Source organism: Phodopus roborovskii, unplaced genomic scaffold (genome assembly GCF_943737965.1).
Source record: "Phodopus roborovskii unplaced genomic scaffold, PHOROB, whole genome shotgun sequence".
Classification (NCBI taxonomy): domain Eukaryota; kingdom Metazoa; phylum Chordata; class Mammalia; order Rodentia; family Cricetidae; genus Phodopus; species Phodopus roborovskii.
In genome coordinates, this window is record NW_026126598.1 from 4,628,990 (window position 1) to 4,773,168 (window position 144,179).

General features: G+C 49.2%; 1 protein-coding gene across 1 annotated transcript; it reads left to right on the forward strand.

Moving 5' to 3' along the window:
* Positions 1 to 3,497: 3,497 nt before the first annotated feature.
* On the forward strand, positions 3,498 to 113,346 carry Adgrd1 (adhesion G protein-coupled receptor D1). Its single transcript, XM_051205021.1, has 26 exons — positions 3,498 to 3,821; positions 3,907 to 3,943; positions 14,552 to 14,635; positions 17,760 to 17,855; positions 19,729 to 19,851; positions 27,172 to 27,351; positions 31,984 to 32,238; positions 34,720 to 34,778; positions 35,843 to 35,998; positions 41,571 to 41,630; positions 44,295 to 44,412; positions 45,431 to 45,541; positions 46,942 to 47,017; positions 47,276 to 47,417; positions 74,675 to 74,748; positions 82,708 to 82,831; positions 88,493 to 88,596; positions 89,560 to 89,671; positions 89,966 to 90,119; positions 98,588 to 98,654; positions 100,183 to 100,249; positions 108,648 to 108,739; positions 110,747 to 110,873; positions 111,188 to 111,229; positions 111,483 to 111,575; positions 112,530 to 113,346. Exons 1-26 carry the CDS (start codon positions 3,756 to 3,758, stop codon positions 112,623 to 112,625), a joined length of 2,715 nt encoding a protein of 904 aa, XP_051060978.1. The 5' UTR covers positions 3,498 to 3,755; the 3' UTR covers positions 112,626 to 113,346.
* The last annotated feature ends 30,833 nt before the right edge of the window (positions 113,347 to 144,179 follow it).

The following is a 144,179-nucleotide window of genomic DNA, read 5'->3' on the forward strand; positions in this document are numbered from 1 at the left end:
GAGCTTCATCAAAGCTTAAGGCCCATTTTTAAATATTTAATTAGCACCCACTCAATAAAATCTCATGGATTTTTACTGAACCACACATTTACCCATATATCCTTTAAATTAAGTGGTCATGCATTCATTCAAAAGGTACTGTTGGAATATTGGATATCAGATATTCATTCGGCCCTGTGTTAGAGGGACCACGTGGCTCCCCTGCATGGTAACAACTTTAATGAATGCTGCAGATACAATGTATGTCAGGTGGTGACTAATGTCTATGAAAGAAAAACAATGGGGAAGGGCTGAAAGCCACCTGTCGGGGTGACGCTTGGGTGCCACCATAGGGATGAAATGAAGCTCACAAAAGGACACATCACCCCAGATCCATATCGAAAATGGTGCTAAGTGAATAAAGCAAATCACAGGCAAACATGGTATGACTATTTGTATGTGGAGGCCCAGGAAATCAGTTTCATAGAACAATATTGTGAGTGGAGGCCAGAAGTAGCAAGTCAGGAAAGGGACACGCTGGTCCTGGGTACAAAGTCTTGGGAGGCTGGAGGAGAATGTTTTAGTCAGCTATGCACTGCACTCTGACCATAGTAAATAACATGCTGGGGCACTGAGATGGCTTAGTGGGTAACGGTGCTTGTCACCAAGCATGGCCCCTGCAGCTTCCAACTCTGGGATCCACATGGTGGAAGGAGAGAATCGACTCTTAAAAGTTGTCCTCTGATCTCTGCATCAGCAACACTGCACCTTTTATTTGCCAGATTAGCTTTGAGAATTTCTCCCTGGTTGAGCTTTCAAACCCAGCTTTGAGAATGCATGGCATGAAAGGGAGGTGTAGGGGAGTCTCTACTCCAGCCTGCGAGGATGCGGAAGGACAGTGACAGGTGAGCACCCTGTGGGCTGGGACCTGGTAGCTAGGCTCTGGCCCCTGGCAGATGGTCCTGTGAAACGTGTTTTCCATCCATTTTTTGTTTGTCATTGGATCAGGTGTCTCCCTTTATCAAGGACAAATTTATACTAAAAGATATCCCTGGTTTTATTCTCATCTTTGGAAACAAAGGTCTGCTATACCCAGCAATCTGTTTAATTCTTAGGTTCAGATGGGGCTGAGGCCCCTCCCTCCACTCTCCCTTTGAGGGAGGGGCTAGAAGATTGAAATGAGAATAAAGTTATAAATTCTCCCTTTCCCTGAACAGCAGGCATTTAGGTACCATGCTAAAGGTCATTATTACAAACAGCCTGGAGGACAGGGTCCAGTTTCTCTGGCTCTGGGAGGAGGACTATCCACAGAGCTATCTGGAACCTTCCATAGTGAGGTGAGCAGATAATAAGGGAGGTTGTCAGAGCAGGCAGGAGTTACTGCAATCACCTTGCCTTTTGACATCCCTTCTCCCTGCCCGCTAGGGGCTGGAAGCCCTTTTTCTGTCCTCTTTAGGAAGCTTGCTGGACTCAGGACTCTTAATTCCCATTTAAAGTCAGGGCAATTTAGATGATAATGATAGCTCGAGTTTATTGGGTGTTATGTTCCACTTTATCGTAGGAATCAGAACATTTATTGAGTGTGTTACCGTTCTTCCAAACCCCATGTTAAGGGCCTTATATGTTAGTCTCTGTCTCCTGGACAGTCAGTGCTTCCTTCAGCCTGCAAAGGAGGAATTCAGCGGGGAGAAAGCTCTGTCCAAGAGCACACAAGTGGGGAGGGCTGCAGTGAGGGAGTGTGCCTTGGGGCTGTGCTACTGGACATACTCTGCAGGGATGGCTTGTGTGTGTGTGTGTGTGTGTGTGTGTGTGTGTTTGCACATTTGGAGCAAGGTGGATCAAGTCTTGGCCTCAGTTAAACTGAGACACAGATAACAGAAGTATGACTTAGTTGGGTGCTAAGTTGGGGTTCCATGATAAAGGAAGGTGTCACACATCAGGAGGTGTCCTTGAATTCTGCAAGGGTGGACTGAAGGGAAAGCATGGCCAGCTCTGGATGGGGCATGGCTAGATGTTTCCTTTCTTGTATGCACACAATCACTGTTTTCCCACAGTTGAACCGGACCCAGATCTTAGCAGAGTTTCTGGTTTGACCCACTCCTGTGCTTACTATGCTAATATTGATAGTGATTTGGAGGGTTCCAAGGGGCATGAACCTGTAATATATGCATATTCACAGTGGCGCCAAGTCACACCCAGTCTCACACACACACACAGACACACACGTCCACCAATATGCTTGTGCTTATTAACATTGCTTCTTAAAGCCTTATTATTTTTATTTACGTGCATGTGTGTGAGGCTACGTGAGATTATGTGCATCAGATGTGTACAGTTGTCCGAGTAGACCCGAAGAGGATGTTGGATCTCCTGGAACTGGAGTTGCACATGGTTGTGAGCTGTCTGATGTGAGTGCTGGGAACTGAACCCAGGTCCTCTGTGATAGCAGTAAGTGCTTTTTAATTACCGAGACAACTCTCTGCCCCCATGTACTTATTAATGCTAATGAGACTTTGAGGGTGCCCCTGGAAATATGGTGTATGTATATGATGTATACCCTCACATCAACACACCCATACTCATCTACGCTCACACCTGCACACACCCACACTCACATCCATCCACACCCACACATACCTTGCATGCTCACGTGACCACACTCACACATGTTCACAGGATATACACACATCACATGCACACATTCTCACCCCCTCCACATCTACAGGTTCACACTCATACACACTTGCAAACGCACGGTAATTATGAAAACAGCGGGCAGAAGATACCTTAACATACACACACCCACACTCTCCCGTCCCACATACATTCTCCTGACACCCTCATCTCCCTGTATTCAAACCCTCACACACTTGCTCACACATCCCTACACAATTTCACTTCCCCCCACGTGCACCCCATTCTTCACCCTTCACTTAGTATCCATTCTTACTTTCCCTACCCACGTACACTGTCCCTAATACCCACACGCTTGCACCCCCCCATTCTCTCACACGTACACTTACCCCAAGTACTTACATTCTCACCACTACACTCACACACATTCTCACCCTTACAATCCCCCCCACACTCACACACACACTGTCCAACCCCCCCCCCCCTACACACTGTCACTCCTCACACACATACAGCCCAGGCTTGCCTGGCCACCTTTTGATGGCAAAGTCTTGCGTAGGGCTCAGCAGTTCCTAACAGACTAGTGTTAGGACCCAGGAAAGGCCAGAGTGGGATGGATATAAATAGAGGAGAACAAAGTTTGAGGCCCGCTGACATCACTCCGGCTCTCCACCCAAAGCCACGGGGCTGGACTCTGGGCCAATGAGGTGTGGCGGATGGAGCTCAGCTGCAGAAGGAGGCAGCACAGACATCCTGAGCTCCAGGCTGTGAGGAGGAGCTCTGAGCTCTGACTTGAGACCGGAGGCAAGTGCCCACCAGCCCCAGGGCCTGGGACACAGACTACTGAGCCTATAGGTTCCTGGAGGCCCTGACCTGCCCAGCAACAGTAGCAGCAGCAGCAGCAGTAGAGCCAAGGAGGAGTGCTCACCCAACCCAGAGCTGCATCCAGCCTTCGGGTCTCTGAAGACTCCAGTTTGTAGAGGAGAATCGCCCCAACGGCTCGCAGGCACTAGAACGTCACAAACTTTAGGGGACAGACTTCGTGGCCAGAAACCTGGGATGAAGATGTCCCTGTCCTCAGGAAGCTGGAGGTAGATTGGTTCCCCACAGGCTCTGGGGGATACCACTGCCTGGTCCCCACCATGAGGGGTCTGCCCATACTGCCTTGCCACTGGGTCTGGCTGCTCTGGTCCTTCTGCAGCTTTCAGGTAATGGATGCCCCAGGCCACCAAGGCAGCTGGGATATGTCTGTGGGGGATATCCCCGCACTTACCCTGTGATATTTCCTTGCAGGTGTGTGGCACCCAGCCCAGAGCCCAGGAACATCCAGGTAAGTCCTTCCCTACTCTGATGGCTGTATGCTTTTCTCCTTGCCTTTGGGCGACGCCAGAAACCGTGTGTTTCTCATTCCCAGAATATACATTCTGACCTTTGAGACAACTCTGGTGGGACCAGTATCTTCAGGCTGGCGACGAGGAAGCTGGTCCCTGTCCCAGCTGCCTCTTGCTCCAGATCAGGTGTTGTCTTCTAATTAAGGAGACATGTCCTTCAGAGTAGAATGTCTTTCGCTCTTTCGACTACACCCTTGTGCCTACTTAGGGTCACTACCATGGGGGCCCTCCCTAGTGCCTCCAGCCTTGTGGTGCCTCAGGCTGTCCTCCCAAGGGTCCCGCTCACCCCCGTGTAGCGCCCTCCGCTTGTGCTGGACGTGCACAGTGGGGGTGAGGAGGGGAGACATCAGGATACTTGTCTTTGGCTGTTGTGACTCTCCCTTTAGATGCACAAGGGTGACACTTGTTTGGAAGCCCGGATCACAGCCCACAGTTACAGAGAGGAGGGTTGCTGCGTCTGCAGTGGAGATCAAAAGGAAGGGCCTTGCAGCCTGTTTGCGGGAGGTCCTCTGGGGCTGGGGTTCTTGTTGAAGGTAAGAGCGAAAGGGCAAGAACGTCTGACCCATTTCTGGGAAAGCCTGGTGGGTCAGGGAGAAGAAGCCAGTGACTCAGAGCTCAGAGAGACTGGGGTTCCCAGCACAACGGATAAACTGGACCAGCCCCCACCCTCTAAACAGGGACCCGGCCCCACCAGTGCTCACAAGCCAACATGACAGCCATGGTGAGGGGCAGCAGAGAGGATGCGGATCTGGAGGACACACCGGTGTCAGGGAAAGCTCTCCCTCCCTGCTGAGACTGGGGGTTGCCCATATTAACAGACATAATCTGTCAGTCAGACCTAGAACTGTGCGTACTGCTGGTCTGAGGACAGAAAGTTTCAAGGGTCTTTTCCAGACTTTGACCTTTGACTGAGATTCTGCACGCATCCAGGCATGTCGGTACACACCCATACATGTCTGCACATATTTACACATGTCCACATGTCCACTCCACACATGAGCTAGCATCCTGGACCCTCAAGTTCAGTGGAGCCCGTTCGGCTTTGTTCTGTGTAGATGCCTCGCCCCTCACCTGGTGTCAGGTAGAGCAAAGTCTCTCCGGGTGGAGTCGCCTCTATAGAGAACCGACAGCCATTCATTCAGTCAGGTCAGCCCACACGCACCGCAGAAAAAGTAGGCTGAGCCCAAGGGTGCCCAGAGTCGAGGCCAGGGACCCCAGGTGCCTCTCAAAGTTCCCCGTCTAGCCCCAAAGAGCTTCCTTCTGGTCCCTGCTCCCACCCCTAGTAGTTCCTTTGTCCTCCCCCTCCTGCTTCCATTGGCTTCAGGACACAAAAGGCTACCCCCTCCCCACCTTCCTTTCTGTCCCCCCCCCCACCTTTTAGTTTTTTCCATCTTCCCTACTTCCTCCCTTCTATTTCTGTCCTTTGTTTCTTTCACCCTCCCATTCTACTTCCTCACCGCCCTCCCCCATTTTTGTCTTTTCTTACATTTTGGACTTTGACTGTGCTTTTTATTTTATTTTATTTTTAATAATATGCAGCCCTCTCTGCAAGGCCTCCTTGGATTTCTCCTCCTACTTCCAAAGTCCAAGAAACCCTGATGGAGACTTTGGGAAAACCTGATCACTGACAGCCCCCCCCCCCATGAGAGCCCCCGATGGGCAGTGTTGACACACGAGTCCAGACACAGAGAGTAGGAGTCAAGGCTGGATGTCACTTGCCAAGAAAGCGAGTGGCCTTGGGATTGCCTAAAGTAGCTTAAGAAGGACACGGAGCTTGTGCCCACCTGTCCACCACACTCACCTGCATGGCTGCCAGTCAATGGCCAGCCTGTAGCTGGAGGGATTAACTCAAGCTCACAGGAATGAGACGACGCCATCTGGAGGGAGTTAGGGGAACTGACACCTAGGGTCATCTAGAAGTGACACAGGAAACCCATGTTAAGATATTTATTCTATTGCCTCATTCTGGCTCCAACCCTGTGCTATCTGCGCAAGGCAGGACTCAGAAAACAGTCACCAACCGTCTTCCATGCCTTGCCTGTGTAAAGACAGCACTGTCATCCTGTAAACAGGATCCCAGTTGAGGCCACCTGCATTTTCGACTCCCTGTGTATAGCCGTCAACGCCGACCCAGGTCACCAGACAGTTTCTGGATTCTTGTACCCATCATGTGAGTGCAGGCTTAGTTTTAGAAATCTCAAGAAACGGTGTGAGGTCCTTTGGAGTGCTGACACCTTCTGAGTCTCCCTGTGACTGTGACTGTGGACAGCCATTGCAGTAGAATTATAACAGCCGTAGTTAGAGCCCATGTAGCCCAGGTTCCCACTTGATAGGGAAGCCGGGAGTGGAAGGGGAACTCCAGAGAGAGGACTGCCCTTCCCAGGCTCATCTGAGACCCTCTCACACCCCAGGTCCTGATTCACAGTCCTCTGCTCCTCAGGACGACCTAGGGAGCTCCGAGGTTGGTGGATCCAAACCCATAAATGGCGTTTGCCAAGATTGTAGGCCACTTTGTAAAAGTTTATAAACATGCCCTTTTATAGATGATGTTTGTAACGAGGGACTGGAAACTTGAGAAAAGTAGCAAGCTGTGTCTTTACCTAGTTTCCTCCCAGGCCACTGGGACTATGAACACCAGTCCAGCCCCAGGGTTCACAGCTCTACTTGGCATGCAAAGTAGGCAACAACAGTCGTTATTTACTTAGTGGCTTATAAAGGACTTCTGTAACCACTGGGTCACAGCAGGAATGTCATTCTCCATCTCTGCTGGGCCAGTCAAAAAAATAATACATATTCACAATGGAGTGCTTTTATTTATTTACTTATTTTTTACTGAGACAAGCTTTCTCTCTATTGCTTTGGAGCCTGCCCTGGAATTAGCTCTGTAGACCTGGCTGGCCTCAAACTCACAGAAATCCACCTGTCTCTGCCTCCCGAGTGCTGGGACTAAAGGCATGTACCACTAATGCCCAATTCACAATGGAGTTTTTAAAAGAAAATTTTATGTGTATGCATCCTTTGCCTATATGTGTGTCTGTGCACCGTATGAGTGCCTGATGCATGTGGAAGTCAGAGAGGGTGTCACTATTCCCTGGGACTGGGAGTATAGATGGTTGTGGCCTGCCCTGTGTGTGCTGAGAATCAAAGCCAGGTCCTTTTGCAAGAGCAGGCAATGCTTTAGCCACTGAGCCAGCTCTCCAGCCCCCTATAGTGGAATTTTTAAAAACAACGTTTAATTCATATCAAAAGCATGGACACATAGCAAGTAGAGTTTTTCTAAGGGATGCTAGATTTATAAATATATTTTATGCATATAATTATAGTCTGTGGTCATTCTATGTTTATGTTTAATTATATCCTGTCTAGTTGTTTTTATACTCTATCATTCATTCTACTTATATGGTTATGTTTGTAATTACTAACATTTAAAGTGGGAGGCTGCAAGTGTGAAAACCTGAATTTCACACACACACACACACACACACACACACACAGAGGTGTGTAATTTGATACAGAGGACACAAGACACAGAAGAGAACACCCCCCCACTCCCAATCCCTACCTCCCCCACCCCCCCACCCACCACCACCTTCAAAGATCAAGCTGATGAGGTAGACAGAAGACCGTAACCAGAACATGGTCATGGGCCACCACCACGAGAAACAGAAGGAGACCCAGGTTAGAAAGAGGTAGCTATGAAAAACACGAGGAACAGTATCTCAGACCGTGAAGACAGCAGGCAACCTCCTTCATGGAAATGAGCTTCATGTGTCCAAGGCCAGCTGCAGATGGCAGAAAAGGCTTCAGTGGTGTCCCAGTAGCAGAGCCTAAAGGAGTGTTCCTTGAGGGAGGTCCCTGACCCCATGGGAGCCAGGCTGGGGAGGGGAGAGATAGAGATATGGAGGATTTGGGTGTTGATGCTTATCCTCCCTCTCTCTCCCTCTCTGGCCTCTCTTCTCAAAGCAAATTGGTACGGGATTGGTGGAATATTAGATACGCATGAAAAATGAATTATGAAGAACTGGCTTATAATTATGCTGTAGACTAAAAACCTTCCTCCCATTCTTCCTCTTTCTTCCTCTCACCCCTCCTTACTTCTGTTTCTTCCTTCCCTCTCTCTCAGCTTCTTCCCTCCCTTGTCTTTGTTTCTCTTTTTCCTCTCCCTTCCTCCTTCCCCATTCCTTCTCTCTGCCTTCCCCACACCATTATCTTCAACCCGTGGAGGTCATATTACTTCCTGAGACCTGCCTGCCATCCCTGTGGTAGCCTGAGACAGCCATGTGCCCAACTGTGATGGGCTTGTCACCTTTGTGGTTTGCATACAGTAATGTATTGTCTTTTTTCCACAAAAGAATGAGGCTGTTTTGCTCTTATGAAACTTTGAGGACTCTGGGTGATCCAACCCTGTTGGGTGTACAGGGAACCTGTGGGCTGAGTCTAGCCCATCTTACTAATACCACATGATTTTAATTAAAAAAAAAAAAAAACTGGCGATATCAGCATTGGGGGGGGGGATTTCAAAATCCAATGCAAAACATCTGTATTTCTGACTTATCTTTCGAAGGCGGGACACCTTGAGTCAGCACATCAGTGAATGCCTATCATGCCAGTACTCAGAGGTTGAAGATTTTGGGTTTGTAGTCAGCCTGGTCTACAAAGGGAGGAGGCCTTGTGTTAATAGAATAAAGATGGATTTTTAGCTCGTTGCTGCAAAGTAATAATTGCCATCCTCTCAGCATTCCTTAGTTGCCTGTAGTTTTGTCTAGGGTTGGGGCCTTGTGAGATTTCCCCTTCCACACTGGCATGCCTATTGTTGTTATCCCTTGCTCAGGTCTTGTTTACGAAGCCATATTGTTGAGGAATCATGGTAGATGTTGCCCTGCCATTTCTAGGAGATATAGTCTCAGAGCCAATTTCTCAGTCCTCTGACTTTTAGCAGTTTCTCACCTTTCCCTTCTGAGATGTTCCTTGAGCCCATGTGCAGGAGTTGTATGGTAGATATATCAACTGGGTCTAGGTGTTCCATGATCGTTTGTTCTACATATTTCAACTAGTTGTGGTTATATGTAATCATCTCGGCAAAAGAAAAGTTTCTTTGTTTGTTTGTTTGTTTGTTCTTTCTCTTTTTAAAGATTTTATTTATTTATTATATATCCAGTGCTCTACCAGGGCACCAGATCTTATATTAGATGGCTGTGAGCCACCATGTGGTTGCTGGGAATTGAACTTATGACCTCTGGAAGAGCAGCCAGTGCTCTTAACCTCTGAGCCATCTCTCCAGCCCCTGTGAAGTTTCTTTAAAGAGCGTTGAAAGTTACATGTTATCAAATAAAGAATGGGAGACCAGGCGATTCCAGAGGAATCTTCACACAGCCTGACATGGGTCTGGTCTAGGGACAGAGAGCTTGCACTCTCCTGCTCCAAGATGGTCGACGGCTTGGTATAAACTGATCTGGCCTCTGTCCTGGCTCATGTGTCTGGCCATCTGGCTTGTTAACCACCTAGAACATCATCCTCCTCAAGGCTCACCTGGCCCCACACTGCTTCCTCTCAAGCAGCCTTGTCCCCTTGACTTCCCATGAGTAGACAAATTCATGTTATAGTCAGGACAGTGGGAACAGTTGCTTTGTCCTGTCTTGGGGTTCATGCCAACCCAATGGGACAATCCACTCAGCTCAGACCTTTTAACCCATCTCCTTTGTATGGGCTTGTTTTAGGGTGACTTCATCTCTTCATTGATGAGCCTTTCTGCCCAGAAATGGCTGTAGCCTTGTTCACTAGAGATGGCAGCAGGGATGCTGTGTCCACATGGCTTAGTGGCAGAGGTGGGTTCTGAAGACCCAACAGTCGTTCTTTGTGTAATAGATGTTCTTTCTGCTTCTGCTATTTTCTCCACATGAATCGAATAACAAGCCCATGAGGGGTTTCAAAAACCAAATATCCTCAATTTCTGGGGTTAAGCAAAAATGAGAAGTTGAAAATGAAGGTTTTGGATTTTTGCCCTTTGAGTTCCGGCATCTCCTAGCCAGAGACTACCTTGGCACTGCTTTCTGGCTGCGTGTGGGAGTCAGGCCTTGATTAATTTCCTTAGGCCCCAGTGGAAGGCTTTCTCTGTTTTTGGCTTGCATTTGGGAGTCGTGTGCGAACATGAAAGGGACAGGAGAGAATGGTGAAGGTTAATATCTCCAATTCGACAGGATTCAGAATCATATAGGAGGCAAATCTCCGGGCATGCACATGGAGAATTGTCTAGATTAGGCTGACTGAGGTAGAAAAACTCACTGTTGTAGTTTGATTGCCATTGCTGTGATAAAACCCTTTGAGCAAAAGCAACGGTAAGGGAAGAAAGGGTTTATCTGGCTTACACTCCCAGGTCACAGCCCATCACTGAGGGAAGTCAGGGCAGGAACTCAAGCAGAGACCATGGAGGAGCCTCGTTACTGACTTGTTCTTTGGCTTCTGCTCAGTTATCTTTCTTATACAGCTTGGTGAATGGTGCTGCCCACGGAGAGCTGGGTCCTCCCAGATCAATTAGCATTTAAGGTACCCCCACCCCAACACCTACACAGACATGCCCAATCGGATCCAGACAATTCATCTGTTAGGCTTTTCTCTCAGAGGACTCTAGGCTGTGTCAAGTTGTTAGAGCTACAGGAACACTCACTCTAAACATAGGCAGCACCATCCTGTGAATAGGGATCCTACACTAACAGAAAAGGAGAAAGTGAGCTGAGCTCCAGGATCCATTCACTTCTTGCTGCTTCCTGACTGTGGACAAAATGTGATGAGCTGTCCATACTCCACCTTGAGGAACTGCGGCCTGTCCTCGAGCCTAAAGAGAACCCACCACAAGTTGCTTGTGGTGGGGCTTTTTAATCACAACAGTGTCTAAAGTAGTTAAGACACAAACTGGCAAACAGAGCCAGTGATCTGAACTTCAAGAGGTGAGGTATTTGGTACCAATCAAGATGCTGTACTTTAGTTGTCATCTGTGATTTTCAAGGTGGAACTTAACAGTGTTGTGCCAAGGAAGGTAGTCAAAGGTTTGGAGAGCAGGAGGTGCGGGCAATGTGACTCTCCTTTCTCATTTTTTCCTTCCTTCCTTCCTTCCTTCCTTCCTTCCCTCCTTCCTTCCTTCCTTCCCTCCTTCCTTCCTTCCGACATCCCTGGCTGTCCCAGAATTCACTATGTAGAGCAGGCTGGCCTCCAGCTCACAGAGATCCACCTGTCTCTGCCTCCCTAGTGCTGGGATTGAAGGTTGTGAGCCAAGTGCTGGAATTGAAGGTTGTGAGCCATAACGCCTGGCTATCTCACCTTGATATTTTTTTATTTACTTCTTTTAGTTTTCTTGAGACAGATTCTTACTCTGTAGACTATGCTGACCTTGAATTCACTATACCCCGCCTCACCTTCCCTAGTATTGGATTGAAGGTCTGCATTACTATGTTTGCCTTAAATTATTTATTATTACTTATTATTTTTAATCAGTAGCTTTTCTTTCACCTTTATGCATGTGTGTGTGTTTTGCTGAGCATGGAGCCCCAGATTTTTTTTTTTTTTTTTGCATGCTAGACAAGCATTCTACCAGGAAGCTGTGTCCCCAGCTCTTTTTAAACACCAATCTGTGTCACCCCATGCATGTCATTATTCATCATTTCTTCAGCTGCACACCAGCTCACTTCACATACACTCTGATTATTTAGTCAACTAGCCACAGATGAGCATTCAGGCTGCTGTCTGGTTTCTGATCTTCTGGGAGCATCCCACAACAAATACTTTTGCATACAGGTCTTTGACCATACATTTGAGAGCGTCTGGAGTATAAATTCTTAGGAGTAGAGTTACTTCACCAGAGAGAAAGTGTCCTCAACCTCTGCAGAGACAGCCAAATTGTCCGCCCGAAAGGCCAAACTGATGCTGACTCCATCTGAACCTCGGTCAGAACTGAAGTCCGACTGACTGTCCTCTGCAGTCTTTACAATCCTGGGGTGCACTGAACAAGGTTGGGTTGGTGAGGTGCTTTATAATTAAACAAAAAACAATTTGCATTTCTTTTTCCTTCACCTGTCTTACTGTGCCTAAGCTTTCTGTTGATTTCCTTTTCTTCATAGGTTTTTTTTTTTCTCTCTCTCTTCCCTCCCTCCCTCCTTCCCTTCTTCCTTCCTTCCCTCCCTCCCTCCCTCCCTTCTCCCCTCTCTCCCTTTCTCCCTCTCTTCCTTTCTTCCTTCCTTCTCTCCTTTCTCTGCTGTCTGAGGATTGACTCTAGGTCCTCACACATATTAAATGAACACTCTAGCACTGAACCATATTCCTAGCCTACAGGAATTTTATTACTATAGTAAATTGAATACATCTAAAAAGGAAATCAATGTGTTTCCTGTCATATACACTTTGAGAACATTGCCTCACAGTTTGATTCGGTTTATTTCCTATATAGAAATTTTCAAAATTGGCCAAATGTTAAAACCTCAGAAAGCTTCCACTTATTTATGTATTTATTTGAACCAGGTCCTTACACAGCTCAGGTTGACCTAAAACTCATTACATCATGTAGACTGGTTCTGAACATCTAATCCTTCTACCTCCCAAGTGGAAGGGAAGGATGTGTTGGAGCTGGGGTGATGGAGATGAGGGAGCACTGATGGGTGATGGAGATGAGGGAGCACTGCTGGGGTGATGGAGATGAGGGAGCACTGCTGGGGTGATGGAGATGAGGGAGCACTTCTTGGATGATGGAGATGAGGGAGCACTGCTGGGGTGATGGAGGTGAGGGAGCACTGCTGGGGTGATGGAGGTGAGGGAGCACTGCTGGGGTGATGGAGGTGAGGGAGCACTGCTGGGGTGATGGAGGTGAGGGAGCACTGCTGGGGTGATGGAGGTGAGGGAGCACTGCTGGGGTGATGGAGGTGAGGGAGCACTGCTGGGGTGATGGAGGTGAGGGAGCACTGCTGGGGTGATGGAGGTGAGGGAGCACTGCTGGGGTGATGGAGGTGAGGGAGCACTGCTGGGGTGATGGAGATGAGGGAGCACTGCTGGGGTGATGGAGGTGAGGGAGCACTGCTGGGGTGATGGAGGTGAGGGAGCACTTCTTGGGTGATGGAGATGAGGGAGCACTGAGTAGTTCACTAATGGCTTCTTCAAAATGTTATGATTGAAATGCAGAGAGAGTTCCCTGAACCCTAATTGCATACGGACACAAGGCACTGTACCCAGCTCACCTTTTCATTTTTAGGTAGCCTCTCACTATGTAGCCAGGCTGGCCTCGACCACAGAGATCCCCTTGCCTCTGCCCCCCCAAACTGAGATTAAAGCCACACACCACCCCACCCAACCTCTAGCTCAGCTTTTGTGTTATGCTCACATTTTGAACCATCTAAAGTATTAGTGAGGTAAGATCTTACTTTTTTCCCCGGATGCCTAACTCACTTCAGTACCTATGGTGAATAAATCTTTTTATTTAAAATGCCACTTTTATCATAAGCCAACTGTCTATATGTAGTGGAGCCACCCGTGGCCTCTCCTGCCACTGAACATCTGACTACATGCCCGGTACCTGACGTCTTCTCACTGCAACCTCCATTCCATGCTGTCTCCAGCTCCCCTCAAGACCTTTGCTGTTCCCAGCATCCTCTAGTAATGCTCACCTCTACCTCCCCATGCCCTCTCCAGGTCCTCGTATTTATTCTTGGCTATAGCTACTCTTGTTTGTTTTTTATTTTTATGTTTTGGGGTGTTAGTGTGTGTGTGTGTGTATGTGTGTGTGTGTGTGTGTGTGCATGTATGCACATATATGAGTGCAGGGTCTCGAAAACTCTCACTTTATAGCTAACCTGCCTGGCTTGTGATCTCCCAGGACCCTCTTGTCTCTGCCTCCGTAGCATTGGGATCATAAGCATTTACCACCTCATGTGTTTTCATGTGGGCCTGGGGAATAGAGCTCAGCCTGTGTGGCAATCAGTTTGTCAACTGAGCCATCTCTCTAGCCCTCCAGCAGGAATTTCACTTCTCTTTACAAATAGGGGAAGGGTGTGCTATCTTGAGAGTTACTGTTAAAAGACACAGGGGAGTGTTTGTCAAGGGCCTCCGTGATGCCTGGCACCCACATTGGTGTTAGCATCTTCCCCCAGTAAAGTCTTTTTAAAACCTTGTTTCATTCTGTGGTCCAATTATATCAGATGTTGCCTCTAAAGCCACTCCAAGGAACAGCGCAATAATGGGCATTTCTACCTTTTCTCTACACTAATGGGCAGCTCCTGGCCCTGTATCGATATACACAGGGCTTTTGTTTTCTTGAGTTAGGAGGTGTCCTTTCCTATTTGTCCTGCTCTGTCCAATTACAAAACTAGCCATTGATTTCTAATTTAAAGCGGTGGTTTTTGTTTAACCAGGAGTGTGTATTGAATTTTCTTAATGCCTTTTCAGCCAGGTCCATGGTCATCATGACAATTCCACTCTTTCTCAATCTTCAAGTGCTCAAGGTCACAGCTCTTATCTTTAGTTCCTTCCTCCCTAATTGTGATTTCAACTTTTTGGTCCTTTCTCTGCAGGGTTTGCGGTCTTGGCTTCTGCTTCTCATTACTGGCCACTGGAAAATGTGGATGGGATCCTTGAGCTTCAGGACACAACTGGAGGTAGACAAGGGTGATGAGAAAGCCTGCAGGTGTGGGGATAGCGCCTCCCAGGGGCTGGGGCACCTGACGAGAGGGGAAGACTCTCTAGATGGCCCAGGACACACTGGAGCTACAGCTATGGAGATGAGTGAGCACTCTGTGGTTCACTGACAGTTGCTGCAAAGCATTTCATGGGAACATTTACACATTGCTAGTGATAGAAGGGCAGGGTTTCCTAACTCTTAATTAGTGGACAACCTTCTGCTGTGGTGTGAGTCTGGGTACATGGTTGTGGGTGGACAGGGCTGACTAGCCACAACAAGCTGATGTTGGATCATGATGAACTGCGACAGACTGTCTTTTTGTTTGTTTTTGTTTTTGATTTTTCAAGAGTTTCTCTGTGGCTTTGGAGGCTGTCCTGGAACTAGCTCAGACGTGTCTCGAACTCACAGAGATCCACCTGCCTCTGCTACCCGAGTGCTGGGATTAAAGGCTTGTGCCGCCACCACCTGGCTCAGACTGTCTTGTTTTAAGGTCACTGTTTTACAAAGCAATGGGTTCCCTGTTGACCCAGCACTTATCCACACTCCAGCCAACATCCGCTAAGATGCTCTCCCTACAGGAGGTGTCAGGGTCTCTGTCTCACTGAACTCAGACAATGATATTGGAGAAACCCAGGACAGTTATGAGCATGTCCATTCCAACAGAATTCCTTTTTTAAAAGTATTGATTCAGACAGAATAAATTTTGGAGGTCTTCCACTTTATTTTTGTATACTTGTTGCTCTTACAGATGTCAAATGTGGAAAGACAGACAGACAGACACACACACATGCACACACACACACACACAATTGTTCTGTATATATACAGGTTCCTTTGCAATGCATTCAAAACACTGCTGGTGGGCAGCTGTCCACCCCAGATCCCTGGCATCTTCCTCATTGATATGACTCAAACACTGTGGAGAACTGTCACAGAAGGTTTTAAAATGTGTCCCTAAAACTTTGGAATTCAAGGACTGGTTGAGATAGTTAAGTGAGTAAAGGTGCTTGCTGCCAAGCATCATGCCTCGAGTTCGATTCCCAGAACCTACATGGTAGAAGTGAATCCTGAAGATTATCCTCTTACCTCAACTTATGCCTCTTGGCATACACAAGCCCCATTTTACAAAATAAATTATAAATAAATAAATAAATAAAGTGTTGGCAATATGGCTCAGTAGATAAAGGCACGTGCTGGCAAGCTTGCAACGTGAGTTCAGTCTCCGGGACCCTCATTGTGGAAGGGGAGAACTACTCTCCTCAAGTTGTCCTCTGACCTTTACACACATGCTGTGTCATATACGCATGTGCGTGTGTGTGTGTGTGCATATGCAGCAGATAAATGTATATTTAAACACTAAAATAAAACAAATAGTATTTTTTAAAATTAAAAATAAACTAAAACAAAAATCTTCCAAGTCAACTGGTGGCGGTGTGACCTCTGCGAAGGGCTGGGTTTGACGATGCTGTTCCTCCATCCTTCGGTAGGACAATGGTGGCGCCTGCAGATTGTATGGCAGTCAAGAATTTTTTCTACTCTGCTGTAGTAAGGGTGACAGCACCCTGTGCTAGCTGGTGTGTTGGATCAGGGAAAAACAGATCATCAGCCTTTGTCATATCTCAAGTTATTTTTATTTTTTATAATTTTTAAAATTTTTAAATTTTAAATTTAAATTTTAAATTTTTAATTTGAAACAAACTTATTTTACATGTCAATCCCAGGACCCTACCGTCCTCCCCTGTTCCCCCGAAACCCCCATCCCATCCCCTTTCTGCTCCCCAGGGAGGATGAGGCCTTCTATGGGGAGTCTTCAAAGTCTGTCATATAATTTGTATCAGGATCCATGCCCTCCTCCCTGTGTCTAGGTTAAAAGAGTATTCCTGTATGTGGAATGGGCTCCCAAAGTCCACTCATATAGTAGGGATAAATACTGATCCACTACCAGAGGCCCCGTAGACTGCCCAGTCCTCCCAGCTAACACCACATTCAGGGAGTCTGGGTTGGTCCTATGCTGGTTTCCCAGCTATCAGACTGGAATCCATGAGCTCCCCGTTGTTACGGTCAACAATTTCTGCAGCCTGGTCTTGGCCCCTTTGGTTCCTGTCTGCAACTGGATTCCTGGAGTTCGGCTCAGTGTTAAGCTGTGGGTGTCTGCTTCTGCTTCCATTAGCTACTAGATGAAGGCTCTAGGATGGCATATAAGGTAGTCATCAATCTCATTATTGGGGAAGGGCGTTTAAGGTAGCCTCTCCACTTATTGCTTAGATTGTTAGTTGGGGGTCATCCTTGTAGATCTCCATAATCTCAATTTCTTCCATGGAAGTCTTTATTTGGAAACCCTTGAGAGGCAATCACCTGACCAAGTGGAAGTGCATTGTTCAGGATCTCAGGGCCTTCATCCCAGGTGTCTTCCCTGTCTCCCTATCTTAGCTCACTGCTGTTGGTTAAGTCTGTAGCTTCTGATGTTCTGGTGAAATCCTCAATACCTTCATGTCCGTCCCCACACTGTGCAATGCGCTGCTGGCACTGTGGCTTCCTGTTGGAACTCCCTCTGCAGTATGTGTTGCTGAACAGGCGTGTGTCATCATGAGAGCAGGTCCCCAGGATGGAGAGACCAGCTGGGATCTACCAGTACTCTCAAGGCTGGGGACAGCGGACTGGCTCCGGATGCCACCTCCTGGATGTGAGGTCCATTTGTCTGTAGCCAAACCCTGTGTTGTCCCGTCCGTTGCCACCTCACGGAGCTGCTTTCACAGTGTGTCTCCCTCATTTGTTCTTCGTATCACAACCGTTCCCCACTTTGTTACCACCGCTTCATAAATGGCTGAGTTCAGCTCTACATCTCTCAACTATGCACCCATGTGGGAGTGGGAGCCAGCAAATTGACACCTTTATCTACTAGATTGTGGCCAAGGTCAGCAGTGACCCAGCTGGGGGGGGGGTCATTGGAGCTGGCTGCGGAGTCTGCTGAAGAACCCTGTGGGCAGAGGAGGAGGTGGGAAGGAGGAGCCCTTCCCCTGTGTGCCGGGTGAGAGATGTGCTGTTTCCATTTATGTCTCATGTCACTCATGTGTTGTCTTCTCTTTTGTCATTTCACCCAGCGTCGCGAACCCACAACCTCACTGTGCCTCCCTCCCACAATGCTACCTTTGTCTTTACCAATGATTCCGCCTACTCCAACTTCTCTGCGACTGTAGGTGAGCACCGGTATTTGGTCCTGTCAAATTTGGAGCCCAGTGACGTTAAGGGCCGGACTAATTTGGTTCTTTAGGACTCACTTGGCTGGTAAAGGAGTGGGTGGCCAGGTACAAGTGATGGACATCAACAGAGAGCCGGGACACTGGGGAAGGCCACACCAGCTTCTGGCGTAGGCAGCCTCCTTGATAGCCATGTCTGGAAGGGTGAAGGTTTTTCCACATTGTCAAGTTCATTTGAATCAGTCACTTGATCTCAGAAGCAAAAACAAACACAGCCCAGATACCTCCTAAACATTGAAAATGGATTTTTTCCTCCTTTTTGGAGACAAGGTATATGTAACCCAGGCTGGCCTCAAATTCTCTGTGTATCCAAGGATGAACTTACACGCATGGTCTTCCTGCATCCCCATGCTAGGATTCCAGCTGTGCACCACCATGCTTGGAAGAACCTGGAGTTTTGAATATATTGTGTTCTTTGCGGGGTGGGCCTGGGGGAGGCTAACCCTGCCCAGTTCAGAGAAACTGCAAGTTGATTTTAAAATTTATTCAAAATCTGGTCTCGCAAACATCTCGTCAGCATTCCCTCAGCTGCATTGGGGAAAACTCTTTAGGAGCCATTTTAGAAGACACACCCACAATTGTCAGTTAACCAAGAGCTTGCGATTCCCTTGAGGTCAGAGCTGAAGGGACAGCAGTGATGGTGGTGAGCATCTGATGGGTGTAGAAAACCCGTTCGGATTGCGTGCTCCTCTGTCTCTCTCCTTTCTCTGTTTCTCTCCTTAGCACATCATCTGATTTCTCTCTCCACTGTGGGCTGTTTGGCCCTGCTGAATGATTTTACTAAGAAAGCAGTCTGGTTCTGGGGCCTGTGCAGTCTGGCTCAGTTATCTGGTGGGTAGTTATCCATTTAGTGAAGTAAGATATAACCCTCCCATGGCAGCCAATGGGATAAGTAGAACCAGAGAGTTTAAACAATGAGGCCCTTGTGTGGAGGTCCACATGACAGGGAGCGTTGCACCTAACCAGTGATACGTGTGAGCAGAGTTCCCAGAGCGTGAACGCACACTTGGCCGGTAGCCAGAAGGACATACACTTCACCTCCCTGTTCCCACACAGGGTTGTGGCAGTCTCTGGGCATGCTCATTCTGGTGCATAGAAAGAGCCCATCGCCAATAATTCTGTAGTCTTCACTCTCTATAATTCTATAGGCATCACTATCTATAAAGCAACCATCTTACTTCTGTCATGGGACACACCAGCCCTGGCACATGACAAAACAAGGTAGCTGAAAGAGCTGTGTTGGAGACAGGGGTTCGTGGCTCTCTGGGATCGTTGTTGGCAAACCCTTCAGGGACTTTCTAAATGGGGCTGTGGCTCCTCCTGGGTCTGGACATGGCTCTAAAGCTGAGACTGAATATATGGAGGACCGGATGCTTCAGTGAGTACCCAGTAAGATCAGGATGCAGCTGTGGCCTCACGCTCAAGTAATGAGAATGCTCCATTCAGAAAGCTCAGTGTGAGGCAGAGTGGGAGAGACCCAAACAGCAGGAGTGTGAGTGGCATTTAGGGCTCAACAGTTGGCAAATATGTCAGTTACAATATTGTTGCATTAAAATATAGGTTGTGCTGACCTGACATTAATAGAAGGGTAATAATTTATTCCCTGACACTTAAACCTATGAATCATTCACACGATATCAATAATTAAATATTACTGAATGCGATTACTATCAGGGAATAATGTGTGATATTATAACTGCATTACGAAGGAGGATAACACCGGGAACTCATTTGTAAGTTGCTTGTAAGTTTGATATGCATGTTGAGTTTTCTGGTGGAATAGGGTAACTGACATGTCCATATCCTTTCTTAGATATCATGGAAGGGAAGGTCAATAAAGGGATTTACCTCAAGGAGGAGAAGGGTGTGACATTCCTCTACTATGGCAGCTACAAGTCATCCTGTATCAGCAACCCGGCCCAGTGTGGACCTGAGGGTGAGTTGGGGCTACCCTGCTAGTGGCCCATGTGAATAGAGTGGTGTGTGCATGTGAGTATGTGTGCATGTATGCATGTGTGTGTGTTGTGCATATGTGTGCATGTGTGTGTATACTCAGTAAGTGTGCTCATGCTCCAGAGAAGGACATTGGGTGTCCTGTTCTGCCACTCTGCCTCATTCCCTTGAGATGGACTCTCTCGTTGACCCTGGAGCTAGTCTGACAGCTCTAGCAATCCTCTTGAAATCCCCCACAATAGCATTGGGCTTATAGGTGCACATTATCATGCCTGGCTTTGTTTGTTTGTTTGTTTGTTTGTTTGTTTGTAATGTGGGTTCTAGATACCTGAACTCAGGTCCTTACGCTTGTGCTGTAAGCACCATTCCCTACTGAATTATGTCCGCAGCATTAGAGAACAGGGTTCTTATCAGCTGCAATGTGTGTGAAAATGTCAGATGCAAGGTGGAAGGATGGAGTGGGAAGAGATGTAGCCACTTGAATTCAGTCTCCTATTCTGGAGACTGAAAGTTAGGGTGTTGCCCTCCAGAGCCAAGGAGATCAAAATATTGAACCCTGTAGGGGAATGAGGAGAATCCCACTTTAAAACACAGCAGCTGAGATGGATGTCACTCAGGCTGGGATGGGGCCCAGCACTTGTGGGAAGGAAATTGATGGTGTGGCTCTCACAGCGTTATTTCTGGATCTGGGATGTTGATGACAGGCCAGGCCTGGCAGAGCAGGGTGTGCCTGTTAACCCTCAAAGTGGGTCCTCTTATGTGTTCATTGAGGGTGGCTGGACGGTGACTGGACCTGTTCCACCCTGTGACCTGTGGCTGGAACTCATGACAGGTGCGTGTCAAAGAGAAGGCAGACCCCACTTCTCCTCTTGGAGTCTGGGCCACATTTGAATCCTTTGGGGACATTGTCCTCTGCCACCCAAGCCAGCTTCATGTCCTTTCCCCCTTTTTCTTGTCACACCTATTCATCCAATTAGTGTTGCCTGCAAGGGCATGGGTGTGGGGCCACCCACCAGAGTATGGGCAACCAATCAGTGGCCATAGTCCCGAAGAAAACGGATCCCTTCTCCAGTAGCCATCAATGGTCAATAGCACCTGAGCTAAGAGTGGGGCCTCATGAGCCCCTCCCCAGTTTGTGTTGGAATGTGGACTGACTTGGCAGTGTGTAAGTGACCACATCTGCTGTGAGCCTGTGAGGGTAACAGCTGTGTCACGTCAGTAGACAGCACCCCTTCCCATCTTCCAGATCCCACATTCTTTCTGCCTCTTCTTCTGTGATGGTCCCCATGCCTTGGGAGGGTTGATACGGATGTCCCGTTTAGGGATGAGCACTCAAGAATCACATATTCTTATCATTTTGAATAACTGTGTATCTCCGAACTAACCCCTGCTCATTGCACAAAGAAGCTTATCTGACCAAGGTTGACAGGGGCACTGGTCCATGGATGGGAAGAAAAATATTTAGAAGGCAGTTTGATCACATGTCCATTTATCAAAGCAATTCAATGTAGGCTTCCCACTAAAGTCTATGACCTCCCCAGCCATATGCTGTTGACAATACCAGGCATAAATTCCTTCCTGGGAGTAGGCCTAAAATCCAATTAGAAGGTGGTTTGGTTACCTCATAACAGTCATGCCACTATTGTAACAGTAGGTACATCTTGCCTGGCAGGTCAGTATTTTATCATGCAGGGTCCAGCAGTGAATAAGATCAATGATTGCTTTTCTTTCCCAGTGGCCTGCATAACATCTTCCAGCTCTGTGAAAGCTAGTTAGCAAACAAGTTTCCAGGTCAGTCCTAGCTTGATTTCTCTGTCCTGCAATCAAAGTATGTGATGTCTTCAGCCATAGGGTCTTACCATCTAGTTATGGTAGGAAACCAAGAGCAAAGGCAAGAGCCTGTGTTGCTTCAGCGGTCTCTGGGGCCTCCCTGACCAATAAATAACTTGGAGGGAGGTGCCAGTGCCTGGCGCTGAGATTTTCATTTAAGAACTCATATCTTCTGAGAGCTTCATTGTTGACTTACGCAGGGCACTTCTATTCACATTCCTTTTTAAAATTGATATATTTTAAGTAGCTAACAAAGCAGTGAGTTTCCATAAGTGTTTTTCACAAGTCTTTAGTCTTGGTTAATTCACCCCCAATCTCGTCCTCCTTCATCCCCCACTGCCCCCACTCCTGCTTAACCTTTTAAGGCCCAATATTTTCCACCTCTGCTTTCACAGCCCATATGTTCAACTATCCTCTTATACCTTCAGACCTCTTCCCCTCCCCCTTCTCGTGGTTCCATTCTGGCTTCTCTATAGACACTCAAAATTAAGCACACAAATCTAAAAGCTCAAAGCTAGGATCTGCATATGAGAAAGGACACAAGACATTATGTCTTTCTACACCGGGGTGACCTCACTGACTATAATATTTTCCAGTTCCACCCATTCTCATGCAAATTTCATGATTCCCTTCTCTCTCTCTCTCTCTCTCTCTCTCTCTCTCTCTCTCTCTCTCTCTCTATCCTCTCTCTTTACAGCTGAGTAAAATTCAGTTGTGTAAAGGTACCGCCTTTTCATTATCCATTCAGCAGCTGATGGATGTTCAGGATGGCTTCATTTCCTGGTTATTGTGCACAGAGGAGCTATGTCTCTGTGGTAGGCTATGGAGTCCTATGAGCATATGCCCAGAGGTGGTATAACTAGGTCACAGGGTAGTCCTATTTTTAGCTTTATGAGAAAACTTGGAACAATTTTAAGGTCAAAGTGTCAGAGTCTTGGAGTTTGTTAACCTACAGTTTGAGCTGGACCTCAGTTCAAATGGCCATCAACATCAAAACACACCAGGTTATTATCTCTCTTTCCCTCCCTCCCTCCCTCCCTCCCTCCCTCCCTCCCTCCCTCCTTTCTTCTTCCCCCCTCCCTCTCTCTCCTCCCTCTCTTCACTTCCTTTTCTTTCAAGACAAGAATTGTAGGAATTTACTTCACACATGGCTTTTTGCAGTGCTGGAGATCAAACTCGAGGCTTCATGCAGGAGTTTGCTGGCCTTCATGCTAGGCCAACATTCTCCCAACTGAGACACACATGGGGCCCAGAGCATCAGCCTCAGGGAGCTGCCTGTCTGTGTGTCTTCAGTTCACATTTTCTTCACTTCACAGAGTATCCATGCAGGGAAGCTGAGAGTAGGAAGGGCCTTTCTGGGGATCCAAGGATCTACCTGCAGACCTGGGGTTCTGCTCCACACTCCCTTTGCTTGGCAAAGTGCCTCTGCCTCAGACCATCTGTCCCTGTGTGGCAGCTCCTCCCTAGGACTTAGTGACTGACGGTGGAGTATTGTCACATATCCTTCCTAGTCTCTGGCCCTGTGGGGAACAATTCCTGGACTACCATTGGTTCTCTGAGACCTTCACAGTGTTCAGCACAAGGCAGCGCTCGTGGTGTATTTACTGAGCAGGCGCAGCTGGTCTGGACGCATCATTGATGCTTCTGTTTAACTTAGTGCATCCCTGACAAGGGGCTATGGAGAGATTAGGATTTACTGATCCCAACAACAGCAAACTATGGAACCAATGTGCTGTGCTGTGCTTATTTCTTTCCCCTCCAGACTTCCTTCTCTGTGTTGATGATTTGAGCTTTTGACAGGTGCTCTTGTGCGCACATTGTGAATCTTTCCGGGCTGTAGAGATGCTGACTGATCTCTCAATGAGGGCTTCCGGCAGACAGGAGTCATTACTTTGCAGGTTGACTGAGCTAAAATGAGTTGCTTGGCTGGCAGAGTTCATGACCCATTTTCTCCTTGTCCCGGTCCAGCACTATACTGAATTTTTAATTTTTATTCTTATTACCTAACAACGCATTGAATTTTTTATTTTTGTTCCTCTTCCTGAGCAGAGGTGCATTTGGCAGAGACAGCATCATTTTGCCTTTTGAGCTGAGTGAAAGGATTTTTTTTTAAAAGCAGCAACGTTTTGGGGGTGGGTGGGGAGAAATGGCTTTCAGGAGTCCTGCTGGAGATACATCTCATGATAAAAATTCCACAACGTGCCTTGTTCATTTCCATATGAAACTGGTTGTTTCTGAGCACAGGGAGGTGGGCGGGGGAGAGGCAGGGGGCCACCTGAGCCTGGTGGAGAAAGGACAGGAGGGAGAGATCTATGTCCCCTCCTCCACCCCCAGGGTGGCCTGAACCTCAGCCACATCCTCCAGCCTCTCCGCTGCCTCTCACCATCATCCTATCCTAGCGCTAGAGACATCCCAGGGCTATTTTCCTCAGCAGCCCAAGGATGCCCCTTAGACCTGGATCTACCTGGAGTTCCCAGAGCCCCAGAGAGGTCTGGGACCCTCCTAGTGTTTGGAGGTTCTTAAAATACGTCAAGACAAAACAAACAAAAACCCCAACAAAACTTAGTTTTGAGACAGGCATGGTGACACCATACCTGTAATCCCATCACTTGGGAGGCAGAGGCAGGTGGATCTCTGTGAGGGTAGTATTGTCTACATAGCGAGTTCCAGGACAGCCAGGGCAAAAAAAAAAAAAAAAAAAAAAAAAGCCGAAACCCTTTCCTTTCTCTCTCTCTCTCTCTCCCTCCCTTTCTCTCTCTCCTATCCATATGTATGTATGATATACGTATGTGTGCATATTTTCACAGCTAGCACACTAGGCAAGTGCTTTACCAGTGGTTTACATCTTCCACTCTGTGTTTTACCTTTGATTGGTAGACAAGATCTCACTAAATTGCCTAGGACTGTCTTGAACACACTATGTAGCTCAGGCTAGCCTTGAGCTTATGATCCTCCTGCCTCAGCTTTCCAAGCACCTGAGATACAGACCTGAACTACCATGTTTGACTGGCTTTTATATATTTTTCCTATGTATGTATGTATGTGTGTGTGTGTGTGTGTGTGTGTGTGTGTGTGTGTGTGTGTGTCAGCAGGTGGAGACCCAGGTATCTTTCTCAATTGATCTCCCAAACTCAGAGCTTATGGATATGGTTTGTCTTGCTAGTCAGCTTGTTCTGGGGACTCTCTGTTTCAGCCTTCTGAGGCTAGAATTATAGGCAGGCTGCCATGGCTGTGCATTTATGGGGGTTGATAGAGATCCATGTTCCAGAAGTCACACTTGCCTGGCAGGTGCTTTAACCACTGAGCCATCTCCTGAGTCTTGATTTTCACTTTTGATCCATACAGAGTGATTATGCATTCTATGGGTGTTGTATGTCACATCAACACCTATGTGGTGAAGACTAAGCTGAGCAGGGCAATTCAAAATCTGTCAGCCTGAGTATTTGTCATTCACTCATCTTTTTTTTTGGGGGGGGGAGCACTCAAAATCTTTAGATTCCTCTTGGATAGAAAAAATATAATGGAGAAATTCCAAGCCAAGACTAGAAAACTTGTGCCACATCTCCTATGCTCATTGCTCATGTTAGTCATGCAGGGACTTCCATACCAGAAGGCAGGAGGTAGCACTGTTGTAATGAAAACCTTCAAAAGACTCTAACAGACCAACCCATGGGCCTTTTGGCAAAGATGGCTGGCAACAAGACACCAACCTACCCACCAGAGTCTTGTAAACCTCTGTATACGACCTCAATTCACTGACAACAGCTAAATTTGGTGCCATTTATATTAATAAGGCCAGAGCAGATGTCCCCACACCTCTCTCCTTCATCCCCCTTGTACCCTGATCCATGGTGGCCTATTATGATCATCCCTGTGGGGAGATTAGCTTGAGTCACATCTCAGGCCAGATGGGAGGAGCCTGAAAGTTGTTTCATTTTTATCTTTCACACACAGAGTCCAGAAGGTGACCAGCTTAACATACACATGTACATACAAACACACACAGACAGTGTACATGTCTGGTAAGAGAAATGGGCACAGATTACTGGAAACAGGAAAGCTACGGTGTAATCTCAGGGATGTCTGTAACCAATGGGGGCCTCCTATCAGGTCTGTGCCTTGATGGACCTGGATGAAGGTGGGCCCAGACCTGCCTGTGTGCATGCCAGACACTCTTGGCCATCCAGAGTCTGGCAGGTCAGCTATATTCTCTCTGCATCTGGGGACGAAGGGTAACATCCACTGTGACCTGACTCATAGTGATGTTTGTAGCAAGGACTACATAGTCTATGTGGGGTACCACCCTCACCCCAGCGTAGGATCTGTGCTTCAAACTTACTAGGACAAACTAACCCTGACAAAAGCAGCCTTATGGGAGAACGTTCTTTTTCTTTTAGCTCAATTCCAGATTATAATTCATCATTGTAGGCCAGTCAAAGCAGAAGGAATTTATAAAACTGTCGGTCACATCACATCCACAGTCAAGAGCAGAGAGAGTGAATATGTGTGTGTGTTGTTCTCTGCTAGCTTTCTCTACTCTTATACAGCCCAGGACCCAAACCTAGGGAATGATATTGCCCACAATGGGCTGGATCTTCTCACACCAATTAAAGCAAGTGAGGCACTTCCTCACAGGCATGTCCACAAACCAGCCTGATCTAGACAATCCTCAACTTGAGACTCCTTCCCCAGGTGATTTTAGGTTGTGTCAAATGGATGATTAAAATCAGCCATCATACATACCCATACTGGGCATTTGCAAAACATGGTAGCTGCTCTTACCTCTGCCGACTTCACACCTTCACCCACAGGCATCCAGCAGCCAAGGCATCATGAACTTTGAAAACTCAGCTTCCCTTTTCACACGAACACCCCCTGGGGAACATGTTCTGAAATATATACAATTTGAGATGTGTCAAAAAAAAAAATTAGCTTCAAGTTCTGTTTGGAACGTTCCTTCCGAACTTTGAAGCAAGCCATATGACTCAGAAGCAGGGGGCTGTTTAGGATGCAACACGGGGCAGACATAAAAACGAGAGCGTAAAAGTGTATTTAGGGATGTGGGAGGACATTCCGGAGGCAGTAAATCTTTTAAAAGATGCTGTGTGTAACTAGAATGAATGGAACCGTTTCCTTCCTTTGTAAAGCCATTGTCAGGATCTGGGTGAGTAGGTGGGGTCGAGACTGTGGTGAAGGGGCTCACATTGGCACGCTCAGAGTCAGCTGGTAAGTGGGGGAGAGACTGTAGGAAGGAGTTCACACTTGCACACTCAGTGTCAGCCAACACAGATTTGTATCTGACCTCCGTCAGTCACTAACCCACCGGCCTCAGTTTCCTCTTCTGCATTCTGGGGATGGGAGCAAGGCTTCGCACTACTTGAAAGGGGATGGTGGCTCAGGTCACCCTTGGGAAGATACCTGGCCTTGACCAGGTATGGCTGTGGCATTTGATGTCGCATGTTTCTCTCTTCAGGAGTGACGTTTTCATTCTTCTGGAAGACTCAAGGGGAACAGCCTCGACCAGCCCCCTACGCTTATGGGGGACAGGTCATCTCTGATGGTTTTAAAGTCTGCTCTAGCGGTGGAAAGGGCTCCGTGGAGCTGTACACACGGGATAATTCGATGACATGGAAGGCCACCTTCAACCCTCCAGGTGAGTGTAGCACCAACTGGAGCCTCTATGCCCCTCAGCAATGATGGGACACTGAACTAATCTTTGTGGCACAGGGCTCCTTCCTGCCAGAAGCTTGGGAAGGTACCAGGAGAACACAAAGTGCACCTGTCACAAGGTGACTTCATGCCAGTGTCAAAGTCCAGATGGTAACCTGACTAGGAGCTCACTGTGTAATTGCCGCTACCCAGTGGTTTTGTGAGGCTGGCTTTCTGCATAATAGAGGTGACATGGTATGTGCCCAGTCATTGGCTGGGACGGAAGCTGTGATTCGAAGATAGACTGCGGCTTAATTCTCCGGTCCCCACACCATTTGGTGATGTGGCCTTGAAGCTGTTCTCAGAAGTATAAAATGTTCTGGGGAGGACAGGCTGCTAATCAGGGAGCAGGCAGTAAGACGAGGGGAGAGGTTGGGGTACTGGGTGGTCTTGATCAAGGATGCACGTTTACAACAAGTGGGAGGGGACTGGGATTCGAAGGGCCCGAGTTTCAGGGTAGGTGGAGAAGCTCTGATGGTCTGTGGTGTGGAGTTCATTAGTTGGGTAGATGCAGGGCACCTGAAACCAGGGTCACTGAGGATAGTACAAAATACTGGAGGAGGAAGGTGACAAGGAGTTTCATGTGGCATGCAGCTGGGGTGGTGGTGGGACACCTGGACAGAAACCAGCCATGTCAGAGGCAGGTGTGTGTGTGTGTGTGTGTGTGTGTGTGTGTGTGTGTGTGTGTATGGCGTCGCTCCATATTAAGCCTCTAAACAGCAATCCTCAAGCCTTTGAGGGTCGCATATGATTTATAACACTAACAAAATTACAGTTATGAAATAGCAACGGAAATCATTTTACAGTTGGGGATCACCACAATGTGAGGAATTGTATTACAGGGTCGCAGCATTAGGACATTTGAGAACCATTGCTGTAGAAGGAAGCAATGTCTTTGAAGTAGCTCAGGTCCATTTCTGGCCCATTTGAAGGAGGAGGCAGAGCTTAACTGTTAAGCAGTTGGGCCAGGTCCTAAATCTGCTCGGTCTCTTTATGGGCCTGGTGTCATGGTCTGTCACTTGGTTCTTCAGTCTTTTCATTAGTAACATTTGAAGAGTGACAGTTATTTCCCAGGGAGACAGACAGCTGGCGAATTGAACAATGGGCTGTGGCAGAATCCTGGGAGACTTGGGTTTGCCCTGTGAGTGCTGGACATGCTTAAGCTGAATTCATAACTCCTTCTCCGTAAGGTGAGGAAATGCAGCAGCCAGAGAAGTCATTGAATTTCTGGATGCTTTCCCACACTCAAGACCTGAAACACTTTTGCCTTCCTGCCTCACAAGGCTCCTTCTGAACCTCTGAGATGGCTCTCGGTGAGGACCGCTTGCGGTCAAGGTTTCCTAGGTAACAGTCTGACACCCCCCCCCCCAGCCCATGGACCTTGGGCCTGTGGAGCAGCATCAGGCATCTAACAGGTTCTTTGAGACTGAACACGTGCTGTTTTCCCACCCAGGGATGCCAAGAGACTTGTAAACATCCTCTAGTCATCTGCTCCTCATTTGTCCACTGGAGGGCTTTGTTATTCTCACTTTCAAAGTCAAGTGCAATAATGCTTTGGCCCTGCTTAGGATCCAAGTGTTCCTCAGAGTGTCAAAATTACCCAAGTGTTACACAATCTCTAGCAGGAAGCCCTGACGTAATCACTGGCAGTCTACAGTGACCAGCAGGCAGGGGCATCGTGTGTCCTTTCGAGGGGCTGCCCTGTTTCTTCTTTGGCAAGCCCAGTAGGATGTCTTACAGCAAGGCTTGCAAAACAGACAAGGCCCTTAATGGGTTGGTCTTCCCACCCATGAGAGGAGGGACCAAGAGCCTTCCTAAAGAGGTTTATGATAGAGCCAGGAGGCTGCCCATTGCCATCATGTCATCCCATTTTGATTAATGTCATGTCAAGCCCTTGGATGGTTTGGTGGCCCTTGTACTATGACTGCTTAGATATTCAGTGATGTTTTGAATGAGTTATGACCAGCAGTTGTGATTTCAAGTCTGAATTCAGATCTCCCAACTTCTCTTGGAAGCAAAAGACCCCAGCTTCATCTTTTTGTGGCAGGAGCGGGGAGGGGAGGAATACCTCCCAGGAGCCATCCTCCTACACAGCTGGGCCAGCACAGGGGCCTGTCCTCAATGAAACCAGATTTCTACTCTACCCCCTCCTTGGCTCTGCAGACCAGGCGTGTAAACACTAGTCTGGCATGGCCGTACTATTGTTCTCAACAGTCTCCGTCTTTCAAGGCATTTAACAGCTCACAGTGAAATTGGGTGTAAGGAACAAAGGACTCCCGGGGGCTTCCCTCTGCACATGGCTGACTCTCCCCAGCAGCACCCCAGCCCAGCACTGTGTGTCAGTGATGAAGCGCACTAATGTGCGCTTCTGTTCAGGAATGTCAGGGTCCATTCCTGCTGTCACACACTCTGTATGTTGGGGAGGAGTCTGTTCTGAACTTTGACCTTTTGCCTACCTTTAAGTGGGATACTTGCTTGCTTATTATGGGTTTTCAGAGTTCTTGGCACAGTTTGTGTGCCAGTGTCCATTACAGGCGTTTCCCCCAGTCCGTGCTGGCCTTTTCATTCATTCTATCACAAGTTCTTTCATGGAGCAGTTTTCAGTTTTAATGGAGACAAGCTTTTCAGGTTTCCTATCCAGGATCATACTTTTGATGATACAAAGGCCTGGAGAGTGCCTGCTGCTCTTCCAAAGGACCTGGGTTCAATTCCCAGCACCCACATGGCAGCTCCAAGTCCAGTTCTAGGGCTTTTGACACCCTGTCTGGCTTCCACGGGCACCGCATGCATCTGGTACACAGACATACGTACTGGCTGGTTTTATGTCAACTTGATTCATGGTAAAGTCATCAGAGAGGACGGGGCCTCCATTGAGAAAGTGTGGGAGGGCCCAGCCCATTGTGGGTGTTGCCAGTCCCTGGGCTGCTGGTCCTGGGTTCTATAAGAAAGCAGGCTGAGCAAGCCAGGAGGAGCAAGCCAGTGAGCAGCATCCCTCCATGGCCTCGGCTTTAGCTCCTGCCTCCAGGTTCCTGTCCTGTTTGAGTTCCTGCTTTAACTTTCCTTGATGATGAACTGTGCTGTGAAAATGTAAGCCTAACCCTTTCCTCCCCAGGCTTGCTTTGACCATGGTGTCAAACTAAAACAACACCCACACGTGTGAAGTAAGACAAACACACCTTTTCCTAAAGTTCAGAATCAAGCCCGGGGCCATTCTAGATTCCTCCCTTTATATTCTGGAAGCTGCACAGATCTGTGTTTGATGTTTCCATGTACCACCCACTTTGAATTAGTTTGGGGCACAGGGATGAGGTCCGGATTCATCTATTGTTACTGTTGCATCTGACCCTCTGGTTTCCCCATGGTTGCAGAGACTGGATTTGTTTGTTTCACCGTGGCTTTGTTTGCTTCAGTTTGGCTTTGTTCCTGTCAGGTGTCAGCAGATGGTGTCTATATTGCTGTCTGTTCTGTCCCTCTGATCTATCTGTCTCCCTGTGGCTTTGCTTACTGATCCAAGCATGTCCAACCTATGGGCACCATAAAACATTATTACCTGCACAATTCATGCTTAAAACTTGTGCTATTGAATTTAATTGAAAAAAAAATCCTCACAATGTTTTAAGTATTTTTACAATTTTACATCGCTCCACACTCATGGCGATTCTCAGCTACAAGTGGTTGCATGCACCCCACAGGCCACAGTTGGGCAGGCCATCTTTAGTCTTAGAAGGAGGCCATGTCAGTCCTCCAACTCTTTTAATAGGTGGCTTTCCTTAGTATCTGTCTCTCTGTGTAGGCTGTAAACACCAATGGTGGCTCTCCAAAGGATAGCATGCTTGGATTTGGGCTGGTTTGAATTGCACCGAGTCTACGGAACCAAGTGGGATAGATTGACACCTTAACAGCACTGAAGTTTCCTGTCTATGAACATGGGATGCCTCTCCAAACATTTCATTCTTTCCTCAGTCATGAGTGTGTGGGTGTGTATGTGCCTGAACAAATACATTCTACATGTTCATTACTGTCAGGTAGGAAGACTACTGACTTTTGTCTCTTAGCTTTTTATCCACCCATCATGTGACCATCACCTGTACATTTCAGGTTTTGCTTTTATTATTGATAGTAAAGATTATTTCACTCTGTCTTTCCCAGCCCATGTGTCCCTTTCCTTGCTTACCGTAATAGTGGGGACTTCCAGAAGTTGTGACAGAGGGATGTCCTCATCTTGTTCCTGAGCATAGTGGGATTTTCAACTAGGATTATGGTCTGATTGGTTGGTACTCGGATTTTGCCTTTTAAACAAGTCTTTTATTGCCTCCAAGTGTAGGTGTTTAAATGTGTGACTCTTGTGTTCAAACAATAAAGGGTCTTCTCGAATTGCTTTTGGAATTTGGGGGTGGGAGAAAAGCTCATGTGCTCCAAAGGACTAAAGGGATTCAGGTTGTTATAATCCATAGTTGGACTCACTAAAGTCAAGGGTGACCAAACATCACATTGAAGAGGGATGTGCTTAGGAATGAAGAAAGCTCATGCAGAACTCATTGGCTGTGCTCAGGATGCATTCTTCACTCTTTTCCAGGTCCTTACTGGACTCATGTCCTGTTCACATGGAAGTCCAAGGAGGGCCTAAAAGTCTATGTCAACGGGACTCTGAGCACGTCAGACCCGAGCGGGAAAGTGTCTCACACCTATGGGGATCCCCATGCCAACCTGGTCATAGGGTCTGAGCAGGACCAGACCAAGCGTTATGAGAGCGGAGCTTTCGATGAGTTCATCATCTGGGAACGTGCACTCACTCCCGATGAGATCAAGATGTACTTCACAGCTGCCATAGGTCAGTTTGTGGGGAAGGCTGTGGGTAGATCTGGGGTCTGCATCTCAAGGTACTCAGCACTGGGCTCCTCAGCACCCTTTAGCTCTCAAGCCTTTGTCATGGCAGATGCCAGATGTGTCTTAATGAGCCTTATAAGTACAGGCATGTTTCTGAACACCTGTTCCCCAAGATAAATGAGCCAACAGTTCGCAGGAGACACACTGAGATTAATATTCTCTGATCCTTGCAAGCTCCATGGGGTATACAAATGCTGATTACAGAGGTTTTGGTGGCAAATATTCATGCCTTTAACAAATGCCTCCCATGTGCACATCCTCTGCGGGGGGGCCCCCAAACCCCAGGGTACCTTCTCCGTGTTCCATTACAGGTGATTGCTCCAAGCAGGGGCCCATAGGCAGGTGGGCATGGATCAAGTCTTCACTTTGCCATGGGACTTTTTAAAAAGCTTTGATAAATTTCATGTGACATCTGTGTAACTGTTTAAAGTGAGCAATTTTTAAAAAATATATAGGGCTAGACTGATTGCTCAGTAAGTAAAGCACTGGCCTCTCAAGCATGAGGACTTGAGTTAAAATCCCAGGACCCACACTTAAAAAGCAGGGTGTGGTAGTGTGTGCTTATAATCCCAGCACAGGGGAGGCATAGGTAGGAGGATCTTGTGAATTCGCTCTCCAGCCAGGCTATCATCACCAGTAGCCCCAGGTCCTAGGGTTTTTTTTTTTTTTTTTTTTTTTTTTGGTAGACAGACAGATCCTTGAGAATGACACTGAAGTTAACCTCTGCTCTTACACGCATACATGACAATAAAAAAGTAATGGCAATAAGGTAAACAGTTTGGTGGTATTTATCAAATTCACAGGGTGTAAACACAGTCTCTAAATCATCTTCAGATATTTCATCATCCTTAAGGGACGCCCACGTCTGTTAAGCCATCACTGCCTTCTGCAGCCACTAACCTAGTTCATCCTTCTGAGGTTCACCTGTTCTAAATATTCCACAAAACTCCATCACTTGGTGACTCATAAGAAGATGGAGTGTTGGCATTTGTTCTCCCAGAAAGGTTGCCAGACCATGATGCTCAAGTGGGGAGCAGCTCCCATGCAGAGGCAGAGAGGGTCCAGCTCAGACTGAGATCTCAAGTGTGTGCATCTGTGAAACCTAGGCATATATACCATCTGCCAGATGACCCTATCATAGCAAGATCACACGGGCACTGAGCCAGACCAAGGGCACTCACTTCTCATGTGAATGTCACATGACCGCTCCCATGGTGTACAGGGAAACCTCCACTTCATTGCTTTTATCTCTTAGCTGCACATGAGTCAACAGGAGTTGATTGTGGCATGACATGAATACATGGCATGGCTGCGTTGGCATGAATGTCACTCAGTCTTGGAGAACAAAGTGCTTTTGGGGTCCAGCTCTACATCGCCAGCCACCTCGCTCCACCCAGTCCCAAGGGGCCCATCACTCTCAAGCCAGCCAGTGTGATGATGTCATTTCCTCAGGTCACCCAAAGCAACCTTGAGACATTTCCCAAAAATGAGGTCAAGTATCAAGTCAAGTCTATGTTCTCATCAGGAAACAATAGTCAGAAATATGGTGAAGTGTAGGCAGAAAGTGGCAAGTGGGGGCTTCGTCTTTAAACTTGGACATCTCATCATGGGGAAGGGCTCATAATTAACCAGACCATCAGTAGAGAGAGTAACCAGGCTCCTCACAGCAGAAGTTCTGTCTCCTCCACCACTGTTGGGGTGGCATCTTAGCCTAGTAAATCAGTTCCTTTCATGTTGTAACAAAACACCTGAGATGATTACTTAAGTGGCATTGATTTATATTGGCTCATGATTTTGGAGGGTTCAGCTGGTGGCCACTGGGTTCCATATATTTGAGTGGGGCATCTACTCACATGACAATGGGGGCAGGAAGCAGAGCGAAACAACAGGAAGTAGGCAGGGGGTAAACACACCCTCAAGGACCTGTCCCCAGGGGCCTCAGCTTCTCCAGCTAGGCTCTGCCTCCCAGAGTGTCCAGAGCCTTCCAAAAATAGTGCCACCAGCTGGGTACCAAATGTTCGAGTGTGGGAGATGCTTCTGATTGAAACCATAGCACCCAGTGATTAAGAATCCTGTGTTTTATCTATAATGAGTCCGGGTGCCACTGAAGCCTATTTCTTATTCTTTCTTTGTTTGAAATTCGTGAGACCTTGCATAAAATCATCCTTTTATGTGATGGCTTGCATGAACGGTGTTCAGAAGCAATTTACAATATAAATGGAAAAATAATTTCTGCTGGGAAAATCCATATAATCTACCTTTTAGGCTGATTTATGAGCCCTTTATCTTCCCAGCAACATCCATACTCAAAGCATCCCGTGCCTCTGTAGGACACCTCAAGCTGGTAAATTCCGAATAAAGACAGGCCTCCCTAGGGATGACAAAGGATGACCCAGCCCTCACTGCAGCATTGTTTTTCTTCCAGGTAAACACTCTCTTCTGTCGTCCTCAGCACCACCCGCTATGCCTACAGCACATTCCGTGGTGAGCAAGGGCCTTTTCTCTTTGCCCCATTTTTGTAGCTGGGACAGGATATCTGAGAAGACAACCCAAGAGGGAAGGGTTTCAGTCCATGGTGTGCTAGGTGCATTGCTGAGGGCCCGAGACAAGGCAGACACATGGTAGAAAGCCAAGTGGAGAAAGGTGCTTCCCCCATGCTCTAGGGCAGCCAGGGAGTAGGGGTGAGGGTGGGAAGAGAGATGGGGGTGGGAGTGGTAAGAAAATGGGTCTGAGGATAATGGCATATCCTCTTTTCTTCTCCTAGCTCCCACCTCTATAGCCCATTCTCCAGCATACAAACTCATCCATGGGTTTAATCTGTTGATGAGGTTAGCATCCTGCTATGACCCAGTCATCTCTTAATAGTGCCACCAACTAGAGAGCAAAGCTTTAACACAGAAGACTCTTTGAATGGCACTTCACATTCAAACCATACCCCCACCCTCTTGTTGCTTGGGTTGGCTCGTGCTGTGTGCCAGCAAGGCCAGAGTCATGTCCAGAATGAAATAATAAAGGGAGGGAAGCAAGTTTTAGAGTAATGCCTGGTGCCCAGACTGATTGGAAAAACGATCCCCTTGGTTCCTCTTCCTTGGAACACTAGGAAGAAAGGGAATCCTGGGAAGACCGTGACCTCTGAAATGGTTTCCTGGGCAGTTGAGACCCAGCTCTTCCTTTGGTGACTTTTTCTGATATCAGAGGAATAGGTCGATTCATACAGAGTGGCTGCTTCAAATTAATTTTTGTGTCTAAAGAATGTCCCTTGCTCAGGGACTTTGACACTTGGGTTCAGATCTTTGTTTATCACTCATCGACTCCTTATGCCTCTCTGTGTCTCTTTTCATCTTTCAGATGGTTCTTGTTTCATGAGGTAACTGTGAGGATGGGATGCTGTTACTATGCAAACCCTTCACAGAAGCATCTTGGGGGTGGGGGACCAGTCTTGGTACTGTCCTGATGGGGCCTGAGCCAGAGATCACTCTGAACATGTACAGAATGCCCTGGTTTCAGTTCCTGGCCACAGGAAGTCATGTGGCCACTGTTTTTTTCAGATGCCCACAGATGCCTATCACCCAATCATCACCAACCTAACAGAGGAGAGGAAATGCTTCCAGAGACCTGGGACCGTGCTTCGTTACCTTCAAAATATGTCCCTCAGCCTGCCCAATAAATCCCTCTCAGAGGAAACTGCGCTGAACCTCACACAGGTCAGGCTCCTTGTGCCTTTGTCTGGTGGATTGGGGCTGATGTATGGCTGGACCATGAATTAGAGAGTTAGATCTAGAGCCATGGCAGTTTAGATGACTCAACAGTTAAGAGCTCTTGCTACTCTTATGGAAGACTGCAATTCACTTCCTAGAACTCATGTTGTATGGCTTACAGCCACCTATAGTTCTGGCTTACACACACACACACACACACACACACAAACACGGCAGGATCAAGAGCCTTTGCCTGACAGCATTTTAGGCTTTTTGTTTGTAAACAGGCAGGTTGTTCTGGTCAGCTCTTTGTGGTTCAGTGAAGCCTCCTTGAGCTGGGAATTGGATCTTCATTTCACTTCCCCAGCGTCTAACCTCTCTGGTCCATCCACACATTTACCCAGCCTCCATAATCAGTTGGACTTCAACTCATGGTCTCAAGTCTGTTGTCTCCTTGGCAATAAGGAAGACATGGGGGATGTTAGCAGATGTAGTTAGAAGCCACAGATCGTGGTCTACAGTGTAACTTTCTAAAGCCACCCAGAGCCCTCTGTGAGTGTGGTACTTAGGGCATTAAAGTTAAGATACTCCCTTTCTTCATTCCTCCTAACAGTTTCCAGGTAGAGGCAGATAACGCAGTTAAATAAGGATCAGGATAAACAAATAGGCCGAATAGATGTTTATTCAGGGAGAAATCACTTACAACCTAGACAGATGAACACCAGGAAATTCAACCCGATCCTCTCCTGTCCGAGTCACGCCAGAAAGAGAGCACCTTTCCTGGCCCCTTCCGCCCTGACCTCCTTCCACAGGTCACTCCGCCCATGGCTCCACCCCCAATGGGCGTGGTCAGTGCCACAGAAGGACTATCTCACTACAAGCTTGAGGTATCTCATGACTGTATGGTCTTATTGAGCCAGGGTTCTTGTCTGGTGTGGAGAGAGAAGGGGTGTTTGAGGTAGGCCGTTCTTGAGAATATAGCCTAAGACTATGAGCAGAGAGTGTGGAGTCTGGCTGCTAGGCCCACTTTTGTCCTGCAGGTTACAATTGTGTACTTTTTGTTAAGGTACAAATTGTTCTGGCTTCCTGGCTATTCTGACACATTGAGGCAATAGTTACTGCGATCATATCTCAGGAAACCAAGTGGGTCCCTGTACACTTTAGTGTCCAGGTGCAGAGTCATTTCTCCCCAAGGATTCTAGTTTCTTGGAAGTTCTAATGCTGAAGGCACACCCAGGAAAACATGGCACACCTGGGATATAGTGACTAGAGGCTCCCCGTAGTGGCTGGAGATACTCAGTAGCTTTCTTGATTAGGATGGGAGAAGCAAGTTGGATGTCCAAGACTTCATCATCTCTCAGAACACATTGGTTCTAGAATCCCACATTGCCAGGAACTACCATGGCTTTCAAAAGATTGAGGGACTAAGATAGATTCAGGTTCTGGAAAGTACTAAGGGAAGATGGGCTTGGGTAGCTTGGCTCAGGTTCCAGACTCTGGAGTGGGACAAGCTAGTGATGATCCCATCCCTGTCCTCTTTGTAGTTTGGTAGGCACAATGTCTAACCCTGCAAGACCTCACAGTTACTGGAGATGTGGAGGAGTTGTGCATCCCAGGTATTTAGCTGGTACCAGCATAATGCTTCAGCCTAGAACAGGTGTGGAACATGGTGTCTGAGTCCTTGGCATTGACAGTGGCTGGATGGTTCTGCTATGTGACCCTCCTTTATGTATTCTGACCATTGATCTATTAGTGTTGAAGTCACTGTGTTCTGGGTCCAATGGACACTCTTCCTATGTCCATATAACTACATATAGCCCTTTGCCTTTGTGTCTAAATGTTCTGGGGCTGGGGATGGTGGGTGGCTCATCTTTATAGGACAGAAGCTTTCCCATGATGCCCTGGAAGTAGCCACCTAACCTTATTGATCATCACTGGGCCCATTGACCTCACCTAAACCAATCACCTTCTCAGGGGGTTGGGGGCAGAATTGTTATGGCAGACCAGACAGTCATGAAAGAGATCTTGGTTGGGCCAAATTGCCTTTGTGGCACACTTCCCATTTCTACAGGAAAAAGGGCTGGATTGGGTGGAAAAATCCCTAAATTTGGGCAATCTTGTAGGTTACCAATGGAAGATGGTATGTGACACACTGGAACAGGGCTTGGCCTACAGTACGGTTGTCATCAAATCTCTCTTTTGTTCTTGTGACAGCTGCTCTGAGAGGCTGTCTATAAAGTATAGGAATTTTTGGAAAGTCTATGTCTTTCCCCAGGCCCTGAACACACTCCAGTCTCAGCCTTTATCACCCATTGGAATGTGCTGGCAGATGAGGGGCTATGGTAGGCATGAACCATTGTTTCCTTGAGCTGTGCATGCTAAGAGGCACTATGGCCGAGAGCCACAGAAAGGGCTACCATCTATCTTTCAGGAAGAATATGGAGCTGAGCACAGAGGGACTTGGGTCAGGGGAGACAGGCTGTTCTGCTAAACCTAGTGTGGTACTATATGACAGCTGGTGGGGATGAAGTGAGGCAGGGACATATGGCCAAAGGGCTCCCATGTTCTTCATAAGATAGTGTGTTGGAACACAGACTTCATTGCAGACCACATGGGAGACATTACCTGAGCTCAGTGGCTTTGCTCTTTGCTTGTTACTTCTGCTTTACCTCTCTGCTGAGCCTCACCGAGTCAGATTGCAAAGCCAGATGCCTTTGGGGGTCAAAAATCAAAGTCATAGATGCAATGGGCAGGACAGCTGACCTGCAGAGAGCATCATCCAGCCAGTCAGAGGTTGACTTCATCCTTCTACCCACCTCTTCTGATCTGGCAAGGGAAGCCCTAAATCTTGAAAACATGGCTGAACTTTTAAAAGGAAATGTGTACAGATCAAATGAAAGCCATCTCAAGACTGAATAAGCCCAGTGATCATCAATTTGAGGTCTTTTCAGGGCTTGTGCTGACCCTGGTACCCTAGGGACAAATCATACAGAATGATGGTGTCCAGCACTTCTCAACTCTGACTCAACAGGAAACAAAATTTGTAGGAAGGCATTCTACAATTTTCCATAGTGTCCAGGCTCTTAGCTATCCATGATGGCGGGTACAGTGGCCAGAGGCCACTTCCCAGGCTGTGCTGTCACTCATGTATGCTCTCGAGTGTGAGGCCTGTGGGTCATGTACAGGGACTAGTGTGACCCATGTACAAGATGCCCCTGGAGTCCTCACCCTGAACAAAAGAACTATAAAATATCTAACAGTTAACATAAATATGACATACATGTTGAAACAATATTTTATACATTGAATTAAGTAAATAAAATATATTATTTAATTGATTTTAAGTAAATAAAATATACCATTTAACTGATTTAAGTGCCCCCCCCCCACAGAAGCAGCTGATTGGAAATAGAAAGTTGTGTGTGGTAGCACACACCTGTAATCCCAGTCCCTGGGAAACTGAGGCAGGAGGATCTTGAGTCTACATCATGAGATCCTACTCACTCCACCTCCAAGGAAAGAAAAGAAAAGAAAAGGAGGAAGGGGGGATAAAGAAAGAAAGGAAGGAAGAAAGAAAGGAAGGAAGGAAGAACGAATTCAAGTTGACTGACATGGTTCACTTGTTTCTGTTCTCAGAACTGTTGTCTATCCCTCAGGCCAAACATAATCCACACATGGCCTATTTCTGTAGTAACATTTTAGGGACATATGGCCACTCAATTATGCACAGTCTAGCTTGCTTTTGCACTCTGTGGCAGAGCTGATGGTATTACCTGGCCCCCTGAAGTCCTTATTTTGTGGATTTTTAGAAAAATCATGGGGTGAGCAGCTATGGACATGGCTCAGTTGCAAGAGTACTTACCCAACATGTGTGAAGTCCTGGGTTTGACCCCCAGCACTGCACAAACCAAGTCTGGTGGTGCACACCTGCAACCTCAGCATTTGGGAGGCAGAGGGACGAGGATCAGAAGTTCAAGGTCATCTTGGGCCTGGCTTGTTCTATGAATAGTGAGTTTGAGGCCAGCCTAAGCTATATGAGGGAAAGGAATAAGGAATTAATAGAAACTACCCAGTGCTTGCTGTTCCTCCCATCAAGGAGAGAAAGCAGGAGCTTTTTTTTTTTTTTCTTTTTTCTTTTTTTGGCCATTAGTTAAGCCCCTGAACTTTAGAATATAAATAAACAGCTGTGGAATGAAGATGAATGGGAGAAGGAAGCTTTGATGATGCATTCTGCACATACTTAGTGTATTTGGTGAGCAGGGACAGGATTTTGTTGACTGTGAAGACTCTACAGGGTTCTCAACCCTGGGTCGAGACCCCTCTGGCAACCCTCTCTCTCCTAAACTATTTACATTATGATTCATAACATTAGCAACATTACATTTATGAAGTAGCCAGGAAAATAATTTTGTGGTTGGGGGTCACCACAACGAAAGGAACTGTATCAAAGGGGTACAGTGTTAGGAAGGTTGAGAACCACTAGGTAGAGGAAATGGAGGTCGATGAGTTGACCTCCGAGCTTGAGTCTGGTGTCTGTAGCAGGAGATGAGATAGAAAGACAGACAGATGAGTAGGGAGGGGCAGGGCCTGGAGCAAATGGAAACAGCTACCCTGCTCAGCTCGGCTCCATGGTTACGTGGAATGCTGGCAGGCTAACACTTTCTTTCAAAGGAAGCAGGAAGATCAGTTTTCACTTAAATCTCCCTGCTTGAAAATGCTGAAATTTAATTTCATTGTTTTGGAACAAGAATGAGCCTAAGCAAATGTGGTTTTAAGGTGACTGACTGGAGGGCATAGGTAGCTTCTACTTTGCTGAGGTGCTTTCCAGCTGGTATAAGTGGCTTAATGTCAGGCTGCCCTGACTAAAGTAGATTTCATGAGCTGTGATCATTCACTCATTCACTCATTCACTCGTTCATCCATCTATTCATGCATGCATGCATGCATCATCCATCCATCCATACATACATACATACATTGGTGGGGCATTCTAGGGCCTGTCACATGACCTGGACCCTTGGGATATCCACCTTCTGATCACTGACTTTACAAGGTTGTCACAAGAAACAAATGAGATAGCATCTGTAAGATAGAGCCGGAGGCTGGGGAAATGGCTCAGTGATCAAAGCATTTGACCCACAAGCCTGAAGACCTGAGTTTGGATCCCCAGAATCCACAGACTGCTGAGTGGATATGGTGACCTGCCTATAAATCCAGTCTCAGAAGGCAGAGACAGGAGCTCCCTACAGCAAGCTGGCTGGTGAAGTTTAGCTTTACTGGCCCCCTTTGGGGTTGATTAAGAGTCTGCCTCAGTGAATAAGGTGGACGAGTCATCTAGGACAGTCCCTGACATCAGCCTTGGGCTTCACGGGCACACACATGGACTCCCAGGTGCATCAACATGAAAGTGTGCCTACACACATGTAAACATATACACACAGATGTTCACACACCACAAATATAAGCTATTATTGCCTGCCACTATGTGTTAAGTCAATTACCAGCCGAGGAGACTCATGGACCCAGATGTGAGGCTTGAGGATCTATGCTAAAACAGTGTTGTTCTTTTTATCTTTAGACTTTCTTAAGAACTGTGGGTGAGGTGCTTCTACTTCCCAGCTGGACCCACGTATCAGAGGTAAGAAGGATGCCTTGACCTCTAGTATGTGTATACTTTGTTATGGCTGTCTTCTTGCAGTGGCATCCCAGGTCCCTAGCTATCTTTAAGAAGAATGAAGCCTTTCCAGGTCCTGCTACCTGAGTCACTGAAGTTCACTGGGGTATGAATGGCACCCAGGGTACTGTGTGTTCTGGTCTTCAGGGGAACCTGGGACCCTGAAACCCTCAGTCCTGTGCCACCATCTCTGGTTCTGATCTTTGCAGGCTGACCTTTGCTTGTCATTTCACACAATGTCTTTTTTTTTTTTTTTAATTCTGCCTTCTTGAATAGTCATAAGAGCCATATTTGGCATTTTAAGATCAGCGGATTGAGTGAGATGGCCGAGCGCGGAAGTGTGCTTCGTGATTAAAGTGAGAAAATGAAAGGCTTTTGTCCTCCTGCACTCAAAATTCAGGAAGCAGAACGGAGTGCTTTTCTTTGATATCCAACCACCTTATTGATATTACTTCTTTAAAACATGAGCACAGTCGATGAATAGTTGTGGCGATGGCAGATGATAAAAATACCTAATATAAGAATCACCCAGCACCGTCAGGCAGAGCGTGACGGTGAGCAGCCTCAGATGACCCCACAGTCTGGTCCAGAGCCCACTCACACACATTCATTCTACAGACATCTGCTAGAACCTGCTTCTCCTCACTTCTACCAAGAACGTTTGCCAAGGTGGGGTTGGGGAGATGGCTCACAAGCAATACAGGCTGGATGGAGTTCAGGTCCCAAGCACCCACACAGATTCTGGGTGGGCATGGCAGCCACCCTTTAATTCCAACCTGGGAAGGCAGAGGCAAGGGATTCCCAGAGCAAGATGGTTAGTCATATAGGTGAGATCTAGGTTTGACTGAGAGACCCTGCCTCAATGAGTGAGGTGGAAGCGTGATGTACACTGATGCTCAACATGAACCTCAGCTCCCACATGCACACATGTGCATGTGCACATATATACCCACACACATGCAAAAATGTGCACACACATGCCTACCGCATACACACACAAAATGGGGAAATCGGGGAGAGAGAACATTTGCCAAGGTACTCTGGGCACCATGTTAGTCAGTGTAGGCCATGCTACAGTAACAACAGACCCCACCTCACAGTGACTGGTATAGTAGGCATTCACCTCTCAAACATTCAGTCTATGTAGCGACTCAAGATCTCAGTCCTGCCCAGCTTCCGTGCTACACATGGCTCCCAGGGGGTCAATAAGGAGGAGGATGAAGGCTCCCAGGCATCCAGAAGGCCCTGATCACACCAACATGCCAAAGAGCTCACGCTCCTGAATCCCCCTCATTTCAAACATTGACAGGTTTCGCAAGGTTGAGAGGCAGAAGTGACAGCCAATTCTCCCCTTATTAGTAAGGTGGCATGACGTCTGCGTTCTGTGAGCCCTTTATTGAAGTGCTTCACGTGAAATGAGATTGCATAACCGGCAGATGGGAAGGGAAGGGGGTCAAGAATGTAAGTGCGACACAGTCTTACATAGAAACACATTCTTCTTCAAGAAGCGCAGACCTCCAGGGATAGGTTTCTAAGGGACTTTGTGTACAAGCTGCAGTCTGAAACATGGGAGACTAGCCAGTGGGGACAGCCAGAGGAGGGACAGTGGATGTCTCAGATCGACAGATTTTTCTTCATTGATTTAAATGAACTTTCTTTGAATGTAAAATATGCAAATCTGCTGCAAAATATGAATAATTATGAAACAATCCAGGCTTAGGCAAGCTTATAAGCACTGAGGAGAAGGGCACGCATGAATCGCTGCTCCCCCTAGAACTGTATGCCAAAGACACAGACATTCTGATTGGAATCAGACCACGGGCCTAAGAGACAATGTCTAAAATTGGCCTGTGTATCTGGTTCCGCCTCAGTAAGCCCTCCTAGAGTGTTTGTGAGAGGGTGTCGAGAACTCAACAGCGACAGAAGCAATCTATAAGAGGATGGAAGGGGATGGGCGAGGTAGGCAGAGCAGAGCCAGGCAGAATGAGGCAGGGGGTGGAAACAACTGTTCTTTGCCATGAAGTTCAAGACAGTCAGGCCAATGTGGACATGAACCCTGGCATGGACACTGGTCCCCAGTTGGCAGCAGAGATCCGTACAGCTAGAAGGGACCCTCCTTCCTGTGAATAGAATCCAGTGGTGTTCTTCCTGCCTTAAAGATGCAGAGTAGGTGAAGAGGGCCATTGGATGTGGAGTCAAAGAGGCCAGAGGGTATTTGGGGCCTGGTACCTTCAAAGAGGCTGCTACTTCACTGAGAATAGAAAAGAATCGCTGGTGTCCTCATGCCTCAGGGGACTCAAGGCTGTTAGCCGTAAGACAGAGGCATGGGCAGACCTGAGGCTTATCCTGGTCCTTGGAGGATTCATAGCAGAGCTACAAACAGTGGTCCAAGTCCTCTGGTCATTCAGGAACTAATGCTATGACATTGGGTCAGCTTTGACTTGTGTCCACGCTACATGAACTCATCTGGTACATGGTCATCTCCCAGGCTTTAAAATGGGGCACTTGGGTGGTTTTCTCTCTCTGATGGCCATCATGGGGAAGTGAAGCTCTGAGTTTGTGATGTGCCAATTCCACATAATGCTGAGTATGGTGGTCGTTAGAGTTTCATGTCTCTGTTGCTTGCAGGACAACACCATGACGCTGGGGCTGGTGAACACCATCGATACCGTAATGGGTCACATATCATCCAACCTGCAATCCAGAGAACCCCATGTCACCCTCATAGGCTCTTCCTCCATGGCAGGTAACCATTATCAGATTGAGGGACAGTGGGGGGTTGGGGAGGGAGAGTGCCAGGTGTGTGGGTCATTTACCTTTACACTGTCTGAGGCTCACACAGCAACTGAGGCAAACCGCCATTTCTCTGAGGTCCAGTGCCTTGTACAAAATCCTGTTTTTGGAGAAAAATGTGTTAGAATTAGGTTAGAAGTGCTGGGTCATGGTATGCTCACGGGGATTTGTAAGTAGCCATGGCAATGTGGAGCTACAGACGTCTCATGACAGTTGTCTGGGGCCCAAAGAGAGTAGGGACTCCAACTCCCTTGAGCCTTTGGGTCCTTAAGCATCCAGTGGGATGCTCTCTGCCCCAGAGATGTGGAATGGATGAAGAAGGAGGAGACCAGAATGTGAGTTCAGATGAATGGCAGAATCTCTGAGGAAGCTGCCTGATCTTCCCAGGATGTGTCCGGTCCCCACAGATAGGCACAAATTCTTTGCTTTGAGTCCCTGTCTGAGGACACTTCCGTGCAGGGGACATCACACATTACCCCACCATGGTCCAGGAGCTCATCTTCCTACAGAGGCAGCTTATGGAGCTGCCTGTCTGCCAAAGCACCCCCTCCACACGTGTGTTTTAACTTTCCCTTTTCTGATGGGGTCCTCCAGAGCTTAGATAGCCACAGCTTCCCTCAAGCCTATGGGCTGGACCACGAGGCAGAGTGCTTAGTGCTAGAGGGCTAGAGAGGGTCAGGGTCCCTCCAGGCAGGAGTTCCCTTAGGGTGTGGCTGGAGGACTTAGGCTCTGTAGAAATCCCTTTGTTAATTCATATACCTATGGACACACACACACACACACACAGGCACACACACACACCCATGAACACACATATGTGTTCTTGGTCATCCTTTTGGAGGCAAGTCCTCTCCCCTAAGAGTTGCCTTGGTTTAAGAAACAAAGAATAGTGACACACACACAGGTTCCTCAGCCTGTTTCTTGCAGCCAGTGAGCCCGCTGACCCCATTTTACTATGTCCACTTCTGCAGATTTCTCCGTGGCCAAGGTCCTTCCCCCAGCACTGAGTGTCCCTCACTATAGGTTCCCAGCCCACGGGCACAGCTACATTGAGATTCCAAGAGAGGCCCTTCACAGCAAAGGTGAGTGTATATGGTTGCTCAGGCTTTCAGGTGGTACAGTCTGGGTGGCTGCCCTCCCTGATGGAGCTGCCCCAAAGGAGGCTCTGATGCAAAGCACACCTTAACACCTCATTCTGCAACACACTGTAGACTGAGCTTGGACTTGGAGTGGGGCTCTGCAAATCTATGTTCCCATGAATCTGACCTACCACACAGAATACTGTGTGTCCCCTAATCTGCTCATCTCCCGGTGAGTTGAATGTGAGTAGATGGGGCACCTCCTCTCCTTGTTCAAGGTAGCCATGGATAGGTATGTCTATATAGAAGACCCAGAAACTATCCCAGAACAGGCCCAAGTCAAGTCTCATTATGAAGGAGTAGCCAAGGGCACCTGATGGATAAGGCCCAGGTGATTCTGGCCATATCTAGATGGCATCCGTCCCTCTTGTGTTCAGTCACAGTTGAAGATTGCTGTAGCTCCTCACTGTAGAGGGCCTAGACAGAGGCACATCCCAGCCCCTTCCCCAGCAAGGACCCAATTTTTGGTCTGGAGGAGATTTGCCTATGATATTCATCTTCTCCTGGAAAATATTCAATGTATCCTGCTCTCAGGAGAGAGGCACCACCTAGCATCCTTGAGTAGGGTCTTATCCTCCCAGGTTCCACTGCGCAGACATATTAGAAATAGCTCACATTTCCAGAATGGCAGAGGCCATGTTCTCAACACTTATTGACAACCAACCCAGATTCTGTGGTTAGAACCCCAGCTTATCCACTGCTGGCTGTGTGGCCTTGGGCAAGTTGCTGTGCCAGGGCAATAAAAATACCTGTTTTGTGATATTGTTTCAGACCTTACAAGGCAAAGTGTGTATAAATCACTGTGCCTGGCATGTAGTGAGTCGTGAGTTGACAGCAGGGAGAGTTCAGAGAATCAGCCAATGACTGCTGAGTGATCTCACACCCCTGGAATGAAAAAAAAAAGAGCTGAGTATGCAGTTCTCACTGCAATAAGGGGCTGGGGGCCCATTGCAGCCATCTGGGTGTGTGCTAGTCTGCAGTGTGCTGGGTCTGCAGAGACCTGCCTCTGAGTATTAGCACACTCATCCTACAGACTGAGACACACTGCCAGGCAGCTCATGGAGAGCCCCCTGGCCCTGAGCCTCTATGGTATCTATGGCCTTAGCACCTGTGTCTGGAGTGGGTATAGGGGACAGGGCAGGAGGTCATTGTCCCAGCCGAGCACAGGACTAGCCTCAGTTTCTATGCTTCTGTAAATTTCATTGTCCTGTGGCTCTTCCCCCTCCCACCCCCACCCTAAGTCAGTGAGTTACTGCCTTCAGCCGTCCTGTGTGTACGGTTTTGCACACTTCCTGCTGGAAACTGGAGTGTTGATGGGTGTCTGACCTCTGCTTTGTCCTCAGCCTGGACCACGATTGTCGGCCTTCTCTACCACTCCATGCACTATTACCTGAACAACATCCCCCCAGCCAGCACAAAGTGAGTGTTGTATAGTGGTGGGTGAGATGTGTGGGTATGTTCTTGTTTCTTGGGTGGCCAACCACGATGACACCCTATGCTGGCACACACATACAGGGTGGAACTGAGGTACAGAATTGAGATGTTTAGCAGCAAAGGCCGCTTCCAGATGCAGGATCAAATGCTGGTCTCAGAATTCTTGGCTTCAAGGTCACAGTCTAGCTGCACGACATCCCTCCACCCCTGTTTGTAACCCATTTCCACTCATTTATTTCCAAGGATTACTGAGGCTGTGAACTGCAGAGATTGCCTGCTTTCTGTCGCCAGCCGCCTGATCTCCCTGGAGGTGTCCCCACCACCCACTCTGTCCCAGAACCTATCGGGCTCTCCTCTGATCACCGTCCATCTCAGGCACAAACTGGTGAGTGGCAAGCATTCCCCTTTGCTGACCCTGGATATGGTTTGCTGCCTGTGATGTTCAGTGGAGAGCCTTTCATGGGCCTGGTCCTTGAGTCCATCTCCTTGCAATTTTGTTCTTGAACCACATGGCTGAGCTTTGCCAATGACACATGGGCTGATGGTGAGTGAAGAGGCCTCTGGGGCCTTCCATGGCTCTTCAAGGCAAGTGCAGCCCTTGTGGGTATATGCCTCTGGCTTGTGGCAATCTTTTGCTTGGAGTAGAGGGACAGCTGTCCCAGTGTCACTCGGCAGGCACGGCAGTGTTAGCAAGGTGCAGAGCTGAGCTCTTTCATGCACCGACCGCTTCAGAGCTTGAGAGAGACAGCCCTGTGCTTTGGGTTTGGAGGGATTAGCTGTTTGTCCTGATAACGGTTCATCCGTGCTGAGATTCTCTTACCTGTAGGCAAGAATGGCAGAGATGGGAGCTGATGAGCTTCCAAGGTGCTTATGTGGGTGTGTGCACACGTCGACAGGCATCCTCTTCCTGTGCATCTCTCAAAGGCTTGCAGCTGGCACCTAGCATCTTGAGGGTGATGCTAAGCACACAGTAGGGGGTCACTGAGGCCTTGGGTGAGGCTCCTGGAGAAGGAACTCCTGGGTGACAGCGGATAGCACAAGGCCAGGTGGAGGCACGTTGGAAAACACAGAGATGCTCTCTGGAGGCAGGAGGGTGGGACAAGAGCCACTGAGGGCAGAGGGCAGGCAAGCCAGCTCAGAACCAGAGCTTCATGCTATCCACATACCCAGGAGAGCACACCTGTTTGTGTGCATCTGGTTATGCATGCACGTGGTCCCCGAATGCACTCCGGCTGGTGGGAACTAAGAGATTTAAAATGTAAAACATGAGTTTATTTCCATCCCTGTGTCCTGGTGTCCTTTCCTCTTTCCCTTGCGAAGGGAGACACTCCTGCTCTTTCTGTTTTGTGCTGGAAGTGTCTCTAGGCTAGTCCCTGAAACCCCAGCTTTGCCAGCTGCACGGGGCTGCTTGGCCCCACCCCTGATCTCAGGGCTCCCAGCATTCAACAGCCTCCTCTGAGAATTTTGGTTTTGTTATGTATAACACAGCAGTGGGGTCCGCCCAGTGCTCTGGAAAGTGTGTATGTACCTGCAAATAGACTCCTCTCTGCTAATAGACCCTTCCATCTTGCTTTCTCTTTCTGGGAGAAAGCTCTCAGATCATACCCCGATGGGGTGACAGTGACAGACTGTAGCCCCCCTCTCCACCCCATCTCATTTGGGGATCATGCGTTTGTGTGTGTGACTCGATTCTGAAGATGTGATTTCTAAGCGGTCAAGGACAAACTAACAGAGTCCTAAGGGCTTATTGTCCCACCAAGGTCTCATGGGGCACTGCAGAAATAGTGAAAACCAGAGTTCACCACCCAAAGCTGCACCCTGCCCAGCAGAGCTGACTCCCCTTGTGGGTGCAGGAAGCAGATGTAAGCTGCTGCCCAGCTCGCTGGAATGTTCGGGATGAGACAGCAGGAGGGCTGGACCCCTGCCTGCATGCATGTGCAACTGGCCCTGTTAGAAAGGAGATGATGGCTTCTGGGGGAGGGGGCAAGGCTTCTTAGGAGGTGGTGGAGAGCTGCAGAGCGACTTGAGTGAGGCTGGCTGTTCTCGACTGACTCTAAGTAAGACAGTAGTGGTGGGTCACTGAGACAGCTCAGCAGACCCGGGCAGCTGCCACCAGACAACCTGAATTCGATGCCTGGGACTCACATGGTGGAAGGACCTAACTAACTCCTGCAAGTTATCCTTTAACACACGCACGCACGCACGCACGAACGCAAGCAAGCACGCACGCGCGCGCGCGCACACACACACACACACACACACACACACACACACACACACACACACACACTCTATTCTGCAGACTTGTAGGCCACAGCCAGGGGAATCAGCCAGCCTGAGATGAGATGGGGGGTAGCCTCCCATTGCAGTGGAATTACAGGTCCTGCCTGCCCTCCCAGGGCTGTTGGTGTCTGTCTTGTGGAAGACTCTACATTTTCTTTCTTTCTTTCTTTCTTTCTTTCTTTCTTTTTTTTTTTTTTTTTTTTTTTTTTGTCTTTTGTGAAGTTCTGGGAAGGTGCCAATTTGCAAACCAGAGGTGGGGGGGTGGAAAGGGAAGGGTAGGCTAAGGCACATTCCTGGCTTAATGGCTGGTTGCTAGAGTTATTTTTAACAAAGAGTTTGAATGAGGGATTGTGCCTTAAAGAGAGATGGAGAGGAATTTTTATCCCACTGGAAGAGAACAGTAATTAAAGACAGTCTTAACTGAGTGTCCTCAAGAGTTCGGGTTTTTTTGGGGGGGGGGCGTTGTAGCTATTTGTGTGTGTGTGTTGTTTCCTTTTTTGGGGGGGGGTGTGAAGGTTCCTGCTGTCCTTCTGAGGATGCTGAGGAGGGCTACTGCAGCTGTATGGACCAGTTCCTGCGACATGCTCTCTGTTACCCAGGGGAATGAACAGAGGGAGCTTGGGGGTGGGGCTTCAACATTGTCTCCCCAACTGCATCCATGAAGCATGGAGCAGGGGTCACAGCAACGTCTTCTAACACCCAAGGTTGGGGTTCCAGGCTGAGGGGTCCTCTCTTCTTGTCATGGACTATGGTTGATATGGGCTCCCCAGGATCTTGAGGGTGCAGGCACCTGTCCAAGTTTACTTTCTATTGCTGTGATAAACACCATGGCCACAAGCAACTTGGGGAGGAAAGGGTTTATTTGGTGTACATGTCCTGATCCCTGTTTATTGTGAAGGGACGTGGGGGCAGGGACAGAGGCCATGCAAGGACAGCTGCTGTTCAGACTCAGGTTCAGCTAACTTCCTTCTGTCTCCTTGGACTACCTACCCAGAAGTGGCCTTGGCACTCCAACATCAACCTATACCTGATGTCTCCATCAGATTAGCCTGAGACATTTTCTCAGTTGAGGTCCCCTCTTTCCAGATAACCCTGGTTGTATCTAATTGACAACAGCATCCACCAAACCTAAAAGCAAAACCCTAGCCATCATAGTACACCACTAGACCTGTCCTGGAGGCTCCTGAACAGGTGTCTGCTGAGTTCTAGGGCTGAAGGGTGGGTATAGCACAGGCCTCCCAGCCCATATCATCTCAAACCTGATGAAAAGCTCTGGGACCTAGGGTTGCATCACTCTGAATGGGCTAAATTCCGTCCACCATCCTGGATGCTCAGGATGCAGAGGATAAATGAGCCAAGAAGGTTCTGAATCAGGCCAGTGTTTGGAGCTGCCCTTCTGCAGACAGATGGCCTGCCCAGACTGCAGGGATATCTGCTATGCTATATCTTAGGTCATTGCACCATCTTTCTTGGCTCTGTCCCCAAGGCTGACTGTTTTATTCAATGATCCCCTCTAAGTGTGCCAGAAGCTAAGCTTTCTCTTGGAGTGTTATTCTGGGTCCTGGGAGCCCTTCTCTATGCAAAGTAGTATGTACTACCTCCTAGGATGCTGGGATTGTAGTGATAGAAGTAGATGCCAAAGATTGCTGATCATGTGACAGTTCTCCAGTCTAGTACTCCCATGGAGCTAGAAGTTTTGTCTGCATGGCCCACTCAGGCATGGGATCCAGATGCTGCCTAATCTTTTCATAGCAACTGACCTCTCTGCTGGAACAGCTGTGGCCTCTTGACTCAGCAAGATGCTGCAGGGATGTGGGGATTTGTGGGCACTGTTGATAAACTGTAGGGCATCCTGCAATATCTGTAGCCTTTATTCTGTCAATGCCTGGAGCAGAATCCCTGTGACAACCAAATACATCTCCAGAAGTTGACAAGAATGCCTTGGGAGATTCCCAGTTGAGAATCCCATATGTCATTGCTGTAGTAACATCTAGATTATTGCCATTGCTATATAATATTCCATTGTATGGGCATCTTATCCTTTATCTCCTGGGTATGCTTGGGTTGTTTTCCACTTTAGATTATTAAGCACAGTCACTTTTCTGTTTCTTAAAGAACAGCATTTAAAAACCAATGGTTTACAGTTATTATGTTGCTATGATATGTTGTAAATGATAAAAGGTCTTTTTTTAAAAAAAATACATACATCTGTGTATGTACTTGTTCATATGCTGTGGGGTATGTACAGAGGTCAGAGGACAACTTGTAGGAGTCAGTTCTCTCCTTCTACCATTTGAGTTTGGAACTTAGGTCGACAGGTTTTGGGGAAAGCACCTGTACTCACTAAGCCATCTTGGTGCCAGGAGAAGAAAACTCTTGTTGTAATGTAAGCAAAGCATTTTCATCTCTTCCTGTGGTGCTCTGCCTGAGACTGGTAGCTCCTCTCTGCAGACTGTGCTGTGCTGTGGCTTGTTTAAAAAATCCATCTACAATGAATGTTGAGCTCTGATAGACTTCCTACAGGGCTTTGTAGATACCAGGACACATACACAGACTACTGGGAATGAGTGGAGGCCAGCCATGCTGTCTTTCTCAGTTTTTGGTTCAATCTGTCTGAATGTCCAGGCCAGTTGCCATAAACTCTCTTCCACGGCTGCATCATAGCCCACACCCTGCCTCCCACTGTTGTGTTTGGCTTTTTCTAGTCTCAACGATAACAGACAAAGCTGTGATGAACTGCCATGTGCCTACTCAACTCTCTTTCTACGATAACGTCTTGGAAGTAGAATCGTTTGGTTAAATGGCCACGGATTTTTGTCATTTCTAGCTTGCTTGGGATGTTTAAGACAAGTATGGGTTTATGTTCAGGGGGAGACTAAATCTGTGAGCTTGGAGGTGTTTTGGTCAGGGCTTCTATTGCTGCAACGAAACACCATTGGCTAAAAGGCAAATCATGGAGGAAAGGGTTTATTTGGCTTATACTTCAGCATTGCTGTTCATCACTGAGGGAACTCAAACAGGGCAGGATCCTGGAGGCAGGAGCTGATGCAGAGGCCATGATGACCAGCTGTTTACTGGCTTGCTTCTCATGACTTTCCCAACCTACCTTCTTATAGAACCCAGGACCAGCAGCCCAGGGATGGTGCCATGTACAAAAGGCTGGACCTTCCCCTATTGATCACTAAATGGAAAAAATGCCTTACGACTGGATCTCAAGGAGGCATTTTATCAGCTGAAGCTCCTTCCTGTAATGATTCCATAGCCTGCGTCAAGTTTACTACTCAGTACAGGGGTTAGGATAATTCAGAGCAAACTTCTTGACTCCCCTCTGAAAAGCATGTATTAGGGCAGGTGACACCCTCCCAGGAAGGCACCCCGTCTGTGTGAGTACCACCTCCTTCACCAAGTTGACACACTCTTGAGATCACCCCAAGCCAAGTGGCAGAAGGTAGCCAGTGTCCGGATGCCCATTCCATGCACAGCCCCATCCCAGTGTGTGCTGTGTAGGGATCATGGCTAGGCTAGGATGATCCAGACCTACCTGATATGTGCTTACTTCTGTTGGGCATGAGCCTGGGAATGTTGTTGCTGGTGCTGGGGCAAGTGTGTGTATGTGTGCGTGCGTGCGTGCGTGCGTGTGTGTGTGTGTGTGTGTGTGTGTGTGTGTGTGAGAGAGAGAGAGAGAGAGAGAGAGAGAGAGAGAGAGAGAGAGAGAGAGAGAGAGAGAGAGAGATCAGTGAACAGCACCAGTAACTGATCACATTTCCCTAAGTGGCTGCCATTCCAAACCCCCATGGATATACCTGTCAATCATGTATGAGACTGGCAATCTTCTCTGGGCTGGCCATCCAGGGGTCTTGGGTTGCCTCGTTCTGGCTTCCATTTGTTTTCTCTATAACATTGGTGACCTTTTTATGTGTTTATTGGGCATTCTCATACTCTCTCTATATATATAGAAAGAATCTACCCCATTTTCTCATCTAGTTGCTGCTTTTGTTTCCCTATCGATTTTCAGTTCTTGGCCCATCTCGATGTGAGGCATTTGTACCACAAACTCCTTCGGCTGAGCCTGGCCCTTTTGCTCTCAGGGTGTCTGTTGATGAGTGGCTGCTTTAAATTTTCATGCAAGCCCATTTATCAAGCTCCCGACTTGAGCTTTGTGCCTCTTGGTGTCCCGGTCAAGGAATCTCATCTGACTGGAGGTCACAGGGAAGCTGTGATGCCGCCTGAAGCAGCCACGGCTCGCTTCCATTAAGTTCTGTGGTTGTTGTCTAATTGTGTCAGTGTGTGATGAGGTAGGGCCAAGATTTATTTTCCCCACAGGTATGCCCAATTTACTAGGCTCCACCTGTTGGCAAGATAAACCTTTGCCTGAGGGGGCTGTGCTGCCTTCCCCATCCATCTAACTGGCTGTTTCTATCCCCCTAACTTTAGTGGCTTTAGCATAAAGCCGTGCTAACCCTCACACTTCGCATGGGCTGCGGATGGCAGAATCTACATCTTAACGACTGATGTTCGATGCCGAAGCGCCTTCAGAAGGATTCTAAGATCAGCGCTGTCACCACCGGGGCTCGTTAGCCTGCTTCTCACTTAGCTCTAAACTCTGATGGGCAAAACTTACATCTGCTTGTTTCTGTTTGAGTTCCTTTGATTGCTGGCAACGCTGAGCGCCCTTCCCTGAGTGACTTGGCCATCTGCATTTTTCTTTCAGATCATGCATTCGTGCCTGATTTTGGGGGGGGGGGAGATATGCTGTTTGCTTCGTTACTGACTTCAAAGATCCCTCGTCATCTTGCAGATAGCTCATTGCCTGCTGCAATCCACCATAGCTGTGTTTTATTTTGTCAATTTTTTTTTGCCTTGTGCAAGTTAAAGAGTTCTATATTGTCAAGGGTGTCAACTGTTTCCTCTAGGAAGACATCTCAGCTCCCCACAGTCACTGTGACAAATCCACATAAACCCAGTGGCTTGGAACAACATAGCTTTATTATCTGAGAGTCCCGGAGAGCTGATGTGCAAAATCAGTCTCCTTGTGCTAAACTCCAGGTGTCAGAGGCCCAGAAGGACAACTCCTTTCATGAGACACGCTCAGCTCCACCCCTCTACACCATTCTACAGACCAGTCCTTCCATCACTGCCACCCTCGTCTCCACTTCTGACCCTGTTACCTCCCTCTCACAAGGACTGCATGATCACTTTGGACCACCTGAGTGATCCAGGGTACTCTTCCATCTCAGGACCCTTGATTGAAAGGCACTGGCATAGAGCCTTTGCCATATGGACACACACACACACACAAACACATTGGGGATGGACACCTTAGGCAGACAGTCACAGCCCTTTTTAGAGAAGATGGCCACTGTGTGGGCTGGCAGACTCTTCTTCCTTCACCCACTTGGTGGCTGAGGCTCTTTTGTGTTCAAGTCTTTCTTCTGTGGGTGGCAAGATACTCAAAGGTCAGAGAGATGTTATGGGTGTCCCTCCCACCCCCCATAGAGAAGCTAGTGTAGGGTTTCCCTCACTGTGCATCAGGGCACTGAAGGATGCTGGTCAATAGCAAAAGTCATTTGGCTTCCTTCTAGGGATCATCTCTGGAGACTGCACAGGGAGGCAACTCTTAGCATCTTAGCATGCCTCAAAAGGCGTTGCCTTCTTCTACTTCCAGCCCTGCCTATGTAGGACTAGGCAACTGACTAAGCATCTTGGTGACATGCCACTGGGGTGGCAAACCTGTGAGTGGCCTGAATGTCTTCCAGTGTTTGGCTGTAGGACTTTGGCAATGGTGACTCACAGAAGGGGGTGTCCACCACTTCCCAAGTGCCCTCTGAAACTTCCTAAGAGGCAGACATGAACCAGGCCCTACCCTTGAGGACAGACAGCTTCCCAGGGCCCTATGGAAGCCCCCAAGTGGTGAGAGAAAACCTTCATTGCCAGCAGGAGTTGGAAACTCATAGTATAGCTTTGCAGAGAAGCCCACAGTTTACCCTGCCTGGGCAGTGTGTATTCTCCCAAGTCCCCAGCATGTGTCAGCTGATGCAATCTGACACCAACTTTGGAAATTCTAGGCCCTGGTTGTAGCTCACTCTGGCGGTCTTATTCAAATAACCCATGGTTGATGTGTCACCTTTTATGGGGGGGGAGGCAGTTGTAGTGGGTTGTGTTCTCCAGAAGGGGCCTTTTCATTGCACTTGGCTATCGTGTGAGTCTTTTGCAATCAGAGGCCCATTGTAGGTTTTCTCCCCAACATGTTGGAAGATACCGAGTGATGTCTTTAAATCACTAGGGGTTTCATTATCTTGAAGGAGATAATGGGACCCTGTTCTCTTTCTCTTTCTCTCTTTTAACTTCTGGCCATGAGGTGAATAGGTAGGTTTGCTTTGCCATGCATTCTTTGTTGTTGCCATCTGGCATCTCAACAGAGACCAAAGCAATGGGTGCTCCCGCATCAGTGGACAGGGACTTAGACTAGTAGGAACTCAAAACAGCCCTTTGTTGGGGTTTGCATGATTTGTAGTAGCACAAACTGAGCGCAGAGCCTGGGGCAGCAGCAAGATAGTGGGGGTTTAGAAATGGTTTGTACTGACAGGGCCTCAAGGCCTCTCCCAACTCCAGCTCCAGCTGAGAGACCACAGATTCACCAAAGTTGTTTATTTTAGCAACTCATACCTGCCCAGTGTTCACCTCTCTTAAACCAAGACATCACAACACTATGAGCAGACTCCAAGGTTATCTCTGCCTGAACAGATGTCTAGAGCCTCTAGTGGGCAAGTCATTAGCCGGCATCACTACACAGCCTGCTCTCTGTCTTGCATGGTGTAAGGGTGCCTAGAGTGAGCTAGGTAGATCTGAGTACACCTGGCTTCCCATTTTTTATGGATGGGGGGTGGGGCATGTGGTAAGGTGTAGTATGGGATTGTTCATGTCTTTTTCTTTAGCTGTCAGTCAGGCTCACTGATGTATGAGTGTCCAGACAGGTAGCTCTCAGTGTAGAAGGAACACACATCCCTTCTGCCAGAGTTGACTGGTGACACATAGACTAATCTCAGGGTGGGGACACAGTGGTCTCTGGGACTGTGAACAGGGAGAATCCAGCCAGAGCCACTCAGGTGCATCTTCCGTGGGCCCATTTCCAAAACTGCTGCATCATGTGGGCACTGGGTGAGGAAGGAAGCCAGATCCAGGGTGTGCCTGGGTGTCAGTATGGCTTGCTCTGTCTCCCAGGCAGGGCAACCCTACACCCTGCCAATACTGCTGCATAAGAAAACTTCTAGCCTCATCTGAGTCCCATGCCCCATCTTCCATCCTTACCTTGGTCTCTGCCATCTCTCTAATAAGACAGCCACACACCCTAGCTCTTTCTGACTTGACCCTACTTTCAACTCAGTACCCAGAGGACTATTTAAGATGTAGCTGGAGAGATGACTTAGTGCTTAAGAATACTTGCTGCTCTTGCAGAGGACCAGGGTTCAGTTCCCATAACCCACGTGGCATCTAACAACTACCTGTAACTCCAGAGCCAGGTGATCTGACGCCCCCTTTTGGCCTCTGCAGGCCCTGCAGTCATGCGGCATACACATGGACCAAAACACTCATTGTGCACAAAAAAAAAAAAAGTAGAAATGAACGAATCTTCAATGTGCTCTAAAAACTCTCAGCCATGTCTTTAAAACCTTTTCCTGTGTCCTGTACACCCCCAGCCTTCAGTCACTACAGCCTCCTCCTGGCCCTTCCTCACACAAAGCAAGGTCTTTTGTTTCATTTTTTTTCCTCTTGAATGGAGTGCTCTTCCTCAGGCCCCTGCATGGCTACCACCTTTGCAGATTCTGTCCCACATCCTCTAAAAACTAGCCACACACCCTATCATTCCTGCACAGAGGTGCACACAATCCTATTTGTATGATTTTTGTTGTTGTTGCTGTCTTCTCTGGTAGAAAACAGCTTCAGAGAGAGAGAGAGAGAGACAGAGAGAGGGAGAGAGGGAGGAAGGGAAAGAGGGAGGGAGGGAGGGAGGGAGGGAAAGAACATCCTCTAGGATCTCTACCAATATCTGCTGACTGGATAAATGAATGAAAGAAGACATTAGGAACAGTGGCCCTGAGCCATATGCACAGCTAGGTTAGGGTGAGTCAGGATATCTACTCTGGGGTCAGGAGCTCTGGGGACAGTGGCTCTTTCTGAGGCTCTTTCTTCACCAACTGGCCTTGACAACACAAGACTGTGCCTGGATGTGTTTGCATATCCAGACCTCATACCCTGGTTTAACATGGCGGTGTTTTCTTCCTGTTTGCTGTTGAGCCTCCTCCTTGGCCTTGGGAAGCTGTAATAGTGTTGCCATCCTCTTTCCCATATATATATGGGAAAGGTCCTGGAAGAGGTACATCCAGTCACCTCTCCATGCACTGCGAACCCTCCCCATCTCCCTTTAACACCCCAGTGGGGTGGGGGCAAGCCCTCCCCGAACCCTTATACAGCATGGCTGTTACGAGTAGGGTCCCCCCCCTCCCCGCTGGCCTAGACCCACCGTGGCACCAGCCCCAAATAACACACAGAGATGCTGTATTTGATATAAAGCTGTTGGCCAGTTACTAGTTTCTTATTGGCTATCTCTGTCTTAATTATTAACCCATTTCTATTAATCTAAGTATTTCCACATGGTCTCATCTTACCGGGGAGTGGGGCCGGTGTCTGGTCTCCCCAGTCTCTCCATGTTGACTCCTCCCTACTACTTCCTCAAATCCTCTTGTCTCCTAGTCCAGCCTATCTTGTTTTCCTATTGGCCAACAGTGCTTTATTCATTAACAAATAAGAGAAATATATTTACAGAATGACATCTCCCATCACATGGCCATCTCTTATCCAGTGCCCACACCCCACTCCCCTCCTTAGCCATGATGCTTTCTTTCACACACAGGCACCTTTCCTGCTCACCTACTGTCCAGGTTCCACTGACTCTCATCGCCCTCTAGGTGCTGGTGAGACTTCCCTGCCATGTCCCTTCCTCAGGACACCCATGTTCTCTGCATGGTCCCTGATGTTCCTGTGAGGCTGTATCTGTACATTTGAACATGTGGGGCATGCCAGGCGTCTCATGTGGCACACAGTAGGAGCTGGCATTGTGGAGGAAACACCCTGTTTCTGACAGCTAGTCAGTTGGGGGTATCAGGTCCAAAGCATGGAACCTGCAAGACTCTTGGAAGGCAGCCTTGACCTCTGCTCTGTGCTCTTCAAATGAGCTCGGCTGCACTCTCTTTCTGCATGTTCAGCCAAGGCTTAAGCCTCCAGTTCTCCACCAAGCCACATTCTCTTTGCTGTGCCTAGATGATGGCACAGTGGCAATCACCAGCCCCACAGCCGGATGCTCACTTAGTTGTTCTAAGACTGGACAATGGAGAAGCCACAGGAGGCAGAGGCTGCAACAGCGGCTATTGTTATGTCCCAGAGAAACGTATTATAACAATGCTAATGGGGGTCAAAACAAAAGGAGAAAAATCCGCCCACTTCTCTAGGTCTGGGTCTAGCTCCACAGATGTCTAATGCACACAGAGGGTGACGTGGTGGGAATCACAATGTAGATGAGATCTGTTTCCTTGGCTAATTATTTTCACCAGCTCCACAAAAGCAAACTGGTCTCTGGGAGATTTATTCACACAGAAATCACTGTGGAGGGAAGCGGCAGCACAAGGATCTTGTTTATCTGTCTTTTTATTTTTTACAAAACGGTTTTGGATTTTATATATGGGAAGGTAGGAGTCACACGTGCCATGGCCCTCCTGTGGAGGTCAGGGGACACCTTTTGGGAGTTGTCTCTTTCCACCAAGTGGGTCCTGGGGATTGAACTCAAATTGTCAGGCTTAGCAGCAAGTGCCTTGATCTGCCCAGCCATCACCCCAGTCCCACATTTGAGTTTGAAAGATGACTTGGTATCCATGGCCTAGGACCCGGCTCAGTCAGGCGCACTCTCTTTTTGCTAGACACCTACAGCAGGCACCTGGATCACCAGAGCCACAAGTCACCCAGGAGCTGTGGGTCTTGCAGATATGTGAGTGGAATCTCCAGCCCTCCCTCTGCCTGAGCCACACATTGTGGTTTCTGTCCCAGCTATTAGAACATGTGGAGATGAGGAGATAAATCAATAAGTCTTTGTCAACCGTTCCAATGGCTAGCACTGTAGACGACCTGGCTTCATGGTCACAATGACAAACCACCCACAGGTGCTGGGTATGTTTATCCAGCCAGTTGAGATTCCTGCAGCCTCCCAGCACTGTTCATCACCTGTCTGTCACATTGCTGGGTACCTGCTCTTGCGTGTGGCCGCTCAGGGCTACTTCTCCAGAGAGGAGCCAGGATGTTGGTGACACCAGGTCCCCCCCCACCCCGCCCCAGTAGGCATGTTGTTTTTCTTCCTGCACAGAGGCCCATGCTAGGGGCAGAAATCGAATATTTGCTTTCTGGAGTGGATGTGGCAGGTGCAGTACCCAGGGTCAGTCCTCGAAGTGGCCTGGTATATGAGAACCTCTTACCATTAACACCCCTTACCCCCTCCATGGAGCAGAAGTGATGGAGAGACCACTTTCCTAAGTCAAGAATATACCTAAGAGCTGAAGGTGACCAGTAAACTGGCCTTGACAGTGGGATTAGAAGAAAACAAATCTGAGCTCTATCCTCACCCCACCCCCCAGTTCTCCAGTTCCCACCCTATCTTCTGATTGCTGACTGTGCATGTAACACTGGCTGATTTTTAAACATCTCAGTGCATACGTGCCTATGTATACACAGGAATGGGGCTCAGGCTGGCCTCCAGGGGCAAGCACTAGCCTCATGGTGAGGAGTCCCGGGGATCTGTGCTTGCTTGCTTCTTGCAGACTCATGGGGAAAGTTGAAAGGACTGCACAGAATGCAAGACACTGGACAACTGCAGGAATAGCCAGGCTGTATCTCTCAGAATGTTCCCTGTAATGTGACCCGTGTCCCCAGACCATGGGACCAGACCCACATTGCCCAAATAAGGTCCCCAGAAAAGGGCAACAGGTGCTGGTAGGCAGAAGCATTTTTGGAATGGTAGCTGTTCCTCTCTGGGTAATGGTGAGGAAGGACCACCAGCCTGGTAATTCTGGCATGGTGAGAACTAGCCCCAGAAAGGCCCCCCTGCCCAAAGCCCCTCCTCGCCAGCCTTCTGGAACCTCCTGGAAACAGCTTCACTTTGACCACCTGCTTCAGACCAGGGCTTTACCCCAGAGACCTTGACTTCCTTTCTATTTCAAAACAGCGAATCGTTAGCAGATGTCTATGTTATTACTTTACTTAGTTGGTTTTGATGTTTGGTCTCACTTTATAGCCCAGGCTGATCTGCAGTAGCATACTTGCTATGTAGTCTAAGCTATTCTTAAACTCATAGCAATCTTCCTGCCTCTGCTTTCTGTGTAGTGAGATTACAGTTATGCCAGGTTTAGAGCCTAGAGGTAAGACATGCAAATCTGGATTTACATATTCCCTTGATGTGGGAGGCCCTGACAAAGGGCCACATCCACACAAGTGCCACAGGCTTCAGTCTCTTTCTAGGGACATGACTGAAGGGCTTGCTCCAAACGTCCAGCTGGTTGGTGCCTGGGTGAAGAGGTGCAGTGACTTTTGCTACTGCAGATCTGGCTGAGTCCCATCTTCTGTGCTTGCCCAGCAGTTTAGAGTAGATGGGTAGGATGGGTCATTAGGACAGGGACGTGGAGCTTCTCAGGGCATCTGTCCCCTGCCTCCTCCGCTACACCGATACCATCATCCCCTCTTCCTCTCCATCCTTCGTGCTTCCCTCCTCATTTTTCTCCCCTTTCCTCCTTTAAGAAGCTCCTCATTTCTCCCCTTCCTTCTCTTTTCCTTCTTCTTCCTCATTCCTGCTAACCCTCGCTTTCCCCCTCACGAACAGGAACATGGTTTGGAGTCACAGCTTTGATGTGTGGTTCTATATCTTAGGTCAGACATCAGATAAATGTCCATTATTCCTTCAGATCAGGGTAGCATTCAGGACAATAGCCCCCATGTGGCCTCAGCTGGGCATGCATCATTCAAACCCTTGAATAGATGGCTCTGATGATGCTCATACTTGCGGGGACCTGAGACAACATGGTGACCATCCTGCTGGTGGCCTGCTCTTAGAAGCTATGTCATGATGTAACCCATACGATCCCCAAATCCACAGCTGGACCAATTTTTCTCCAGTTTGGAGTAGACCCTGCCTCCATCACAGGCCATGTGGCTATCAAATAGGACAGGGATAATTAGAGTCTAGCCTCATGGGGTTATAGACTGGAAAGTCACTGAGTTCCACGGGCATCCCTCGGCTGGCTCGGAAGGTATTGCTGTCAGGGGGGGGGGGGTTGCTACCTTCTCATTAGTTATTTTGCTCATTGCTGTGAACAAACACCTGACAAGAGCAACTCAGGGGAAGCAGGTTTCTTCTGACCCATGGTTCAGGCCATATTGTCCACCATGGTTGTGGGAGCAGCTTGGGTCTGTGACAGCAGGGGGGGGGGATGCTGCTTCTTTGCATCTCTAAGGCTGGGGAAGGAGAAAGCAGACACAGGCAGGCTGGCCTATTAACCCTCCACCATTCAAGCAGCCTATAGTCCCCACACCCCTAAACCTGTTCTGGCGGGCACACCCACCCCATGTCTTCCTAGCTGTCTTTCCCAGGTCCCCAGAGGGTCTGACCAGAGCATGACCCCCCCCCCCCTTCCCCACTGCTCAGAACTCTGCACTCAGCCTATTCGAGGCTTCCGTTTCAGCTGGAGCCTCAGCTATCCTGGAGGGGGGAAAAAGGGGGATGCTGGGGAGAACACTCTAGGTGCAGGGACAGGGTGGTATATGTCTTTGGTGTTCTAGGAGCATCGGGAGCCCTGCAAAATTAACTCTATATTTAACAAAACATTACTGTCTAGACCCATGATCCTCTCTAGCAGCTTTACTGGGAGCATAGGGAGGGCTGTAAGAGCCTCACAGAAGATGAGGAATGGAGTTAGCTGGGACTCTGTCTTGGCTAAGAGATTCAGGAGAAGCCAGGGTTTTAAGCCCCTGGGGAAAGTGGAAAGCTGCCTGCTGTGGGCATTGCGCTGCCTCTCACCAGCCACGCGCACTCACTGCCCAGACAAATGCAGCACAGCTTCTGTGTATAAATGTGAGCATCCTTCTGGCCCGCACACTGCAGAGACGATGGTCTGCTGGCCTCCATCACCCTGAGGGAGAGAAAGAAAGAATCTTGCCCGAGATCAGAGCTTTGACACTAGACAGCCAAGGTCAGCTCTGTGTGTGTTGGACACACTAGCTCCACCCTGCCTCATGGACACAGGGGTGCACTCAGGACCGAGTGGGCAGGAAGGGCTGCTGGAACGGAATGAGTAGAGAACTCCATTCAACTGAATGGAGGGTCATAAGGCTAGCTCTGCCTGTCCTCCCGATGGGGTTGGCTTGTGTGTATAACTACAGAATGGAAACTTACGTGGGCTTGACCTCCTGAATAAATTTTGTTTTTGAAGCAGAGCCTGGTGGGACAGTTTATTAGGCCCCCCACAGGCTTCCATGAATCTGTCCTGAGCAAGGCTCCTGGGCCTCCCACATGACGGGTCGCTCCCATGTGAGAAAACATGTAGACTGAAACATCCAGTTGTTGGGGAGGGGGTCCCATGCCATCAAAGGCACACTTAATTTGGGTCATGAGAGATATCTACCTCTTACCCATAAAGCCTGCCCACTTGGTACAGATCACTGAGGAAGGGTGTGGGCTCAGTCTGCAGGGGCAGCCCTGGGTCTCCCTTCCCTTCCCCTCAGAGGTCATTTCTGCCCTGCCCATTCTGTGGCTGGTGGGAATGTACCCATATGGGTCCTGCACACTCAGGCTACCGGTGTGCTACCCATCTGTCTGGTATGAGCACACACGGGCTCTAGGAAGAGTGCGATGTACGGGTGATATGCAGGCCTGGCTGTGCCTCGAGGTTCGTCAGATGGACAGGGTGGGGACCCACTCAGATGGTGGCTCCATCCCAGCCAACATTCAGACCTGCCGTTTATGCCACGAAGATCATGGGTTTCGGAGCCAGCTGCTTTTTATAGTTCTGCTGAGAAACTGCCCCTCGTTTGCTGGCAGGGCCAGCCCTCACTGTGTCTTCTCCTGTAGCATTCCCAGGTGTCAGTCAGCTTTACATAGGACTGGCTCTTCCTCAGGGTGAATGCTGGGGAAGGAGGGGGAAGGAAGGAACAAGAGAACAGACCAGGCATGAGGACCAAGTGAGGGACGAGGAGGACGAGGGCAATGACCCAGGAGCTTACCAAGGCAAGCCGCCATGCCTTAGGTTGGTCTACTGTTAGACAATGGCCATGTCCCTTGGTCTCTGGCCTCAGCTTCCCTCATTGCTGAGTGGGGCCTTTGGTGTTGTTTGAGCCCAGGGCTGTGGGATGATCACACCAAGTACTAGCAGCACGACTGAGTCTATGTGGCTAGCTTCCCAGAGGGAGTAGGTCATGGGGGCCTTGATGCCACCTGTGACCTTAATATCTGCTCTGGGCTCCTCTCTTGAGTCTCACCCACCCAGTCTCTCTTCCTTCAGATGTGCAGTGCTCGTGTTTGCTTCATATCGATAAGCTCGTCCCACCCCAAATGTCTGCTCCCCTCTCATTTTAGCAATACCAGCCCAACCTTGCCAGAATGATATGCTCAGAGTTTAGTGTTCTGGTCTGTATCTAGTCTACACCAAATGACCGCATAGATCGGAAGCGGTCCCTCTGAGGGGCAGTTAGCAGGGCGGCAGGTGTCTCTGGCTAGCTATCATCAGTATGATGATTGTGTGATGTTTGCCTGGGTAGGACAGAAGGGTGTCAGGGTGGTGGAGGATGGGGGTGGTGATCCCGGGACCAGCCTCACAGGGATTTCATTGCTTGGATGGCAGATGGGCAAAGAATCAAGCTAGCTGGCAGGACTGGCCATCCTGTGGTGGTGTTAGTGGGGGTCCCAAAAGGCACCCACGGCCAACTCTGTGACTGGAGCCTGGCCGGTTGGGGTAGGGACCGGTGCCAGGTGCAGATCCGGTCACTCAGCCTGATTAGGAGGATGGCTGCTGGGGCACCTGACTGTCTCCCTGGATGGTCAAGGAAATGGGCTGTGCTCTACCTCAGCTGGCTTTGTCCCCGTGGAACTGAGCAAAACTATTCCGTCTACACAAGGTTCCAGAACTGTGTGCAGGAAGCTGGGGATTTGGCATGTCCCGGCCAGAACAATGGGCTTGCTGCCCACTGGTGGCCCTTAAAGAGCAGATGTCCCCATCTCAATGTCTCCATCAAGACATTCTTGGTGGCAGCTGTGGCTAGGAGGCTCAGTTAGCTTGTGTCCTTGGAAGTTTCCAGGCTCTTTGTTCTTTGCTTCTTGGCCATGTTGATATCTCCCTCAGTCCCTTCCCTCACTCCTTGTCTGTGTCTGGACAGGAAGCTATCTCTTGTCTAAGGGGTGGGGGTGGGATGGGGCAAGAATTGCCTTGTACAGCAGGACAGGGCTCTGGGACACCTGCCCCCAAGTTCAGCCCAGGTCACAGTTTGGATCATAAAGTTGGCACCCTGCCGTGTCATGCTGCAAGCCAGAGGCCGTTGCCACTGACCCTATGGTCATTTCCCAATGGACAATGCCACGGCAATGCTCTGTTAGATCTGGGTAATAGCCCCCAAGTCACTTCCCTTTTTCTCGTTTCCTTTTGTGGGACTGAATCTTCTTTGCCAGGAGGCAAGGTGGGGATGATGCTAACCAAGCCCAGGGCACCCCTAGGCTCTTGCCCCTCCGCTTTGTCTGAGCCTACTGGGGACTCCACGGTCTGGGCCATTGCCAGTGATGAGTGTTTTTCTTTTTCTTCTTTGCTCGGATGTGTTCCTTTGTTCAGGCTGTTTAATTCTGCTAAAGTGCTCTGTGGAGCAGGGAAATACGCCTCTAAGTAAAAGCTTTTTCACGGAGCACCACAGTGCTGTGGTGAGGACCTGAAGTGGTTTTTGTGCCCTGGGAGTGACAGGTGATGTCCCAGAAGCAATCAGCCATAACCCCATGGTAACCCCATAAATAGGGCTGTTTTTCTGAATTTTAGTCATCGTTAAAGTGAATAAATAGAACATCACCCTTTTTTCCAGGGACAAGGAACCCAGACCTACCCCACAGTGGGAGGTGAGTGCCTCTGTGCAGTCCATAGTGGGTCTCACTGAGACGTGACTCAAGGTAGCTTGGTTTGGGAGAGGGGGCACAGGTCACAATCAGGAATGCATTCAGTTTTTAACACATTTCTTTATTAATTAAATTTGCCCTCCAACAGTTTCACGTGCGTGTAATGCATACTGGCTCCTCTGATTCCCTTACTCCCAAATCCTTACAGTTCCAGTCTCCCTGCACTGTAACCTACAAATCTTTCTCACTTTCATACCTGTTTCTTTTGTGATCCACTAACTTTAAACTGTGGGCACTGGTTTGGAGCTATCTGTTGGAGCCTAGTGGGCTCCACAGTGGGCACACCAGTGAAGATGATGACTCCCCCTTTCCCAGAATCAGTCAGTGGCCAATAGTTCAGCAGTAAGAGGCAGGTCCCATGAGCTCTCCTCCCATCCGTGACTGCAGACTGATTGTAGCTGTTCTCTGTGGTCCAGTGCAGATGACTGTAGTTGGGAATCCACGACCACACAATGGCCATCAAATTTAGAGGGTGCCGTTTCACACCTGCACCCTATCTTCTGCTCTTACATACTCCCTGCCCCTCTCCTGCAATGTTACCTAAGTCTGACATCTGAGGGGGCAGTGTAAATGTATCATGAAGGGCTGGTCCCTCAACTTCACTTAACTCTGAGTACCTTGGGCAGCCATGAATCTCTGTAATCACCGCCTTTCTTGGGTCCAGGTCTGCGGCTACGGCAACCGCACATGGGTTTAGTTTTGCTGGGAATGTGTCACACTGCTCTGCAGAGCATCCCTGCCTGCTCACCAACACCACCAGATGTCCCAGTTTGTGATGGTATGAAGACACAGTCGGTCCCTCTCCAGTCTGCTGTGAGCCCGGTGCTTTTACACAGGGATCTCCACGCACCATTAATTCCTGTTGACCCTCACCAGTCCAGCCCTCCTCTGTGCTGACCTGCATCCCCCAAAGCACATGAACATAAGCCAAAAGACAGAAGTACTGAAGTACAAAAAACAAACAGAAGCCACACATATTTCAAGTCTGCTGCATCAGGGCTGCAGACCGTCACTGCTAGGAAGACTGGGGGATATGCCTCTTACCCAGAATCCTCTAGCCTCCTTTTAACCATCCCCTTCTCCTGCCCTCACACTTACCCCGATGTGGCCCACAGCCTCTGTACTGCTGCTGCAAGCAATTTTTCTAGAGCATTCTGGGATTGAGCTGCTATGCTCTGGCTGGGCATTGTTTTGTTATGCTACCTGCTGCCAGCAAAGTCAGGCGAGATGAGTCTTCAAAGCATTTCGCTCACCACACTGTAAGTGTGTGCTTTTCCTGTTGGTGTGCCTCAGGCTGTCCTGCCTGGTGGTCAGTTCTTTCCCAGCCCACCGTAGCTTCCTTGACTGCTCTTTGGGCATTTGATCATCACCATGTTGAGAACAGGTAGCATCTGCTGGGGTCTCGGGGGCCGTGCCCTCTGAGCTACTCTACGATTCTCAGCATCAGGACCTCGGCAGGCATCTGCCCATGTCTTCCCTACATCTCTACCATCTGGGAATTCTCTCTGCTGAAAATGGGCTGTCAGTGAGCCCCCTCGACAGTGACCTCCCTTCTTGACCTGCTCCTGTTCATCGGGCTGTCCACCATCATCCTGCATCCTGATGGAGTCATTGCTTCTAGAAGCAAGATTTTCCAAACTGCCCTGCCCTGATGGTCTGGGTAACTGTTCTCTGTCAACCTCCACTCAGACACCATTATAGCTACCCTCTTCACTGTTTCTATCCCATTTCTGAGCCATCAAGATTGTATTTTAGTTCTGAAGATTCTCTCTCTCTCTCTCTCTCTCTCTCTCTCTCTCTGTGTGTGTGTGTGTGTGTGTAACTAATTTGTGGAGGAGATAACTGTGGGGGACTAAGAAGCAGAAAGGTGCACAGCATGTTCATCTGGGCCTTACCTGGCATTGTCTGGTTCCTCCTGGTTCTTCCCTGTCGTCCTCACCCTGTCCCCCAGGCCCCCTGCCTTCCTGAACAACACTGCAACTTGCATACTGACAAGGCTTCAAGATTTCATTCTTCCCACTGAAGTGTAAATGTTGTCTGGCACAGACTCCTTGATTCCCTCCCTGTGGATACCGGCCAGTTCTGAATGTTTTGTGGCTATTAAGCAAATTTGCTCCAGTAGTTCCAATAGCCTTGCCTGCTATGAGACTTCTTCCTGGAAGGGCCGTTCACCTCTGCTAGTCCCTTGTTAATTAGTGTGTGAAATTATACCTTTCTCCTTGTGTTTGTAAAGGAGTCTCCATGCACCTTTTTAACTGTTAGCCCTTTATCAGGGGGAGGATCCCAGATGCAGGCACTCTATTTTCTTAAACAACGTGCACACTGGTGCCTGTGTGTGTGTGTGTGTGTGTGTGTGTGTGTATGTGTGTGTGTGTGTGTGTGTGTGTGTGTGTGTACTTGGGGCCCAGAGAAATTGGGATTGAGCTGTAATGTTTACAAGCTTATAAAATGGAGTAGCAGATGGGGAAATAAGGGACAAGCAAGGACAGACCCTGGAGGTAGCTCTGGTGGGAAAGTACTTGCCAAGCAAGGAGGACAATACGTTCAATTCCCAGCACCCACCTTAAAAAGCCAGGCACAGTGGCACCTACCTGCCATTCCAGCAGAAACAGGCAGGCCCCTGATGCACTCTGGCCAGACAGCCTAGCCTACTCAGTGAGCTCCAGGCTAATGAGGGTCCTTATCTCAAAGCAACAAGGTAGACAACATTTGAGGAATGATGCCCAAAGCTGGATTCTGGTCTCTCTAAGTGCACACACAGGCACACCCATATGAACACACACACACACACACACACACACACACACACACACACACACACAGAGAGAGAGAGAGAGAGAGAGAGAGAGAGAGAGAGAGAGAGAGAGAGAGAGAGCACAGAAATAGGTACCACTACAGCCCATCAAATATTTGCTTTCTTTTCTAAGTAAACCAGCTCTTTTCTTGTGGGGAATAGCATTTTCATGTGGCATATTTGAGGGTGCACAGTCACTGAAATCCACCATTGACAGCCACAGGATTAGTTGCAGGAGAGGTGGGGGTTCTGAAATCTTGCAAGCCAGCACCATCCTTTCCATGAACACGAGGGGTCAGAGAGATCCCTGCGGTTCATTAGCCAGCCTAGTTGAAATGGTTGGGCCTCGGGCCAGTGAAAGACCAAAACAAGCCGGGCAATGGTGGCCCACGCCTTGATCCCAGCACTCAAGAGGCAGAGGCAGGTAGATCTCTGTGAGTTCAAGGCTAGCGTGGTCTACAGAACAAGTTTCAGGGCAGGCTTCAAGAGCTACAGAGAAGCTCTGTCTCGAAAAACAAACAAACAAAGACCATAACATGATGCATAGCTGTTGTGAAGTGGCACTTGAGGTTGACTTTGGACTTCCGTGTGCATGCATGCACATGCACATACATACATATCACACATTCAGGTGGGGAGGGAGATAAACAGCACAGTTTGAGTGACAGGCTCAGGCCTATCAAGACCATCTTCACAATGCTCCACAGCAAAGGATGAGGAAGATGAGATGGAGAGTCCAGGCAGAACAGGCGTGGTATGTGGTCCAGGCTCCACATCATCTCACCTTGTATTGTAGCAGCATGGCATTAGAAAGAGGATTGTGCATCTTGGGAAATTCTAACTAGGAATATTGAGAAAAACAACTATCAACACACACAGTCCTTGGACAAAGGCCTCTGGGAGGGAAAATAGCCCAGCCATCCAGCGGGTAGCGTTTGTATAAATGGGCTGAGGGTCTGTCAGAATGTTAGGCCTTGATATACAGGAGCTCCACGTGGCCCTATCTTATGGGTCTGACCTTCATTTGACTCTGTCCCTTAGGTGTCCAGGCCGGTGTCTGAGAGAAGAAAGGAGCAGGCCAGAGTATACAGAAGTACCAGCAAGGCCAAATGTGAACATAGTATGAGTACATGAGTGAGTGTGTTTGTTGGTGAGTTGGGGAAGACTGACCCTCTGCCCCCAGCAATGTAGGATGAGGTGGTAGTGCTAGATAGACAGACTCAGGGACACTGTCATCCTGAGCAAAACTGGCTCTGTTAGCAAGAACACTGATCAGATGTCACCGCGGATAGCTGGAGTCACCTGAGAAGATAGATGACCTTCTGAGGTCCCCTCCTCATTCCACTGTCCTAATCTATACCCAAGTCACCTTCCCATCCATCTCTAGCTCTGTAGCTGTGTTAGGGGCAGATCACATGGCATGGCTGGGATTCCCATGGGACCCCACGGAAAGCAGGGTGACTGTCAGGTTCTCATGAGTCTTTGTGTATACAACATACCTAGCTGGTGATGGACGTTGTGGGAATGAGTGGTTGCAAGGGTGGGGCCTGCTCTGGGGCTTTGACACCTTGGGTAAGAGTGGGATTTATCAGACACAAGAGCGTGCAGAGAAGAGGGGGGTGGGAACACAACAGTGGGTGGGACCCCTGGAGGAGCCTGGGGCTTCGGTGAGGATGAACTCTGCCAGAGTGTCAGGAAGGTTAGGCCTCCCAGGCAGCTGCAGCAAGGTGGGCAAGCTTGGAGATGCATGTGTGGATGGGCAGTGTGGATGATGGGTAGGCGGATGGGCAAGTGAGCGCTATGTGGAAGGATTCGGGGAATGAGGTGATGGGAGAGTGGGCATGTGGGATGGGTAGGTGGATGAATGAATGAGTGGAAGGGAGGCAGATGGAAAGATGGAGTGGACAGGTGGGCGGCGGATAGGTGGGTAAGGTTGTAGGTAGTAGGTAGATGGAGTGGGAGGGATTGGCGATGAGGCAGTAGTAGGCAGGTAGGTGAACAGGTGAGTGGATGGGCAGATAGGCAGGTAGGGAAGGTAGACTGATAGAAGAACAGATAGGTAGACAGGTGGTAGGTGGGGCAGGCAGGCAGGGTAGGCTCAGCTAAAGCAGAAGGCAGTGCCACAAAGGGAGGGTGGCCTTCATCCCTCAGGTGTCTGAGTTCCATCTTTCCCATCGGGTCTTAAAAGTGTGTGATGAGACTGGACTCGTGCATTGTAAAGGACAGGACTGAAGGTGTGGAGATGGGGGACAAGAGCAGGAGTGGCTGTGAGAGGCCGCCTGAACTGCAGGACCCAGGTGTCCATGTGGCAGCTGAACTAGGCTGGATGGTAGCGTGTGCATGACCACAGGAAGCTCCCACGTAGACTGCTCTTCTTCAGTCCATACCCCTGAAGGTCAGATAAGAAAGGGTGTGGCCGGTATGAAAGTAGCTACTGTCCATTGTAAAATGGGAGGGTTCTGTATGAAAGAGGTAGGCCTGAGGGAGATGGAGTGGGGCCATTATAGAGAATGCTACCTGTCACCAGAGGCATCTTCAGGTGTCTCTACCTGTGGCAGGACCCCTCCCTGTGTCCCAGACCAGACCATGGGTCTGGCCTATTCAGGATGGTGGACGATTAGTTTGGGTCCAGAGGAGAGTTCAAGGACAGGGATCCTGGTCTATCAGAGACACATTCTCACCTGGCCCAGCTCTCACCAGGGTTATCCTGCCTGGCTCCATCTTGACCACCCTCTGTGGGGCTCTTGTGCATGCTCTGCCTTCCCCCTGCCCCCATCTCCATCACCGGGTAACCAGAAGCTGTTGAACGCCGTGTGGACGCAGGCACGGAGTACTCTGGGTTCCTTGTGTTAAACTTCTCCCGGAGTGCCTTATAGATGTGTGGTACCCAGGAAGAGGGATGGCATAAAAGCCCTTGCTGTCACATTCTGAGGCAAGTGGTTCTAATTCCAGGTTCCCATGCCATTCCACAGAGTTCATCCTTCTTCATACTCGCAAACTCAATAGCACCCTGTGATTGCTTCACTCATCTGTGCAGGCTGTTTATGAACTGATAAGAGAGCCGACAGTCTGCAGGTGCTGATCTGGGGAAGCCCTGAAGGGACGTGGTTTAGAATTTAGCTCATACTGAAGGGAGGGGTTGTCTTCAGATCCCCAGGTCCCACACTGGCCACGAAGAGATGGAAATCTGAATTCTGTGTCATGCAGATGCCCATTTCTGGGACCTCTGGAACAGAGGCTGGTTGTGTTCTCTCTGACCTTATGACAGTGGTCTCATGGCAGGGATGCTGTGTTATAGTCATGGGAAGCTGCACCTGAAGAAAAGATACATGTCAAGAGGTTAGAGTGGCCCTTCTGTAGGACCAAGGCCCACTTGTAACCCGTTGCTAATACATGTTGTCACCAAGTATATGGGGACATATGTGCACCCTGGTTATGGAGTTAATGTCCCAGAGTATAGTGCATGGTCTGTGCGGTCCTTGGCCCCCTGGGGTAGGAGTAGGGGTTTCTTCCTACTTCTCTGCTTGGGACAAGAGAGCCCCAAATCAGGTAGCAAACACACAGATGGTGGGTTTGGGACAACAGTCATTGAGTGTTGTAGTCTGAGTTTCTGTCCCGCCAGGTCCCACTGCCCTTCAGTCCAAAATAAGTACACAGACATATTAGTTAATAAACGGTTGGCTGATGGCTCAGGTGGCAGGGTGTTGCCTAGCTTGGCCTTTTCCTCCTGCCATCAGTGTGGCCCATCCCAATGGCCTGTCCTCAGATCCTGGGACAGGAACCTACCCAACTGCTCCTTCCTGGCTCTGACCCAGAGGATCCACTAGTCTTCCATGCCAGGGCTTTCCTGGGCTACAAAGGGCTACCCTGAGATTCTCGGAAACCAGAGACCATCCAGCCTCTGTCTTGTGAGACCCTTTGTCATTCAGAGATGGGCCTGAGATGCTGGGGAAAAAGCCAATGGGAAGTGAAGAAGTGGGGGTGGTGGGCGGGGCTCTGCCTGTCTGCCTGTGTCTGGTCCTTTGCTGGGGAATGCGGCTATTTTAGTCTGTGATGCTGCCTTGCTGAGGGTCAGAGTTAAGGACCACGGTGCCATCTGCCTTATGCTTGGGGACAGTGGTGAAGAAGAAGTGTCTCCCAATTTTTTTTTGATCAGTAAAGCCACACACTAAAACATAAAGCAAGCACGTGTCCAAAACAAGGGGTATTAAGGGAACTTCTCAGACATATTTCCTTCCTTTTCATGTCCAGAAGCCCACACTTTACCTATAAGCAGCAGGAGATGAGTAATTGGTTGGTTAAACCCACTGGGAAGCTGACTCCAGAGGTGGAATTGCAGGAGCTATTCTGCAGCCTCTGAATAGCTCCGGATGCACAGCAGGTGTGGGGGTGGTAGGAGGAGGGGGGCAATCAGGCTTGTATGGGATGCTCGTGGGGTTCTCTGCTAGGATCTTCCTTCACTGAGACCCTGCCAGGTCCTTCTGGATGCCCAGCATCCTGCTGACCTGCGGAAATGGTTTTTCTCTCCAGCCCAGGCAACTGGGACTTGGATGAGCTGTTGGCCTCCCACGGTCCTCTGCAAGTGGAACGTGGGCTGCTCGAGGTGACTCACCTTTCCTTTGGCACAGTCACATTCCCATATGTTAAAATCTCTCTGGAAATGGCAAGCCTTCCTTTTTATTTTTCCAAGCAACTCACTTTTCCCAGCCCAATTGCTGAGCCTGGGACAGAGCCTGAGGACCAGCTGGGCAGGGAATTCCTAGTCAGGGCTGTGACCTTGGCCCCAGACCCAAGAAGGCTAATCTACCCCTCCCTTATGGACCACACACACTTGGCTTTTTTTTTTTTTTTTTGCACTGCCAGCTGCACAGCTGCACATTTCCTTTGAAAGATGATTTAGACTCTGGTCTCAGGGAGTGTAAGGAGCAGAAGGAAACCACCCAGGAGAAGATAGTGTTCCTACTACTTCCCTAGAGTCCGTATCTCTTGTATCATGGGGGCTTGGGGCTGGCTTCCTTTGGCCACCTGCTTGCTTTAAATGCTTCTAAATGACCTTGGTGACACAGAGATGCACCTCTTAGACATTTCTGTGCTGTTTGGGTCCAGGGGAGAGAGCAAACACAGGTTCATCCTCACATGGTCCTTCCTACCTTCTGGCTCAGTGTTACATCATCCACCCTCTGTGGGGCTCTTGTGCATGCTCTGACTCCTACCCCCCCTCTCCATCACTGGGTAACCAGAAGCTGTTGAATGTCGTGTGGCAGGCACAGAGTACTCTGGGTTCCTTGTGTCAAAACTTCTCCGAGTGCCTTATAGATGTGTGGTACCTAGGAGGAGGGATGGCATAAAAACCCTTTCTGTTGCATTCTGAGGCAAGTGGTTCCAATTCCAGGTTCCCATGCCATTCCACAGAGTTCATCCTCCTTCATACTCACAAACTCAATAGCACCCTGATTGCAGGCTGTTTATGGACTGGAAGTCTGCAGGTGCTGATCTGAGGAAGCGGGGGGGGGCGTGGTTTAGAATTAGTTCACACTGGACACTTGGCTTCTCCAGCTTTGTCACAGGCGTCCTGGATGTTCAGGATGTGAGAGATCTTTGGGGAAATTAAAAAAAAAAGAAAGCCAACAACTTTTTTTTTTTTTTTAAATGCGGCTGGAGGGATATGTGTGCTGTTCTGTTCTTGCAGCAGACTCAAGTTCGGTTCCCAGCACCCATTTCAGGGGGCTCACAACCACCTATAATTAGCACTAAGGGATCCAGGGCCCACTTCTGACCTCCATGGGCACTACACTCACATTCGTGTATACACAGACACACACACAGACACACATACACACACACACACACACACACACACAGACACACATACATACAAACACATATATTTTAAAGTTTGAAAATCTTTTTAAACAAATTAAAAACATTTTTAAAATTTGTGTGTATTGGTACAGGCATGTGGATACCATGGCACAGGTGTGAAGGGCAGAGACAACTTTCAGGAGTCAGTTCTTGCCTCCTATCTTGTCAAAGCAGGCTCTCTCTTATTTTGGAACTATGCCAGGTGCCCAGGCTAACTGGCTTATAACTTTCAACTCTCTCGTCCTCATCACTCATCTTGCCATAGGGACCCTGGAATTACAGATGTGCTCCACCACATCTGGTTTTTTATTTGGGTTTAAGGATTGAGATCAAGCCGTCAGGTCCTGCATGGTAAGCGCTGAGCCATTGTCACAGCCCCTGTGAGGAATCCTGTTCCCACTCCGGGACATGCGTTTGGCCTTTCCTGCTGTGTCACAGATGTATCCATTTCCTTTCATTTCAGACTCATAAGCAGTATGTCGATGCCACCAATGAGAGCAACCGCCTCTTCCTGTATTGCGCCTTCCTTAACTTCAGGTACTGTGGGTGTGGAGGCTACCAGGTGGACAGAAGGGGGGAAGCGGGAGGGAAATGGGAGGACAGTAAGGTGTCCACCCCAGGCTAGTCTCACATGACACAGAGCAGGGCAGGGGTCACATGTTTCTGAAGCTAACGGGTTGCGTGAGCATTGCATGAGGCAAGGCCTGATTGGGTGTGACTGGAGGTTACGTGGATTCAGAGGTCTTTTATAGTCCTTAGAATCAGTTCATCGGGGCATCCTGAGGCCACATGGAAATGCTGTCCTACTGCCTTCTATGATGAGGGTCTTGAGAGAGGGCTGGGCCTCAGGACTTTGGGAAATATCATTCACTGGTTGGCATATCAAAATATTAGTGTTGGGGCTAGCGAGATGGCTCAGTGGGTAAAGGTGTCTGCTGCCAAGTCTCATAACCCAAACTTTGATCTCTGAAACTCACATGGTGGGAGGAGAGAACCAACTCCCCTTTTACCTGCACAGGCTTCTTACTCTAGCATGCACACATACCCCCAAATATATAAATAAACATAATAAAACATCTCCTATTTGATGTCTAGTGTTGGGGTTAATGTCCAGAAACAGTTTCCAGAAACTCAAACAGCCCAATATCCAGAGGCCCAAGGACCCTGATTAAGTCATGGGTGACAGACCTAAATTGACATTTGCCAAAAGAAGAAATAAAAATGGCTGGCAGACACAGAAAAGAAAGAAACCAATATCCCAATCTTCAGGGAAATACAAATAAGATCACAGCCAGACAGCTCCCCACTGCAGTAGGAATGGCTTCTATGGACAAGGTGAGGCTTGTGGGTGGGGACCTCAGGGGTGATGCAAGAGGCTGAGATAGGAGTGGATGACGAGCTTAAACTGAGCAAGAATGGATCACAGAGAGCCCTGAAAGCTGAGAAGATGTGGCCGAGAAAGAGGCTGGACAGAAAGAGTTCCATGAAAAAAAGAGTTAAGCCAGGCCAATGAGGGCTGCTGAGAACCTGCGTCTGCCCGCAGGGTTCCATGTAAACACATATCACTCACTTCATTCAAGAATACAGTCACCTGCAGTTTTGAGGAACATCTCATTGAAACCCTAAGGCAGCAGTGCAGATCCAAACCAAGCCAGCTTCTAGGGGTGGGGCTTGTGTTCTTCAAGGAGAAAGGGATAAGGGACAAGCAGGGCTGACTCTGGGAACTACAAACCAGAAGAGGAAATTGTTGGTATTTATAGCCAACTGCCATGGAGAGATGGCAGTGAAATTCAAGGGAACCCTGGGAAGGCCAGAAAGATGAACCAGTGTTGAGGGGGCCATATTCACAGTCCTGGAATACAGGTTGCTTCTGACAGCCGGCTGAGACGCAGGCATTGAACACATTAGTGAAACTTCTCACAGATTCCAATAACACAAGACAGAGATTGTAGCAGCCATTGAGACGCTGGGTGCCCAGCGGTCGGGACTCTTGTCTAGAGGATAATTGCAAGTTGAGTAACTCTGGCCTCTTCTCATTTCTGTAAAAGATCAAGCTTGCGAGGGAATTCTTGTGTCGCTGGCCTTTTGACCACCACAGTGCAGTCAGCCACAAGAAGAGAGAAGAAGATTTATGAGTTTCTTTTTGGCACAGGGGAGAAGGCTCAGTCAGTTAAATATTTGCTGTGTGAGCATGGGGATCTGAGTTTGACTCCCCAGAATGCATGTGAAAGGCTAGAATGGGGGCATGTTCTTGTAGCTCCAGTGCTGGGAGTCAGGGACAGGAGGATGCCTGGGACTGGCTGGCATCTGATCTAGCCTGCTAGGTGAGCTCTAGGCCAGGGAGAGATCCTGTCAAAAAATAGAAGATAGATGGTACATGAGGAATGACACCCAAGGTTGATTTCTGACCTTCACGCACACTTGTGTACCTACACACACACACACCTGGATATGTGCGTGTGGGCAACACACACACACACACTTCTTTTCACTCCGTGTTACCAAATGAGCTATTTGACTCTTAAAAAAAAAAAAAAAAAAAAAAAAGATAAAAGAGAGCATTCTGGTTAGCTTCTAATGATATGATAAAACTCTGCCTAAAAGCAACATGGGGAGGAAACAGTTCATTTGGCTCCCATGTTCGAGTTCATCATGGAGGGCAGCCAAGGGTAGGAACTGAAGCAGAGACGATGAAGGAACACCATTTACTCTCCCCAGCTTGCTCAGCTACCTGTCATATACCCACCCACGCCCACCTGACTAGGGGATGGTACCACCCACAGTGGAAAGGGCCCTTCCAAGTCAATTAGCAATTAAGGAAATACTTCACAAATGTGGCCACAGGCCAATCTGATGGAAGCAGTTCTTCAACTGAGGTTCCCTCTTCCTAGATGCTTCTGGATCGTGTCAAGTTGACAGCTGAAACTAACTACAACCGACAGCAGTGCTGGCCAGGGTGTGGAGAAAAGGGAGAGTCTGAGTTAGCACAGCCACTGTGGAAATCAGTATGGAGGTTCCTCGAGAAAAAAAAAAATCAGACCCCACTGCTGGTGCATATCCAAAGAAAGGGAAGTCAGCACGTTAGAGAGAATGTTTTCCCAGCACTGCACACAATAGCCAAGATATGGTATCAACCTCTGTAGATACGCGTGCACAGAGCAATTCTATTTAGCCCCAGCTCCCAGAGACAGCCACACCACAAGCATCCAGCCAGACCACTTTTCAAATGATTCCTTATTACATATTCAGGAAAATCCAGTTTGAAAGCATAATTCTCTGGGTTTTGATAAGTGAGCGCAGCTGTGCAATCACATGACAGATCTAGGACAATGCTATCCATTTCAAATGTTTTCGCCATGGTGTGTGGCATCTGGAGGTCAGAGGTCAACCCCAGGGAGTCAGTTCTCCCTGCTACTATGTGAGTTCCAGCGATGGAACTCAGGTCATTGGGCTTGATGGTGAGTATCTTACCTTCTGAGCCATCTTACAGTCCCCTTAGTTCATTTTGAAAGGAGTTGCTTAACTGCCAAACATTGGGAAACTTTCTAGAGCCCTTTCTGCTATTGATTTATAATTAAATATTTTATGATCTAAACGGTACTTTCTTTCTATAGCCTTGGTTTTAAAATGTGTTTTAAGTTGTTTATACAACCCATTCTATAGTGCTCTTGGGAGACAATGCATCAGTGGCGGGGAGTTCCATAAATGTCAGCAAGGCCGCATTAAGTGGTGGTCACTCACAGGTCTTCTGGTCTTGCTACTGTTCTGTTAACTTGTCCTGCCAATCACACTTGGTCTTCAGTACCCATGAATTTTGTGGTAGATATTCAACCAACTAAAAGCCTGAAATGCTTGGGTTGGGGGGGGATTGATCCTGTAATGAGAATGTGCCTGTCATTATTCCCTCCATCATATAACTGTCCATGTGCCATTCACATTTCATTTATGTTATGTATCATCTGGAGATGAATGTAAGACAGTGTGTAGGGGCACTATGCAAATTTCAGGCCACCTTAAATATTTGAGCTTCTTTGTAGTGTAGTCTCCATGAGGGGTTCTGGAGCTAATTCCAAGAATGAGAAACTGGGCTCAAAGTCACAAGCCAGCAAGACAGGAAGGAAGACAGCAAGATCAAAGCCTGCTGAGGCTACAGAGTGGGTTCAAGGCTAGCCCAGTCAGCTCAGTAAAAAAGTAAAAAGGGAGATAGAGATATGGCTTAGTGACAGAGCCCTTGCTTAGCGTCCATGAGGCTCTGAGTTCGGTCTGAGAGATAGAGTGAACAAGACCTAAGAAAGAGATGACTACTAACAGTGAAGTGAGAGGAGGCATGTGTATTCTCCAGTGATGGTGGCCTGGGATAATTGCTCTTGTCTGTGGTACCTCCTTCTTTACTCTGGAGGATACAGTGCTACTCTGCGGTCCATACCATCTCATTTAGACACAATTACTCTGCCCTTGTAAAACTTAATTTTTATTATTTTTAATTTAGGTGTGTGTGTGTGTGTGTGTGTGTGTGTGTGTGTGTGTGTGTGTGTGTGTGTGCATGCATCTGTGGGTTTGTGTACGTGAGCTCAGATTCCCACAGAAGGCAGAGATATTGGATTGGCCAGAGCTGGAGTTACAGGTGGTTGTGAGCCTCCCAATGTGGGTGCTTCGCAGTAAGCACTCTTAATTGCCAAAGGATTTCTTCAGGGTTTCCTCTACCCCTTCACTTAGTGCCTTCTAGTACTACATCTTCACCCATCATTTCCCTGCATCCTCTTTTACTAAAAGCGGGGCTTTAAGATCATCTGTCATAGGCTTGTTCAGACAATTTACACTTCACGCCCTTGTGTCTGTCTGTAACAGATAGCGTATCACTTTAAAAATATTCAAAGACGTAATTAATACATGTGCAGTTCCTCCTGCCATGGCTTGTAAGGTTGTCATTATCTTCAGTAGATCTTTACAGGTTTTTTTGTTTTGTTTTGTCTTGTTTGTGCCCCAGATAATCAGCTATCTTGTAAAGAGCACTTACAGACAAGGCCAAGGCCATGCCATGCACGCCTACACTTATCCCATCGCTAGCTATTTTTATGTCTTTGTGCAGAGCCACGTTTCTGTCTAGTGTAACATTCCGTTAACTTTCCTTGTATTGCGAGCCTGCTAGAAGTAAATTCAGTTATTGCTCGACTGAGAACAAGTTCTCTTTCAGATTTGAAAGATGTTTACACAGGTCTTAGAATTCTGGGCCACTTTTTCTAATTTTATTATTTAGGATTTTAAACATACTTATTTCTGGGCGTGCATGTGTAGTTGGGTGTAGGTGTAACAGCTCTTGAATGTGCATGGGGTGGCCTAAGGATGACCTGCAGCTCGAGTTAGCTCTTTCCTTCTGTCCTGGAGACAAATCAGACTCAGGTCCTCAGGCTTGATAGCAAATGCGTATTTATAAATGCTTATTTATACTGAGCAGCCATCTTGCCAGGGGACAAGGGTCACTTTTTGGAAAAGATTAATTCTCTAAGAAATTATACAATGACTCCTTGGTATATATTTAAGATTTATGTATACATGCATTTACTTATTTTCTTTGTGGGACTGAGAGCTGAGACCCAAAGTTGTTCATGCCAGGCACATGATCTACCACTGAACTGAATCTCCACCCCATCCCCTAATAGATATTCACATTCTTCTTTTTTATTTGCTTGAGACAGGTCTCACTTTATAAGCTAGCTTAAAATTTACAATCTAACCCAGGCTGACCTTGAACTCACAGCAAACCTCCTGTCTCAGCCTCCCAAGTGTTAAGATTACAGGCCTGTCCCACCACGTCTGGACTTCAAAATATTATTCTTTTTACTTTTTAAAGGTGAAGTGCTATTTTTAAAAAAGCAAATACATCTTTGTTGTATGTGTGTTTTTTTACATCTTACCCTGAGTTTATGCATGTGTTTTGAAATAATTTATGTATCATGTACACTTGCATTCATAGGAAATAAATGGAAGTGTTTTAGTCTGACATTTCTTGCACCATTCCACACCATTTTCTTTTGTGTTCTGCCTCTTTTGATACCTGTTTCTTTTACTGTATTTATATACATTGCATTGTATTTATGTACCCGAGTGACCATATTTCTGCCTACACATGGATGCCCTAGGTCACAGGCTGTGCATATTTTTGATGGTATCTGAAATGGCTCAGCTGCCTTCTGTGAAGATTTATTTGTGCACAGCTGGGAAGCTTCCCAGTTGTCCCCACCGCCTCCCTAGGGAGCAGATTTCCATCCCATATAGAGGTGACACCTCTCAGAACTGGCTTCCCTGGCTGATTAGGGCAGAGTCACACCTTCAGGGTTCTGTTCTGGGACATGACTTTCATGGTTTGTCTGTGCACCTTCCTCTAGAGCCAAGGGCCATGTCCACCCTCCTGACCGTGTCCACCCCTGTTAATTCTCAGGGTCACTGCAAATGGAAATGTGACATCCTTGCGTTAAGTAGGCATACAAAGTAGCTGTGTAAAATACAATTGCCTGTGTGGGGGTCCCTCTCCAGGCCCTGGGAAAGTTAGATCCAAATGTGGAATGGGGGAGGGGCCCACAACTCCTTTGTATTCATTCTGTAGTTATTGATGGGATCTGGTCCCTCTACACGTGGTTCCATTGGCCCAGGCTTTGCTTTCTGCTGGGTGCCTCTGACCTCCCTCGGGAGGCAGCTGGGCTCATTCATCATGAAAACCACCCAGAAAGCTGCTGTTCCCTGCATCTCAGTTACCAGGTGCGGTACCCACACCACAGCCCCTTTCCCACACTCTCAGCCCCACCCCACAGCAGGGTAACTATTGCGATGGCTACAGGCCTCTTTGGAACATAAAATTGCTAAAGCTGGGTGTCTCATCCGTGGATATTGCCAGGGTTGCATGATGGGGTCCTGTGTTACCTCATTCCCAGGCAGCTGTCCCTGACAGAGTAAAAGTAGGAACTACAGCAGACTACAAATGAGAGACAGCCAGAGTCTCAGGCTCCTTCAGCTCTATAGACTGGGGGCTCCCGCCTCAAGCTGAGACACAGGTTTGTCTTTGTGGACAAAGAGACCTGTTTGGCATTTGCAATGACAGAGAAGCACAGACAAGAAAATGACAAAGGCCAGTACACTCACTGCAAGGATGAACTGGCTGGCATCAGTGTCTATTGGCCTGGAGGGTCACTGTAAGAAATCCTAGCTCCAGCAGTGATTAGAGACTAGAACATTACAGAAGAGTAAACATTCCATTTGACCCCAGCCTCCCTCCCTGCCCTCTTCTCCCGGTTTTTGGAGGCCTCTGTGAAGGGGCTGTCAGTTTCCTCCTCAATAATTCCCATTCATTTGTGTGTGCCTTCACAGAAGCCAGGTGGGTGTCGCCTCCCCAATACCGTTACAATGTTGTGTGTGTTGTTTTTGTGTTTTATGTGTAATGGTGTACACTGGCCAAGGATTATTTTTAAAACAAGTTCTTGGGGGCTGGAGAGATGGCTGAGGTAAAGAACACAGACTGATTTTCAGAGGACCTGAGTTCAGTTCCCAGCACCCATATGGCAGCTCACAACCACCTGTAACTCCAGCTCCAGGAGATCTGATGCTCTCTTCACCTGTATTTACACGCAGATATCCCCAGCTCCCAACTCTCTCTCTCTCTCAAATCAAATTCCTAAGATAAAATTTTAAGTGACAATAATGTATGCACATGGTGTGTGTGTGTGTGTGTGTGTGTGTGTGTGTGTGTGTGTGTGTGTCTGCACATGCCTATGCACATGCCATGGTCAGAGGAGGGCACTGAGTACCCTCCATACTTCTCCAGCTTACTTTGCATCAGGGTCTGTCCTTGAATTTGAGCTTGTACTCTTTTTGTCTAGACTGCCAATCACTGCAATGCCCCTGCCTCCACTTGCCCACAGCACTGGGGTTACAGGAGAACATAGGACCATGCCCAGATTCTTACTTGGGTGCTGGGAATCAAACGCAGGTCTTCACAGTTGCACAGCGAGTAACATTAACCACTGAACCATTTCCAGCCTCAAGGTTTCTGAAGAGTTATGCAGGAGTTTCAATGTTTATGCATACCACGTTACATCAGATTTGTATGGACTGCATTTTAGTTATGTTTATATTATTTATGCCCCTTGCGTTTTACATACCTTCCCCCAGACACACGCTTAAGAACTGTAATGAGTTTTCTTAGATCACTCATGATTCCATGAGTGTTTGCTTTCCCAGGCCAGACTCTGGGTCACACACATTTCTTTCCAGGCTGGGAGGGTTGTAGGTGATTTCCTAGTGGACCAAACTGTGGCAGTGGCCCCTGCCTCTCTCTGTCCCAGAAGAGATATTTTGGTCATCTCACCAATGTCAGCCACCTCCCAGTTTTAATACCTGAGGATATTTGCACCCTGGTGTCAGGGTTAGCCGGTGAGATGTTGAGCCTGTGGGGCTGAGGGTTGCCATGGTTCCCGCTGATCATTCCTGTCCTTGTGTCCTCAGCACCGGAGAAGGCATCTGGTCAAGCCAGGGCTGTGCGCTCACAGAGGGAAACCTCACCCATTCAGTGTGTCGCTGCACACATCTTACCAACTTTGCCATCCTCATGCAAGTGGTCCCACTCCAGGTGAGTGCCACATAAACACTGCTGGTCCTCAGGATGCAGCAGCTATTGCCAACCTCGGAACAGATCTAGACTGTCTACAAAGTGATCTTATATCTGGGGGGGGGGGTGTGTGGCTGGACACATTAATGCCTTTGAAGAGCAAGCTGGGGAGTCTGACATGTGGCTCGAATAGAAACCTACATTGGTTAAGGGAGCATGATTGGACATGGGACACAGACCATGAACCTGGAGGGGAGATCAGCAGGAAGCTGTGAGCTGGCCTGGGAAGATGCTCTGGAGTCGTAGGAAATGAGCCAATGGCTTTCAACAAGCAGACACCAAGAACCAGCAGAGAAAGTACCTTGGCCAGTGATGTTACCTCTGGAAATATCTCCTTAGTGGGCAGCATGCTGGCTGGGCACCTGAGTATCACCAAAGGGAAGGTGCAGGTGCACCCCTAGACTCACTAAGGGAGACAGGAGATTTCACGCCATTGGGGACATTTCACATGACACCGGGGTAGAGAGCTTCTTCCTCTGGGTCCTCCACATGCTGGACCACTGAACTGAGGGATATTCTGCTTTTCTTTGTTCTACCCGGGAGGGTCTGCTGAGCAGCACAAGGGATGCAGACTCTCCAGGGAGCAGCCACTCATGCCTGGCATTTGTCCCGAGAAGGGTCCGATCTCCAAAGTCAAAAAGGGGAAAACAACAGAAGAAGAAGGAAATCCAGACTCATTTATATCATAAAACTGTCACCAGTCAGTATCAGTGACACCAAATTTAGACAGCCTGTGGGTGTCTTCGTGGGAGAAAAATCACATCTATTCAGCGCTAGGAAAGGTTGATTTGAAAATGGTTTAAAATTATCGCTGTTTAAAAGGAACAGTTCATGAACATTAACGAAATTAAGGCAGCTCTCGCAAGTGAGGCCAAGCCTGGGGGACACTCATAGGATTCCAAAGGTGTTGTGAATGACCTCTACTTCTTGATACCAAGCCAGCTTTTTCCTGGGCACCTAAGTTCATCCTCGTGGTCTTTGGGTTTGTGGTTCAAGTCTGCCCTCTGGCACTCTTGTCTTCTCGTGTTTCGTTCACTCTCTGAGGTCTCTCCAGTCCTTCTCCATGCCTGTTTTTTTCCTAGGGGCTCAATCTCAGACCTCCACATGCAAGCACACATGTGCCCATGCATCATACACATGTGCCCCCCCACACACACGGGGGAGGGGAGCTGGTAAATGAAAATTTAATTAAAGAGCAGAAGACCCAGCCATACTGAGCTGAACTTGACCAGAAACAATGTTGGAGGGAATAGAGATATCCTGGCCCCTTTGGGGGAAGGGGTCACAGGTCCAGATCATCCTTGCCTCCATCATCTTCCCCCTCCATGATCAGTAGAAAGCGACAACACTTTTCATTCCGGGGGTGGGGGTGGTAGGGAGAGGAAGGGGGGAAGATGACCTAGCCACTCTGAGGGGCTCAGACAAAGGATTTGGGCTGAGTGGCTCCTTGTGCTCCTCTGAGTAGGAGCCTCGGTTGGCCTCCGGTTGGCCTCCTGCAGTCTCTCCAGGCACTTCAAGGGCATTGAGTTTGTGGTCGCTGACTCAGAGGGATCCAGTCCTGAAACCAACGCCAGGGTTTTTTCGGGCATTTCTAAATCTGGCCACGGTGGGAAAGAAAGGGCACAGCCAAGGTACACAGCGCTGTCCTGAAGCTGGTGTTGGATGCGTTATATGGGGTGCTGTTGTGGAACCCCTTTCCACTTATGGTCATTGCATCATCTCTAGCCTGGACCCAAGGTAGTGGCAGTCATATGTAGCCACGAAGGGGCCCAGTATATAGGTGTGAAAGCAAGGAGTGATGAGACCATTACAAGCGCTGTATGAGCCACTTTTGTGGTCCCAGGAATGTGGCAAGCCGGGGCCACGTGGGTGTTTCTTGGGGAGGAGGTGTTATAGGACTATATGATGACTGGGCACAGACAGGCTCCTCCTACAGGACATTCAAGCCTATGTATGTCAGTCAGCCTCCAGTAATACTTGTGTCCCTGTCCTGGGCCACGGGTCTTCAGAACTAGCCCCTCTCTAAGTCAACCGCACCAGCTAATTGGGACACACGTGTGCTGCCATGTGCTGGATGGGCCTATTGAGCCTTAGCTCTACCGCCTGCAGTATGGGGGTGGGGTGCGAAGGGTGGGGCTTGTTCCTGGAGGCCCATGGCAGATAGCAGAAGGGGAGGGAGTGGGCATCAGCCAGTCTCAGAACCCAGCCTCAGATCTCCCTGCTTTGAGTTCCTAGCCTTGAGCATTCAGCTGAGGGTTCAGTCTCTGAGCCAGGTGTTCATCATCCCCCTAACCCCCAGCCCTGAGTCCCTGGCCCCTGAACTCCATGCCTGGCACAGAATGAGCTCTGAGCATGGGGGGGGGTCTTAGGGAGGTCCTGAGTGTGAGGGCTCAGATTGGGGTAGAGAGAGGATGAGGAGCAGGTCAAACCACTCCCTTTGGGACGGTGGACCTCTTATGTCAAAACCTCAGCGTTGGAAATGGCTCTGTGAGCAAAGCATTTACCATGCAAGTGGGGACTAGAGTTTAAGCCCCTGGCCATTCAAAGAAAAACTGAACTGGCATGGGTGAATCCCTGCTGCAAGCTGGCTAAGCAGGCTATTTGGCTCTGGCTTCAGCAAGAGACCTTGCCTCAGTAATAAAGGGGAGAAGAGTGACTAAAGGGATGCTGGATGCCAATGTCACCTGTAGGGCACAAATTACATTGCAGGCTAGAGGTCTCAGAGCACTTTCCTGCTCCCCGTCCTGCCCCCTCCCCTCCCCTTGCATCCCCCTTGAAATTGGTTTTTGCCCACCATCCTGTCTCCCATTGTCTCATTCTCACCCCGTGGCAGCCTCCCCTTTGGCTGCTCTTTGCCAGGCATCTTTCCCTTTTTGGATCTGAGGATGCTCCTGGGCCACCTGGGCCATGGAAGCGAGCCTAGGAAGTAAGGTAACTGTGCAAACTGCTCCTAGGAGGGAGAGGGAGGAGAAGAGAGAGCAGGGCATCTGGGACAGAAGAGATGAGGGAGACATGTAACAAGGCTGCTAGAGAACCTCTGGGGAGCCCCACCCTAGTTCCTTACTCTGGGGTCCCCTTTCTGACTCTCTGACATCAGCTCCTCTAGCCAGACCCAGGGTACCACTGTTGAAATAGAAACACGGATGTTGCAGATATTATTCTAGAACCTTCATTAAGAATCAGCTGCTCTGAAGTGCAGGGAGGGGGGGAGGCACTCAGGAGCTCTCTGTGGGGAGGGGCTGTCTGCCTCCTGTGGGATCCTATTTCAGAAGGAGGCTGCCATCAGAATGGGGTTCTTTCTCCAAGGGACAGGGGTGGGCTTGCTGGCTGGAGATACAGGGACAGGGCAGATGGGGCAGAGGGAAGTCTTCATCCTAGAGGGCCCCAAATGAAACAAAGGGCTGAGAAAGCAGCTCTGACTACAAGGTTGAAGTGTGCTGAAGCGTAGGTTCTGGCCTCCTTATGGACAGGGAGCCCCACAGGAGTCCAAGGACCAGATGGGAGAGGCATAAGGAAGTGGAGGAATTCTTTGTGGATTCTGTAGAGATTATACACACCGGGCAGAGAGCAAACCAACACCCTCTCCTCTCTCCTGTCTCCTGGGTCCTGCACACACGCAGGCTTTTCCATCATCACCGACATGCCTTCTGAGCCTGCAGCAAGCACCTCTTTGTTCTCCGAACAAAGGGTGAAGATTGCTCCCTTCTTACAAATGAATCCGTGTATCTTGGCAATTGGTGGGTACAGACCAGCCACATTCATGAGATCCACTGCTGTGTCCCTCCAGGACTCTGACCTCCGTGGGGGCATGCTTCAGTGGTGGTATTTTTCTCCAGCCATTTCAGACCAGGATGAGATGTCATACACCCCTTTTACCCCCGACCCTTTGGGAGCTGTGGGCTGCCCTCCTGGTGGACTTGAAGCCCATGAAGTTCAATGCTAAAACCTATCCCACTATCTCAAGCTGCCTGGCTGTCTCTGAGATGAGCTTGGGGACCCTTGCCTGCACTTCTTGCCCCAGCACTTTAGGGTCAGGACCTGTCCGTCCATGAGAGGGTCCTCATCTCCTGGTGGCTGGTGTTCATGAAGGACTCGGCCCTGGGTTTTTGGTCCATGGGTTCTCTCCCTCTGTCCTTGCCTGGCTTTGCACTGCAGGCTGATCTTAGTCTCTGACAGCCTGTACAGACGACGGGGAAAGAGCCCAATAGTTTTTTCCTCCTGTGGGCTATAGGGGCCTCTTGGGCGAGTGGCCACTCCATGTCCTGGGTTCTGCCCTATAGCCAGGAAGGTAGTTAGTTCCCAGAGACATCTTTGTCACTTCATCAGCCCTGGGGAGCCCCCTGGCTTTTGATGAAAGTCCTGAATTTTGTTCACGGTGAAGGGCAGATATACCTTGTTTTCCTGGTAAGCCAAGTGGCTGATGGGAGACAAAGAGACTCTGCCTCTTAGAGGGAAATGTTGGAGCCCTGGACCCTGCGGTTGACTTTCATGGGGTGACTTGAGCTGGAGGGGGTTGGACTCCTTGTCTGATTAACCCCATGAGGGCTCAGGGACTCTCCATCCTGCCACAGCAGCTGGGTGGCTCATGCCCACCTGGACCTGCACTGTGTATCCGTCTCCATGGGGCACAGAATGCTGACAGCCTGGGCTCATCCCTAGCAAGGCTCCTGCCTGTGGTCAGCAAATGCTATCGCTGATTAAGGTGAGGGACAGTTGCCAAGCTAGAGCTGCCCAGGGAACCATAGTGTCTCTCAAGGTCTGGCTGTACTGGGCTCTGTCCAGGGCCGGAGAGCTGCTTGGGGGGATCTTGGCATCCATCTGAGCTGGGACACCCTCCCTGAGAGCCACAGATGGGAAGGAACCAGCCTCAACAGAACATGGGTGGGTACCGGATGCTAGGGCACATCTGAGCTGGGACACCATCCCTGAGAGCCACAGATGGGAAGGAACCAGCCTCAACAGAACATGGGTGGGTACCGGATGCTAGGGCACGGATGGGACAGTCAAGTACAGGCTGCTGGGCTCACGAAAGATGGCCTACCACAACAGATGTCAGTCTAGGTGGCCACATGGGTGTTCCCTCAAGAGAAGGGTCCCAAGGGCTGGTGTGGCCTGCCAATGAAGACAAGCATATGATGACTGCCAATTTGGGAGCTAGTGATGCTCTTAAACTGAGGACCAGAGAGGGTACTGGCCTCTGAGTGAGAATAACCTAACTTGAGTCCTTTATGTCTATGAATCCACTGACCCTCCCCCACTTCCAGTCCATCACTGTTATTTTCTGCATTTCATAGCCAGAGGAAGTATGTCTCTGGCCACCCTAGGTCACCCATTCAGACATGGATGAACAGGCTTGAGCCTGGGGGGGGGGTGGTGTTGTAGTAGAAGGGATCAGGCCGCCTAAGTCAGGAAGCCACTTGCAGCATGGGAAATGTCAACCCTGAAGTCCAGTGCGGCATATCCCTCTGCCTGTGGCTGGGGCAGGAGGCAGGCCTTGGTGGTCAGCATCACAGGGTCAGCACCCTGGCAACACGTGACACCCTCCCAGCCACAGAATGGGGTCAATTGAGGAAGGCCTGTCACCGCCCCCCCCCACACACACACCTTGTTCTATTCCTGCAGCTCACACATGGACACCAGGTGGCGCTGTCGTCCATCAGTTATGTTGGCTGCTCTCTGTCAGTTCTCTGCCTGGCTGCCACGCTGGTCACCTTCGCAGTACTGTCGTGAGTCACCCTCTCCTTGTGTCCCCAGGACGTTTGGCAACTTACTGGAAATGCCTATGCATCCAGCTGCTCTTGTCATACCCCTCTCTGGCTTTGAAGAGCCTGGGGGTGTATCGCAGCCTTGCTAGGTGGGGTACAGATGTGACTATATGACTGCTCTTTAGTGACAGTGACATTCACTTTCGAAATCTGGGGAACAGGGAAGATATAAAGAAATAGCAGGGCCTGCGGAGTGGGGTCACCGACACTTGAGGAGTTCTGGGGGGACCTGAGCCAGGCAAGAGTTTAGCACAGGCGTGCATCCTTGACTCTTTCCTCCTCAGCAAGCTATGCTGTCTGGTTATGAGGCCAATTCATGCATGCCTTTGGATAGGGCCCATCAATAACCAAGGAAGCCAAAGAATAAATAAATGCTTTCTTGCACAGCCTGCTATGCACAAGAAGACAGTGCAGAGGTGAGCATCTTGGTGTGGGAGGCTAGGAAGCTCTCCCTGCTGGCTGCCATCTTAGCCTACAGGCAGAGCCCTGCCAGGAGTGACTATGAAAAGATGGCTAGTCCCGCACCCATCCTCCAGGATCCAAGTGGTTCCTCCTCTCCCTGCTGTCCTCAATGATGTACATGATGTCACAGGGTGTATATTCTGCCGGTTCGAATTCAGAATTCAGATTAGTGTCCCCACCCCACCCCCAGGGGGGAGGGTGGGAAACAGAAGAGGGTGCAGGGGAGTTAGAAAAGCCCCTGGAATTTCAGGAAGGGCTCAGGGAGTGCAGGGTGGTTGGGTCTGTGAGAGCAGCTGGGGTGCTAGCCGAAAGTAATAGGGTCCAAGCAGGGAGCGACGGCATGGAGGAGTGGGGTCTATAGAGATAGTCATGGTGTCTCGAAGAGGAGTAGGTAGGGGACCAGACTGGGAATAGGATGTCAAGTCTGAGCTCCGCCACTCACACTCACCTCTCTGTCTTCAGTTCTGTAAGCACCATTCGGAACCAGCGTTACCACATCCATGCCAACCTGTCCTTCGCTGTCCTGGTGGCCCAGGTTCTGCTGCTCATCAGCTTCCGTGTGGAGCCCGGCACGGTGAGTAGGTGCTGCTCCTCACCCCTGCAGCTGCTCCTACACACCCAGGTGTCTCTTCAGGAGATGCCAGGGAGGGGGGCTTTGGTGGAGTCCTTTCTTGAGTCACCGTGCAAAGAGTGAGCATGAGCAGAGAGTGGCAGAGCCAGAGGTTGTGGAAGAACTTTGGACTGAGAAATGGAGCAGGATGAAAATGAGGTCATGTGACCAGAGGTGTACAGGAAATCGACACTGGGAAGAAAAACCTCAGCGTGGCCACTGACATGGCCTCACCCCGCATCTTTGCTTGGCTCATAGGTCCCGTGCCAGGTGCTGGCCATCCTCCTGCACTACTTCTTCCTGAGTGCCTTTGCTTGGATGCTGGTGGAGGGACTGCATCTCTACAGCATGGTGATAAAGGTCTTCGGGTCGGAGGACAGCAAGCATCTCTACTACTATGGGATAGGCTGGGGTATGTAGGAGGCGTGGGGCAGATGGCAGGGATAGAACCAGTTAAGATAACTCTGGACGGAGATGGAGGGGCAGGTAGAGGTGGGACAGATGTGATGGAGTGGGTCTTGTTGGCCATGAGGCAGAGGAGGGGGATGTGGGTTAGAGTTGGGGGGAGATAGGATGGGGTCAGGTGGAGATGGGATGGGTCTTGTGGAGATGGGATGCAGCCAGGTGGAGATGGATGGGATTGGGGAATCAGACTGTGGGGGTGACGTTGGTGAAGATGGGAATGGTCAGTGTGATTCTACTTTCGAACATATCAAGGTCGGTCTCATGGCTTATGAATGTGTGCTTTCTACTCTTGGATGGTATGTTCTATCAGTGTCAGGCTTAGCGAGCTCAAGGTGACATTTGAGTTCTCTGTTTTGGCCCAGATCTTCCCTCTATTTTCTCTCCCCATCATTTGAAGTGAGGTACTGACGTCACTTGGTCTGTTCCTGGTTTGCCTTCTTTTGAATTAAGTGGGTATTTTCATGAGCAGCATTTTAATTCTCTTAATGAGTTTCCCACCGTATTTTCTGGGTTGTTTTCTTAGTGGTTGCCCCTGTGCTTACTGTATGCATTTCAGCATATTAAAATCTATTTTATGTTCTTACTGAATTACAGTGTAACACGGAAACGTTGCTTTTAAGTGGTTCTATTACTTTATTCCTCTTTCTGTGGTTATTGCTACACATATCACATCTACATGGGTGGGGGGCATGGGCTGTAATATCACTTTATCAACTTTGCCTCTTTAAAAGAGGCCGAGAAAGAAAGAGATGGGATGTGTATCTGCAACATTTGTCCTATCATCTATTGGACGCACCATGTCTGGTCCTCTGTGTTTGTCCCTGCTAGTCTGAATTGGCATCTGGCTTTGTCACTATGCTCCAATGCAGCTTTGTCACCCTCCCTCTCCTGTATGCCTTGGAAGCTTATTACATTTCTATTTGTTATGGGCCTAATAATACAGCTCTATAAATGTCATTTGATATTATTGCTTTTTAACTCAATTGAGGGGGGGAAAGGAGGGCACACAACTCTACTGTTCCTTATAATTCCGTAATTTATTGGTACTGTGTGTGTGTGTAGGAGGTCTGTGTTCCTATGCATGTCCATGCATTGGTGTGTGTCTGTGGTTGTGTCTGTGTGTGTGTTTCTGTATGCGTGCATGTGTGTGTCTTTGTGCCTGCACTGATGTGCGTGTCTGTGCATGTCACTGCCTTTGGTGTCACTAATCCTCAATCTGGAGCACTCTATCTCAGACGCTTGTTTATCCAGCCCTGTCTGTCTCACCTTCCTCTTACAAGGTTGTGTTGGACCCAGATTCTTTTCCCTGGGGCACTTTGTGGCCCCTCGTTGCCTGCCTCTGTCTCCACTGTGGGCCCTGAAGTCTGCTCTTTATCCTGTCAGTCCTGGAGTGGAAGGGCTGCCTTCCCCCTGTGTTGTTCAGCATTTTCCACTTCCTTCAGCCTTTGCACTCAGTCGTGTCCACGCAGCCTCCCTCCTGCCCTCTCTGACATTCTGTCTTGTTCTTATCAACTGTTGAAGTGGCCATGGTGTCTTCAGGCACCCGCATGGCTCTGCTCTCTGACACTCTCCGGCGCCTCAGGGAAGTCCTACGGTGTCTGCGTTTCTCTGGGGACTCTGTTGTCTCCTGCTTCCTCTGGTCATCATGTGTCACAGTCTGTGTAGTGTTTGAGTGTCCTCCCCCCACCCCCGCTTCCCCCACTCTTCCTCCTGCTGCTTGGCCCCTGCTGGCTCCTTCAGTGAAGTTTTCATTTCAATGATTATACTTTTCAGTTCCAGAGTGCCCATTTGATCCTTGTTTCTCCTTTTTTAAAAAATCCCATCTGCTATCTGGTACTCTGAAGAGACATCACCATCACACTCTGCTGGTGGCTTTAGCTCTTTCAGGGTCTTCAATCACACTGGCTCCTCCCGGGCAGTTTCTCAGCTACTTTTCTTTTGTGAGGGCCACATGTTCGCTATCCTATATGACTTAGGATCCTTGCTGAGGATTTGGCAGTTTTGGATGAGTTCGTCCAGGGCTCTGAACATCCTCAAGTGTCCACCTGTCGGCCGGCTCACTGCTCTGTTACTTGAATTGTCCTGAAGCTAGTCCAGGGCTGACATTTCCTAGCAGAGTACGGGAGTGCAGGAACAGAGTGAGGACAGTGCCCAACTGGTGTCATGCTGTTCTTCATAGGGCTCTGGGAAGGGACAGTAGCCTTAATCTGCAGACTGTTCCTCTGTACCCTGAGAGTCAGCTGCAGTAGGTCACATCTGTTTATATAAACACACCAGGCTAGGGTTGGAGGCTGGCAAGCAGGTGTCAACTGCTTCCTTAGAATGGAACTTTCCAACACAGAGTTGAGGGCTAGGGATTTTTGGGTCTGCCTCCCACAAACCCCCTGCTGATCTGGGCTGGCAAGCATGGGGAGGGCTGAGCCTTGCTCAGGTCACCAGTCAGTTAGCAGGTAAGCCACCCAAATGTCCCTGGCCTCCCTGTTCTCACATAGGTTTTGTGGATGTTCTTGAGGTCATTTATCTCCATCTGCTGCGCACACTTGGAAAGTTTATGGGGACTTTGAAAGTTTCAAAAATTGAGTCCTTATTATCCATCATCTCACCGGGCCATGGCCTGTGCAGTGTCCTGCCTGGTCTTGGCTTGTTGGCTGTATTGACTCTTGCCCATCCCCTGCCAGCATAGATGAATCCACTTCCTGCCAGTGTCACGGGGGGGGGGGGTGGGTACCCGCAGATTTCGCAATTGTCGTAAAAACGTGGGCTAGGCATCAGAGGCCTGCTGCATGTTTCTACTTCCCTTGAAATGGGTTTAATTTTGTGAGCCCTCATTATGCAAACAGCAGATTAACCGTGTTTACTGTGTGCACTTCGAGTTGGCAAATGTCATTTATTTGCGGCTGAAGTGGAGGCGTTGATACTTGACACTTTCCTTGGGGTTCCCTGGAGAGACTGGAGGATGTGGGTGTGCAGCCACCTCCTACTGCTGCAGGCCATGCAGCTGGTACCTGCTGTCCCCATGGTTCCTATGCTGCCTTTTACTGCTTAGGCCGGTCGCTTCTGTATATGTATGGCACAAGGCTGGGTGTCCACTGCTCTCCATCCCTTCAGTGAGGCTGGTTCAAATGCGACCTGCTCCCTCAGTCCCGCTGATTGCCCAAGTTGGAGGGTGACTCCTTCCTATGACTTCTGACTTTAGTTAGGAAAGATCTAGAAATGGACAGGGGTGACTACCTACTGCAGCTTACTAATTTCTTCATGGAAACTGGTCATTCTGATAGAGAGGGGCAGCTGATCAGAGTTGATAGAGTGTGTGTGCGTGGGGGTGGGTGGATGTGTGATGGTATGTGGGTGGATTATGAGTGAATGTGTGAATAGGTGTGTGATGGTTGTGTGAGTGGATTGTGAGTGGGTATGTGATGGTGTGTGTGTGTGACAATCCATTCTATCCAACCTGGAGGAATAATTTACTTGATCTGCCAATGTCGGAAAAAAATGAGCTATTGGCCGATATTAAAACACCGAGGGACATTACCTACAATGGCAAAGTCTCTTTGAAAAACGAGGAGGCGGGGCATCCTGCTTCCCAATGTGGCAGGGACTGGCATCTTCCGATGTCCACATATGTGGTCCTCACAGAACTCAGTCTGCAGCTCTGACACAAGCTCTCTGAAGACAGAACTCCAGGCAGTTCTGATGCCCCACAGCCTTCATCCATCTTCCCATCATCCTGCCTTTAATTAATTTCGTCAGGAGCCCATGAACTGTGTACTCCATCTTGCCATGGCTAGGTTGGCTTCGGGCCTAAGTACAGGCAGTCTGCAGGCGTTCCTAATGAAGAAGGAACTAGAACTGACCCAGAAAACCCTGCTGCAGGCTGAGACCCCGGGAAACAGCCTCTTCTCCTCAGATCTCTCCCTAAAAGCAATAGAGGCTTTTAGAAATCCAATACTGTTTGGGGGAGGGGTTTTGTGGAGTCAGTTACAGGTTTGTTGGCAGCCCAGCTGTGCCCTGAGCTGGGGACAGGGGTTTGTGGAAGTAAGGGGAACAGGTTGTATCCCTGGGGAGATGAGGGACCATGGTGCCCACATTTTGATGCAGCCAACTGGAATTTAATTACCAACTCAGCACCGAGAGGTGTCACGAGGTTTATTGTTCTCTATTGAACTTGATGTCTTCTGTGAATCCCCATCATCTGGGGTGAGACCTCATTGAAATCCATTCCAGGTCCATCTTCCTCTGCATTTTTATTTAGGAAGCCAGCTCAGGCTCTGTGTGGTGGTGGGGTATTAACAGGGTCTGCTGGGCAATGGAAATAACCAGCTTTCTACCTTTGGTCCTGTTTAAATGCTGTCTTAGTTGGGGTTACTGTTGCGGTGACGAAACACCATTGCCAAAAAGCCACTCGGGCAGGAAAGGGTTTATTTCACTCAGTTCCATGTAACAGTTCATCATCAGAAACAGTGAGGACAGGAATTCAAGCAGGGCAGGGACCTGGAGGCAGGAGCTGAAGCAGAGGCTGTGGAGGGATGCTGCTTACTGGCTTGCTCCTCATGGTTTACTCAGTCTGGTTTCTTATAAAACCCAGCCCAGGGATGGCACTGCACAGCATTGGCCGGGTCCTCCCCCTTCAATTACTAGTTAAGAAAATCCCATGGAGGCATGTTCTCAACTGAGGCTCCCTCCTCTGTGATGATTCTAGCTGGTGTCACGTTGACATAAAACTAGCCAGTACAACCTGATTTTGGGTTTGTAAGGTCTGTCCACCATGGAACAGTGCCATGGTAAGAGCCCAGAGTCCAGAGGGGAGAGGTCACCGCCAATGCTGGGAATTCAGTGCTGACCTGGGAAAGAACACACACTATTCCTTCCCGCCACTCAGAACAAAGTCCCAACAGCTTCACGGGGCAGACTGCACACTTGCCACAGATGAAACAACAGCAAACATGGAAAGGCAAACTTCAGTAATTTCTTGGGAGATGTCCAAGTCTCCTGTTGGTTCTGGCCAGCATTCCCCAGCAGTAGTTCCCCAAATATTTCTGTCACCCGGTGAGGATCTTAGGAGACCAACTCTAGGGCTGGCATTAGCCTGGGCACCGTGCTCCTAAGAGGAGGGCATCTTGACCCAGGAAGAATATGTGAATGGTGACAGGGCCAGAATGACTCCGAATGGCCCACAGAAGAGTGGCACAAGTTTGCTGGGGTTTCAGGAAGACAGTTTGGGATGAGACATTGGTGGGCAAGGATAGGGAACCTGAGCCATCCAGGATGCTACTTATGACAGGGGTCAGCATCACACCAAGGGCTTTACTAACATACATTTATTTACATACATTTAGCCCTTGCTAAATGTATGCATCTTGTGTGGTCCTTGCAATAGTCCCATGTGAATGCTCCAGTCACCATTTCATAAACAGATCATTCCAGATCATGGAGGCACAGAGAGGTTCAGGCAGCTCCCTTAGGCTGCTCAGCAGGTCTGGGGTGTCCTCAGGAAGGATGCCTGGGGTCATTTGGTCCCCAAACCCAGGCTGCTTCCCTTTGTTGTCTTTTGTCTGTGTCCATTTTCCTTGTTTTTCTGTTTGAGGAAGGAGAGAGGGGGAGAAGGGAGAGAGAGGGGGAGGAGGGAGGAGAGGGAGAGGGGGAAAAGGGAGGAGGGAGAGGGGGAGAAGGGAGGAGTGGGAGAGGGGGAAAGGGAGGAGGGGGAGAGAAAGGGGAAGGAGGGAGGAGAGGGAGAGGGGGAGAGGGAGGAGGGGGAGAGGGAGAGGGAGGAGGGGGAGAGGAGGGAGGAGAGGGAGAGGGGGAAAAGGGAGGAGGGAGAGGGGGAGGAGGGAGGAGAGGGAAAGGGGGAGAGGGAGGAAGGGGAGAGAGAGGGGGAGGAGGGAGGAGAGGGAGAGGGAGAGGGGAGAGGTGGATAAAGCCCCCAGGCTATTGGCACTGTCTTCTGAGCAGTATATCCGCCTTCTCGCTGTCCCCCTGGCTGTTCCTCAGTCATTATGTGATGGCATAAAGTCACGACCTGGGTCCAGCCCTCACTTCAACCATCCAAAGTATTGGAGGCAATGTTGCCATCTTGGGAGCTGGACGTAAGGGATGTGCCTTCCAGAGCCTGGGGGTAGACGCTGTGCCACCACTCACCTCAGCGTCTTGATGCTTGAGGCTGTGGCCGCCTCTGGGAGGGAGCAGAGGGTCATTGCCAATATTCCCTCCCACCAACCACCACAGAGAAGCAGCCACCCATGCCCAGTGGCATTTGCAGGGGACGCTGAGGGTGACTCGGGTCATAGCACTGGTTGCTTTCCATGCTGACCTCCACCTTCAGAGACTCCCTGATGTCCTGTGTATTTGGGTTTAAACTGGTCCTTGCCTCAGAGGCAAGGATGATGGGGGAAACGCTTTAAAAAGATGAAGCTAGACACCCCCCCCCAAACCGCAATTCTGGTAAAGAGAATGGAGGCATGAAGCTCTCCGTCTGCAGGGGGCACTAGAGAGCTGTGGGGTGGAGATACTGGGCTGTGCTCACTCTCACACAGCTGGTTGAAGCTGAGAAATAGTTTCCTCTACAACAGAGGTTCTCAGCCTTCCTAACGCTACAACTCTTCAATACAGCTCCTCATGTTGTGGTGACCCCCAACCATAAAATTATTTTCATGACGGCTTCATAATAGTTATGAATCGGAATGTAAATATCTAATATTCAGGATATCTGATATGCAGCCCCTGTTTGGTCACATTTGGTATGCAGTCATGCGTCCATCCCCTCGGTTGAGAAACCCTTTCTCCTGAACACTCACCTTGAAGGGATCTTATGGTGGACTATAGAGCCAATTTCTTTGGCTCTTTGGCCCCTGCAGAGGAAGCAAAGGGTACCAGATCCCTATTCTATGGAAATGCTGAAAGATGGGAAATGTTTGCATCACCCCAAAAGCTCATGAGTGTTGGGGAGGGGACATGCAGCCATGTTTGCAGAGCAAAGCCCACACCACAGCTGAGCTAAAAAAACGCTGAACAACTTCCTTCTCATGGAGGCTCACATCTGAATGAATATATATATGTATGTATGTATATATATATCTGAACTTTTAAAGTGCAGGGAACGGTCAGCTCTCTCTGGGCTGGCTGGCTCTAAGAGCAGTTTGACCTGGAATTCTTTCTTGGCAGGGAGACAGACTGCTGTGGGAATTGCTGGTCTAGATGTTTTGCTAGTTTGTTCTTAGACCTCGTTTCTACTACCTCTCCAGATGTCTGACGGGGTTTTGTAAAACAAATCCAGTTCAAACTGGCTTAAGCATAAAGGGAATTTAAAGGTTCGTATAGGTCCATGGTGGTAAATTCGGGTCTTGATCCATGGGCCTCCACAACACAAATTTGCCTTTCCTGATGTCCTCACTGGCAGGGTCCTGAGCCTTCCTTAACTCCCTGTGGTGCCAAGGTGGCTGCATAAGCTCTACCTGTCCCAACAATGTCCCTACCCTCTCTGCAACCCCATAAGGAGAGAGTTCTTTCTTCCCAGTCTCAAGGGCAATCTTGCTTTTGATTCCCTGCTAGAATCTTATTGATTCATCCAGGTCACATGCCCGTCTTTCTATCAATTGCTGTGGCCAAGGGGGGACTGATGGTTCACTGAGGCAGTCATGGGTCACATGCCTGAGGGCCAGGAAGAAGCCAGCCCCTGGGCCCTATTGATGTGGAGCAGAATGGTTGGCTAGAGTTCTGGGCTCTAACACTGACAGCACAGGCACTGTACATTTGATAGTCTAGTGCATCTGGCCCTAGGCTGTCTCCTCCTCCCGAGGCTGTGGAGTGGTTTCTGAGCTCACACTGTCTTAGGGAGTGTCTTACTTAGGGTTTTATTGCTGTGAATAGGCACAATGACCACAGCAACTTGTATAAAGGAAAACTTTTTATTTCTGTTATTTATTTATTTATCTATCTATCTATCTATCTATTTATTTATTTATTGAGACAGGGTTCCTCTGAACTTGCTCTGTAGACCAGGCTGGCCTCATACTCACAGAGATCCACCTGCTTCTTCCTCCCGAGTTCTGGGATTGAAGGTGTCTCTGCCTACTGAGAGACACGGGCACATCCCTGTTAACATACCCAACATGTCCTCTGCCACTCTCATATGACCTACCTAGGAATCATGGCCCAAACAGAGGATCCCAAACTTCCCTTCTTGTCCCCATGGGCCCCCTTGCCCCAAGCACTGGACTATGACAGACCCCTAGGCTCCTCAGCAGAACCAAAAGAAGGGGCTGTGTGAGTGTGAGCACATGTGTCCTCTGGCTTAGCCTGTGACTTCCTTGTGTCCCACAGTGCTCTGTGCCCAGTGCTCAGCCATTGTCCCCAGGGCATATGCATCTGTGGACAGAAGGGGAAGGGAACATGCTGTGTGACATCTCCATCTCTCCACAGGGTGCCCTCTCCTTATCTGCATCATCTCCATATCATCCTCTATGGACAGTTATGGGACAAGTGACAGGTGAGTGACCCTGTATGCTCTGAATATGCCTTATGATTGGTGGGCCTCATGTATAGCAGAGCACTGGAAGGTGCCCACAGTCTCGGATGTCCACACTTACCTGGGTGCAGAATGGGCATCAGCTGGCTCCCCCAGGCCTGAGCAAAGAGAGCTACAGCAATCCTCTTATGCTCTTAGAACCCGCAACATGAGCCAGGTGGTGGTGGTGGCCGCGGCGGCGGCGGCGGCGGCGGCGCACGCCTTTAATCCCAGCACTCTGAAGGCAGAGGCAGGTAGATCTCTGAGTTTGAAGCCAGCCTGGTCTACAAAGTGAGTTCCAGGACAGCCAGGACTACTCAGAGGAATCCTGTCATAAAAACAAAGACAAAAACAAACAAACAAACAAGAAAACACCAACAAAAATAGAACCACAACGTGGTTTCTTTTTCCAGGTTTCTTTTTCTTTTTGCATCTATTTATTGTGTGTGTGTGTGTGTATAAATATGCTTGTATGCACATGCATATGTGCATGTACACACATGCCATGGTGCCCACATGGAGGTCAGAGAATAATCTTCAAGAGTCATTTCCCTCCTTGTACTACATGGGTCCTGGGGATCTAACTCAGGTCATCAGGAGGCCTGGCAGAAAGTACTTTAATTCCAGACCCTTCTGATGGGAATTTTTTTTAAATTAATGTGCTTCTCCCAGATGCATGGCTCTGGTCACCCGTGAAGCCCATGTTTGTGGCCTTCAGGCCTTTCTCAGGTATTCAGCGAGTGTATAGCATCCAGCTGAAGGAATACGAGAATATGCAAATAAACGCAGTCTGGAATGCACAGGTCAATGTGTCTTGTAGCCCTTGCTTGGCTGGGAGGCCTGAGCTGCCCTCTTTCCTAAGAGCATTAGTGTCCAGGATTGAAAAGATGACCTTTCTAGACTCCACTCCAGCACTGGGAGAACATGGAACCCTGTGTGGAAGCTGGACATCTCACCTGAGTTAGGAGCCATTTGTCTCTGAGAACAGGTGGACTCTATCACATTCTGGTCACTACACCCCAGCATGTTAGAGTGACTACTGGAATGTGCTGGAACTTTTCTTATGCTAGGGTTCCATGGGTGTGTAGTGACCGGCGGGTCCAGGGCAGATGGGCAGCTGGCTGAGCAGTTCCCTGAGCCCCACTAAAGGGACCTTCCTGACCAGCATTTGACTTGCTCTGCAAAGACCCAGAGGCAGTCCCTGGTGTGGCTTTTTGTCTATTGTGGTAACAAAACAGAAATCTACTCTGGGTTTTGGCTGAACTCCTCAGAGGTGGCTGGCTGACCCAGGCCATCAATTCCGAGAAATCGTCTCCAAGAAAAAGACCCATGAGGTCACCATGGAAGTGAGTGGGAAGAAGCATGGGTGTCATGGCAGCACCCAGAGTCCACGAATTCTCTCACTGTGCGGCAGCCCTACCATTGCTGTGGCTGAGGCCCCCTGGGGTGGAGGTGCCGACGTGGGGGGTAGGCAAGGGTACCAAAGGAAGGAACTCTTTTCTCTCCACAGCTGCTGGCTGTCTCTGGGGAGTGGCGCCATTTGGGCCTTTGTGGGCCCTGCCCTGCTGGTCATTGTGGTAAGTCCCCCACACACACACCCACTTCACGGACAGAGCCTGGCAGGTCAGGGGCAAGGCCATGTGGACTGTGCCAGACTCCGTGAAGACACACCCGAAAAGATAGCATCATGTGGTCATTTATCTTTTATACTTGCTGTTCCCCACTGGGGTGGGGAGTGAGTGACTCTGAACCTTGGCTACCCTTAGCCTCAGGAAGGCCCTGAGTTTGGAGTAACCCCAACAAACCCTCAATGTACCTCCGCAGAGCTCAGGCCCAGAGGCATGCACAGAATTCCCAGAGAGCCCTATCACCCCAAGGCTGGAGTGCTAAAGGGATTTGTGGGAACCCCACGTGTAAGTGAAGACTCATGTCGTGAAGAGAAGACAAGGGACAGCGAGGACAGTCGGGGATAGAGATCAGTATCAGCCACATAGCTCTAAGTGGGGCACCCGCCCATGGCTAAGGAGCTTTTTAATCTTCCCTGTGGGTGTTCTCTGTGGCAGGTGCCCCCGGGGTTAGTGAGCAGCCAGACACATACAGCATTCTCATAACCATGGATACATCCTCCTGTTGACCCCAGTGCCTGTGTGCTGAGGCTCGTGTGTGTGGGGATGTGGGAGCTCACAGAGCAAGCTTGGTGTAATCATAAGGGTCAGGATACCTCCACCACGCCTGCCTAGAGTGAGTCATAGCCAGGATTTGGAGATCCTGCCCTCCATCCTGCTACCTTTACAGGGTGTTGTGTCCTTTATAGGTCCCTGACCAGTGCCAAGGGATACTCTTTATAGAGATACACTGGCCTTCAGTAGGCTGGTTTGATATACTGCAAGATGGGGTATCCTAGCTCCCCCCGATAGTGGGGGAGGAGGGACACGGTTCTCACATCTCAGGTGATGTCAGACTTCACATCTCACCAGATAAAGGATGGGGTGACCTCTGGGACATCTAGGACCGCATCTGAAGGCCTCCCTCTCCCTCCATGTACACACACACTTCAAGAAGGCCATCACCCCACCCCCTCTCCTCTCCTTTCCCCGACTATGACTCCGTGTGACCATCCCCATTTGCTGGCACTGGTTGGGGCAGAGCCCTGGTAGTTAATTATAGAGGAAATTGAGGGAGATGCTCAATGGCTGGGCTTATTCTTCTTCATAGAAATTCCTTTGATGCCCTTGTGCTAATGGGCACAATGATGTCTTTCTTGCCTGAGGGCTTATGGAGGGCAGAGAGTGAGCCATCATCACAGTGCCCTTTGGGGTGGGGAGGGCAGGCACCGTCACTATGTGTGTGGCTCCTGCTAAACATATGACCATTGAGGCTTCTGCTGTACTCTGTTGAGTTTGCTGGACCTTTTCCCATTGTTAACTCTGCTCTGAAGGGTCCATAGGCCCCAGAGTCCCGGAATTAATTTTCTCTGTTCTCAAGGGATGCAGTGGGGAGGTGGACCATGCTAGCTTTAAGTTACTAGACAGTCTGGGTCCTGGCTGAGGCTTGGCCCAGGGTCCATGTTTACAGGTGACTTCCCTGAGGTGGCTCCTAGTGTTTGGCTGCTCTCCGGGGCAGACTTGCATAACCACTTGGGGAAAGGAGCTGGAAGTCATGACCCAGCAGGGGGACTCACAGGGATGAGAGAGGGTCCCATTCAGTGTGGGAATCACCTCCAAGGAGGGCTGTGAGGTTTAGACTAGGGATGAGGTGGAGCCCAACTCCTTCCAGGCATGTCTGCAAGGAGCTCCGGCCTCCACACGGTTTTCTTCCTATTAGCGGCTGTCAGCATAGAGACACAACATCCCACAGTGCTGTGGAGCTTCCCATGCCAGAGCTGTGCTGTGCCCAGGCCTACAGAAGGCTCAGCCGCCATTACAAGTTGTTTTAGGGGGGCTCACAGAGGCTTGGGCAAGAAGTTGGTGCCCTGTCCCCCTGCTGTCTAGGGTTTAGCAGGACCCCTCATCATGCCAGCCAAACTGTGAACATGTTCTCAGTAGAGATTCCCCTCCTCCTTAGTCCTTCGTGACTCAGGGGCAGCATCGGCACGAAGGCAGCGAGGCCACAGGACTAAGAAAGGGAGCGCTTGCGTTGAGGTCTGGCTTCTTTTCTTAGTTCAACACACAAACTCTCTGGGTCTTCTGGGCTAGGAAGAACCTCTGTGTGCAGCGTTCTTTGTGTGCCTCTAGCTGGAGGCAGCTAGGGTCTGAGGCCACTGGGCCCAGATCCTTCTCATCCCAGCATGAGAAACCCAACACCCTTGTCACAGTCCTGTGAATCCCTGGGTGTCACTCCCAGGGATTGTGCTACCTAAAGTACACTGCTCCTTTCCCTGAGTGTCAGTCATTCTTAACCTCAGGGGCAGAAGTCCTAAGCCACATCTTGTGATGTTCAAAGTGTCCCCTGTCAGCTTTATCTGCAGAGGCTTGGAGGTCGCAGCCTCTAAACACCCTCAAGTCGCTCTAGCTATGGTTAATATTGGGTCATTCAGTGCCTTCCTATAGAGTGGGACGTGGTGGAAATTGAGAGGGAAGGAGGTACAGGCATCCTCTAAGGCAGAAGTTCTCAATCTGCGGGTCAGGACCCCTTCAGGGAGATTGAATGACCCTTTCATAGAGGTCCCCTCAGACTGTCATAAAAAACAAAACCAAACCCAGATATTTATATTACAATCCATAGCAGTAACAAAATCGCAATTATAAAGTAGCAACAAAAATAATTTTTATGCTTAGGGGTCCCCACAGCATAAGGGACCGTATTAAAGGGTCACACACTAGGAAGGGTGAGAATCACTGCTTTCAGGGCTCCATGGTTAAAGGGCAGGGTTGGCCTCTTGCAGCAGACAGGACCACGCCCACTCTGAGGTCAGGCTTTGGGCCACAGCCACACCCGCTGATTTACAATGTGTCTGCAGCTGCTCAGATTGCAGTGCTGAGACAATCTGCATCCTTCACAGCCCAAAGTATTTACTATCCAGCCCTTGGCAGAGAAGGGTGGCCAACCCCCGGTGTGAGGCATGCCGTGGCCTGTCTGTCTGCCAGGCCTCAGGCTGGGTGCTAGGGGAGAGGCAGGATGCCGTCCCCCCCCCCCCAGCACCTCCGAAGATGGAGTGGTTTGTGCCCTCCTGAGCCGTGCCCTCACTCACCCAGTAGTTCGCTGCCTTGCTTCCAAATGAAGGAAGCAAGTTTTGGATGTCAAGCGTGGCCTGACCCCATTTGTGTAAAAGCTCTCCATGGGCACTTACTCTCATGCAAGTGGGAAATGGATGAGAAAATATGGGGCGGATACTCCTGAATGGCGGCTCCCTGGGGAGCAGTGTGGAACTGCTGCCCCATGCTTAGACTCTATATGCATCCAAAAACACCCCGCAAGGCTAGCACACTTTTAAAGATTTACTTTTATTATTTTTTAATTTTGTGGGCATGTGTATCTTTGTGTGGGTTTGTGCACATGTGCCCATGGAGGCTAGAAGTGTTGGATTCTTGGAGCTGGATTTACAATCAGTTATGAGGCACCCAGTGTAGACGCTGGGAACCAACCTCAGGTCCTTTGCAAAAGCAATATCTTCTCTTAACCGCAGAACCCACTCTCCAGCCCAGTCTTTTGAGACAGGGTTTCTCTGTGTAGCCCTGCCTGTCCTGAGACTCACTCTGTAGACCAGACTGGCCTTGAACTTAGAGATCCACCTGCCTCTGTCTCCCGAATGTTGAGATTAAAAGGGTACATCATCATCACAAATTAGCTTGCAAACTTTTAAAGTAAAGCCATTTTAGAAAGTAGGATATGTGTATGTGTAAGAATGTGTAGCTTTACACATACTAGCAAGGGCTAGGCTGCAGGTGCAGGAGGTTGTACTAGTGAGTTAGGCTGCAGGTGCAGGAGGTTGTGGGTAGTAGCTAGCCACTTAGACCTTGAACTTAAGAGAAAAGCAGAACAGAGCCCCCAGCATCAGGACCCACCATCCAACTTAATGATGCTAAATGTAGCCCTGTCCAATGGACCAGCAGTTCCCCAGGGCTTGATCTACTCAAGATCTTGCAAGAAAGTACCATAGACCAGACTACTTATTCTCTTATTGTCACAGCAAATTATTCTCTTATTGTCACAGAAGCCAGCTCTCTGAAATCAAAGGCTCAGTGGGTCAGTTACCCTGTCTTTCTCTCTCCTTGGCCATTTGCCTGTGGGAGGCCATAGCTCTGTTTGACCACAACCCATACAAATGACCTCAGTTTAATATATCACCTCTCTGAATGCCCCACCTCAAAATGCAGTGACAGTTTGTGGTTCTGCAGCAGAAGCTTGGTCACAAGGGAATGCAGGTCGGCCCAAAGAGTATAGACACAGCCCCCAAACCCCTTCCCCCAAGAAGGGAGATTTCAGGAAGAGAATGGTTACTGCAGCCTGTGCCCCAACATGGCTTGGTCTGTGCCTGTCCCAACAAGGAAAGGAGGACAATGTCTCCAGGTATGAGAAAGAGAAAGGATTCTAGTACCCCAAATCATTGTCTTCCCTGAGAAGCCAAGTATAGACACATTAATGGATAGATGTAGATGCAGAGCTATAGGCCCATAAATCCACAGATCCACAGATCCACAAGGCTACATGCCCATAGATCCATAGATCCACAAGGCTACAGGCCCATAAATTCACAGATCCACTGATTCACAAGGCTATAGGTTCATAGATCTACAGACCCAAAAGGCTACAGGCCCTTAGATCCACAGATCCACAAGGTTACAGGCCCACAGATCCACAGATTCATATGGCTATGATAGACAGACAGACAGACAGACAGAGCTACAGGCATAGAGAGACATAGATACGCAGATATAGACCACTCAGAAGTACAGCCACGTAGACACATTATAGAGAGGGCTATAGGCACATAGATCTGCAGCTATACAGAGTTATAGGCATGCAAATCCAGAGGCACATGCAACGCTACATAGAGTTTGCAGGCAGACACAGACATGGGGATTCTGGCACACAGCGCACTACTGGGGACACTATAAATTGTGTATGTGTGTGCAGATGTGGATAGCTTCTCCCTGTAAAAACTGGTGCACAGCTCAATGGTTTTTTTTTCTTTTTAACAAGCTCCTAGATGACCCTGAGTTGACAGAGTTGCAGAGCCTGGCCCAACCCCAGAGACCTCACTTACCATTCCTCCGTCATCCCCCAGAGGCCACCACGATCTTTTCCTGGGTCATCTTGGCCTTTGCTCGGCTGTATGTTTGATTGCCTGGCGTGCAGCTTTACCCTTCTATTCTGAAATGCAGCTTGGGATCGTTTCTTTGATGTTTGCCCTCAGTGGCTTGTCCCCATCCTGATGGGCCACAAAAGTGCTGCAAATCCCTGACAGTCTCATCTCAACCAAACCAGGCCTTCCTAGTTCTACAAGATCATGGGCCAGAGTGAGCGGAATGGAGCCGAGAGGCCAGACCCACCCTGCTTTGTATTTCTCTGGAGGTCTAGATTATGTTGTTTGTAAGCCACTGGCTCGAATCACTACACAGATGCAACACCATCCCCTCCTGGTGCCAACAGGGTGGGCCTGGCACAGCAACCGGCGCAAAACCAGATACGTAGATGAGCACTACCGATGTGGTGGACCAGGTCCAAGGCTTCCAAATGACACCAGACACACCTAGGCTGTGTGGAAGGCAGGAATCAAACTCAGAAAACCATTTTAAAAAATGGCGGTGAAAGGGGGGCGGAGCAACATGAGCAGCTTTGCTGGTGCTGGGACACTGGTTCTTGAGTAGTTCAGTCACATGACGTTATCACCTGTCACATTTTCTTATCTGTGAAACACTCTATTTTGAGTTGATTGCTCTGTTGGAAACCTGGTTTAGGAAGCCTGGAAATATGGGGCTACCTCTCTGGTCTTTGATCTGAGGAGGTCTGGGATGGGATCGCCTTTTACAGTGTCTGCAGAAGGTGCTATGAGTATGAGCTCCTGTGGCCTGCTTGTCATGATGTAGCCTCTCAGTTCACACGAGAAACTGGCTAGCGTGACCTCTGACCTCACACCAGGTCTCAGAATCTCTCCCACAGGCAGCATCCCTCTAGCCCTTCCCCAGGCCCATCACCATCCCTGAGTCACTAGAACCTAGCCCAGTTAAATATCCGTGTGACCCTCCACCAAGGATGCTGTTGACGTGTTCACTGAAAACGAGTTTCAAGTAATTTTCTTTTTAATTTATAATTGCTCCAAATTAAAAAGTAGTTAGGCAATTTGATATTTACATTTGTAATAGACAGGGTTGAGAGAAAATTTTTAGGAATATATGAAAAATCTGAATATATGAACAATCTTTGCCCACACCTGCTCCTCCACCCCCCAGTATCAACTGTCTCTAGGGAGCAGGCTTGGTACTTAGCTTCCCTGTCACGACGAGGTTTTTGCAGACTGGGCACCTCCATCTGCATCTTCATCCCAGGGCACAGGACCTTGGGGCTTTAGGCAGGAAATGGGGCCATGGCTGTGTAATAGGTATGACCTATATAGCCCCTGAGGTCCACATGTGCAGTTCACCAGTGCATAACCGATTTGCACCAGCCAACAGCCTTTGCAGGTATGTGAGGTAGCTAAGCTATAAATTCCCAAAGTGAAAGGGGCAGGCTGGAAACATGCCAACGGCAAAGGGACTAACTCTACCCCCCAAATCAGGGGGACAGCAAGAAGAATTGTGTTGTTAGAAACCCAGCACTCTGAAAATGAACCAAAGGTATACAAACGAAAAAGCATTTATTATTTTTTCCCCCAAGAAAATCTATTGACTCTCAGGAGGGCCAGAAGGGTCTGTGATTTTGTGAGCTGGGGCTGTTCCCTCTCCACTCCCCTCGGTGACATAGTGGATGTGGGGCACACGGCCTGGGGCCATGACTGAAGATGCTCTCAGGTGTCAATGGCCATGGCTGTCTGAGGTGACACCCCTGCCCCTTGAATCTGTCACCATGGGTAGCTTGCTCAGACTTCTGTCACTGTCCAGGTTGGAGCATAAATAAGTCTAAAAGCCCGTGGTCCACCACTCCCGTTGCCTCTTCTTGTTCCTATCCAACGTGGTTTTCTGGCCACTGTCATAAGTTGTAGGAAGGCTGGAGGGCAGCTGAGTTACTGAACACTGCATGAGACCGTGTTAGCTGGTTATGCATTAACCTCGCTCATCTCCTCCAACCTTGGGAGACTCTGTTGTTACCCAGGGCAACAAGGCACCAAGGGAAAGTGACGGTTGAGCTTTTGTTCATGTCTGATGATAGCATAAGCAAGAGTCTAGACAGGACAGGCAAGGTACCCACAGTGCCTCATTTCCCATCGTAGCATAGACCCAGAATTGTCTTAGCTGAAAACCTTAACAAAAGGCTCCGGATGACTGATGGCAGCTGGGAGGAGGCAGAGGCAGAGGGTTGGAGTGGAAAATTACCAACTGGAATCAGAGAGGGGGAAGCATCTCAAGTCCCGCCCCAGATCAGTCATTCTGTGTGTGTGTGTGTGTGTGTGTGTGTGTGTGTGTGTGTGTGTGTGTGTGAACCGCCCGGGACACAGCCACCTAGGCTACTGATGATGTAGGCATGTGCCAAAAGGCTGTGAGGTTGGAGGTCTTGACTTCAGGCCTCTCCAGCATTGCCAGGTCTATTTGTGCACGAGACTGCACAGGGCAGCAGCCTCCCTGGGAGACCTGGTGGTGATGCCTCTGTCAGTTCGAAGGTCATGAGCCTGGAGCTGGCTTCTTGATGAAGATTTTAACACTGAAGGGAAAGGACTCTAGCCACAGCATAGCTCTCACAACCCACAGGGGGCCCCTCAAGCTGATAGAGACTGAGCATCATCCCCCTGCAAGTCTTACCTTGCCTCTTTACATTTAGGATTCAGGAGAGCAGCTAGCAGAGGAAGGAACTGGGTTAGAGCCTGAGACTCCTGAGTGCTGGTCCAGCATGGGGGCCACCTAGCATGTCCCCATATCCCCACCCCGGAGCAGTAGCAGTGCTGGCCATATATATCACACCCCACTGCTATGGCTTTCAAACATCACACATGTATGTGGGTGATGAGAGCCGGCTGCCATATATGGACTGGATAAATGAGGCGTCTCCTCTTTCCGTGGTTAGTTTGCAGCGGTCAACCTTTTGCTCTGTGGAAAGCAGAGATTTTCAGGACCCACAGAGGTGTCCAGGGTCAGACAGAGTGAACGAGCATGAGATGAGCTTTGACTGGTTTATCTGACCCCAAAGGTCACATTCATTCTTCGTGCCACGATGCTTGTGGGCTAGGTTTATGTAGCCTCTGTCCTGCTTAAAGCCTGGAGACCTGCCTTGAATTTGTCCTAGCTGTGTTCCCTGCTGGCTGAGGAGTGGCTACTGCGTGGCATGTTCCTGTGGGTGGACCCTGGCCTCTCACTGCCTCCCTTTCTCTCTCCTCCCTCTCAGGTCAACATTGTTATTCTGGTAGCGGTGACGAGGGTCATTTCCCATGTCAGCACCGACAACTACAAGATACACGGGGACCCCAGTGCCTTCAAGTAAGTTGACCCCAACTGTCCACATCTCACTGCACTGCTCATAGGGGCTACTAGAGGCTTCAGGAGGGACAATGTTGCTTCCCAGAACCAGACCTGGATCTTCAGATGGCTCTTTATTCTCAAGGCTTACATGGCCAGCTTTGGTTGGTTTTGGTCCTTATTCCTATATTACTTCTGGTAACGCAAGATGAGGTCCTAATGTAGTTATGTGTAGATGCCCTCCTGGGACTTCTCCAGCCAGAATCAGAGACAGCTGGAGGGAGGGGAAACATCTAGAGATAGAAATGTGGCTTCTAGTTCCTGCAACAATGGGCCCCTCTGCCCTTCACTTCCTTCACAGTGGAAAGCAAATAACAGGGCCCTCTTCTTGGGATGTGGCGTGAGGGAATATCATAGGAAGCAGTGTTCCATGCACACCGGGCTGCCACTAAAGGAGAAGGGGTCTTTGGAAGTACCCCCTGCCATGGACGTCACATGCCAATTGAGGTTGCCCGGGGTTCCTGGTATTTATCTACTGGGGCTTGCCAGTGGCAAATGTCAGAAAAGGCTACAGCGACTGGATGTGGCCAAAGGAGATGCAGTGGCCATGAAGTTCTGAGCCTATAAGATACCCCACACATCGAGATACCGTCTCCTAGGCTCAGTTCCCATTTTGTGCCTCCTCACCTCTGAATGGGTTTCATGCCCAAATCCACATCTCCTCCTACAGGCAGAACAGCAGAAGCCAGTGTCCTCTTTGGCAGAGTGTCTTGCTTCCTGTAAAGACAGGGAGTGGGGAAAGGGGACTATGGTGACAGTGTCCAGGCCTTGTGCCCAATGTGGATGGGATTCACTTATGGGACTCATGGACCCAAGACTCATAGTCCTCCTTGACCACAGGGAAACTGTCAACAGCCTGAAGCCTAAGGATCACGGCTGAGGGCCCCCTCACAAGTGATTTGGGAGCTCCTGTAGACCCTGGGATGCCAGCCTGCTGGCATCCTGTAAGTGGCTTTAAAAACAGTATATCAAGCAAAAATCTATGAAGAGGCAACAGCAAATCAATGAGATAATTATTCTAAACCCCATAAATTAACTTGACACGTGGGGGCAGCCCTCTTGGGCTTCTGCTCCTGGAACCTTCCAGGCTGTGCCTGGATGAGGAAGTAAGTTTATGAGGGTAAGGCGTATTTCCTTTCCTCTTCCATCTGAGGAGCGGAAGGTCTGTCCCCTGCCCACTGTGGCCTAACAGGGAGGGAGGCTGTTCTTCTCACTCTGCCCCCAGCCCTAATGCCTTCGGTGACCAGGGCCGCCAGCTTGTCCCCTGTAGTGATCTCTTGTTCACACTCTAACAAATAAAGCTTGCCTGACGATCAGAGCGCGGAGCTAACCATAGAAGTCTGGAGGTCTGTACAGACAGACAGGAAGTGACATGGCTGGGCAGAGAGAGGAAGTGATAAGTCAGGAGGAGACAGGAGCTCAGTCTGTTTTTGTGTGAGAAGTTAGCGAGCTAAGGCGTGGCTGTGGCTTGCTCCTTTGTCTCTCTGATCTTTCAGCATTCCCCCCTATATCTGACTCCAGGTTTTTATTATTAAAACCTATTGGAACCCGTGCTACAGTCCCCAGCTCTCATACCCAGCCCAGGCTTTTGCTCCTCCTATCTGAGCCTGGCACCTGCAGTACCAAGGCTGTCACTGTGCCCAGAGCATTTGGACTCCTACCACTCCCCCACACTTCTACCCACCATCTCTCTCAGAGCCCAGCCAGGAGTTGCCTTCACCCCTAGCTCTTTCTGCCGAAGCACTGCCAAGTGTTGGCCCTATCTTGGCTCTGTGGGGCTTCAGAGATAAGTGTATGGCGGGTTGGTGCCTGCAGACCTATAGTGGAAAGCACCGTCTACCGTATAGACCATCCAGTCTCATTCCCCACGGAGCCATTGCTTCTCACAGCAGACCTGGCACCCTAAGGTCCTCCTGGCCTGGCTGCCTGCCCACTGCTAACACGAATGTCACCGCCTCTCTGTTCCAGGTTGACAGCCAAGGCTGTTGCTGTGTTGCTACCCATCCTGGGAACCTCATGGGTGTTTGGGGTGCTTGCTGTCAGTGACCGGGCCCTGGTCTTCCAATACATGTTTGCTGTACTCAACTCCTTACAGGTAAGAAGAGCCTGCAAGCTAGCAGGCTGGCAACAAGGTGGGCTCCTATCATCCCTGTCGGGTGTGAGTAACAAGGCCCCATGAAGGCAGAGTCTGGGGTCCTCTGCTTGGAAGTTGGGGTGGTGATCAGGGCCTTCTCCCCTCCCTGAACTGAAGCATCTGGAGATCCCCCTTCCCTGCGGCTGTATGCCTTAGGCTCCAGGTCACAGTAAGCCCCCCACAGCGAGTTGTGTCCATGCCAGCTTCAGGCTTGAGTGATGGGGGACCTTGTATCAATGTGTGGCTCTGACACTATCTCTCTCCTCCCTTCCCAGGGCCTCTTCATCTTCCTCTTTCACTGTCTCCTAAACTCAGAGGTATGTTTATCCATCCCATCCCTGACAGACAGCTCCAAGTAGCTTTTCACTTCCACAAGGGCAAAGAAGAAGGGGGTTGTCTAGGGTACTACAGCCCTTGTCAGTGATGTCAATACTGGTACCAACTTTCATGCCCTGCCCACACGTTGGGTGCTTGGGGCTCATGTCACAGCAAACCTCTAGAATGGCCCCTGAGAATTTGCCATGTCAACCTCTGGAGTTCCCTCTAAGGCTCCTTCTTCTGCCTTTGAAGGTGAGAGCAGCCTTCAAGCACAAGACCAAGGTCTGGTCCCTTACGAGCAGTTCGGCCCGAACCACAAACACCAAACCCTTCAGTTCCGATATCGTGAGTACATGTCTTCCTGAGTTCCTTCCCTGACTTCACTAAACCTGTTCCCAATGCCTTCATCCTTCCCCTCACCATCCTCAGGGCCCTTGTTTGTGTAGCTCTTACTTGGACCAGCAATCCTGGACATTGACCTGGCTGCAAGCCTGCTTTGCAGGCAGACATAGCCTCAGCTTGATGGAGGATGCATGCCGCTGCAAGGCATTGTTTAAATACAGAGCTCCACCCACAGCTCCCTCTTCTTCAGGCCCCGAAAGGGTCTAGCCTGTGATGTAGTCCACTTATCTGTCATGTACTAACTTCTTGCTGTAGTCCAACCGTTCTCAACCTTCCTAATGCCCCGACCCTTTAATGCAGCTCCTTGTGTTGTGGTGAAAACACCCCCCCAACCATAAAAGTAATTTTTGTTGCTGCTTTGTAACTGTAATTTTGCTACTGTTAGGGAATCATAGTGTAAATATTAGCTATGCGGGATATCTGATAGGCAGCCCCAAAAGGGGTCAAGACCCACAGGTTGAGAACCACTGCTCTAGTGTTTCCTTCCTGGATGGTACTACATAAAAGTGTTGCCGACTCATGGTCAAATCCCGCCTCAGCCATTTGCCTAATGGCCATTGTCTGTCCCCTTCACTGGACTAAACAACTCAGGAGAGCAAAGATAAACCTTAGCTTTGTCTAGTAGCCCTCACCTCTTATCACAAGTTCCTGGTACTCGGAGTGTTCCATGAAGAGAGCTGGTGACTGGCTGGTGATAAGCAAAGTAACTGGTCTTGGTGGGGTAGGAACCTTCTTGGGGTGTTCTGGTCTAGACTCTTTGGGTGCTCAGAGCCGGTGTCTCAGAAGTGGGACCCTAGATCTTCACATAGCTCCAGGCCCAAAACTGTTTGTATTCACATGGACTGAACTCTGACTCTTGAAATTGCCTTCACACTTACTTGCCTTTGTGTCTTGTAGGTCAACGGGACCAGGCCAGGCACGGTACCTACAAAGTTAAGCCCGTGGGACAAGAGCAGCCATTCTGCCCACCGTGTGGACCTATCTGCTGTGTGATCAGGGTGGCTGCCACTCCAAACAAGTGCCTACCCCAAAGCAGAGAAAAAATGCATACCCTGTCTCCATCATGGGTCCCTCTCCTTGCTGCCTTGGCCTGGGATCACAGCCCTGACCTATGCCTGTGCAGAGTGTCCTGCCTAGCACTGCAAGTCGACTCAGGGTGGTGTGCCCAGCAATGATTCAGCCCTTCTTCCCTGATGTGGTAGGCACTTCTATTCTCTGTGGACACCAGAATGCAAGGTAGCCCGTGGTGACACTGAGTGCGAACCGTACCAGCAAGGCTGTGGTAAATGAGATGTAAAGTTGCAGCTACAAGAGGGCGTGGCCACAGCCTTGATGGAGACTCGGCATCCTGAGGGGTACTTAAGATCCTCTGTGTCTCCAGAATGTCAACAGAGGTAGCAGTGATGCCAGCACCATCTTCAAATAAGGGGACACTAATTGGGCCACCTCCCACCCTGGCTGTACACCGGTTCTGGGGTCTCTGCCTTTGCCTGTCTGGAGTCACCCACTCTCCTGTGTATGGAGCCTTGTGAAGACAGCCTACCGGAGCCACTGCATAGGAAATGATTCAGCCTATTCCTTGCAAGCTGTGCCTCACTGGATCTAAAGTCAGCCTTTGAATGCCTTTTTCAAAAATGAGCCTCTCCACTGTCCACCGCCTCCTCCAGGTCCGAGATGCCATGTTGGGTATCTGTCTGCATCTGCATGTCCTGGTTTTCTTGTGGGGAGCTCTAGCTACCCCTATGGTCTGCTTGGTCGTTACTTAGACATGCCACCTCTGTTTAAGAGCCAACAAAGCACCAGACAGCTCAGATGTTGGATGTCCCCCATGTCACACACCAGACCAACCACACTGCAGAGACTGATTTCTTCCCATTAGTGACTGCACCAAGTCCCCACTGCTAGGTAGGGTGGCCACTGGAGGCTTTTGGGTGGGTGTGAGTGGACAAAGTCAGACTCAGCCTTGGGAAGTGCAGTCATTGTGACAATTGCTTGTCACCAAGATCCTCATGTGGGTGGGGATCATGGAGAATTATGGGACAGGCTGTGAAGGGAAAACTAGTGTGACAGGAACCTAAGTGTCTGTGACATGCACAGCTTAGATAGCCAGTCTGGCTCCAATACTGGAAAACCCTTTCTTCCCATGACAATGACATCCCCGAGCTCCTGCTCCCACTCTCTCTTGGCTTTAGAATAATATGTTCCCACCCAGTTCTATGATTTTTGGATTTTTTTTTTTTTTTGCTTAAATTGTTTTCTTTTCTCCACTGTAATGAGATGGAGCCAGGGCCTGGCATAGCTAGGCAAGCACTGAGCCACACTCCAGCCCTTAAGGGACAGCCCCCATGCAGGCATCTCTTCCAGAAGCCATAAGGCCATAGGACCAGACTGTGCTCTGCCCAAGCCAGGCCTTAAATCTATCAGCCAATTGGGGCCCTGTGACCCACCCTCCTGCAGCCCCTTTGGCCAATGCAGGCTGAGGCCATGCCAAGACTCTGTTTGGTGACAAGTCCTGTCTATAGAATGTGTGTGGTCACTGCTCAGCATCTCACTACTCCTCAAACCAGACACCAGTGACCCAGGGTCTGACCTGCCTTGCCACGCTCCCAGTAGTGAGAACACTGTAACCCCTCCATGCATGCTGGGCTCCCACTGAGGCAAGGCAGGCTGGGACTGTTTTTATTCCCAATGGGATTCTCAGTTTCTGGCTTTTTGTAATACTTGCTTTTATGTAGCTGATATCCCAAGAGAAGTCAAGAGCAAACCCTGTCTCTGCTTCCTGTTTCCAGTGAGTGAAAGCGTGTGGTTTATTTATAGGCTACCTACTTTGGCTTCTGCAATCATTTATTATCTGTGTGTAATTTGGCCCCACATAAATTAGAAAGAATGGTGTGTGTGAGTAGTTTACAGCAGAGGGGAGATGATGAGTTGCTGCTATAGTGAAGACATGTTGCGATTTTGATGAAATAAACTCTTAATGTCCTTAAACTAGAGTGTTGGGCTTCACAAACAGGATGCTGTCACAAAATCCTCAGTGCCTACTGTATACCTAGTATATTCCAGCCAGGGGTCTGTGTCCCAGGGGTAGGTATGAGCACTTCAGGGCAAACAGCAGGCTTGGGAAAAGGGAGGGGACAACAGAGGGAACTGTCTGGCTTAGGTCCTCCTAGGCCATTTGCTGCATTAGTCAGTTATTTCTGATGCATTTTCCCCCCATTGGCTGCAACATGCTGCTTCATAAAGAAGCTAAAATTAGCTCTTGGTGGCAGAGTGAGGTTTGGGCTGATGCTTGAGGGTTCAGTTGATGTGCGGCTGGCTACTGGATGTTTGATTTCACCAGCCTCACTTATGGCTGGCCCAGTCACTCATTGGTCACTTACAGTCATAGTAAGAGATAAATAGCAATAGTAATGATCAAACTACGGCAATGTCAGGAGAGGTGGGACTCGGATATTTCTCTTAATTTGCACTATGTTTGTGTTTTTTTCCTGGAAGGGTGTGAGGTGACCCATGCCTATGAGACCTGGGCATGACCTGGGCATCATAGAATAGCATTAGCCTCCTAGAGAAGCATTTTTGAACCAATCACTGTTGATCTCATGACCAAGACTGCTGCTGAGTGATTGGCAGGCACAAGCATACATGGCATGGGTGTGGCAGACCAACAAGCAGGGACATATACAGTGTGGGTATTATACACCAATGGACCAACAGGCAGGGACATATACAGTGTGGGTATTGTACACTGATGGACCAACAGGCAGGGACATATACAGTGTGGGTATTATACACCGATGGACCAACAAGCAGGGACATATACAGTGTGGGTATTGTACACTGATGGACCTATCCTGTAAATGATGGGGCATGTGCTAGATGGAGGAGCAGGAAGCAAACAGGGTGTGGATGCGTCCAGCTAACAGGCAGGAGGCATGTCTGGCATGGAAACACCAGACAGAAGGAAGATCTGAATTCCAGGCAGTTGAAACAGGACCATGTGAGATTTTCATGGCACCCTCAGAGGGGCATGCAGTTAAAAAAAATCAATTACTTATTTCTGGGATTTTTTTTCTTTCGTATTTTTAGACTGTGGTAGACCACAGGTAGCAGAAACTGTAAAAGACAAAACTCAATAAGGGAAGACTGCTGCAATGTTACTGTAGCTGAATGACTGGTTCTTAAATCAGTTAGGAAGCAAAACAGGCTTCGTTCCACCTTCCCTGGTTTCTTCTTGGCTAGCCCACTACTGGGATTCTGTTCTCCGTGCTAATTAGGGTTTATATCCGATGTAATCACTTTGTACTTTCTGAAGTGCTGAGTACCAGTTCCACCATTCGCTTGTCTGAGACAGAGTTGACTTTCCTCATAGGACGACTTTGCTAGAATTATATAATTCAACACTGGCATGTTTTCTTCTTTCAATTACTCAAATATTACCCTCTCCCATCTTTTTCCTGACCAGAGTTGGTAGGCAGTCCCCTGAAATGCTATTCTTGATGCTTTGTGAGTTATCTGGGCTCTCTGCCTTCTGACCTAAGGAAAAGTTTACTTGAAGTGTGCACAATTTTAATGATGCATCTTGGATGTTGGTTGACTTTCTGAGTGTGTGTGTGTGTGTGTGTGTGTGTGTGTGTGTGTGTATGTTGCTCCATGTGGGCTTCCTGCCTCTGTGATTGGTATGTTAGGAAGCTCTCAGTCATTTCCATTTTCCTTATTCCTTTTAGTTGAGAACATATATTATTTAAGCATCTTCATGTATATGGGTATTTTGCCTGCATTTGTGTCTGTGCACCATGTGTGTGCAGTACTCAAGGAGGCCAGAAGAGGGCATCAGTCTCCTTGAGCTAGAATTACAGACGGTTGTAAGCCACCATGTGGGAGCTGGAGACTCAACCCCAGTCCTCTGCAAGAGCAGAAAGTGCTCTTAATCACTAGACCATCTCTCTAGCTCCTATCTTTATTTCTAAAATTACATTGAGAGAGACAGAGACAGAAACACAGAACTAGCCCATGCTGGAGTTCATTGTGGAATCAGAGGACAATTTGCTGGTGCTGTTTTTTTTTTTTTTTTTTCCACATGCAGGTTCTGAAGATCAACTCAGGTTGTCAGGCTTGGTATAAAGTACCTTTACGAGCTGAGCCACTCATTGGCCCAGTCATTAATTTTACATGCATGCGCGCGCGCGCACACGCGCGCGCGCGCACACACACACACACACACACACACACTGCACTCTCTTCCCAGGTCACACACCTTCCTCTTTCATAGCTGCCTCCCAGACCTCCCCCACAACCCATGCTCTTAAAACACCTTCTTTTCTGTTTGGGAAGTTTTCTCAGTCTGTTTACAAACAAGCCACTTCTTTCCTGGTTTGTCTGGAGTCTCCGTGGCCATCAGAAGCCTCTGTGTTGCTGTGGAAGAGCTTTAAGTGGAGGCATTCCATCCTGATAGTCACTTTTATGCCTTCCTATTGACCTCTCCCATCTGTCTTGCATGCTTTATTTCTTTTCCACGATGGAGCTTAAGATTATTAACCACAGAGACTTTTTATTTATTTGGTTTTTAAGCCAGGGTTTCCCTGTGTAGCCCTGGCTATCCTGGAACGCTTTCTGTAGATCAGGCTGGCCTTGAACTCAGAGATCTGGCTGCCTCTGCTTCCTGAGTGCTAGGATTGAAGGCGTGTGCCACACCACTCCAGGCTCCATCTCTGTCATTTTGCTCTCCCTAGGGGCTGGCATAGCAGTCCCTGAGCTACAAGGGTGACTGTCTCTATTTCCCAGGGACATGACGTTGTCAATTTCAGAGCCCACAGGTGTGTTACAGAGAAGTTTCTAGCTAGAGCTGGTAGGTGAGGGTGGCTAAGAGAGACCCAGGTCCCTGACTGCAGCACAGCTGCTCTTGGATGCACCATGGAATGCCCCCTATGCACCGCTGGGGCCACTACTGGGAGAGAGCAGGGCCCTGAGGGTCACTGCAGGGGCCCCAGGATAGCACTATGGCAGGAAGGACTGCACCATACATCATCTCTAGCTTGGAGCTGAGGCAGGGCTCCAGGGGATGCCACCTGTGGCCCTTGCAAGCTGCAAGCTGTTAGCTCTCTCTCTCCCTTAGGAAGGCTGCACTTAGAGGAGATTTAATCAGGAAGAAGGATGGGCCTAAAGGAGTCTGTCCAGGGAATCAGGATGTTGGTGCCTCCTGCCTCCAGTTCAGCTGTAATTGGCCCCACAGCCACTTCTGCATCCTTCGGGTTTGCAGATAAGAGCTCAGCTAGGTTGCATGCGGCCTCCTGCTCTGTGGTCCCTGCCTGCTTTTGGAGCTCTCTGGGCTTCCTTGTGTTCATTCTAAGGGAATGGCTGTCCTCTCTTCCTGTGTGCTGTAGATGGACATTGGCCAGGCTCTTCCCACATAGACTGGGGGCTGGTGCACATGACATCCTTCCTCTCCTCTGGCCATGCTGGTTATGCCTCTCTCAGGGTACATCTCAGAATGTAAGCCATGGCTACTGTGACTCAGTGTGAAGCTGGTACCTGAGCTGGGAGGGGACTGGGGCAGTAAGACTAGAGTCAGGTGGGATGGTGGCCTTCCTACCACAGGCTGATGGGATGTTGACATAGAGGCTAGAGCTCCAGCAGCCATGGTGTAACTTTAGAGACGTCAAACACAGAGGGTACCCTGGAGACAGGACAGAGCAGGCCCTTCCCCCACAGCGCTAAACACACTGTACTCTCCACTTAGGTTTGTTAGGGAAGCAGACTTTTGTCCGGTCTCAGCTCCTATGGCTTGGAGTTCTCAGCCACTCACAGCTGGTCCGCTCTCACCTGTCTGACTCACCTGTCACTAGAGGAGTGATTGCTGGCCATACATGGTCTGACTTCGGGGAGCAGCTCCCTGCAGCTGGGATTCAGCTGCTCTCCTCAATGTGCAGCGGGCCCACATCCCCCATCTATCTCTCTCTCTGTGTCACAAGCACATAACCTTCCACAGCCATTCCTTAAGCATTCGGTGTACCCAGGGTCCCATGTGTCCATCCCTTCATTGTGCGGTGTGTCTTTAGTCCCCTGTGGTCCCCACTGTGTCCCAATAGCAGATGACCATCTCTGTGGGGAATGCCATGGTGTAGAGCCCCAACTCTTTGGTAGCAGGTGTTAGAGTGCCCCTGTCTCTGGAACTACTAGGGCATCCATCCAGCCCTTGCCAGCTGGGTTGTAGACATAGGAGCCTCTAGGGAACAAGGGTTTCTCCATCCCTCTTCAGCCTCAAGGGAGAGCTAACAAGTTACCTGCGGTCACCTGGCTGCCCCATGAGCGTCTTTTCAGGGCACACCTGCCCGAGAGAGGCAGTTGGATGACAGTGGATGCTGGCAGAATGTGCCGGCAGTGCAATGGTAGTCTGCGCTCTTCCTTGCCTGCTTGACAGGGTGCTGACTTGAGACAGTGTCATCCGTTTCCTCCAAAACTTAGTGACAAAGTGTCATGGCAGTGTCCCTGGTGACACTTCTGGCTTCCTGCTGAGCTGTGGTCTGTCTGTGCCTTTCCCAAGCATTTCTGGCTCCATTCCTGCAGGTTCCCAACAGGGCCTCGTGGTGCCCTAAAGGAGGTTCCAAGGGATATGAAATCATCTAAAAGTCAGGAAGTCAGGGACATAGCTTTGAATGCCCAGGGCCTCTCTGTGACCTCATCATGAACTTGAGGCCCTTTTTCTCTTCAGTCTCTCACCTACCTGGCTCAAAGTTCTCAGTTCAAATGTCACTTCCTAGGGACATCTTCCCCGGACCTCTGTGCCACATCCTCACATCCTGCTGTGCTCTTCCTTCGTAATGTCTGCTGGCTTAACTTTTACCTTGATGGGAAAATCTCAGACCGCCTTCCGAATCCCCTGTAGATGGGAGACACCCCAGGGGCCAGGGAGCTCTGTCCTGCAGTATTTTCACTACAGCAACCCAGACAGAGCCTGGACGCGGTAGAGACTTAGGAACGTGTGCTGAGTGACACATGGCACCGCTCCACCCAGGTCCTTGCTGGGCTGCTAAGGTGAGTAACACACACCATGAGATACAGCAAATGAGCTGTAACAACACATAATTACCCTCTAAGGGGCCCGTGTCCCCTTTCCTCCTAACCGCGTTTGTGCATTATGGGCTTGTAATTAAAACGATGGTGAGTGTTATCCCGCAGACCTCGCAAAGGAGGTGAGCGATAGAGATGGCACTGGAGGGGGCGCTCCTAATGCTGGGAATGGCGACGCAGCTCTGAGATACACACTTTGTTCTAGAAAACTGAAATTGACTTTGATGTCCTTTGAGAGCTTTAATGCATTTTTAATTCACACAGAGCCCCCCCTTCTCAGCTCTTCAAGCTCCTCAGAGAGAGCATTGTGGATAGGTGACACACTGGGGGAGAGCGGAGGGGCAGTTTGGACAGAGCCATTATAAGGGATGGCCTACCGCCCGAGCCTGTCCCACAGAGCACAGCCATGGGATGTCTAGAATCTATATGCACAGAGTGGGGTACTAGAGCCTGGGCAGCTGTGTTTGCGGCCAGAGAGCCCTAGACCCAGGCTGTGTTGTGGCCACAGGCCACATGTCTGCTAGGACTGGGTCCTGGTCCCTGGGTCCCAAGCTGCAGACTGGGACTCTGGACTCTTCGGATAACAGGATATCATCTATTAATTTACACCCCACTTTAAAGACAAGGAGATTAGTTGGCTAGTTACACACCTAGGAAGCCAAGGAATCCAAATCGATTTGCATCGTGCCAGACACATGACTCAAAACCACCCAAGTGGCCAAGAGGTGGTGGTGCACACCTTTAATCCCAGCACTTAGGAGGCAGAGGCAGGCAAATCTCTGTGAGTTTGCAGCCATCCTGATATACAAAGCTACACAGAGAAGCCCTGTCTCAAAAAACAAAAACAAAAACAAACAAACATGAACCACCTTCCCACAAAACCTGGGTTTAATGCCTTGTATATGTCACATGGTTCAGGAAAGAGCTCAGATCAGACATCTTCACACTGAAGTGCCTGGTATACAACAGCCTCCATTCCCATGCTCTCCTCAGGGACCCAGACTATCCATGGTTCATGGTCTCTCTAGCGTCAGTGTGGTGAGTGCTGGGAGATAACACAGCTGCATCACTTTACCAGGAAAGATGTGAAGATGGACAATCAGGAGCAGCGTATCACTCCCACGGTCCACCACCAACATCCTCGGGGTCCTTTAATAATGCAGGAAGCAGGTGTTTTCTCACGCGGTGCCAGCCAAGTTGAAGCTTCCAGAGGCTTCCTGGGACCCCTGCTCTCTCACATCTGGACTCAGCAGTTACACAACCCAGTTGTGCTGTACTTCCAGGAAGAACAAGCGTGCTGGGGCAAGCTTGGGCGGCAGAATGCAACAGAGAGATTTATGTAGACGTCAACCAGGACTGTCTGCATAAGCATTTTTTTTTTTTTTGTTTTAAGTCTAGGAAATAAAGGCTTCTGTGCACAGCATTTACTAAACCAGTGACACTGCGTATTATACAAGCCCGCCAACCACAGGCTATGTGGAGCCTGTGCACGCTCACCCAGGCAACAGATGGGCTTCCCGAATTTATTACATTGAGGTGTGAGTGGCTTCTGTGTGTTGTCCACGTCACTTGTGTCTAAGCTGCCTTATTACTAGAATGCGTCGCCATCTCGAGTCCCTTGTACCTGTTATTGAGTCCGTGCTATCTGGGGTGCCTGCTTCTTCCCGTCTTAACCTGTGTGTCACATGGTTGAGCACGGGGCTGATATGGGTGGGTTTTGTGTATTTCCTGTATGTGCTCTCTGCGAATGTCTGTGTGTGTCATTCGGGGGTCCCCGTGTCTGCTTTAGCACATTGTTACTGTCACATGCAGGTATGACTCTGCGGGTCACTGACGTGCACTGTGTGTGTATGCTGGGTGACTCTAGCATGTGTACTTCCTGAAGCTCACCTGTGGTGATGAACATGTCACTTTTAGCGGCCACATCTATGTTCTCTTGGTGACCATGAATGCTGCCCACAAGTGGTTTCCTTATAGTACCCCCTCTCTCCAAATGGTGTCGGAGGGACACAGCTGAAGGCTTCAGGGGACCTCAGGTTCTTCAACTCCTTCCCATGGATCTCTGGAAACTAGAGGAGGCTAACAGCATCACCAAGGCTGGTTTCCCACCTCCTGACCTAGACAGAACTTGTGTCAGCTCTCAGGGGCAGGGCTCTGAGGCTAAGTCCACTCTCCTCTCATAGGGACAACCAGGTGTGGTGAGGCACTCTGTGAGGACAGGTCCTGGGCAGCAATGTCTTCTCAGGCAGGATTGTTCCATGGACTCCAGCCCCAGTGTGCAGACCCTCCCCTGTCAGCTCCCCTCTCTCAGTCTGACCAGGATAGACACAGAGAGCCCAGATGAGTAATGAAGTTCTGGTTTCGGGAACAGCATCCTTTGGGGACATCACAGATTCTGGATAGCCAGTGTTTCTCTGCCTCATCCTCAGGGTGGGCTTAGAAGTGTAGAAATGGAGAAATGGCCCTTCTGGAACCCCCTCTTCCAATGTCCTCATGCCAATGCCAGTTTCAAGTGGGAATCCCCCCCTCTCCTCTCACAGAGGAGACACTGAGGCTTGAGAGCGTGAGGCACAGCTGAGTGACAGGAACAAGAGCTACTACCTCAGGCGTGTTTAGAAGAAAAACGGGAGGAGAGGCAAGGCTCAGAATCAAATCTCTACAGAGCAGGCCTGGCTCCAGCTAGATGGTGGTGGTGGGGGGCTTCATGATGTCATCAGAACCGAACTCAGTCCTTCCTTCTCAGGCTTTGGCTCCAGGCTCCAGAAGCAGAGGCCACCCTGCCAGCAAGGCACTGGCCACCCTTGCTTCCTCCCAGACCCAGCTGCTGTCAGGCTCCTTGAGACCCAGCAATGGCATGGCCCTCTTAGGACCCACATGGGTGACACCTCTGTGTGGTGGAATGCTGAGTCCCGAGTACCTCCCTTCACTTCCCACATCCACTAGGCATGGACTAGGCTGTGATTGGGTGCGTCTCCAGGCCCTGAGTGGATTTTGAGTTTGTATCTTAAATGCTTCGCATACAGCCCCAGAAAGCTGACAGATCATCCACCGCTGAGCCGGGCTATCAGAGAGCTGCAGACTGTGTATGTGTGCGCTGGTGTGAAACCCTAGTCCTGGGATTTTCCGCTTCATTCGGGAACCAGAAACACGACCTAATGACATCGGAAGCTTTGAGACACACGCTGAAGATGGTGGGCTCTTGGTGGAGTCTCCAGGGAGCAAATGGGATTGCAGCAGCTACAGTTCTATCCTTAGGAGGGGGGCACAAGCCCCATGGAGAGATCTGAGGCTTTACAGAGAAAAAGAGCCCAGACCCTATGGGCCTTGGCCCACCCTATCAGCATTTAATTAGCAGGAGCCACAATGCGTCTGGCTGAAAAGGAAGCAAGTGAGTCTCTGTGAGGCTCTGTGTACATCTGAGTGTCAGCCTTCCCTCAATACTCACTTCTCAAGCTCCCCTCGTATCTCTGCAAGTGCTTCTGCTTCCAAACCCCTTGGTAGTGGGTGTAGCCACTGGAGAATTTATTCCATTTTGCAGTTAGTCCACCCCTCCTGAAATCAGGGGTGGCTGAATTGAGGCTACACTCCTTGAGGATGCAGGTGCAGAGACATCTGGCTTTGGAGGTGTGCTCCATCATAGCCCCTCTTTTTGGCAATGGAGATGGTGGTGGCTTGGTCCTGCACTGACCACTGTGAGCACAAAATTTCTCATCAGTGGAAATGGGCAGGTGGTATGGCCAGGGAGCTGTTCTTGTTTCCTTTCTGTGGCTGAGATAAAAACACTCTGACCTAAAGCAACTTAGGGAAGGTAGGGTTTACTTGGCTTATACTTCCAGGCCACAGGCTGTCACTGAGGGAAGTTGGGGCAGGGACTTAAACAGAAACTCAAAGCAGAACCCATGAAAAAACATTGCTTGCTGGCTCAATCACTCACTCATGCTTACCTAGCTTTTTTGTACAACCTTGGACCACCTGCCTAGTGAATAACACCACCCACAGTGGGCTGACCCTTCTATACATTCCCACAGGCCAATCTGACCTAGGCAAGCCCTCAATGGAGGCTTTTTGTTCTCAGATGACTCTAGGCTATATTAAGTTGACAGTTAAAATTAACCAGGACAAAAATGACCACTGATTTTTAAGGACAGGTATTTGGAAATCATTATGGCCACTTTCCTCTTTAGCATATGTTGCCGAAGAAGGCATAGCTTGTGATGGAAAGGCAGCATGGCCAGCAGGTAAGAGACATGAATCTTCCTGCATGCCTTTGACTCTGCCGTTGCCAGATTCAGCTATCACTCAGTACCTTCATCCCAGGGCCTAGAGCTGCAGTGCTGCAGTCTCTTGTGCACGGATTAGAGTTTACCATTTGCATCTGACATGCCTGATCCTTTAGTTCTACTGTGTTTATTCCTTACCCTTTCCAATCATTCTTTGAAAATTTCATGTATATTTCAGTTTTGCTTTGAAGACCCCTGGAGAAATTGGCAATGGTCCACCAGGGGAGGTTCTTCAGGATGGCAATGTGTGTGTGTGTGTGTGTGTGTGTGTGTGTGTGTGTGTGTGTGTGTGTCCCAGGAGAAGAAACCAGAAGTCAAGGCTTGGGGTGGGAACACAGTGTGTGTGGAGGGGTCAGAGCTGATGCAAGGAAAGGAATAGGAAATGGGGGTGGGCAGCAGTGTTACTATGAGAAAGCCTTCTTCTGCCTCTGTGGAGATGAAGGAGTAAAGATAAGATCAGATTTGATTGACAGGTCTATGAGAGAGACTCTATTTGATTTAAAAAGGCATTTCCCTGGACATAGATTGCACACAAGTTTACATGCTAGAAGGATCCTCAAATGTTCATTTAACCTCCCTCATCTGTGCTTAGAGAGGGGAAGTCATCCCAGAGAGAGGAAGTCATCCCAGAGAGCGGAGATCATCCCAGAGAGAGGAAGTCATCCTAGAGAAGGGAAGTCATCCCTAGTGCTTGAAAGCTAACCACTGGCCTAGAATTCTTATTCCTAATTTTCTTGGAACCTGGCCCTGTTCCCACTGGCCATCAATGACAGGCATGGACTCTCCCACACTTTAAAGGGGACAGCTCGGTCAACATCTGTCCACTGTACTCTAGAAACCCACATCTGAGGGCATCTCGAGGATCTCACTATACATAGAGTCAAGTTCAGCGATGGCCCTTTGGAAGCTGTTGACCTTGGGAAGTTTGGCCTTCAAGTCAGATGAAGTGGACAGAGAGGCCCTCATCAAGTCATGGGGCACCTCGTGTGGGGAAATGGAATCAGGACAACCTTCACCTCAACTCTACTCACGGTTGGCAGAATAATGGTCCCTTAGATATCCTCTAGAGTCCCCAGAATCCATGAGCATGTTGCCAGTCTGAGGAAAGATACTTTGTGATTAGGACTGTGGAACCCAAGGTCACAGGGAGCTTGAAGGACCCTGTGTGGAGTGGTGTCATCACAGGAATCCTTCTGGTAGGATAAGCATTCCCAGATGGAGCACACAGATGAACCAGAATGAAGAAATGGCTTTGAGGACAGAAGATGTAAGCCACAGTGAACACAAGAGCGCAGGAAGTTGGCAGAGCCTCGCCTGGGGAAAGGGACCTCAGTGTTAAATCCCCAGGCACTGAATTCTCCAGCACCCTAAGGGCTTCCCCTCAGGTCTCCAGAGAGGTGAGCAACCCACTGACACTTTGACTTGAGCTGTGTGACTTCTGTGTCCGACATCCGATTTATAAGACAGAAAAAAAGAAAAAAACAAACGCATATGCATTCCCTGAGCCTTGAAGCCAGTGGTGGGATGCTGATGTGGGAAAGCCAGTCATGTTTCTGAGAGTGGAGGAAGGCAGTAGAAGCAAGCTGGCTGCGGTCCCTGAGGCTGAGTATGTGTGTCACTGTCCGGGGTGGAGCTGCCTTTGAGATTGACAGGAGTCAGGTATGAGAAGGGTGTGTCCGAGAGGGACCAGCACAACACCCTACAGAGTCTTGACAGGCCCACCAGCTGAGCCAGGAGGACCCTGTGAGTACCCACCTTGCAGACAATGCTGCCATTTCCAAACAAACTTGGTGGAGGCCCAGCAGTCACCTCCCTGAAGGAAAAAAAAACCTCTTGGATCTGCCAGAGTATTTTCTGTTCCGATTACCATGTTTTGTGCTTTCCTCTGTCCTGGCTGTGAAAACCATACATCTAAAGATTGATTTTGTTAAGAAAACTGCTCTTTATGATCCGGGCTTTCACACATTCACAGGCTCTCCGGGGCCATTTATCCTCTCGCTGGCAGGTCTGAGCCACACACCATCACTTACAGAGCAGCGGGGGAATTCCTCTCTGTCATCACCCATTCAGGCACGAGTCCCGGAACACTGTCTCCACCCTGTTGGGGAGAGGCACTGTCCTTTCTGGAGCCCACATGGATTGTGGGATAACAGACTGTGTCCAGGACAAGACCTTGGCTGGGTGGGCCCTGGACTTTGGCCCCTTTGCCCGAGGTACTACCTCACCAATGGTCCCGGTGAGGCCTCTCAGGTGTGGAGTGTGAGCAGGAGAGCAAGGCTAAGTTCTGTGAATTAAACTCACGTGGAAGAGATTCAGGGAAGGCAGAGGCAGTGAGATGTGACGAGGGTGACATCTGCTAAGCTGGAGTCCCAGCTGGAGACTAATTTGACTTCATCTAAAATATTTTGAATTCCATTTCCAGATAATTAATGCTTTCTCATCCATGTGTCAAACCTCAGCTGTGTCCCTTGGTGTCCATCCAGCCTCGCCATTGGCATCTCCTTGCATCTGGAAGGTGAAGCCACAGCCCCTCCCGTGGCTGGGCCTTCCTGAGATAATAGCAGGCAGGAGAAGAAATGGGTGGTGTCTGGCACGGATGGGGTGGGGTAGGCCCAGTTGTCAGGGTGCTCTGGGATTCATTGATGTAAGCTTTATAGAAGAGCATCTAAAAAGGAGAAGAGAAAGAAAAGAGGTACTGTCAGTAACAGTGATGATGGACAGGGATGGAAGCAGAATGGAGGATTCAGACACCATGATCCAGCTGGACCCAATAGAGCAGGAGCACACTGCCAGCACCCATAGGATGTGTGCCCCTGTGGAGCACTGTCCAGCACAGACCTTAGTTTTGTCTTTGTTTCAAACGATTAACAGCACAGCGTGGACCAAAGCTCGCCGAGGCTGAGAGAACGAGAGCCCAGGTGCCCAAACTCAGAGCCACACACTTTCAAGAGCTGCTAGAAGTCCTGGGGGGAAATACCTTTATAATGAAGTAAAGAAGGAAAATAAATAAATAAATAAATAAATAAATAAATAAATAAATAAATAGGAAGACACCAAACTTTTGGACGGCAGGGAAAGCCACTCTGCCGGGGTGATATACAGCGGTGAACAGCAATGTTAAAACAGAAAGAGGACAAATCCACAACCTGACTTCATACTCTAAAGATGAGCAAAGTAAATCTAAAACTAGTGGAGAGGGGGAACAAAGGACGCAGCAGATATAGAACAGAAAAACCAGCCGATTCAGTAAAAGCAATTGCTAGTCCTTTAAAAACAAACAAACAACTTCCAGACAGTTGGGGACTGAAGAGATGGTTCAGTGGTTAAGAGTGCATATGCTCAGGGTGGGAGTCTTAGGGGGTGTGGCAGCTCACAACCACAGGGCACTCCAGCTCCCAGGGATCTGCTGCCCTCTTCTGCCTCCTTGGGTACCTGCACTCATGTTCACTCCCACACAAGCACAATTAAAACTAAAACCTTTTTAAAGAACTGCTAAGTCTCTCTCTTTTTCCCCTAACCTACCCCCACATGCATTAACAAACTCAGCAACGTGGCAAGGAACAAGGTCAACACAAAACCCTGCTGCTCCTGTACAATCAGCAAAGGGCAATCTATGAGAAACAGTTCTCTTTATTGCAGAAGCTAAAGGGTTAAACTGCATGCAAATGTAGCTCAGGCTAACCAAGCAGGAGAAAGAGTTTCACCTGGAAGGCTCCAAACTGCTGAAAAACATCATGAATATGCTGCAGCTGCCGAACTGCCCACTTCCAAATCATTCACTTTAAAATTCTGAAGTTTGAGAGAGAGAGAGAGAGAGAGAGAGAGAGAGAGAGAGAGAGAGAGAGAGAGAGAGAGAGAGAGAGAGAGAGAGGAACAATAGTGGCTGAAAGGACAGCTGAGGGAAAATGGGAAGTTGAAGTTTGAGCAATTTTAGTTTGCTGTCAGGTGTAAATTAAAAAGAGCCCAAAGTGAGCTGACTGCAGACTCATGAGCCTGTCTCCTTCCCCGGGAAGGTGAGCCAGAGAAATGAGATATGAAGAGGCGAAATGGATGCACTGACTGAACGCTAATAACCCATAGGCGATGCGTGAAAGGCAGGATTTATGAAACCAGAATATCAATTTCCAAGTTAAAAAAAATAACAAATAGTCTCGCCAGCTCCTGTGATTATCCTAAAACGGATGTTTAAATATTGGAACTGAAATGATAAGAAATGCTGGTGTAGGGAGAGAACTGAATATTAACATAAATAATTATTGAGGCCGGAACTCTGTTTCTGAGGGAAGGGGGGCATTGTCTGATTAAAGTCTTGCATCCCAGCGCCTTGTGTACTGACAGACACCTTAGACAGCCGGATGGATTCCCAACCCTGCACCCTTGACTGTCCGTCAGCACAGAAGTCTATAATGGCAGTACTTATGAGGGTCTGCTGTGTGGGTCTGCATGAGGGCTAAGTGCCCTGGGTACCAATGTCAGCATTTTAGCAAGAGGAAACGGAGGTACCAAGAGGTAACTACCATGGGGCTGAATCCAGGCTGAGTCCAGGATTCACACAGGATTTGGCTCCTCCCCTAGCTGGACCCCAAACACCAGGGCCGTGCCTCAGAGCTCTGAAATGTAAGTAGCCAGGACAGAAATAACATCAAGGTGACATGGGCAGTGTAGTTTAAATCCAATTCTGATCTTTAAGACAAAATCACTTGAATGGCTCCCTTGATCATTCCTAGCCAGTAGCTGAGTGACTAAATGCATACGCGAGGGAACACAGGGGAGGATCTTGGTGTGGGGAGATGCCCATAGTAACCCTAGAGTCCCAGGTGTCTCTTCCATCCACTTCCCACACCCTCCATTTCTGATCTGTCCATCAACAAAATAGAGGGGTTCCAAGCCCTAACTGTGTCCTGCTGTAGCCACAGTGTCCCTGCTGAGACAATCCAGAGGGTGCCTCCACATCAGGAGGGAGATATAGGAGGGGCTGCAGCTTCTATGGCAGCAGCTGTACCCAACTGCACCTCTTCCATCCTCTTTCCGGGCTGGCAGATCAGCTCTCCAGCAGGGGAGAGGATTGAGTGTGTTTGTCCCCTGCCTCAGGTGGACACATGGCCAGTCCTTGTCTGGACTCTTTCTACTTCAGGTATTGGCATTCCAAGAGCATCTACGATGGTGTAGGATCCACGAGTGTAAAGGTAGCAGGGGCCTGGGACATGGACTGAGGGATGCTGACCATGCCAGAGAAGGAGGCTCTTGATCCAGTCTGCTAAAGGATGCGCATAGGCACAACTGTGTGACAGTGGCTAAGCCTCATCCCTGGGACATGCCTTCTGGAGCTATATCTGCCTTGAAGACCCCTGTGGGCATCAATGGTTGGGGTCTGTGCCCTGTGTCTGGGAAGCTGAGCAGGAAGAATAGAGAACCTTGCCAGAGGGAGAGGATAGAGTCTGGCCACTGTGCTCTTTGATGTGGGCTGTGTGTGGCCATGGTCCTTAAGGAGGGTTGCTGTAAGTCTGCTGAAGAAGGACTCTCTGAGGAGGTGACATTTGGGTGGGGTCTAGATGGAGATGTGGGAGGAACATGATCCAGGCTTGGGTAGGTGGTCCCTGTGTATGGGGGACAGAGGCGCAGTGAGACTGCAGAACAGGAGTGACCAGGTAAGAGTAAGTCCTGAGGGTTGTGTCTCTTGCGCTCAGGCCCTTGTGGCATTCTTGATCTCCGTTCTATGGAGGCTTTTCTCTCCTTCTGCATCTGTTTCGAAGAGGGAACAGCTTTCCATTCCTAGATTCCTTTGCAACCACATCCCTCATTGGACTCATGCACCACCCATGAGCCTCTCTGCCCATAAAGGAAGAAGATGGCCCTGGGTGGGGGCCCTCTGTGTAGCGGACAGGGCTGGAGGGACTCTGGGCACTAGCTGAGCTCAAAGCTAAGAGGATAAGCAGAGTGACCTTTTGGAAGCAATCTTGGAGGGCTGATTGGAACCTCTTATGCCCCACAGGGGATCTGGGAGTTTCAGCATGCTCACATGGGCTGCCCAGAGTCAGCTGCCCCTGGATCTGTAGGACACGAACAGTCTGAGTCCCCAGGCTAGACCTGCTTAAGTGTGAGCTATCCTGAAGCCAGGCTGAGGAGTGGGGTACACATTAAAATTGAGGACAGGAAGGGAAATGGAGTGTGCCCTTTCTCCCCTCCCCCCAGACTCCACTAGATGAGACAGAGACCATTTGGATGGGGTCAAAGAACAGGACAGTAACCAGAATCTGGGAGCTCATACCACCCGGCACAACAGAGGCCAATTAGCAGAGACAGAAATTGCATCTTTAAGTTGTGTTTCATTCAGACAGCTGGTGACCTGAGGAGATGGGATTATTATCCTAAATATCTGCCTTGCATATCATCCTCCAGCCAATAGGCTCTGGGGAAGGGGGGGGGAACCAAAGGCAGCGGGTCCTTGCAGACCTCAGCTAGGCCTCCCTGGCCAGGTGGCTTGCCCTGGTTCTGAGACCCGAGACATTTGCGCTTCTCCTGTCGTTGCCCTTCACACACTTCCCTCATCCCATGGATGGTCAGGCTCTGATGTGCCGAGTCCAATTTAGTTGACACTGGTGTCAACCTTCCACTCTTCCAGGGGCATCTGGGTGGGAGGGGCCAACCCAGACAAGCCACCCCTTACTAGTGTGTGCACGCTAACCCAGTGAGGATATGTATGCGTTGATTTCTCTTTAGGTGTAGAGTACAGGTGTGTCTTTAAAATTTAGAATATGCAGGTGTCTCCATTGGTCCTTCCTGTCAAGATAGAAGTGTCTTAGGATATGTTCTCTGATGCTGGGTACAGTGGGCCCAGAAAGAATGAAGAATGGGGCCAGATACATCCACAGAATCACACAGCCATCCCTGAGAAAAACCCCAGATATACCCTCGTGCACAGCATACGGATAAGTCTAGAAGCACCCCATCTACACAGCAAGGGTGGGGAGACCTCACCCCAGATACTCCCTGTCCCATGTCTCTAGAATTTCTGAACGAAGCCAGCCTGCTGAACCAGCCACTCACTCTTAAGGAAAAGGAGCTGTGGATGGGAGTCCCATGAGCCAGCAGGGTCTTGTGGAAAACGGATTCTGTGATGACTGACAGCCCCAGGCCAGATGGACTGACTGCTGTGTCCCAGTTTCTTTCAGGTCAGGGAGTATCTCAGGGCTCAGAAGCAGTGAAGGACAGTACAACAATAAGGATCAATTGCTAATGGCTTTTTGCATGGTCTGTTATTTGACAAGCTTGGCCTCTGGGCAGTATGCTCCTGGCAGTGGATACCTGTGGCCCCCAAGGGCAGAGCAGGCAGGATGCACTGAAACCCCAGTCTGGTATGATGTGGAATCTGCTATTTGGACCTGGCAGGAGACTGGGCACAGAGACAGTGGGGACGTCAGCATGTGTCCGTGATCCAGCCGTAAATGCTGATTTGTACCCAGGCCAAAGTCAGTCCCACTAATCCATTTCAAAGGAAGAAAATCTCATTTGTGAGGCAATGATGGAGCAATAATTGCACTTGAAATTATAATTCCATGAAATCCCGTTACATGTGCTGAGGCTGGAGAGGTGGGGTCTGGTTCCCTGGGTTGCTCTGCTTGACCTCAGGGAGAGCATGGGTCTTTAGAGGCTCTGCCCTCTTCAGGATATCCTGGTCAGCTACAACATTTTCCTGTCCCCAACTGGTTACCCTAGACTCTCCTCTCCCCAGTTTCTGAGCCGACATAGGTCCGTACCACATAGCCTCTGACTAGATTATCTGGAGGCCCTGGGGTCATGCCATGCAAAGGTTCAGGTGGCAGGAGCCACCCATGGTATGGCTGGAAAGGATGTCACAGCAGCCTGATCCCCTTCAGCTCTGTAAGGGAGATGCGTTTGCATAGATGCTTGACAAAGATGGTGGCCTGAGCATGTGTCTCTGTGTAAGTAAAGCTAATTTCTAAAATAAAAACAGAATAGAATAAAACAGTGGTCCCCTTTCTGGAAGTGTGAAGCCTCTCACCTAGTGTGATACTCGTTCATAATTTTAAGTCATCTCCTCATTAGCTCAATGGAGATGACATTCCAACTGGAGCCTAATTCCTACCCAGCACTGGGTAATGGCAGTGACTCTGATGATCTCCAGCAGCACGAAGATCAGTGTATAAATAGACCTGCTCCCTGCTTGGCTCAGAGAACACCCTTAACATAGCTGGTGAGGCCAGGTCCTTGGCTTAAGAGGGTGGTGTTATCCTTGGAAGGCAGCCACTTCCCCAGAGTTCAGGAACACAGGGATGCCGCTGCCTGTCCCAAGAGAGTGACATATCCCAGATCCCCTTCTCCAGGGTGAGGAAAGAGAGAATAGACAGCGTGTCCCAGGGATAGTCTTTCATAAGGACCTGCACTGGGTCTCCATTGATGTGTTAGTCATGGTAGGACCACAGAGGATGAGGAGAGAAGGATCAGCAGGTTTCAAGAATCTAGTGTTCACTGTACACCAGCTGCTGCCCATCGTTGATGCAGTAGTCATAGTAACCCCATAGCACAGATGTGACAGTCAACTTCATTCCACAAAAGTGAGGTAAAATCACACCTGTGCCCATGTCCTCCACCTTGGCTTGGGTTCCTGAGCAGTTAGTCTGTGTTCGTAGATGGGGAGTCTTTGCTCTTTATTGTGTTGGAAAAATACACAAATAATTATGTCATTGAAGATGGGAATGAGGTTGAAGAGGGAACAAAGGACTCTAAACTCTTCCCCTCTGATCTGGACATCTTCTACCACAATGATCAGCATCATTGTTGCTGTACTTCCTGTGGTCATCACTATCATGTCATTGACATCAATGTTATCTTCTTCATTAGCTTTTTCTTTTAAAATCAACATCACCTGAATTATCATTATAATCCTTGTCATTCTAGTTGCTATGGTCCTCATATTCATTGCCATTCTATTCTTTATTGACATCCCCACCACCAGACACATCTTTGTCATCATCACCACTATCTTCAACAGCATCCAAGTCATTGTCATCATGGTTTATAGTCATCATTAATTTAGTAGCACCAGCAGCATCGGAACCATTGCCAGCTGCAGCCGCATAGCACTATCTCCATCCTTATTATGGTCATCATTGCTACTATTGCCAGTATATTCAGCATCACATTCTTACACTGACATCACCAGCACCCTTGCCATCATCACCATTACCCCTATCATTGCCATAGGCGTTGCTATCCCATTATCTTTATTACCATCATTATTTCTTTATCACCAACAGGACCCTAACCATTACCACTATCATCACAATCATTGTCATCATCTTCTTCATCCTATTCCCCATTTTCCTTGTCATCATCATCATCCTCAGCATCTGTCCAGCCTACTGTAAGCGGTGCCAGCCCTGGGAAGTGGTCCTGAGGTGTATAAGAGAGCAAACTGAGCAGGTGAGTAGGAGCAAGCCAATAGACAGCACTCCTCTGTAGTCCCTGCTTCAGTTCTACTCTAGGCTTCAGCCTGGAGTCCCTGCCCTGACTTCCCTTCATGATGGAGTATAATCAGGATAGCTAAGCTGAAGTAAAACCCTTTCCTCCCCAAGTTGCTTTTGGTCATGGCGCTTTATCCCAGCAATAGGAAACGTAATGATTATTGTCATCATCATCATCTTCATTATCTTTCCAGTGTACCTGATCACCATCATCCTCAGTCCCATCACCACCACCACTATCATCATCATCATCATCACCTTCATGTCCCAAAATACCATCACCATTTTTGTCACTGAATGTGATACTTAACATGTACCAGTGCCTGTAGTGAGATAGTCCGTCTATGGCACTGACCACGCCCATTGGGGGTAGAGCCATGGGCGGAGTGACCTGGGGAAGGAGGTCGGAGGGGGCCAGGAAAGGCTCTCTTGCTGGCCTGACTCGGACAGGAGAGGATCGGGTTGAATTTCCTGGTGTTCATCTGTCTAGGTTGTAAGTTATTTCTCCCTGAATAAACATCTATTCGGCCTATTTGTTTATCCTGATCCTTATTTAACCGCGATAAGTGCCTGCTCTGTGTTCTTTCCATTGATCACTTCTCTGTCGTCATCACAAGTCTATAAGGTAGGTGTCATCACCATCTCCATTTTAATGCTGAAGAAACTGAGTTACAAAAAGGTTCAGAGATCCAGTATCTGATCCCACAGTCCATGCTACCCACACCGTCCTGGTCTACTCGGACAGTCTCTGCTCCTCAACACTACAGTTGTACTTTAGGCCCCTACCTGATCGGTGTTAAGCTCTCTTCCCAATAATGGTGCTCATGTTTCCTGGAGGCATTTCTCCCCGCTAGAGGGCTCAGCCCTCAGCACTGTTGTTGCCCTTTGCTGCCACTGATTCTGCACAGTGTGGAGTGCTCCAGGATCTTCTCCTCCACCCTCATGGATGACACACCTGAGATCCCAAACGTCTTCCAGGATACAAGATTGGCCATGGTTCTGATGGTAGACCACAAGGACAGGGCAGGGCAAAGAAAAGGACAAGAGGTCTTTGTCATCTCAAATACTTCACATCCTTACATCACAGCCCACAGTAACTCCATGACCGTGACGTCATCCCCGCCTTCCCACCCTCCTGCTCCTCCTTGCTAGAGTCCCAGATCTGAATGTGAGCATGGGCTGTGGAGAGCTGGGAGATACCACCTTTGAGTGAAACAAATTGGAGCAGAGTGGGCCTGTCCTCACACCCCGGCTGACACCTGCTACCAAAGGACTCGCTCTTGATTTGATCTCTGCTAGTGACACTTTGTCTTTCCCCATAGAAGATCTGTCTTCCGAAGCTGCAGTTTTCCTGCTGACAGGAGAGCAGGACACGGAGTCAGAACAGCTTGTTTAATAGTCAGCCCTGGCTTTTGTAGTGACAGCTAAAGAGAAAAGCCGTTCTCCTGGGAGTCACAGATCAGTCAGGGGATTCTAGCCTTGGAGCTAGACACATCCCTGGAGAAAGACACTGGGTCTCCTCCAGCCAGTGTCAAGAACCAACATTCCCAATGCTGGCCTTGAGCTGACCACACACATGGGGCTCTGATTATAGGACCCACCCACTGGTCCCTACCCCAAGAATCAGGATATCTTTGCAAATGAAGAAACTGAGTCGTAGAAGTGATACATTCATTTGTCCAAGGACATAAGCCACTGGGTAACACACTAGCTTCATCCTCACCAGTATAAATATCTCATTTATAATATCACCACAATTAGCAACAGTGGCAGCACCATCCTTATATTATGTAATATCACCACCACTACCATCATCATCATCATCACCATAATTATCACCAACCGCCATCACCATCACCCCTGTGAGCAACAGTAGCATATCTAGCTCTTTCTCCTTTCTTTTGAAATGATGGTTTTTCTTTTATGTGTCATTGATTTCTTTCAAATGCTGGAATAATTTTCCTTTGTGGTTTGCTTGTCTTATTTCCTTATTTTAAAAGACACACATTATTCAGAAACTTACAAAGACAATGTACTTAGTTACTGTGGAATTAAAAGGAAATCACTATTTGGATGAGGAGAATAAAAGGCTGGTCATTTGGATCACTGGTAATATTTTGACAGCCCTCTTTCCAGTGCTATTTTTATAAAAACCATGTCATTTTTTTTTTTGCTAAATACAGGATAGAAGAGCACAGAAGAATTCCTAACCAGTATCGTGATGTGGGATTTCTGTACACTTACACATCATCTTCACTAGACATGTCCTCATATGGCTTGCTCATGGCTATGTGCTACATGTGTCCTGTGACATGGAATGTTCACCATGACCCAGCCAGAGGTTTCCATTCATGCTCTGTGCAAGTCAGTAGACAAACCTCTGTCTCAGTCTCCCTCTCTCCATTTGAACTGCACTCCTTCTGGAACAATTAGCCCACGATCTTCATCCTACAGAGCAGCGAGCAGTTATCAACCTGAGCGTTGTGATCCCTTTGGGGGGTCACATGTCCATCCCTGCACCAACCTTAGCTATCAGGAAACTCCTTAGGACTCCAGGTGTCATTTATCATATTCTGTTTTTCCCTTTGCCACAGAAAACAATATAAAGAGTACATGAAGAGGTCCTATGGAGATGTTAAGAATACTTCCTGCTCCCCCAAAGGACCCAAGTTCAGTTCTCAGCACCCACAACTGCCTGCAATTCCAGCTCTAAGGGGTCCAATGCCTTCTCCTGGTCTCTCCAGTTCCCTGCACACACAACTGTTCATACATGCACAAGCATACATGAAACAAAATAAGAAATGAATCTTTAAAAAATGGTAAGATGGGCATTTGAGTGTGTGCATGGGGGTCCCTGGAAATGCCATGTCAGGTGAGGCAAGAAGGAAATTTGGTTCAACATGACTTAGCGTGTGTTGGTTCAAACTTCTAGAGCCTGATTCTGGGCAGTTTATTTTTGATGCATTGAAGCGCGGTGTAACTTTGGGGGGAAAATTTTCCTTGTGACAGCTACCACAGCAGAGCTTAAGGCATGGCTACATCAAGACTTCTTTACAAAGTGCATGTCTTTTGCAAATTACCTGTGTCTTCTTCCGTAAGAATGGGTTCTATTGACCGAGAAACAGTGCTCAGGATAAGGGTCTGGGGAGGAAGAGTCTGAGATAAGAATAATCATATTTTGCAAAGCACATGGGATCTCTTTCATAAGAATATGTTCTGTTGACTGAGAAACAACACTCAGGAGTCTGGGATAAACATATAGTAGGGGGGACTCAGGTGAAGCCTGATCGACGGGCTAATAAATACGTCCATTCCCAGCTTTCCTGGCAGAAACAGGTACAGCTGTCTCTGTTGAAAACCTGTGTGTTCAACAGTGCTGGCTTCCCTAGTGCTCTCTGTGAGCACTGGGACTTTGTACCCTCTTCATCTAAGGAGATGGAGTATGCAGGAAAGTCCTTTCCATGAATGCCTGGGGATCTGGGTTTGAGTCCCAGCACACATGTGAAAAGCCAGGCCTGGTGGTGCCTGGTTGTGATCCTAGCACTGAGGAGACAGAGACAGGCCTCTGCAGCTTGCTGGCAGGACAGCCTAGCCTACTCAGCAGGTCAAAGACCCTAACAAAAAAGAATTCTGGGAAATGATTCTTGTGCCTAGTCTCTTGCTTCTACATATACATGTATGTGCAAAATATATATATATATATATATATATATATATATATATATATATATATATATATGAACAACATCTCAGCCATAAGACCAAGGGTAGAAAGCACAGGCCAGGAATGAGAGTACTGAGATCCAAGGACCATTTGTTACACAGCAGGACCCCACACATTCCAATTAGCTGCCATATATACACAGTGCCATCTGCTTGGCTTGGATTAGATGTAGCATTCAGTTCTGTCTTCTCCTGTCTCAGGACCACTGGGATTCAGCCCCTACATCTGCTGACTGAAGGTGTCATACCCTACAGGCCTCACTATTCCCAATCCCCCTTCCTTGCCCACCTGAGCCTAGGTGGCTCCATTTCCTGTCAATCCCTTACTACCTGTCCCCAGAGACCACAGTGTCTAGTCAGGACTGGTGACAGATTGTGCTGTTCTGAGCTGTGGGCATTCAGCCTCTGGACTGGTGTTGGATACAAAATGTGTGTCTGCTTTACACAAAGGAGCCAGAGAGCAGAGCTTGTCTGAGGCAGCCCAGGAAGAAAGCAAATCTCTTTGACTGTTGTTCAAATTCAGTTTTCTTCCAATTGAGGAAATGTTCATTCTCTGGCTGCCACAATGTTCCCTGGTCAGAAAGACCAGTGCTCTTGTTCTGCCCTGTTTAGCTGCAAACATGTGGTCCCAGACACTCCAGGACAATGCCCCTCCCCGCTTGGTCACCAGTCACCTCCATCTGACCTGGTTTGAATAATGTCAACTGAATGGAGACTCACCAGTGACTTAAGGTTCAGAGGGTGAAGGGGTCCCTTCCCCTCCAGGCTCTCTATAACTTTCATTCCTGCTGAGGCTTAAGGCTCTGTGGAGGGAGCCTGAGGTCACAGGATTGTGAGTGCAAAAAGCTGTTATGGGGGACACCCTAAAGGAACCATGCTCAGACTCTTGTCTGGGTACAGAAGTCCCCTGGACACACTTGTTATCCTCCCTGGTCTCCAGAGTAACACAGAGATCAGAAATGTCTGGAGAGACCATCTTCATCTCTCAGGATCAGCCAGTCACAGACCGGCCCCATCCCACACCTTCACTCTGCAGGGGGCCCTTGTCATGGCCAACACCTGCTCTTCGGGGTCACATCACGATGGCTGTGATTTGGAGATGAAACAAAGACTCAGAGTTGAAGGTTCGGTCCCGGTGAAAGAGCTTGTCATTGAGAGGTCATGCATGGGTCACAGGAATTCTGACCTGCTCATTGGACTGAACCACAGGTGGGTTCATGTCTGACAGTCATTGGGACTTGGTGGAAACCAAGGAGTGGGGCCTGCTTGGGAACACGGTCACCAGGGTGTGCTCTGGAAGGGGACATCTTGTTCCTGGACTCTCTGTCCTTGTTTCTCTTTTTGCTGGCTGCTGGGAGGTGAGCAACCTCCCCGTCACATACTCCTACTGTGATGCTTTCTTCACCATGGGCCCAAAGCTGTGATCAGCCACTGTGCACTGAAGCCTGAGGCTGTGAGCCAAAACCATCTGCCCTACTTATGAAGTGTCCTTCTCAGAGATTTGTGATGTCAGCAACACACTGACTAACACAGGGTCATGCTCATTTCCCATCATCCCCTGCAGCCTCTCACTGGATGTTCTAGGGCCTAGATTCTACCCATCTCCAGGTCCAGGCAGTGTGGGAGAAATGATGGTGAGACTCCAAGCCAGGAGGACCAGATGGATGGCAGATCATCAGGGGAGCCTGGCAGGAAGTTCTGGTCTATGACCTACATCCCTGCCCACCCTTTTGGGACCCATTTTCTGGTCCCTGCTTCCATTCACCAAAGGTGCCAATACATGCCAGCTCAGACTGTAGTAGTATTCATTTATCTTCTATGCTGGCCCAGGCTAGCCCATGGCATCACTGATGTCCCTTCAAACCAAGTGGACACAGTTCCCTTGAGCACAGCTATAGTCTATCCTGGAGGGGGACAGCCCTAAGCTGGCTTTGTCTGGCTTCCTGGGGACTGGGAAAAGCTGACTGTGTGATGGGGAAGGGGACCAGTTTGGGGCTGGTGGCTGAAGAGATGGCTACTGCAGGTGAGAACTTTGGGTCTCTGATGGAAAGTGCTGGGCTGCTTTGAGGCTTGGCTCTGTTTATTTAAATTAACCGAACCATAAATCAAGCCTGTCACATTCCGGTCCCTTCAGTCCTATCAATGTCTGTTGGATTTTTTTTAATATAATTGTGCTTGGTGTCACACAACACTCCCGGACAGTTAGCTGCTATGACAGCCTCCAAATCCACCTGCACTCCTGAGGCTGAAGGCTCTGGTATCTGCTGATGTCACCTGGACAGTTTAGGCCCTTGACAGCCATCATGAGAGAAAGGTAGCATGAAGGACAGGATGAAGGAGCCAGCTTGAGGAAGGATGAGGTTGGAGTGTTACGGCAGCACCAGCAGAGGGATGCTGATATCTGGTCTCCCTCGGTTCTGGGTAGATGCTGGGCCAGCTCTGCCTCCTCTTCCTGCCCAGGACAGTAGCCGTCCACCTCTTCTCAGACTCCCATGTCCCTGTGGCCTCTAGGCCTGAGCTTTCCTCTGCCACCTCTTGCTATATCTGACCCACCTTCTAGGTCTGTTCATCCCAAATCTAGCACACCTTTGTCTTACCTCCCTAATCCAAGGAGACACTAAACACCATAAGAGACACTCAGGGGCCCCCACTGATACCCAAGCTGCCCGATAAAGTGTGGTAAGTAAGAATCTGGGAAATTATAGACGGATGAATGTTTGTTCGGGGGAAAAATCACTTACATCAGAAACAGATGACTGTTGCAGGTTCCCGTTCCAAGGATGCCTCCAGATGCTCTCTGTCTCCAACCAGGAAGTATGAGAGCAAGCTGGGGTCTGGGACTCCAGACCTGGTCCCCAAAGATCACACCCACACCTGTGCCTACGCCCCAATGGGCATGGTCAGTGCAACAGGTGCGGGCGGGGTGGATATCTTACTACAGCCCCAGCAGCCAGGCTGGCCCTATGTCCTGCCTCCACCATCAATCACATCCCTCACCTGCATATCATCTTGTCCTATTTGCCAGCCTTGACCTCACCCCCTCAGCCACCCAAATCTTCCCTGTAGGGAAAGACCCTCCCTTGAGTTCACCTTTTTCCAGATGTGTCTGTAGTCTTTAATTCACAGCTAAACGTTGACCATTTTTGTTTTACAATTTATTTTATTGAATTTATTTTCACTCGGCATATGTTGTAAGTTTCATAAATGACATCGTCCCCAATGGCCCCCACTCTGATGGTGGCTTTGGGTTCTCTCCACATTATGTGGCTATCTCAATAGACTGCAAACACATCCCAAAGTCTGTTAGGTGCTCTTTAAACAGCACACTGTGCCTTCTCCTCCCCTAGTCATTTGCAAGATACACCTTCTGCCCCTCTCTGCTCTTGGTAACCCTTTTAACATGTGCATTTAATTGATTGCACTTTAAATGAATTAATGTCTCCACATCCCTTCTAGATTATAGTGATTAATTCAGGTCTTTGCCTGGGCTGATGGGCTGCTAATACATGGCCTGCTTCCTCTGTTTTATTTTTAAACTTCTTTGTTGATATCATTATTCATCATAGTTCCGTAGCCCTAACCCAGAACACCATCTTTTTAAAGTTACTGGCTTCATTTCGATGTCACGTCTCACTCAGCTTGCCTCTTCAAGTCTGTCCTGGGGCATCATCTGGTGGCGATGGGCCCTGGAGTTAATTTCCCGCTCTTTCCTAGATTTTCATGCATTCTGAAATCTTTACATGGCATCCCTGTGAGGACCACCCACCTTCATCTTCTGTCTCTATTGCATCTATGCAGCCATTTGTTGGTGGCCTGCTGATGCTAAGTCCTCTCCAAGGGTTATCTGTGATCACACCTACCACAGGTCCTCCTGGGTCTCTAGGAAGTCTGGCTGGATTCTTGAGTGTCTGATGGATGTGGCAGAAGGAAAGGTGTCATGCCCTTCCCCACACCCCTGCTGACTAGATCCTCTGCTGATATTAGGGAGTATCCATGGCCGGTACAGCCACAGTCTAGTTCTGAGAGACACACGGGGCTGGACCTTCCTGTGGACTTGAACACACACTTGGCTGCTTCTGAGAGAGCCATGCATGTCTTCTCCACCATCATGTCACCAGGTCCTGAAAATTTGCACCAGAGATTGCAATGGAGGCTTAGGAAGGATGTGGGTGGCCATTGCTGGGGTCAGGAGGTTAAGTGACCTCACAGCTTGGGAAATGCAGCAGAAGCCCTCATAGGTGGGGTTTGCATGTCCTGCTATAGATGTCAACTCTGTCTCCTCCTAGAAGAGGAGCCACCAGATTTATGGCTCCTCCCTCCTCCGAGGGTCCTATAGAGGCTGCAGACCTTCCTGTCCAGTTCCCTGTCTCCTCCCTTCTGTCCCTTGCACGGCTAGCTTTGGTTGATGGCACCTGCCATCATCACTGCCACACTGTAGGAGGGAGACTCAGCCTCAAAATGCTCTCTGCACCTGGGTCCTTGTCACCTGCTCTCTGTTGTCTACCCTCAGCACTGGTCCACCCATAGACTACAGTTATCCTGAGACAGACGGCTGGGAAGCGCTGGCTGGATAGAGACAGCTTGCGACCTTCCCCCACCCGGCCTCCCACAGCCTTTCATTTCAAAACTCATAAATCAGCAGTGCCAGATGCAATCACTCTCGCATAACCCGGCTCTGTGCCCCAATATTCTGGCTACATGGGAAACATAATTTGGTCAATCCTGGGAAAGCTCACTCAAGTTCAGTGTAATGTGGTAGAAGGTACCGTTAAAGGGAATTTGCCTTGAGAAACTAGAGGGAATTGGCCATAGTCAAAGAGTACCTATGTGTGTTCTCTTCTGCTAGGGATGGGAGGGGCGGGGCCCTCAGGCAGTGGGACCAGGGTAGCTTCTAGCCTTTAGACAGGAGACGAGGGCCCTAGAGGGTGTTCCTTTTGCCCTCACAGCTCGACAGTGCCTGAGGCCAGCTGGCCAACAGAGCTTTTTAATCACATGACATCTGAGAGAAGCCAGTATAGGCAGGGTATGGATTGGAGGGTATTGGTGCCCAGGCCCAGGATAGCCTGCAAGCTTGTCTCAGAGGTGGTTTGGGGACAGTAACAACAGAGGGAACACAGAAGTCCATTGCAGCACCCCCAGACCTTACTGTGATCCTGTTTTCCCCATTTCTGCAGCTGGGTGTGGACAGGGGTTCACTCCAAATCTCTCTCAGATGATATCCAGCTGTGTGCACATCTGGATAGGAAGATAGAGAAGGAAAGTGGCTATGGGTCCCCACAGCAGACTGCAGAGGATGATGTGGTACCAGCATAACCCCCTATACTTCTCACATTATCTAGGCTACAGGAAACTCAGTAGAGCCTGCCTCTGTTCACACGCTGAACCCCCAAGTGTCTTCACCCCTAAGGTAGAGCCACCTCAAAGTCCTTGTCTTTGAAGTTCTCAACAAAGTCCCAGGGTCCCTGACACAATGGCTGGTGGCGATGGCATAGGAGGTGACTCCTCACTCACAGATACAAAACTATTTACTGCTGGGTGACGAGGAATGCGTTGAGATGGGTACTGGCGGGTTCGGAGTCATGTCATGACTAAGGTTGAGACACGACACATTGTGACAGTAGCTAATCAGGCTGGTGTCTCAACCCAAGGCTGTGATTCCAAACAGAACTCTGAAGAAGAATCCTGCCTTCGGGTGTCTGAAGGGTTTCCACAGAGTCCCCACTGATGAGCCCTGTAGGCACATGACCTAAAGGTTGCCCAGGTTCCTCACTCTAGCCCAGAAAGGATCAAGGAACTGAGTGAAAACAGCATTTCTGTCGGCACCCCAAAGTGTTAGTCCCCCAATATCTGAAGTCTTCGAGCTCCCGACTTGTAGGCGTTGTTTGAACATAGGCAGGAGAGGACAGGTTTTCCGCAGGTACCTGCATGGCCTGGGTAGCTGCACCCACCTTGTGGGAGCAGAACCAGGCACACAGACAAGCTCTGTTGTTACTGCAACCTGAGATGCCACATGGAGGACACACTGAAGACTGTCCCTCACCTGTCTCCCTGGTACCTGACTGAATAGGGGTAGAAGGCAGGCAGGAGTTCCATGGAATCACCAGAAAGCCCTGGAGTGCTTGGCCCACAACTGTGGTTCTGAACCTTCTAGACCAGGTCCACTCAGCCAGACCCTGCTGGTCACTCTGGGCATGCCTGCCCTTGTAGCTGTTCTGAGCTAGGGCTTGTCTCTTGCCTCCTGCTGTTCAGCTGAGTTTCAAATCCCCCAGTGTTACAAGTGGGATCTAAAATGTCCCCATTGGTTTATTTAAACATTAGGTCCCCAGCTAGTGGCACTATTTTGAAGGCTGTGGGATCCTCAGGAGGAAGGGATCTGGCTAGCCGAAGGTCACCAGGGGGAAGCCTTAGAAGATGGAACTCGCCCCTGGTTACAAAGCCTTACTTTCTGGCTTCTAGTTCACACCCTGTGAACAGTGTTCTGGCCACCAAGACAATGGTTCTCGGCCAGCCTCCCGTCTGTGACATACTGAGACCCTCTGAAACTGTGAGCCAACATGAGCCCCATACAGTTACCACGGGTGGGTTGTGGCATTGAATTATAGTTGGTTTCTTGTGTTGGTTTGAAGGTTGCTGTGTTGATTGGCAAGTGGCTTTTTGGTGGTGATTGGCAGGTTGTTGTGTTGACTGGCAGGGTGTCTGCTGTATTGATTGGCCAAATATTAGTTCTGTTGATTATTGTAACCCTAGAGCTGACTTGCTTTTCTGGAGTCCACACTATCCATGGCTTAGTCCATGATGCCAGCAGCCAGACCCTTATCTTTACTGAGCTTGGAGACCAGGCTAGCCTCTCCAGCCCCCATAAGCAACACTCACTGTTGTAAGGGGCCAATGACTTGGCTGTGGGTGCATAATCAACTCCCCCGCCCCCAGGCTCCCAGATTGGGTGAGAAAAGGTGATCAAGCAGGGCACAGGAACTTATCACCCTTTGCTG

What these genes read in the sequence shown, in the direction of transcription:
- Adgrd1 (XM_051205021.1), top strand. Translation starts at nt 3,756, where the DNA reads ATGAGGGGTCTGCCCATACTGCCTTGCCACTGGGTCTGGCTGCTCTGG. An exon ending in GTCACCTTCGCAGTACTGTC is followed by an intron (nt 88,597 to 89,559) that starts GTGAGTCACCCT and finishes CTCTGTCTTCAG; the next exon opens with TTCTGTAAGCACCATTCGGA. An exon ending in CTACTATGGGATAGGCTGGG is followed by an intron (nt 90,120 to 98,587) that starts GTATGTAGGAGG and finishes ATCTCTCCACAG; the next exon opens with GGTGCCCTCTCCTTATCTGC.